This window comes from Myotis daubentonii, chromosome X (genome assembly GCF_963259705.1).
Source record: "Myotis daubentonii chromosome X, mMyoDau2.1, whole genome shotgun sequence".
In the NCBI taxonomy this organism is placed as follows: Eukaryota; Metazoa; Chordata; class Mammalia; order Chiroptera; family Vespertilionidae; genus Myotis; species Myotis daubentonii.
Window position 1 is genome coordinate 113,230,075 of NC_081861.1, and position 144,179 is coordinate 113,374,253.

The 144,179-nt window shown below is 40.6% G+C and overlaps 1 protein-coding gene and 1 pseudogene across 1 annotated transcript; both read left to right on the forward strand.

Annotated features, from left to right (window-relative positions):
* Positions 1-43,960: 43,960 nt before the first annotated feature.
* Positions 43,961-44,984, forward strand: LOC132224347 (malate dehydrogenase, mitochondrial-like; annotated as a pseudogene).
* A 9,521-nt stretch (positions 44,985-54,505) lies between these two features.
* On the forward strand, positions 54,506-83,612 carry TMEM47 (transmembrane protein 47). The gene is made up of 3 exons (XM_059680225.1): positions 54,506-55,028; positions 76,189-76,329; positions 80,234-83,612. Exons 1-3 carry the CDS (start codon positions 54,803-54,805, stop codon positions 80,410-80,412), a joined length of 546 nt encoding a protein of 181 aa, XP_059536208.1. The 5' UTR covers positions 54,506-54,802; the 3' UTR covers positions 80,413-83,612.
* Positions 83,613-144,179: the final 60,567 nt, after the last annotated feature.

Below are 144,179 nucleotides of genomic sequence, written 5' to 3' on the forward strand. Positions count from 1 at the left end.
CAATGCTCTAAAGAGATTAATTGTTTTATTGTTTAAGAAGGGCTAGAAAAACTGGAGAGCATATCAAGGATTTCATACAAGGGCAGAGAAAGAACTGATCTCCAGTAAGAATTATAAGGAGGAGGATGAGAAAGCCTAAGGAAGAATTCTATACAATATAGCTGATTGACTTAATGTTAAAAAAAATTCTGATAACCCCAAAGTTGATTTCCCTATGATAATCAGTCTCTGACCGATAGTTTATAGGCAAGTAGTAAGAGGCAAGATGTGTGAAGTTAATGTGAAAATTGCTACAGTGCATGCAAAAACAAATCAGCTTCAACTACTACCTAATCATGTGCTTCAGAAAAGGCTAAATCATTTGCTAAAAAGTGCCAGACTGATACCTCTGAGTGTAGGTAGCCTCTACATACCAATGAACCATGATAACTGCATGCCTCTGACGTAACCTACTAGAGCTTTGAACACTGTTCCATCAAACTGTTCTGACAGCCCCTGGCACAGAAACAATCGTGCTCCAATTGCAATAGTAACATGGGTGATCAACATATAGACTACTGAAGGTTTTTTTTTTTTTTTTGCTACAAGTAAATTCCAGTGAAAGTTCAGAGCATACATCAAGTGTAAGCATTCCTCCATCTGCCACCACCAAAGCCTACAGTCCATTCTTCAACATGTCTAATAAATCAACCACCTAGACCTTCAGGTACTGTATCAACAACATGACCTAATCCTATAATAGAAGTCAAGAGAACATCCTCACCTTATAGAGAAAAAACATTCCAAGGAAACCAAGGCAAAAGAGAAAAAAAAAATGAAGATGCTAATGGTCTTGTTTTGAGTGGGCATGAGAAAACAAAAGTAGAGAAACAACTTTATATAAAGAAAAATATGACTCATCTAAAAACTAAAAAGCTTCACTGTCTCTCAGAAAACATCTGGTACAGATCTTTCCAATATCCACGGTCTCCCTGAAAATCCTACTCCTGTAATCAAGGATGCAATAAAACTGAGACCTAACTGTTCAAAAAACATCAGGGGCCATCATTAATATCTGCCAACTCAATCTCTTATCTTCAAATTCTATATAAAGGAAAATACAGAGTGCAAGATTAGACATGACTAAATTTTATTTTTTATTTGGTGACTTCCCTAACTGGTGAAGGAAAGCAGAGTTTTTCAATCCCAAATATGACTCTTTAGGATATTACTTATTTTAAGCTGGTTATTTTTAAGAAACAAAAGATTCAGGAAAAACCTGACCTTCCTCCTAACTGCCTAAAATATTTTAGATGGGGAACCTGTTCCAGGAAGGGAGCTGTCATTATAAATAACTATGGTTTAGTATCAACCAATGTGTGACAGAGATGAACCTAGCAAGGCCCATTTGATCAGAGTTCTTTTTGTGTCTCATTGTTAAAGATGGCCCAGCAATAATTTATTTATTAAAATATTTGCTTTTCCATCTTCGTGTGAACTACCTTTTACACTTTGAAGTCTAAACCACTACCCCCTTTCCCTTAGCTCCAGAATGGCATATAAGCTTCAACTGCTCTATTTGTCCTTGGGCTCCATATTCCTAAGTAACCCCCATAGTACATAAGTAATTTAATTTGATTATTTTTCTACTGTGAATCTGTCTTAAGTCATCTTAATTATTCAACCAGGAAGAACTGAGGTTAAATGGGAAAATTTCCCCTCCCCAAAACTGGGCTAATCAGCATTTGTTAGAGAGTCCTAATTAGAAAATGCAGAGCCAGAAGTTTATTATTAATTTATTAACAACAGTATGAAGGATGTCAGATATTGATACATTTAGTTATTCTTTTTTTAATCCTCACCCAAAGATGTGTTTTTATTAATTTTAAACAAAGAGGAAAGAAGAGAGAGAAACATTAATTGCCCCCCTCCCCCACATATATACTGTGACTGGGGATTGAACCTGCAAACTTTTGGTGTGTGGATGATGCTCCAACCAACTAAGCCACCCAACCAGGGCTAGTTACCCTTTCTTAATCTGGACATAGAAAATGAAGAAAATTTTTCAAATAACAAGTTTCATAAATTCTTCATTGTACTCTCCTATCATGTGTATTTTTTAAATATATTTTATTGATTTTTTACAGAGAGGAAGGGAGAGGGATAGAGAGTTAGAAACATCAATGAGAGAGAAACATTGATCAGCTGCCTCCTGCACACCCCCAACTGGGGATGTGCCCTCAGCCAAGGTACATGCCCTTGACCGGAATCAAACCCGGGACCCTTTAGTCTGCAGGCCGACACTCTATCCACTGAGCCAAACCAGTTAGGGCCTATCATGTGTATTTTTCATGTTAAATTGCAATTATTCAAACTCTTTATCTTTTTAATTTCCCAAAGTTGGAGTATAGTCTTTACACACTTGGGAGATGCATTAATTGAGACTGTCTTTTCATCATTGCTATATGCTGTCTAGTATATACTATTTCTTCCCACATTTCTGCTCTCTGTAGTCATTTTGCCTCCACCTCTCCACTACCTAAAAAATATGGTTATACTCATAGGGGACATGTATGTGGTGGTTTGTGTAGCTGTGGATTTGGATTGAAATTGCCAGGCCCAGATCTAGCCTTGTCATGTTGTTTGCACAATGGGAAAAAATTCAGCTTATTGAACATTTCATGAAATTGCACCCAAGCTTTGCCAAGCAAGAATGTTTGACCTTCAACCTCAACAAGCATGTTTACCTCTCCCACTCTCCCTTCATCACCCAGCTAGCTACCTGTCATACCCCAGGATACCCATAATTACAAAGGGTAGAGAACTAACAAGATCAGAAGTGAAAAGCTGAATAGGGAGGATCCTAAACTGGAACAGTGGTCAGCAGTACCCTCATTACATAATGTTTGTGACTATAATTGGAACCCCCCCCCCGAAATATAAAGAAAGTTGGGACCTTTTTCTATGTAGTAGTGACTCCCTAAATTCTAGTTTTCATAACCTAGAGATGAGACTGTTGTTTTCATATGATATACTAGAGCCCCAGTGCACAAGTTTGTGCACAGGTGGGGTCCCTTGGCCTAGCCAGCGATCGGGGCCTATTGGGGCTGTCTCATCCAGTCCAGGGAGAGAGACCATGGAAGGTTGGCTGTGGGAATGCACTGACCACCAGGGGGCATCTCCTGCACTGAGCTTCTGCCCCCTGGTGGTCAGTGCATGTCATAGTGACCAGTTAACTGGTCATAAAGGTCGCTTAGGCATATATAATATATATATGTAATATCTCATGACTGGTGTTTGCTTTGTCTTATACTATCTATATCCTTTTATTTTTCAAGGCTATATTGTAATCAGATTATCTAATTCCTCATTAAAAGCACTTTTTTAAAAATGTCAAAAAAAAAAAAAAGAAAGAAAAAAAGGCAGCAGCAAGCAAGGGAAAAAATCAGGAATGAAGTAAGTGAAATGTTTAGCATTAAAGGAGTTGAGATTGTGTATATATTTAACTGTACTTAGTATTTCTAATTTTCTGTGATACAAGTATACAACATTTATAATGTACATAATATAAAATAAATAGCTTAGAGCTATTAATTAAAATAAACATTAGCTAGTAAAGATTTATATTTTACTTTAAATGGTTAGATAAATTTAATGACAGCTTTCATTGTCTATACATTTAGAAGTTAATTTAGAAAGTAATCCTATATAATAAAGAGGTAATATGCAAATTGACCATCACTCCAACACACAAGATGGCCACCTCCATGTGGTCAAAGATGGCCGTCCCCATGTGGACACAAGATGGCCGGAAGGGGAGGGCAGTTGGAAGGGACCACGCCTGCAAGGGAGGGAAGTTGGGGTGGACCCAGGCCTTCAGGGGAGGGCAGTTGGGGGGAACCAGGCCATCAGGGGAGGGCAGTTGGGGAGAACCAGGCCTGCAGGGGAGGGCAGTTAAGGGAAATTGGGCTGGCAGGGGAGTGGTTAGTGGCAATCAGGCAGGCAGGCAGGTGAGTGGTTGGGAGCCAGCAGTCCTGGATTGTGAAAGGAATGTTCGACTGCCCATTTAAACTGGCAGTCGGACATTCCTCAAGGGGTCCCAGATTGGAGAGGGTGCAGGCTGGAGATTCCTCAAGGGGTCCCAGATTGGAGAGGGACACACACACACACTCCATGCATGAATTTCATACACTAGGCCTCTAGTTTATAATATTTCCACTAGGTATATTTTTATTTATATAATACATATGTATGTATATATAGATATGTGCATATACATATGTGTGCATGTCTATGTATAGTTCCAAAGCATTTATTGTCAGAACTGGGCTATTTCAGCTAACCTGGAACATCTCTGACTAGAGTTAGCCATTCTAACTCCAGACCTCCCAATGATGTTGTCTGAGGGTGTCACTGGACCTGTAGAACCTCAATTTCTCCCTCTGACCATTGCTATTTACTTTGCTTCTCTTTTACAAACTTCTTTTTTCATTTTTTAAAAAATAGATTTTTATTGATTTCAGAGAGGAAGGGAGAGGGAGAGAGATAGAAACATCACTGATAAGAGAGAATCATTCATTGGCTGCCTCCTGCATTCCCCACACTGGGGATCCAGCCCATAACTTGGGCATGTGCCCCAACCCGTAATTGAACCAGTTCATGTCAGAGGCTGGTTCATGTCGACGCTCAACCACTGAACCATACTGGCTGGGATACAATGCTCTTCTTAATAAATATTGGACATGCTAAAAAAAATAATTGGAGAGAGAAAAATGTTGGCTGAATAGGCAGACCTATGGTGCACCTCATCCCAGGGCCAGACTGAAAATACACCTAAGTTGGAGAACATTCACCAGAAATCATCAATTGAGGTACAGCTGAGGAGGAGACATATCAAGGAAAGATAGAAAACACCTGGAGACAGGTAGGAAGGGCAAGGTCGCCAGGGAAGCTAATCCAGCTTCCAGAGGCAGCAGACTCACAGGCCAAAAGTAAGAAGGGAGTGCTGGGTTATGGGAGGGTCTGTTCCCTCAAAAGATAGAGGCCCAGAACACCAGAGCCTAGATCCGCAGCCCACGTAACATCCAGCCATGAAGACCACAGGGCTGCTGGCCTTGGCAGAATCTGGAGCCAGTCAGAGGAGTTTCCAGAGACAGAGAGAAAGCCACAGTATAGTTTCTCTTTCTTTTTTTCTTTCTTTCTTCCTTTCTTCCTTCCTTCCTTCCTTCCTTCCTTCCTTCCTTCCTTCCTTCCTTTCTTTCTTTCTTTCTTTCTTTCTTTCTTTCTTTCTTTCTCTTTCCTTCCTTCCTTCCTTCCTTCCTTCCTTCCTTCCTTCCTTCCTTCCTTCCTTCCTTCCTTCCTTCCTTCTTTTCTTCTTTCTTTCTTTCTTTCTTTCTTTCTTTCTTTCTTTCTTTCTTTCTGTCTTTCTTTCTTTCTTTTCTTTTCTTTCTTTCTTTCTTTCTTTCTTTTCTTTCTTTCTCCTTCCTTCCTTCCTTCCTTCCTTCCTTCCTTCCTTCCTTCTTTCTTTCTTTCTTTCTTTCTTTCTTTCTTTCTTTCTTTCTTTCTTTCTTTCTTTTCTTTCTTTCTTTCTCTCTTTTCTTTCTTTCTCCTTCCTTCCTTCCTTCCTTCCTTCCTTCCTTCCTTCCTTCTTTCTTTCTTTCTTTCTTTCTTTCTTTCTTTCTTTCTACCTAGAGCACAAGAGTTTTCATTTGTAGGTACTCACCTGAGGTTTTGGTACAGGATGGGAGACTCCGATTCAAGATTCCTAAGGAGAGGCTGGGGTGGGAAGCACTGTGGGGAGACATAGAAAAACAGTAGCCAGGAGCATTTGGTCTTAGGCCCCCAAACCTAAACGACCATTTTTCCTGAGAGGAGATAGTCCCTCACAGTAGCACAGGGCAGGTAAAGAAAAAAAAATAAAAAACAGCCCTAGGTGATACAGCCTGTCCCACCCTCAGGAGCCCTGCATGCCACACCCTGCATTTTCATTTTCAGAGGAAACAAAAGCAGAGGCCAAGCCTGTGGGTTTGAACAGTCTCAGGAGCATCACTGATTGGATTGGGGAAGGGACAGTCCACCTCACTATCCTGGGAGCCAAACTGGTACTTTCCCCACATACAATTGCTGATAGAAACTCCAGGTTTCCTGCCAACCACGTTGGTCTCCATACAAAGATCTACTAGTATGGCCAGCCGAGGACAGAGTAATATTTGGGCCACTCACAGAGGAGTAGCTCTGGGACAGGGAAACACACCCACCACATTCCATGAAAGCTAAACAGCACCTCCTCATCATGGGAGACCCAGAGATCTAGACTCCCAATTCAGCATAAAGGCTTTACAGAAACAGACTTCTGAGTGATTAAGATCTACAGCTGGCTAGCTGGCAAAGGCAGGCAGAGGTGGAGCTTGGGGAACAGGGGAAGTTTGCTGACCCAGCTCTGGGCCCCATGCTGCTAACAAACCTGCTTTCAGCCAAGTCCTGTGGAGACAAACGCAAATGGTGGATCCCTGGATCACTTGGAGCTTCAAGCAGGTTACTGAGAGCCAAAGGAAGACAGTTCATGACAGTGGTTAGCACCTAAATACATCACAGGAAGCCCAGAATTGGCAGAAAGAACTAAAGAGTAAGATCCAGAGGTAGCTCCCATGAGGCACTAACTCTACTGAAATGAACCTCACTTCAATTTTTTTCCTTTCCTTTTCTTTTTCTCTTTTACTCCTCTTTTTTCTTTTCTTTCTTTTTTATTTTTTGTTTCCTTTCTTCCATTCTTAAATTTATCTGCTATATCTATATTCTTTATTGAGTTGTTATTATTCTAGTCTCTATTGTTTCATTCATATATCTAATTATCCTCTTCCCATTTCCTACTCAATTTTTTTTTTATTTTTGTTCACTACTCATTTTTTCTTTCTCTTTTCTTTCTCATCTTTTTCTTTTCTTTTCTTATTGTAGGTCTATCTGTTTTCTCCTCTATTTTTCTTTTCAAAATTTTTCTTTTGTTTTTATTTCTTTTTTCCCTCCTATATTTTAAACCACATCCCTTCCCCTGTCCCCTCAATTATTTATTCTTGTTTGCTTTATTTCAGCTCTTCATATACATATTCCTTCCCACCTTTTTGTTGTTTTTGTTTGTTTATTTTTTGTTTCATTTCTTTTCTCCTTGTACATTTTTTTTCTTTTTTTTAATCATTCTTGCTCTATTTTCTCTTTCCTAATTCTCTCTTCTCCGGTGGTTGCATTTTTTGGTGCTTTAGGGGTCCGATGTATGTCTTTTTCTGTTGTTTCCTCTGTTTCTGGATGTAGTCGGGGGTGAGCCACATAGCCAACCTGAGAGGAGATCCCATGAATGAATGGGACAATAAAAATTAAGATACGAATACAACAGGAGAACCCAAATAACTCAAATAAGGGGCTTTCCCAGAGCACCCAGCTCAGGATATCTAAGAGACTATACCACCAGGTCCCACAAAACACCAGCTACATAAAAGCACCCCACAAAATCTGGGGGGCATAAGAGTTTTCTATAATACAGAGACACAAAAACAAAGTGACAGCAAAAATAGAGAGACAAAGAAACAACCCCAAAATGCAAGAAAAGGAGGAATTGCCAGAAAAAAAGAAATAAATGAAATGGAGGTAAATTTGTCAGATAAAGAATTCAGAGTAACGGTGATTAGGGTACTCAAACAATTCAGTGAGAACTACAAGAAACTTAACAAGAATTATAATTTTCTTAATGAGAGCTACATCAACATGAAAAGAAAGCTTGAAACAATAAATAAGAATCAATTGGGGTGAATGTGTGGAGGATGCGCCACATGGCCGGACTGCGGAGGCGCTGCCTGGCAGCTGGGCTCAGAGGCGAACTGGCATTCCGCGCGGCATCCGCTGCTTAGAGCACCTGCCCAGCAGGGACCCGGGCGATGGTGACGTGCCCCTGGCCCTGCTGCGCAGGGAGCCCGGGCTGCACTGGTATTTAGGTAACACATAAAGAATGAACCTGAAAAAAAAATCAATTGGAAATGAGGAATGACATAGCTGAAATAAAGAACACCCTGGAAGGATTCAACAGGAGACTATAATAAACTGGGGACCGAATTAGTAAATTAGAAGAGAAGAAAAAAAAGAAAAACACCCATTCAGAGCAGCAAATGGACAAAATTTAAAAATCAGGAGGAGAGTCTAAAAGAGCTTTGGGACAACAGGAAATGTAACAAAATGTGCATTATAGGGTACCAGAAAGAGCAGAATATAAGAAAGAAATAGAGAACCTATTTGAAGAAATAATGACAGAAAATTTCCCCTAATCTGGTGAGGGAAAAAATAATTCAAGTTCAGGAAAGAACAGAGAGTCTGAATCAAGATGAACCCCCAAAAAACCCACACCTAGGCACATATTAATTAAAATGGCAAATATTAAAGACAAAGAGAATTTTTAGGCTGCAAAAAAGATAAAAATTTACCTACAAGGGAACTTCCATTAGATTGACAGCTGACTTCTCAATAGAAACACTTCAGGCCAGAAGGGAATGACATGAAGTATAAAAAGTAATGAAAACCAAGGGACTGAACCCAAGATTAATCCAGCAAATCTATCTTTCAAAATCAAAGGTGAAATAAAGAGCTCAGCAGACAAAAACGGCTGAGAGAGTTTATTACTACCAAACAAAAACTGCAAAAAAGGCTAAAGGGACTGTTGCAAGAAAAAGAAATATAAAGAGAATTACACAAGCATAAAGAGTAAGGATGGCAATAAATAAATGCCTACCAATAATAACCTTAAACATAAATGGCTTAAATGCCCCAGTCAAAAGACATGGGGTAACTGAATGGATAAGAAAACCTGACCTATATTTATGCTGTCTACAAGAGACCTGCCTCAGAACAAAGGACTCACACAGAGTGAAAGTGAAGGGATCGAAACAATTTTCCAAGCAAATGGAAATTTTAAAAAATCTGGGGTAGCAATACTCATATCTGAAAAAATAGACTTCAAACTGAAGGCCATAACAATAAATAATGAAGCCCACTTCATAATACTAAAGGGATTTATACAAGAGGATAGAACTCTGGTAAGCATATACGCACCCAATATAGGAGCATCCAAATACATAAAAACATTCTGGAGGAATTTAAGGGAGAGATCAACAACAATATGTCATACTCTAGTATTATAATAAAGAGACAATGATAGAGGCTGCTATTTGTTAAAAATTAGTTTTACACATTACAGCAAAAATACACCATATTAACTTCATTCTAATAGTCAGAAAATTTCCTACAGCCCTTGCCTCCCTTTTGGTACAGCTTTGCATTTTTCTAACAGCTGGGAGTATATAAATTTAAATTTGGTCTATGTTTGGTCTATTCCCCGTGTATATTTCCTTCCTTGCAAAACTGTTGTGGCTCCTTTTAAATTTGAATTATTAAGGTAATTCAGATGAAGTTATGCTGCAACCAATCTTAGCTCTTAATAGCTTATTCACATGTGTTGATACATAAAATGGGCTTTATTTTGTATTTTAGGAAATTGACTAGTACATTGTGCCTTTCTATTCTGGAAGTGTAATGTGTTAGCTAGAAATAGCCCAAAGCATTAAAGAAATAAGTGTAAAGCACAATTGGTTGGACCCACTGGAGTTTTTCATCATGTCCATTCCTAATATTCCAAGAAAAGCAACAAACTTCATCTTTGCTTTCTATGAAATAAAAAATTCTGGCCTTGATTATTACCCATTCTTAACTATACTCTTAGTGTATTCAGACATACTACATTCAGTGGAACTTTCCCTGTAAATCAATGAAATAGGTCCCAATCAAAAACTACTTCATACTATTTTTAGAATTTGTTTTCAGAAGGATTCCTATAATCCTAAACCGGTTCTTAGTTTTCTGCAATATATAAAATTTTGGTTTTTCTTTCTGCTGTCACATTGATGAAAATTATAAATAAATGGGGTTATAATAGCCCAAGGAATCTTCCTTAATAACACGAATAATAGAAAACAATGGAATAAACCCTCTAAATTTGATTTGTATTCAACATATACCTGAAGTGGAGAGAGATGGCTTGGGCTGGAAGATGTAGTTAAGTAAAAAGTATTCACAATCTCCTTCCCTGTTCAACTCTTTGCCTGCAATCCTGGGGCCTTTGATTGGGCAGAATTGGAGAAGTGGTCAAGATAAAGGGTGAAAAAAGATGAATACATTTGAACTATATTGGAAACAGCAGAGAGTAAGTGGTGAAGACAGCATGGATTTGACTATAAGTAGGTTTGGGGTTTGGGGAGTTTGGGAGCATTTCAATGGAAGGGTAAAGACTGTTTCTGCTGCCATGCATTGCATATTGTGATAGAGAGTAAGAAGAAAGAAGGTTTTAAGTTGTTAATTGTCAAAAATTATAAACATCCATCGCCATTTCTTCAGAGACTAAGGCATGAAAATGAAATGGTTTTCCAATTGGTTTTGGATGGTCAATTGTTTGGTTTTTGGTGTTTTGTTTTTTTTTTCCATCTAATGCAGCACTGTATACGTTTTGTATACCATATCCCTAATCCTGACTCAGTAATTATCTTGTACTCATTTTACAGATGAGAGAACTCAGGTTCAGAAATGTTAATTGGCTTGTTCAAAGCCCCACAGTTACTAAGTATACCTGCTGGAGATTTTAACCTGATATGTATGAATCCAAAATCTATTTTCCATTCTAACATGCTGCTTCCCTACGCATTTTTCCTTTTGGGCAGAGAAAGCAAAGCAAGCATTAGGAGGAAAGAATTATGGAACTTTCCCTTTTATCATTCTGCTGCCAACATAAATATTCCCTCCCTAAACTTATTTTAAATTGAAACAGGGGTGCTATTAAATAATAGTACATAATTGAAAGGAAAAAGCAGACAATTACCTGGTTCAATTGAATTTTGTTTGACTTATTTCTACAGCTAGACATTGCTTTTAGTGTGGGTGGCAGAATATACATTTAGAAACAAGGAATCAGTGGCTTGTGATAATGATACATAATAGGCATTCTCCTTTTCACACAAATCACAGACAAATGTGTGTTCCCAAAGACCCAAAGATTCATACAGAAATGAGAAAGACAAAAACCAGTACTGAAGGCCCAGTTCTCTAAATAAAAGGCGAATATCACAGAAACACGAGGCAGCGATGCTTCATTGATCATTTGTCTACCTGGGATACTGTCAGTAATATTCAGGTTCAATCCTCTTTCTTATCAGAATGTTTGTCTGGCAGTGTCCTTACAGATTATCTATTTCTGCTGAATAACTTGCAGCAGGGCTGATAATCAAGAGAGAAAAGAAGCTGCCTTTGGAGATGAAAATTGTTTTCCAGTGACTGATTGTGCTAATCAATCTTCTACAAAGGAAATCAGGAGTAAAAGATGGCCAATAATTGCAAAACAGTGGTGTACACATGAAGAAAAATAATTGATGTACAAAGCACAGGAAAGCAACTCTTGAGAAAATGTTGCAGAGTTGGCTATTTTAAAAGTATACATGTTTGGAAAGCAGTTTTTTACAATTTAACACCTAAGCCTTACTTTCAATATGTGGGTAAAGGACTATGCCTACTTTACTCTGGTATTATAGTATTTGACAACACTTCATAATTTGTAACCTGGGATTTCTTGTTAGGAATCTGAAAATTCATTGAAAGTTATAAAAATTATCAAGATTGCTGATATAGGGATTGCATTTGCCTCTGATCATAATTTTCTGGTATGATAATCACAACTGAATTCATGGCAGACAATCTTTAATTCTAACGATTCCCAACTGTCGGTGCAGCTCAAGAAATAATCCCTAGTGTTTCAGTCTTCGTTTACAGTTTGCTTGTATATTCACTGTGCTATCGCAAGTATAAAATCTGATGTAACATTGACTCTACAGTTATTTCTATGCAGATATTGTCAGGTACAATCTAAAACTTATACTCCTCCCTATAAAAAAATATGGACTTTTTTTCCAATCTGTTGTGAACTTAACACATTTTTTTAGGATCGTCTACCTTGAGACAACATAAGAGATCTAGAATCATATGTGAGTAAAATATGTTAGATAAAGCCTGAAATTTTGGAAATCAATTTTAGCTGCTTAAAAGTGATTTTTCTTCCAATCTAAGAGAACATCAACTGTAAGACTTTTTAAAATAATTAAGGGCCCTAGCTTGTTTGGCTCAGTGGATAGAGCATTGGCCTGCGGACTGAAGGGTCCTGGGTTTGATTCTGGTCAGGGGCACATGCCTGGGTTGTGGGATCATTCCTCGGTGGGGGGCATGCAAATCAATGTTGCTCTCTCACCACTGATGTTTCTATCTCTCTCTCCCTCTCCATTCCTCTCTGAAGTCAATAAAAATATATCTAAAAAATAAAATAAAACAATTAAGGAAGATATGTGTCACAAATTAAATTATAATATACTAGTGACCTGGTGCATGAAATTCATGTACATTAAAAGGGAATTAATTAGAGGGAATATTTTAATATTGTTATTTGCCCTTTCTCTATAATAGAAGTGTCAGAGATGAAAGAAAATTAGTAAAATGTATATGAAAATCTTCCTCCTGTCAGAGTCTGGGGCATGCCAAGGGAACCAGAGTCAAGTCCCCACCCACCCATGTATGCCTCGAAATCATGTGAGATCCACACCCAGCCAGCCTGGATGGCTTGGCCTGAGGTACCCCAGCTCGGGCCAGGGTGTGTGCCTTGAGGTCCCCAGGCCCAGGCCAGGGGGTGCAGCCTAAGGTCCCCTGTCAAGCCCTGACCGGTGGGGTCACAGACTCAGGTCCCCTGGCCAGGGGCAGGGTGAGTGGCCAGAGATCCTCCAACCAGGGCTGTGGCAGGGGGCATGCCTTGAGGTCCCCTTCAAGCCCCATGGGTTGGGGGTGTGCCCTGAGGTCCCCTGTCAAGCCCCGCCAGGTGGAGGGCATGGCCTGAGGTACCCTGTCCAGCCCCACCAGGCAGGGGGTGCAGCCTCAGGTCCCTGTTAATTGCGCATTAAGGCTCATTACGGGAACTCAGCCTCTGCTGTGGGCACAGCCATCTTATGTTACAGAATCCCTGCCTCTGCTGTGGTCGCAGCCATCTTGATTATTATAGTGTGATGATCTATTTGCATATTCCCTCTTTATTAGATAAGACTAGAGACCTGATGCACGAAATTTGTGCATGGGTAGGGTCCCTAGGCCTGGCCAGTGATCAGGGCTGATCTGTGGGGTGTCCAGCAGGGCAATGGAGAGGCCCTCAACTGGCACCCACCTTGGGCGGCCTGGCACCACCTGCTCACCGGCCCTGCCCTCCGCTGCCACTGGAGGTTGCCTCTCTCTGTGGGGCTACTGGCGGGGCAATTGGGGGGGGATACCTGCTGGTATCTGCCTTGGCTGGCCTGGGGCCTGCAGGCTGGGGGCAGCTCCTGTGTTGAGCATCTGCCCCCTGGTAGTCAGTGCATGTCATAGCGACCTGTCGTTCCACCAGTCATTCAGCCGTACAGTTAATTTGCATATTAGGCTTTTATTATATAGGATTATGTTAATGAAAGTCCTGCATGATCTGGTCACACCAACCTCTTTTTTCTTTGACGTCTGCTCTTCCAAACGGCAACATCTCTTCATGATGGGAATCTCTCTAAGATCTCATGAAGCACTGTTATATTTCTTTGCATAAAATCATGAATTCATGTCCATGCCCCCAATGATAAGTATTTGCTTTAATAGTATTACATTTATGCCCTACTGCTGTATTTTCATGCCCAAGTAATTCTATATTTCAAACCAAATGATACTGTAATTACTGATAAAATTATAAAGCAATTAAACTCAATATGTTTAGTAACAGAACTCAATGGAAATGATATTAAAAGCTATTACCAAGAATGCACATGGGCATGCAATGGCAAGTATAACATAACCACTAGCTAGACGATGGTTTTTATAAGATGCAGACACATCCTGATTTCAGAGAAGTTAAAATGTGAGAAGTGTGCATCTTAGGATTTATAAAATACAGTAATATATTGCAAGGTAAAACTTTAGAGGTAAAGATGTCTAATTTCTTCATTTTTTACAGTAGCTCCATGAGGACTAACGAATTAAGAAAAGCTGTTACAGACGGTGATGGAAACTAGTCAACAATCTTAATTTTTAAGGAAACTTATACTCTGTTAGTTCCTATTTTGATGATCTGCCCTTTTTGGATGATTTATTACTTTGTGATTTTCTTGTGATTGAAGACTGATGTACCTAATCATTTTATCAACTACTGATCATTGGAAATACTACATAAGTTGCTTATATTCCTTATAAAATGAACCTACTTGGCAATATAAGATGTTCTCAATCCTTTGCGTAATTCCAATATCTTATTTACTTAAAAAAATATCCTTGATTAATCTTCCTAAAATTACACTTTCATTCTACCAAAGTAAATGTCTTCTTTTTGTTTCCTACATCACTTGTACATTTCTCTATCCAATTAAAAAGTAGTTTTATTGATTTCAGAGAGAAAGGAAGAGGGATAAAGAAATAGAAACATCAATGATGAGAGAGAAACATTGATTGGCTGCCTCCTGCCCATCCCTACTGGGGGGGATCAAGCCCGCAACCCAGGCATGTGTCCTTGGCTGGAATTGAACCTGAGACCTTTTAGTCTACAGGATGACACTCTATCCACTGAGCCAAACCAACTAGGGTTTTATCCAAATTTTTATGGCTTTTCATAATTTAGCCTTATCTAAATAACAATTTTATTTTCCTCTACTGGAAACCACATTATCCTGATTTTTTATTTGGTCATTATAATGACTACTCATAAAATGCCTATAGAACTATTGTTTAATCTCAAATATTAATTTTTGTCCAAGGAAACTTCTGACAGTTAAATAACTTATTGCATTATTTGGCTTTGGCTAATAGCATACAATGTGTACCATATCTGGGCTTTGAGTGTTACTAACTCTTGAATGCATTTGATAGAACCAGAAAAAGAGAATCTAGAATATCAATTTTGACTTCCTCACCTGACTTTCAAGGTCCATTTTAAAGTTGGTTTAGGTAGTGTTTGGTAGACATTGTTACACATCAGGTGTATGTAAAAGCCTTCTCAAGCAGAATATTACCTTTTCCATTCTTTTCCCATGACAATATATCTTTGTCAGTAATGAAGCTTCTTCCTGAAACAAGAAACCAAATTTAAAATTCATTAAGTCAGCCGTCACTGAATACATTAAAATTATTACTATATAACACATGGGTGATAATAGCTTTTGGTAATTATGTCCCTCACACATCTACTCTGCAAAAAAAAAATGGAGCTCAAAAATATCGAAGGACTATGCAATACAAAAAATAAGAAACTTCATAGTAAAAATAGACTAACTGCGCTAGTCAATTTGGCTCAGTGGATAGAGCATAGGCCTGCGGACTGAAGGGTCCTGGGTTAGATTCTGGTCAAGGGCACATGCCTAGGTTGCAGGCTCAATCCCTAGTAGTGGGTGTGCAGGAGGCATCCCATCAATGATTCTCATCATTAATGTTTCTATTGCTCTCTCCCTCTCCCTTCCTCTCTGAAATCAATAGACTTACTAGTACCTGAATGTGTTTGTCATCATTTAGAAAGTATTCTGGATCAGTAGAAGTATGTTTAGCTATAGTTCAAAGGACTAAGGAGAAATTATATGTTGTTTGAGTTGGTTTGATGGGCAGTAATTTCCTTTCAGCTTTTCTCTTCTATAACTTAATAGACTGTAGTCCTAAGGACAATCTTTAACCTGAAAACCACGATCACTTTGCCATAAAGATTAGTCAACCAGATATATGATATAAGCTGTACTTTTCATATAAAACTATACCATCCTTCATAAGTATAGATGTTATGATCTAATCACTACCTTTTATATAGTGAAACACACACACACACACACACACACATATAAGCACCATGTAGATATGAGCTTTAGATTTATTATTAGCACAAGCTTTGCAAAATTAAGGTTTCATAAATCAAATAACATATCAGAAAATAAATTTAATATTAAAAAAGAGAATTTAATTAACATGATGTGATAAAACAACCATCAGGAAATGTGACCTCAAGCAATTTTTCAATATATATAAAACATTAAACATATTAATTTTTTAAAAGCATATCATGTGTCTCTTTCATCAGGAGCCTTCCAACATGGGCTGCATTAACACCATGAAGAAGGCAGCTTTGTTATCATCGAGAATACTACACGCGCTTAAGCAACAACTTCCACACCAACAAGCACATGTGCAAGGAGACTGCCATTATCCCCACCAAGAAGCTTGAAACAAGATAGCGGGCTATGCCATACATCTGCTGAAGCTGATTCAGAGAGGCCCTGTAAGAGGCATCTCAATCAAGCTGCAAGAAGAGGAAAGAGAAAGGAGAAATGACTATGTTCCTGAGGTCAGCCCTGGATCAGGAGATCATTGAAATTGATCCTGACACTAAGGAAATGTTGAAGTTCTTGGACTTTGGCAATCTGTCTAACCTGCAGGTCACTCAGCCTACAGTTGGGATGAATTTCAAAATACGAGGAGCCATTTGAATCTCTTGCTATACTGTAATATTCTCAATAAACCATGAACAACCTTTAAAAAAAAGCATACCATGTGATCTAAATAATGTGATTCTAGCAAAAATCTATACATATTATATGCAGTTACCAATATATATTTATCTATATATTAACATTTAGAAAGTTATATATCCAATTATAAAATGAGAACAGAGACTGAGCTGAACCATGGCATTATGAAATACTATTCTGATAAAATAGGATTACTTTTGCATTTTAGTATGTTCATTTTATGTTACTGTTTTTTGTGTTGTTTTTTTTCCCTAATACAGAGCATTCATACTTTCTGGAAGATTTATTCATAATGTAATACAAAAACATTATATTATGCCTATTAATGAAATAATGAAAAATTACTAATAGGTCAGGATATTTGCAAACTGCATGACAGTGTTCAAACATGTTGTTATATCACTCTGTCTGACATTAGAAATGGTAGTATCTATAGAATTGATAGATCTTTAATCTGACAAATCTATGTAACCCATGGCTGCATTGGTTATAATAATAGGCAACAGATTAATTTTAGAATGAAATGCAATAAAATATGTAAAGTACCTAGTGTACTGCCTAAAACAGTAAGCACTCATTAATGGTTAATTTTTCATTAAAAAGTATGTTATTTTGAATTTTTACTTTAATCATGCCAGCAAATATATGCATCTTTTTAAAAAATTATGACAAAATCATTTAAATAATGTTAAACTAAGAGTTGAGGAATCGGCCCGGTCATCATGGCTCAGTGGTTGAGCATCCACTTATGAAATAGGAGGTCATGGTTTCATTTCCAGTCAGAGCACATGCCCAGGTTGCCGGCTCAATCCCCAGTGTGGGGCGTGCAGGTGGCAGCCAGTCAATGATTCTCTCTCATCACTGATGTTTCTATCTCTCCCTCCCTCTCCCTTCCTTTCTGAAATCAATAAAAAAAATATTTTAAAAAAAGATTTGAGGAATCCATATAGTAAACATGTAAACCTGGTGGGTATACGTACTTTGAAATCCCATGCAAATTTCACCAATCAATTGGTTTTGTACCAATTAGCTCATTAATAGGCATAATATAATATTTTAATATTTATTGTGAATAAATGTTCCAGAAATTACTGCTCTGTATTGGAAAAAAAACCTCAATGTGAATTTCCAAATTAGAGTTAAGATATGAAGAACTTTCCAAATTTGCTGGTTCATCAAAATCGTGTTTTTTTCCAGAACATCTTCCAACATTTGAAAGGACACTTTTGAGATAGTAGTCAACAATGTAATGACTTAATTACAAGTCTAGTAGACTATGAACTTCATAACAGGGCCTTGTATTAGTTTCCTTGGGCTACCATACAAAGTACCATAAACTGGGTGGCTTAAAACAACAGAAATGTATTCTCTCACAGTTCTGAACAAAGTGTCAGCAGGACCATGCTCTTTTTAAATCTCTGGGTAAGGATTCTTTCCATACCTCTTCCTGGTTTGTAGTGGTTGCCAGCGATCCTTAGCATTCTTTACCTTGCAGCTGTATTTTTCCAATTCCTGCCTGCAACATCACATGGCTATCTTTTCTCTGTGTCTGTTTTCACATCAACTTCCCTCTATGTGTGTCTCTGTGTCCAAATTTTTCTCATAAGGATTCCAATAATTGTATACTAGAAGCCCGGTGCATGAAATTATTGCACTCGGTGTGGGGGGGGGGAGGGTCCCTCAGCCCAGCCTGAGCCCTCTCACAGTCCAGGAGCCTGCAGACCTAAGCTGCCAGTCAGACATCCTTAGCACTGTCATGGAGGCAGGAGAGGCTCCCGCCACCACCGCTGTTCTCCCCAGCCTTGAGTCTGGCTCAGGACTTCTGGCTGAATGGCGCGCCTTATGGGGGAGCGCATTGGCCACCAGGGGGTAGCTCCTGCATTGAACGTCTGCCCTCTGGTGGTCAATGCACATCATAGTGACCAGTCGCTCTTCCTTTAGGTCAATCTGCATATTAGCCTTTTATTATGTAGGATAAGCAGGAGAGCAGCCATTCATTTGGTTGAGCTGGAGGTAGAGTCAGAAGATCCCCAGTGTTGGCGGGCAATAGGTGTATCACTTAGCTCCACCCAGCAAGCCACTTCAACTCCCTGGGCCCCCGTGGAATAGTTTGTGAACTAAGAATTGCTGTAGGTTCCCTTCCAAAGTAACATTTTGGAAACAGCACATGCAATTTGAAGAAAATGCGCTTTCTGCCCTCGCTGGTTTGGCTCAGTAGAAAGAGCATCGGCCTGTGGACGGAAAGGTCTCATGCCTGGGTTGCAGGCTCGATCCCCAGTAGGGAGCATGCAGGAGGCAGCCAATCCATGATTCTCTCTCATCATTGATGTTTCTCTCTCTCTCTCTGCCTCTCCTTTCCTCTCTGAAATCAATAATAATATATATGAAAAGAAAGTGCACTTTAGCTCCTCTCCATCAGCAATGTCTTTCATCTCATGTGTTTGAATTCTCATCTCTAAGGGTTCGGATACATTCATCCTATGGTGATGTACATGCCACCTATGATGCTGTACACTGATCTTCCCTTAACACTATTAAAACAATCAAGGGATATTTCCGGATTTTAAAAACTAATATACATACACGCTCAGACATATATTCACCCTAATGCAGTGATGGTGAACCTTTTGAGCTGGGCGTGTCAACATTTTGAAAAACCCTAACTTAACTCTGGTGCCATGTCACATACAGAAATTTTTGATATTTGCAACCATAGTAAAACAAAGATTTATATTTTTGATATTTATTTTATACTAGGGGCCCGGTGCATGAAATTCGTGCACTGGGTGTGTGAGGGGGGGGCGGGGGGGAGAGTCTCCATCAGCCCAGCCTGCCCCCCTCACATACTGGGAGCCCTTAGGCGTTGACCCCCATCACCCTCCAATCGCAGGGTCAGCCCCTTGCCCAGGCCTGACGCCTCCGCCAGAGGTGTCAGGCTTGGACAGGGGACCCCCATATCCCCCTGATCACTGGCTCTGGCCCCCGCCCAGGCCTGAGGCCTCTGGCCCAGGAATCATGCCTGGGCAGGGGACCCCCATCTCCCTCTGATCGCTTGTTCCACCCCCCGCCCAAGCCTGACGCCTCTGACCCAGGCTTCAGGCCTGGGCAAGGGGACCATCATATCCCCCCAATCCCTGGCTCCGCCCCCCACCCAGGCCTGATGCCTCGGCCAGAGGAGTTGACCCTCATCACCCTCCGATCACCAATCACCGGATCGGCCCCTTGACCAGGCCTGAGGCCTCCGGCAGAGGTGTCAGGCCTGGGCAGGGGACCCCCAGCTCCCCGCGGTTGCAGGCTCCACCCCTGCCCAGGCCTAACACCTCTGGCTGAGGCATCCGGCCCGGGCAGCGGGGACCCGCAGCTGCAGTGGCCCCGCGATAGTGGGCTTTGCTTTAGGCCCAGGCAAGGGACCCCTAGCTCCCGGGACTGCCAGCTTCGACCGTGCCCAGCTCCCATCGCTGGCTCCACCCCTACTTCCTGCTATCACTGGCCAGGGTGGAAAAGGCACCTGATTCTCCGATCATGGCTGGGGGGTAGGGCAAAGGCCGCCTTTGCCCTGCCCCCCAGCTCTTAGCTCCCCCCTGGGTTTCCGATCACTGTCAGTGGCAGGGGGCTTCTTCCTGCTTTCCCTTTCGCCTCCCTGCATTGTGCCTACATATGCAAATTAACCGCCATCTTGTTGGCAGTTAACTGCCAATCTTAGTTGGCAGTGAATTTGCATATAGCCCTGATTAGCCAATGAAAAGGGTATCGTCGTACGCCAATTACCATTTTTCTCTTTTATTAGATAGGATATTTAAATGCCATTTAACAAAAAAAATCAACCAAAAAAATGAATTCGCGTGTCACCTCTGACACGTGTGTCATAGGTTCGCCATCACTGCCCTAATGCATACCTCAAGGAATTCTCCAGAGAAAGAAATGCGTAAGATTAGCTTGGGATTATACATTGAATGGCCCCCATCTCTGTCCCTGTGATCGCATATTGCTAAACTCCCAATCAGCATGTGTATGGCAATTATTCTGCTTTCATTTTTATTCATTCATTGAAAGGCTGACTGTCATAAAAGATAAGAACCTGAGTCTTAGAGTTAGAATGGGATTCAAGAGCCAGCCATCTCTTACAAGAATCATGATGTTTGGCAAACATCTCAACCTCCATAAAACTTAATTCCCTTGTTTGTAAAAGGCTACACTAAAAATAGCATCACCTGTTGCAAATGGTAAAAGTTCCTTCTTAGGCATAGTATTCCATTGTGTAGATGTACCACAGTTTTTTAATCCACTCATCTGCTGATGGGCACTTAGGCTATTTCCAAATCTTAGCTATTATAAATTGTGGAGAGCATTATGCTAAGCAAAATAGGCCAGTTGGAGAAAGATAATTATCACATGATCTCACTCATATGTGGGATATAATGATCAACATAATTTGATAAACAAGAATAGATCCAGAGACAAATGGCAGGTGAGGGGGGGGGGTTAGAGAGTGACTTGTATGCATGCATATTAGTATAACCAATGGACACAGACACTGAGGTGGTGTGGGCTTGCCCAGGGTGGGAATGGCTGGGGGCGGGGGAGGGTCAATTGGGGGAAAATGAGACATATGTAAAACTTTAGACAATAAAAAAAAATAATAAATAGTATCTCCTTAGCAGCATTATTTATACAATTAAGTGAGATAATACTCATAAAATCCCTAGCACAGCATCTGGTGCATAGGGAAGTTCTAATGAATGTTTCTATTGTTATAATATTACTAGTGGCCCAGTGCATGAAATTCGTGCATGGAAGGGGGGTTCCCTCAGCCTGGCCTGCACCCTCTCCAATCTGGGACCTGATCGGGCTTAAACTGGCAGTCGGACATCCCTCTTGCAATCTGGGACCACTGGCTCCTAACCGCTCACCTGCCTGCCTGCCTGATTGCCCCTAACTGCCTCTGCCTGCCTGATCGCCCCTAACTGCCTCTGCCTGCCTGCCTGATAGCCCCTAACTGCCCTCCCCTGATGGCTTGATCTCACCCCCAACAGCCCTCCCCTGCCAGCCTGATCTTGGCCTCAACTGCCCTTCCCTGCCAGCCTGATCACCCCTAACTGCCTCTGCCTTCCTGATCACTCCTAACTGCCCTCCCTTGCCAGCCTGATCTCACCCCCAACTGCCCTCCTCTGCCTGCCAATTTGGTTCTGATTGGTCAGTTTCTATGCCAGTCAGCATCAAAAGCTTCACTCCTAGGCAGCCATTGGCTCCTCACAGTTCACCCAGATTTGGTTCAGATTGGCCAGTTTCTATGCCAGTCAGTGTCTCTGGGCCTATCAACGGGGCCTGATCAGAAAGGCAGGGCTGATCAGCAGCCCAGGTGGAAGCCTGGAGAGAAATGGAGGCATGGCTGCTGGCCCACTGGGAGAGAAAGAGAGAGGCAAGTGCTGATCAACAGCTGCCACACAGTCTGGATCAGACCTTGTTTCTCTCCTCAGGCCTCTCTCCGGACCTGATTTGCAACCCCCTCAGCAGTCAGTGCCGGGTCACAGTGCCTGCAGCTGCAGCAGTCAGTGCTGGGTCACCATGACAACCCAGCGCTGACTGCAGGACTGACTGCCGGTTGGTCAAGCCTCTGGTTGTGATGGACCCAGGATTTTTATATATTATGACTAGAGGCCCAGTGCATGGATTTGTGCACCAGTGGGGTCCCCTGGTCTGGCCTGCAGGGATTGGGCCAAAATCAGCTTCCCAACATCCCCTGAGGGGCCCCGGATTGCAAGGTGGATCTCAGGTGACCCACCCCGGAATCGAGCACCCTCCTCTCTGGTTCCAGGTGCGTCACCTGAGATCCACAGCTGCCAAGTCACCAAAGCTCAGCAGCTCCTGTATTGAGCCTCTGCCCCCTGGTGGTCAGTGCACTTCATATCTACTGGTCGGAGCACCTGCCCCCTGGTGTTCATGGCGCCTCATAGCTATCGGCCAGTTGGCCTGTCGCTTAGGCATATATATATATATATATATATATATATATATATATCCTCCACTCTAATCCAGTTTGACCCCATCTTAACTTAATTATATTTAAAAGACCCTATTTCTAAATAAGTTCACATTCTAAGTTTCTGAGTGGCTGTAAATTTTGGAGAGACACTATTCAACCTTACACTCACCCCAACCATCTTTGCAGTATTTTATTTCACTCTTCCTTTAGTGTTTTCTATATTTCAACCAATAAAGTTTAGCTACCATATTTTCCCTTCCTCTACAGTTCAGACTTATAGATCATGTCATGGGATGAGTTATCCTATATGTTGTCTCACTCATCAACTATACCTACTCTCTTTCCCTCACTTTCCTCTACTATTGAAGCTAGAAAGGGAGATACTTGACTTCCCAGCCACCCTTGCAGCTAGGGTTGGCCATGTGAAAAGTTCCACAAAAAAGTCCTTGGGGAAGGTTGTCATCAAAACATGAAAATGCAAATCATCATGAGAAGAAACTTTTTTTTTTAATCCTCACCTGAGGATATGTGTATTGGTTTTTAGAGAAAGAGGAAATGAAAGAGTGAAAGAGAGATAGGGAAAGAGAGAGAGAGGAAGAGGGGGAGAGGGAGAGGGAGAAAGAGGGAGAGAGAGAGAAAGAGAGAGAGAGAGAGAGAGAGAGAGAGAGAGAGAGAGAGAGAGAGAGACTGATGCGAGAGAGAACATTGATCCGTTGCCTTCTGTACATGCCCTGACTGGGGACTGAACCCGTAACCTAGGTATGTGCCCTGACCAGGAATAAAACCTACAACATTTCAGTGTATGGTGTTATGCTCCAACCAATTGAACCACACTGGCCAAAACAGAACCTTTTCCATTTTATTTATACTTTTCCTGTCTTCCTACCTAGAAAATGGGGAGACCTGATGACTGAAAATGCAGCAACCACCTTATGACCATAAAGCTGAAAGCTATACATACTACATGTGGTAAAGCAGGAAGATCACAGGAGCTTAGGTGCTTGCTACTACCATGGATTGCCTCTTCCTAGGCTTTTTGTGTGCAAGAGCCACTGTTTGCAAGCTTTCTTCAGCTAGCAGCCAAGTGTAATCCTGATTAATAAGCCTCTTCTATTTATTAAATTCAAATTCTGTCAGTTCTCAATAATCAGACACTGCTTTCTATAGCTGAAAACAAGGCTTTCTTCTCTGAATCTGTGTAATGACTGATTGCTGGGATTCATTTATCAATTAATCCTGCCCTGCAAGGCAGTATTTCTTCTAGTCTATTCTTGAACCATTATTTCAATGCTAGAGGCCTGGTGCCTGAAAATTCATGTACTGGAGGGGGGTTCCCTCAGCCCAGCCTGCCCCCTCTCATAGTCTGGGAGCCCTCAGGGGTGAGAGGCGACCGGCTATCAGGGGAAGGTGACACCCCATCACACCTCTGCTGCTGCCATTGCTGGCAGCACAAGCCTTGGCTGGCCCTGGTTACCTGAGCCTCAGGTGGCCCTGGGTGGCTGGGTAGCCGCCATCCCAGGCTTGCCTGTATCTCGGGCCAGCCCTGGGTGGCTGGGGGGCTGTGGGGACTGGGGGACTCCAGAGGCAGGCACACGGCACAGCCAGGCCTGCTCCTAGGACTGGGCACCGCCATCTTGTGTCTGTGGGCGCAGCCATCTTTGAGGGTGTGGCAGTCAATTAGCATATTTCCTCCTTATTGGCTGTGGGCACCACCATCGTTGTGATGGCATGAGGGTCAATTAGCATATTCCCTCTTTATTAGATAGGATTGTCTTTTCAAATAGTTCTTTTTGCTGAATCTCCTGCCATATCCATCAGACTGTCTTGCTAACAGCCTACTACATAATAAACCTAGAGCCAGACATTGCAGATATGTTCTATATGGAAGACTTAGTCTATAAGTTGATTTCTTTAAGACAGTAAATTAAGTCTGGTACTCAAAGGGTCAGTTCAGAGTTTGTTTTATGTTCAAACCATAACTTCTTTCTGCTCTTGGAACTTAACTCTTGGCAGAAGGACAACAGGCCTAAAATGTTCTTTCAGGAGTCCAGAGAGAAGGAGCCAGAAAGGAATGCTGCTGATGTTTGCAATAAACTTTAAAAGAATTTGGTAAATGTTCCATTTATCCTAAGATAACCTTTTGACAAGTAGAGGAAAATCCCTTTATAATAATGGTTTCTGAAGGTAACTATATATGTTTGCTTAGGCCTGGCCTCATAATATAGACAGAGCCAAACCTCTACTTAATGCCTTTGTCATACATGCACACATTCATAAATAGATACATATAACCAATAAACACATACAGTTATATATATGTACACATAGACACATGGATATTTATAAATATACACTTGTACACACATTCATAAGTAGACACACATTAATAAATACCCACATATCTAAAACACACAGAGAGACATTCATGCACACCCCAGAAATCCTGCACTAAACTTTTCATATGTTCAATATGTCAGATCTTCCAAGTGAAATGGAGAAATGTCCACAGTGTTTCTAGCATAAAATTTACAACAAGAAGTTTCTTGTCTCACCACAGAAATAAGAAGCACATGAACTAATGGCACCTATTTTGTTTTCAAATAGGATTAGAGAAGTCCCAGAGCTCAGATTCTGTAACAAGTATTGTTTGAAAAGAGGGCCATGCCATACCCTCTCCTGCTTAATCTATGGGAGCCATCCACCCTGGCATTCATTTAGCTCCTTAAATGCTGTACCATCTTATTTCCTGATTCAGACACACTGTCCATGTTGTTCATTTATGTTACCCAGATAGTTAACTGGTACTTACCTTCCAACTCCCAGGGTAAAATCCCCCTCCTTAGAGAAACCTTAACTGGAAAAAAGTATTAAGTGAGTTCCTCCTTTTAGTGTTTTACAATCTTGAGTATATTTCTTTTATTATGCTCACCAAATGTTGTAATTTTACATTTATTTGTGTGATTATTTAATGTAAGGTTTCTCCTGCACTATAATATAAGCTAATAAATCAAAAGTTGTCTTGCTTGTATAATTTACCTCTCCTGAACCTATTAGAGTGACTGGCAAATACATGGTAGATAAACACGTATTTGTTGATTTGATGGAAGGTTATCTCTGAAAGATCAGAAAGCACAAAGCATTACTGTCTTGTATCAGAATATATTCAGCTGCAAGAAGACAATCTGAATATAGCTCAAACAATAAAGTAAACTTATTGGTTAAATAGTTAGAAAGTCCATACATGGGGTGAATATCAAGGTTGGTTTGATTCAATCGATCTACAAGAACCCTGATCCCTTTCAACTCTCTCCTGCAACATTATCTTAGACCTGGCTCCCTTCCATGGTCACAACATGACTGCCAAAAACTCGAAAGGTTACATGCTTTCTGGTTCATATTCGGAGAGGGGGATATTCACCACAGTAAAAGAAAAAAAACCTACAGGGTTTAAATTGTGTTCCCCTAAAGAGCATATGTTGAAGCCCCAATCCCCAGTAACTCAGAATATGACTATATTTAAAGAGTCTTTAAAAGGTAATTAATTTAAGTAGGGCCATCAGGGTGGACTCTAATTCAATTATGACTGGTGTCCTTATAAGAAGAGGAGATTAGGACACAAACAACTCAGACAAAGGGATGGCTATGTTAATTCACAGCAAAAAGGTAGCCATCTGCAAGCCTAAGAGAGAGGCCTCAGAAGAAACTACACTTGCCTATACGTTGAACAATTCTACCCCCAGAAAAAAAAAAAAAAACATTTCTGTCATTTCAGCCACCCAGTCTGGAATTTTTGTTATAGCAGCCCTAGAAAACTAATACATGGAGATAATGTAATTATCAAATTATTAGTCAGCTGTATAGAACTTAGAGGAAGTATAATAAGAACACAGAATTCATTCAGGGGTATTACATTTACATGCTTTTCACTGGATGCTGAATTCCTTCATCACACAGTTTCTTGTTATACTCTCATGCAAGTAAATTCCTGTCAGAGTTGAAAAAACATTCAAATTCCTGTTCTTTTATACTTGGGCTTCTATATTACTGCTCTTTTATATCATGCTTCATCCTTTCAGAAGACTTAACATAAGAATCTACTTTTCTATTTAAGATCTTTATAAATGCTAGATCATTTTGTCTCTTAAAAAACTGAACAAGAACATGCACACTACTTATTCAGCAACAGAAAGTAAGGCCTTCCTAAACAGGTCTCCCTAAGAAGTACCCATGCCTCAGCATTCCCTGGTTCTGGAACATCTGTGGCCCACAGTCTAACCCCAAGATTATTATCATAAATACATCTCTTCAGCAGATGTTCCCACTTCAACAATGTGACTGTTAATAAATGGGAGGTAAGAATCAACATTTTTCAACAGTTGAACGAAAGACAAATTGTGCATCTAAATAGACCACAGAAGGTTTATTAGAGAAACCTCTAGATCTGAAGGGGAAACAACTGCAGTATAAACCTACTAGCCCATGAAAGAGTTAAAGCCCAAATCCTCTGCTTTTCTTCTCTTAATTTAGGGTCCCAAAGCTGTGCCAGGATTGCAGATTTATTTATTGCTTTAGAGCTCATCTGAATTTCTGTTATAATCTTCCATTTTACTGCAATTCTGATTATACTCCATTTGCCCAGCTCTCCCCTGCTTGGTTCTGTAACTCAGGAGGCTGAGTCTGCAGACTTCATATCCTAGACTCCTTTGTTCTTTGGTTTGGTCAATGGAATGAGAAAGCAGAAGATAGTGGGTTTCCTTTGCTACTGGGCAAAACCCTAATCAGAGTATGGGAACCTTCTGCTATTCCAGCTATGCTTTCTGCCCTGGAATGTGGAAAAATCTAGGAGTTTCCAGGTAACAAGGTATCAGCAGGCTGGTGCAAGGGACCCACGTGGAAGCTCATGGTAGCAGCAAATTATCAAACAGTACGGTAGTATTTCTAAATATTTAAAAATGATTAATAATCACTTGCGATGAATGGGTTTTTGCTGCTGAACATCAGCCCTAGTTTAGCTCTAATCCATGGCCTGTCTATGAGAGTGAGTGTGAGTGAGGCTTCTGATGGACTATCCCATGACCTAAATGAAGCACAGTGACCTCACAGAATTATAACCCAGTATTTTAAAAAAGAAAACTAGATTAAAACTTTGATTCTGTAATTTCAATAAACAACTAAATTATCTTGAACCTCAATTTCTTCTGCCAAAAAGTGAAGATGGTACATATTTCATAGAATAACTCTAAAGGTAAATGAACTCAGTGTGTTTAATATGCTCAGTATTGTGAATGAGGCCTAGTTTAAGGATGGTACTGGAGCAACCAATCTATGATCTAAATGAGGCAAAGTCACATACATACATAAGTATTTAAGGCAAAGCGACATACATACATAAGTATTTAAATCAGTATTTTGAATTTGTAATCAACATAAGTACCATATATACTTATTATAGCAATGCAGAAATCATTACTTTTCAAAAGAACTTGAAATAATTTATCTCATTTAATTGTTTGAATTTATTTTCTCCATTGAAAAATCAGGATAGATCCATCCCTCTTTGTTACAAGATAAAATTTTGTGACGTTGTAATTTTAACCTTATCCCAACCCAAGCTTCTTATTCTCAACAGTTGTACTTTTGCTGTGCTGGCTTTTCTCCTCCTAAATCAGAGAAGAAAATGCTTTCTTTTAGATTTTGAAAAGTCCTGAAATAGGCAAGAAAAATATTTTTACATTGAAATGAACCATCTGGCCACTTTATCCTGTTCTACATCTAACATCCAGAGTTACTATAATATTTATTTAATGGATTCTTTATTCATTGAAGTGATATTACAACTATAAATTGCCATGAGTAGTCAGCAACTGCTTTTAACTATTTATTTTCCTTTTTATACTAAGAAAAATTCTCTTCATGAGCTAGAATTAAAATACATCAATGAAAATTAGAGCATCAATTAAGAAATCTACATACGAATTTTAATTCTGCCAATAAGTAATTTTGTAATCACTAACAATTCATTTAATTTCTTCACCCATTAAATGTAGGTTTAGGGCCCTGGCCAGTTTGGCTCAATGGATAGAGCGTTGGCCTGTGGACTGAAAGGTCCCAGGTTCAATTCTGGCCAGGGGCATATACCTTGGTTGTAGGCACACCCCCAGTAGGAGGTGTGCAAGAGGCAGCTGATAAATGTTTCTCTCTCATCGATGTTTCTCTCTATTCCTCTCTCTTCCTCTCTGTAAAAAATCAATAAAATATATATATGTTTAAAAATGTAAGTTTGGGATAGGTGATTCTTAAGGAACCCTTCACATTCAGTTATCTCTCAGTATTTCTATGGTATTTTAGCATAAAATAGTACCTAATATATTGTCAGCAATTATATCTCAAGCATGTCCATTTAATAATCATACCAACTCTACTTTGCAGATAAGAAATAAAACTATGAGACTACATTTCTAACTCAAAATCTAACCAGTAGTGAATGGAAGTATCATAGCTTGAAAAGGTCTTTTTTATTTGTTTTTTTTAAAAATAGATATATTTTTATTGTTGATAGTATTACAGATGTCTCCCATTTCCCCTCACTTTACCCTCCTCCTTCCAGCCCCTTTCCACCCCCCAGGTCTTCACTCCCCTATTGCCTGTGTCCATGGACTATGTATTTAAGTATAAAAGTTCTTTGGTTTACCTCTTGTTCTCCAAATACCCACACCAAGGTATGTCAGTCTGCTCCATACCTCCATGCTTTGGGCCTTATTTTGTTGGTCAATTAATTTTGTTCATTGGATTCCACAAATAAGTGATATTCATCTTTCTCAGATTAGCTTATTCACTGAGCATAATATTCTCCAGGTCCATCCATGCTCTTCCAATGGGTAAGAGATCCTTCTTTTTTAGAGCTGCATAGTATTCCATTGTGTAAATGTATTAGAGCTTTCTTATCCACTCATCTACTGATGGTCACTTGGGCTGTTTCCAAATCTTAGCTATTGTAAATAATGCTGCTATGAACATAAGGGTGTATATATTCTTTCTGATTGGTGTTTGGGGATTTTCAGCATATATTCCCAGAAATGGAATCACTAGGTGAAACAGAAGTTTCATTTTTAGTTTTTTGAGGAAACTCCATACTGTTTTCCATAGTGGATGCACCAATCTGCATTTCCACCAGCAAAAAGGCCCTTTTGAATTAAAGTCCTATAACACACTGACTATTACCTTATTTTATGATGATTTTCAAAATAAACTACAAGCTTACGTGGCTGGGGAAATAAAGTAGTTTAACAAGCAACCAGCCCATAAATAAATATGCAACAATTTCAACAAATTTGAAAGACTGCTAGGTATTCAAAATGTGTCAGTTAAGAAATGTGGAGATATTATCAATCCATTTATTTAAAATCTATAAATGTAACTCTGCATTTCTAGGGAACAGAACAATAACAGCTACAAGAAAGTACACCCTCTTTCTGCTTCAATGGAACCATGGATTGTTTTTACTCTAATCCCAAGAGCATGATACCAGCTGCCCGTTTTCCTGCTGTGCTTCTCAGGCAGGTGTTTCTTTGTGGGGTGCTTGTGGAATTCAATAGATGCTTGGCTCATAATCTGCAAATTGTTACTTACATATTTATTTTTACAGTCAGTAGATTGTTTTCTGGATTGATTAAAACAGTTTCCTAAGTTTTACATGAAACCAGTGATCCCTAATATTCCAACTGGTGGAAGTTACAAAAAGATTCACAAGCTAGGGGTGTTTTTGATTGTTTTATAAGTGGAGAAGACTAACTTAAAAGAAAATTTTTAAATGTAATATATATTTAAAATTTTCTCAGTAAAAGGCAATGACAATAGCCATCTCTGTGGCAGTAGTGTGAGGATAGAAGGGATGGCTTTGAAAAACTTTTTTAAAGTGTGAGATGATATTGCTTTTGGTTAACTATTAATCTCATTTATAAAGTCTTTAAAAGAAATATCTTCCTGAGACAGTGATGATATTTTCCTTCATACTATACAATGCCCATTTATGTAGAGTATGTAAAAAAAATCTTTTGGGTATTTGGAACTTGAACTTCACTTCTATTTATTGATGCAAAAGCATCGGTAAATAGAAATCACAGTAATTAGGATCAGTAAATAGAAATGACACATCATCATTTCTATTTAGATAAGGTCTGATGTGAATTCTTCTAATTCATTAAAATTAAAGCTCAATGTACTTCTTTCCCTGGATAGAACAATAGAAAAAATCACTCTCCATTGATCCGAGATAAACTTTTACAATGAATGCTGTGGTATTAGGTTCCCTGAAAATTAGGCATTTCAAAACCATTAAATCAACTGTTTTCAGATGACATGATCTTATACTAGTATGTTAGAAACCCTAAAGACTCTACACATACACACAAAGAAAACTGTTAAAACTAATAAATGAATTAACAAAGTTGCAGGACACAAAGTCAACACATACAAATGAGTTGCATTTTTATACATTAACAAAAAGCTCCTTGAATAGAGAGATAATATATTGTTCTTCTTTTAATCTAAACTCTTAATAGAAAATAAACTTCCATTATCAAGGAGCTTATATTATCAGTATTTTATAAAAGATTCTGATTTTTGATAATCAAATGCCATAAGATTTTAACTATATTTTCTATGATTATCAAAATGTAAATCAATGACTGGGGATAAATTAGAAAGTAGTTCAGGAATTATGTTTTATCCATCTCTCTGTCATAGCATCTGTCCCATTCCTAGTATTGAATTACTGAGGATAAAGAGAGTTCTACATAGTGATCAAAAGTTTCAGTTTGCCAGAAGATAATACTTCTTAACTCATATGGGCTTAATAATATAGCCTCAAACTATATAAAGCCCAAATTGACAGAATTAATGGGAAATTACAAAAATTATCACATTGGAAGACTTTAACACATATCTGTAGTGACTAAAGGGACAAACAGGTAAAAACTTAGCAAGAATGTAGAAGATTTGAACACCACAATGAATAAGTTTGGTCTAATGAATGTATATGTAATATTGCATACAATGACTAGGGAATATGTTTTCTGCAAGAACTTGAGGAACATTATGAAAACTGACCATATTCTAATCTACAAAGTAAATGGCAATACTTTTTCTTATCTTTTCTTGCTTCCCCTTTGTCCCTATTCATTCTATACTCAACTTTACAACCAGAGTGATCCTGGAAAAACCTAACTTGGATAAGTCATACCTCTCTTCAGATTTCTCCAATGGCTTCACATCCTGCTACAAGTGAAAGTCTAAATCCATTATCATTACAGTAACTCACAAAGCCTACACACCTAGCCCTCCAGCAAACTTTTGTCTCCAATCTCATCTCCTCTCCCTTCCCTCATTCAGTATGCTCCAGGTACACTTTCCTCTACTGTCCCATTAACACATGAAGAATGACTCAACCTCTGAACTATTCACTTGCTGTTTCTTCTTCCAGGATCCTTCATGCAGTTATCTGAACACTCACTGACTCCTTCAGGTCCTTTAGGTCCTTTTATAAATGTTACTTTTTTAAAAATATATATATTTTTATTGATTTTTTACAGAGAGGAAGGGAGAGAGATAGAAAGTTAGAAACATCGATGAGAGAGAAACATCGATCAGCTGCCTCCTGCACATCTCCTACTGGGGATGTGCCCGCAACCCAGGTACATGCCCTTGACCGGAATCGAACCTGGGACCTTTCAGTCCGCAGGCTGATGCTCTATCCACTGAGCCAAACCGGTTTCGGCATAAATGTTACTTTTTACTGAGGTCTTCAACACCCTATTCATAACTCATTCTCTATCATTAATTCTGACTTGATTTTTCTCAAAATCATTTCACACCATCTAAATACTCATGGCACAGACAAAAGTATGGAGATTACCAGAGGGAAAGGTTGGTGGAGGCGGTAGAAGAAGGTAAAGGGGGGATAAATGGTGATGGAAGAAGACTTGATGGAGTGATAAACACACAATACAATATACAGATGTACTGTAAAATTGTATACCTAAGACCTGTATAATTTTATTAATCTATGTCACACAATAAATTCAATTAAAAAATAAATAATCCATGGACACAGAGAGTAGTGCGGTAAAGGCCTGGGGGTGGGGTGGGTGGAGGGGGTCAATGGTGGAAAAAAGGGCACATCTGTAATACTTTCAACAAGAAAGATAAATTTTAAATTAAAAACAAAATATTATAGATTTTATCATCTGTCTTCTTTCATAAGAATGTAAACTCTTAGGGTCTATAGTTTTTATTGTTTTATTTATCGTTATATCACTAGTAACTAGATTAGTTTTGGTATTTTGTCTGTATATAATAAGAATGAATGAATTTGGAAATTTAAAATCACTTTTTGCATAACCCTTGAGTCAGAAAAAAATCATGATGAAATTATAAAATATTTCAAACTAAATTACATATCAAAAGTGTAGGATATAACTAAAGTACTACTTAGAGAAACTTTTATAGCCTTCAGTATGTTTATTAGAAAAGAAGAGTCATTTAAAAATAATTAACCAAGCCTCCAACCTAAGAAATTAAAAAGCACAGTATAATAAACCTCCTCAAAATATTAGGGAGTAAATAATAAAGATCATAAATAAATAAAATAGAATCAAAAGAGCCCAACAAAGCCCCATAAACAATTATTTGTAAAGACTAATAACTTGCACACATTTCTGCTAATATTAACAAATAAAATACAGAAGACAAAATAGACAATATTAGGGATGAAAGAAATTATATAACTACAGATACTATAATAATTAAAAGATAAAATGATGTTATGAATAATTTTGTTAATAAATTTAAAATATTAGATGAAATAGAAAAAAATCCAGAATGCAACCTGCCTAAACTGGCTCAATTAGAAAGAATAGAGAACTATTAAAATTTCAAATCAATAGTTTAAATATCCTACAAAAAAAAAATGCTAGAATCGGCTGGCTTTGGAGGGAAGTTCAAGAAAACATGAAATAACAAATAATTCCAAATCAACTTTTCTAGTAGAGAAAAGTAATGAATACTTCCTTCAATTTATTTGATGATGACATAATAACTTTAATAGTAACTTTTTAAAAATAATGTATTAAAAGTTATAGGACTGGGTTCCATGGGGAAATGGCTGATTCTAGGACTGGCATGGGAAATATACACAGTGAGCCTGGGGCATCTTGTAATGCCAGAAATAAAGGAAGTGTTTGAAAAAAAACACGCAAAACAAATCAAAATAGCTCAATGATCTGGGTACGCCAAAGGAACACAGAAGACAACACTTGAACTGTAACCCAAAGTATAAAATAAATATGCACGAGTCCACAGTGATATAAAGAAGTGATTAGATAAACAATTAAGGGAGAAGAGACAAGTCTCTCATGCAGAAGAAGTCCAAATAATTTATGTAAATACTCCTCCCTTAAGGAAGGGGAGCATAAATCTCCACTCATTAATTGTGGACTGTCTATGGTGACTTCCTTCCAAAGCGTATAGTATGGAAAGTTCTAGGCACATTTCATGAATATGGATGCACTACTCATAATCAATCTACCAACAACCTTAGTACAGTAGGTCCTTGACTAACGAGTTTAATTCGTTCTGTGACAGAGCTCATAACTCAAATTACTCGTATGTCAAATCAAGAAATGAACGAGTGAGACATGTGATGCTGGGCTGATGTTGTGGAGTTCACTGTGACGTTCGCTGTACCAACTAGCGGTAGGGTATCTGAAGCTAGCTCGTAACCCAAATTTTAGCTCGCAACTCAAAGCAAAAAATCGGCCAAGAGACGGCTCGTATCTTGAAAAACTCATTAGTCGGGACACTCGTAAGTCAAGGCCTCACTGTATAGTCTTTTTGAAATACAGACACACACACACACACACACACACACACACACACACAATTATTAACAAACTAGAGGCCCAGTGCACAAAAATTTGTGCACTCGGGGGGTCCCTCAGCCGGCCTGTGCCCTCTCGCAGTCTGGGACCCATCAGGGGATGACCACCTGCTGACTTAGGCCCACTCCCTGGGGGATTGGGCCTAAGCTGACAGTCAGACATCCGTCTGGCAGCCCAGGAGCCCTCGGGGGATGTCCACTTGCCAGCGGGGAGCAGGCCTAAGCCGCAGTTGGACATCCTTAGCGCTGCTGAGGAGGCGGGTGAGGCTCCCACCACCACTGCTATACTGGCAGCCGTCAGCCTGGCTTGTGGCTGAGCAGAGCTCCCTCTGTGGGAGTGCACTGACCACCAGGGGGTAGCTCCTGCATTGAACATCTGCCCCCTGGTGGCCAGTGTGTGTCATAGTGACCAGTCATTCCCAGTCCTTCTGCTGTTAGGGTCAATTTGCATATTACCCTTTTATTATATAGGAGTGCCTGACCAGCCTGGGTGAGGGGCTGATGGCTGTTTTCAGGCTGGCCACAGCTCCTTCAGGGTGGGGGACCCCTTGGGGTGCCTGGCTAGCCTGGGTGAGGGGCTGATGGCTGTTTGCAGGCTGGCCACAACCCCCAGCCACCCAAGCTCCTAGTGGAGGCTGGCTGGAAGCAGGTATCTGGGATTTATTTGTCTTCTATAATTGAAACTTTGTTGCCTTCAGCGGAGGCCACAGCCATCTCAGGGTAGGCGGGCAACCAAGCCTCCTACTTGCTCCAGCTCTGGGGCTGCCGGCCGCCATCTTGGTTGGGTTAATTTGCATATAGTCGCTCTGATTGGCTGGTGGGCTTGGCTTGGGCATAGCAAAGGTATGGTCAATTAGCATCTTTGTCTTTTATTAATGTAGATTGGTATTATCCCAGGAAATATTTTAATGTTAATAAAAATATTAATAAAGTCACTAGATTAAGAGTTTATAGGAGGGAGCCTGGCCAGTGTTGCTCAGTGGTTGAGTGTCGATCTATGAACCAAGAGGTCATGGTTTGACTCCTGGTCAGGGCACATGCCCAGGTTGTGGGTTCAATCCCTAATAGGGAGTGTGCAGGAGGCAGCTGATCAATGATTCTCTCTCATCATTCATGTTTCTATCCTTCTCTCCCTCTCCCTTCCTCTCTCTAAAATTAATAAAATATATTTTTTTAGGAAGAGTATATAGGAGGGAAAAACCCGTGATCACATAAATAGATAATAAAACAGTTGATATAGGGAGCTCTGAGGTGTTAATATTGTATTCTAAATTTGGTGTTGGGTACATGATTGCTTATTTAATTGTTATTGGTTAAATTGATATACTTTCCTTCTGTAAATATGCTATATTTCATAATAAAAATGTGATTGTGAGGAAAATTGTTTCATAATTGGCAGTTTGCTCAGAGGTGGACTGTGTCAGGTGTAGACCTTCCTCTCTACAGTAGGGGTAAATATTTACAATATTTACCATATGGTGATTTGGACATAATCCCCACTAAGGACCCACCTATCCATGCTTCTATACCCATTTCCACCTCACCCATACCAGGCAGTGTTTTCATAAAGTTAGAATAATATACACAAACCCAATGGAAACTGTACGTTTTTAGCTGAGAAATTACCCATAGCCTTTCAGACCAGGGGAGAGCAAAGGAAAGTTCCCTCCTAAATAGTGTGAGGCCTTGAACACCTAATAAAGGTCTATGGAGCTACTGCTTCTCCTCAGATAATTTTTTTTCCATTTTACCTCTCCCCTCTCTTCTGTGAACCTCCTAGATATCATCTCATTCCCACAGTTCTATCTGGCTGCCATATACCTGGATTTTACTTCTTGTTCTGGCACCTTAGGATTAAAAATGTATTTATGTGGTCTACCTGGCTTCTTCCCAGAAAGTAGCTTCTTGTATTCTTCCTTTATCTAAATCTTTGCACTGCCCATGGACAAGTAATGCTCTGGCTCAGATTAAGAACCTGTCCTGCACTGTTATGAGGGAGGAAGGGGCATATGCACATGCTTTAGCTTAGTTTTTTTTTAAGTAAAATGGAACTTAATAATTTTTTATTTTTGTGATGCAAAAAACAACTAACCTGGATGGAGCAAATATTGGTCCAATTGCAATATCAAAATAAGAAAGTTAATATTAAAACTATGAAGACTTTTTCTAGGATATTTACATATAAGTGAAATTATTGGATGAACAAAAAGTAAGGAAATAACCTTAAATTAAATGCAGATACTATAATGCCTTTTTGTACAAACCACTGTTTATCTAAATCCATAGTACTTTTGCATTTGCATAAATGAACATTAAATAACTTTATTTCTGGTCTTGGAAAGATAACTGGATGATTTTATTTTCAAGCTAACAATATTTCCTAAATTGGGGTTTAATCTTTATAACCTTTAACAAAAGATTGGGGTGTAACCAGAGTCATATCTCTTTTATTTTTCAAATTGATTCCTTGAAACCCCACATCCTTATTAGCAGTATTCCAATTTATTCTTTTTTTAGGACTTTAGCTTGCACTAATTAAGAAAAGAAGAATTTACTTGGTATAAAGAAATCAATTCTTCCAAAATCTATCTACACAGAGAGCTAGAGAGCCTAGTTCTAACACCATTGTGTTGTTGCCATATGGAGTCACAGTTGGACTCTGGTTCTCCAACATGTGATGGTTTCTTGTCCACTGCTGAGGTAAAGCCTGAGGTGGTTTAGATCCTTTATGGGACACAAGGGTACCTGACCTAGGTTCTCGACTTTATGGTTGTGTGTGTGTGCTCTCACGTGTGTGTGTGTGTGTGTGTTCTTAATGTCACACTCACATTCTCAGTTCTTATTCTTCAAAGTAAAATAAGACTTACTCAGAGATTGAGCACCTATTTACCAATCTTGTGATATAGGCCCAAGATACTTCCTTTGAATAAGAGTCCATTAATGGAAGTCTCTTAATCTCTTTCATCTATATATATAAAAGCCTAAGTGAGTGTCTGACTGTTTGCCTGGTAACTATGACACACAATGACCACCAGGGGGTAGATGCTCCAACCAGTAGAGGAGGGAGCCGGATTCTTCATGGAATCAGCCATTGGTTAGGTTGCTGCTGAGGCACTGTTGGCCCTAAATCTGCTTCACCCACACCCCGGACCCAAAGAGGAGGGAGGCCGATTATGGGGTGTGTCACCTGAGAACCATCCTCTTGCAATCCAGAACCCCTTGGGGGATGTTGGAGACCTGGTTTAGGCGTGATCCCCACAGGCCAGGCTGAGGGACTCCCCACCGGTGCACAAATCCATGCACCCATACTCTAGTTAATAAATATTTATCCAATAGGGGAGGGGTTTCATTTGAAAACCAAAGAGAACTTAGATACTTAAGAGCCGTTCTGGATTTTTTGGACTGCATCCAGATTTTTGTCTGATTATTTCCAATTTTTTTTTTTACCATTTCTTCTCCCACATTTAATTTGACAATTACTAGAATATGCACAAGCACTGTTAACAGGTATCATAATAAACACAAACAGTTCTTGGTACACATTCATCTCCCCATGGGAGTGGGCTTACAGTTGAGTAGCCTACTAGCCTGAGTCTTGAATAGTCACTGGACATCAGTTGGCTTCCTTTACAGAGACAGTGAAAAGTGGTAGTTAAATTGGTTAGTTGGTTGAGTAGAAATAGGCTTCTTATATGAGATGATAATACATTAAAATGACATATTAAATATGATAGTACAAAAGAAATCTGAACTAGGAAACACAGGTGTCCCTATATTTACTATCTTTTAGTGAAAATGCCTTCATTCATCCCTGGTTAATAGAGTACTCTTACAAATTTTTGGTTTGTATTATACTCTACACAATATGAGTTTGTTGTGTGTGTGTTTTTTTTTTAAATATAAATAATGCTTAGTCTGAAAGACTGGGTCTCCACGTGGAGAGAAAGGCTATTAGCAATGCCAGTGGGGGGAAATGGTGAATGGGTGATCAGTCCTGGGTTGCAGTCTACTAGGAGGAATAACACAAAAGGCAATAAGTCATGTTTGTCATCTGATTCTCTAGGTATCAGACAGCTTTAGGCCCCATTGTAAAACAAACAAACAAACAAACAAACAAAAACATTAGTTGGCAACAGTAAAGCAATCTTAATGTTCTATCAACTTCAGATGTCATAAGACATAAATCTCAGCCTTTTTACTTGCGTGGCCTTAGATAAGTGACTTAACTTTATACAACTCAGTTACCTCATCTGGAAAGCAGTGCTGGTACCTATCTCTTTGTGAGGTATATTCATTTAATAAATTTTAAAAGTATGTGTTAAGCACTTAGAAAAATCTAGCAGTTGGTAGGAACTAAAAAATTATAGCTAATAATAATATTAAGAAAATTATGTGCAATGAAATCTGATTTGGAGCTACTAACATCTCTTACACACTAGGTCTGGGTGGGCAACCTTTTGACTCGAGGGCCACAATGGGTTCTTAAACTGGACCGGAGAGCCGGAACAAAAGCATGGATAGAGTGTTTGTGTGAACTAATATAAATTCAAAGTAAATATCATTACATAAAAGGGTACGGTCTTTTGTTTTTTTTTAGTTTTATTCATTTCAAATGGGCCGGATCCGGCCCGCGGGCCGTAGTTTGCCCACGGCTGCACTAGGTCATTAATACATGTGTGTTACAATAGTAAGTCCCTGACTGATAGTCCTTGACCAGACATCTGAGTGATGTGCACAGTATTCTCTCTCTTTCCCAACCTTTTGGTCATATGTGACAGTACATTACAAGGTCTTATAATGGAAGTTGCCTTGCCTCAAATTTAAATAAAGTACCAAATAGAACAGATTTTGGGATGCCAGAGTGAGGATGATAGAGACTCCCTCTTTCAACTATTAAAATTTCAAAGAATATAACATAGGACCAGTTCAATATCTGTTCAACAGCCTGATCAACAATATAAATATAGACCTTTTAAAAAAGAACAACTATATATGTCTAACCTGAATCAAACCTGGGCTACAAAAAAGTTTTAATGCTAAATGAAGTTTGGAGTTTTGCAATATATATATATATATATATATATATATATATATATATATATATATATATATATATATATATATTACATCTGGACATTCTGATTGTTGAATTGAGATTACATTTGCCACCTAGATTGACCACGGAACTCTTCATTAACCTGAAAGTGAATGAACAGATACCCATGAGCTCTGTAAGAGATTTCAATGAAGAGTGGAAGAAGAGAAGAAGATTATCCCTGTACAAAAAAAGTTTAAAGAGACCTTGGGGGAAGGACAAAAATTAAGTTGCCTTTTATTTCTTCCATCTTTATTATGGTCTCGCAGTCCAGGAGCCCTCGGGGGATGTCTGACTGATGGCTTAGGCCTGCTCACCATGAGCCTAAGCCATCAGTCGGACATCCTTAGCACTGCCGTGGAGGTGGGAGAGGCTCCCGCCACCGCCGCCGCACTCAGCCGTGTGAGCAGCACTCCCCCTGTGAGAGTGCACTGACCACCAGGCAGCAGCTCCTGCATTGAGCATCTGCCCCCTGATGGTCAGTGATGGCATAGTAAGTGGTCGTTCCACCGTTCAGTCAATTTGCATATTAGCCTTTTATTAGCCTTTTATTATATAGAATGCACACAAAATTTATCATTTTAACCATTTTTAAATGTACTACATTTCAGTGGAATTAAATGCCTTCATAATGTTGTGCTACCATCACCACCATCAATCTCCAGAACTCTTTTCATCTTGTAAAACTGAAACTCTAAACCAGGGGTCCTCAAACTACGGCCCATGGGCCACATGCGGCCCACCAAAAACATTTATCTGGCCCACTGGGTGTTTTTGCCGCCGCTGCCTGTTGCTTAGCAGCTAACTCATCCCGGGCCCGCAGTGCGCATGTGTGGAATGTGCGCTGCACCCTCCGACTCCCCTCCTTCTCTCTGTCTCTCCTCGACTCGTCCTCTCAGTCTCGGGTGTGATCGGATGAGTCACAAGCTTGCTTGTGCAGAGCCTGCTGCTGCCTGAGGACTGAGGTAAGAACAAGTTAGGATTTTTTTTTTTTTTTGAAGTTAGGAGAGCCTTTTTCCAGAATGAAACATCTGAAATCTCCAACCAGATCTAGACTAACTGATGCACACTTGCATCACTTGTTACGACTAGCAGTGACAAATATGGAACCGGACATTGACCATCTCATTAGCCAAAAGCAGGCCCATAGCTCCCATTGAAATACTGGTAAGTTTGTTGATTTAACTTTACTTGTTCTTCATTTTAAATATTGTATTTGTTCCCATTTTGTTTTTTTACTTCAAAATAAGATATGTGCAGTGTGCATAGGAAATTGTTCATAGTTTTTTTTAAAACTATAGTCCGGCCTTCCAACAGTCTGAGGGACAGTGAACTGGCCCCTTGTTTAAAAAGTGTGAGGACCCCTGCTCTAAACCCATTAAAAACTAACTCCCCATTTCTCCCTTACCCCCCAGCCTCTGGCAATCACCATTCTACTTTCTGTAAGTTGCCTTTTGAATATATGGTTTGTTTTTTTTTTAAATACATGGGTTACCATAAATGGTAGAATCATTTTCAATTCTTCATTCTTTAGTATCCACATATTTTGGTTGTTTCCATGCAGGCTTTATTTTTCTTTCTATACAATGCTTTTCTAAACTTTATATTCTTATGGAGTCATTGTCAAATACATTATTCAAAATATAGTCAACTCTAGCTTAATCTAAAGCAATTTCTCTACTGTTGATCTCTTTCCATTTAAAGGGCTATTAATGATTACCGTCAAACTATCCTCATTTATGTACATAATCTGCTATTTTACATTTTTCCTGATACTTCCCAGAAGGTATGATTGGAAGGCAAGAAACATCTTACAAGACAATACATTACAGTATTCGCAGGTATGCTGAGAAACTCAGGCATGGTTGGAAAACCATTTGGAAGAATGAAAGAAAAATGGAATGGTGACAAAGACACAAATGCTTAACTTCAATAGTAAAGAAGTGTAACTAAGAACAGATATCAAGGACAGAGTAAACATTTTTCAGTACAGATTCGATAATTTCATATCTGGATTTTGCAGAACACTGCAGAGTTTTAATAACTGGCCTAGTTGTTCCCTTAGAACACTTAGTTGGTCAGACCTGGGTCCTAAATTTAGGTTTGATAACTAGCTGGTTGGCATGGGTCTGGCTTGGTAATGGCAAAAGTAAAATGACAGTAGGGGCACTATCTCAAAATATGCAGAGTTTTCAGTTTGGTGAAATTGTTCATATCCAGGGAAAACATTTTCACATATTTCTTGAAGAGAGACAAGGATATCCATGATGATTCAATGCCATACAAGTAATACAGTATGGACTGTGTGTGTGTGTGTGTTTTCAGACAATTTGGTCCACGACTTGCTTATTCCAAAAAGTGAGAAGGTCATAATGTGGATCATGTGAGAGAATGAATATGACAACAACATAAATAGAATAAAAGTAAGATTTTTTAAATGGGAAACTGTATACATACTTAAGAAATGGTTTTTAACTGTTTTTATCTCTCTCTGTCTCTGTTTCTTTCAATAGCACTAGGAAACAGGAGTATACATTGAAAATCATCAGGAAAACACTGAATTGAAAAGGATATGATAAATGAAAGTTGAGTTAAGAAGCATGGAATTACTGAAAATATTTTGTGGCAGGTCTATCAATAAAACTACACCCTTTAGATGATTTTTATTTTAGTTTTGCTGACTCCAAAACACAAATTTAATGTATTTATTTTTCTTACATTATTTGATCCTGCACTCAGAAACTTGAGCAAAGAATGAAAACCAGATTTAGGTTTTCTCCTCAAAGGAAGCTTGTTTCAAAAAAAAAAAAAAAAAAAGGAACGTACTCTAGGAAAAGGCCTGAGCAACAGCAGTACACATCATTTCAGCCAATGAAAAAATACATTAAAAACACTGCCCTGACCAGCATAGCTCAGTGCTTAGAGCATTTGCCCATGCCCTGAAGGGTCTTGAGTTCAATTCCCAGTCAGGTTCCAACCCTGGCCCCAGTCGAGGTGTGTGTAGGAGGCAACCAATTTCTGTCTCTCTCTCACATGGATGTTTCTCTATCTGTCTTTCTCTCCCTCCCCCTCCATCCCTCCTTTCCACTCTCTGTAAAACACAATGGAAAAAATATCCTCAGGTGAGGATTAACAACAACAACAACACCCAAAGCACACACAACACACAAAATGTGGACTCTCCATCATGGACACCCACAAAGTATTAAAATGTATGATCAAAGAAGGGTCCAGAGATTAAAATGAAAGTGACAGTGAATTGGTAATATAATTGAAAACATTTTGAGAAAAAATTTAATAGATATTGAATAGGACACTATATTGCAAAAAAATGTACTTCTCTGAATGTGTTTAGGAATTTGCTTTATATGTCTTGCTTTATCAAAATTGGTAATAACTTGTCAAGAAACAATAAAGGGTTATTAAAAATCACAGCTTCACACAGTAGGGCAATGATGTCAAAACATAGAATGGTGGTGTCAATCACCCTGATTCTATGCTAGCTATGAAAAATTGGTTCCTGCAAGGGTTACTAGCATGTCCTTCAGTCTTAATTGTCAACTGTCATAATCAATAACTTTTATTTCTTTATATTTTTATTTTTTCTTCTGACTTGCCAACTATACATATACGTATAATTTTATTGAGATTTTTAAAGTAAATTTTATTTGTCTTCCACTTTAGTTTTTTCTCCATTATACTGATAATCTTGTACCCACTCTCTATACATCATGTCCCCTGGATCAACTTTTTCAAATGCCATCTTTAGCTTATTTTGCTTCCACAGGTATTTTATATTCTCAACATTGTTCACTGGCACACCACTTTTTGTTTGTCAATTTGTCAATTAAGAAGACTACATATAAGTTTCCAAAATCTAATAACTGGGTTGGCTCAAGATAAGGAATTTAAAAGGAGTCTAAAGAGTAAACATTAAATATGGCTTGCATAATTGAACTTCTGCCTTTTACTTTGAGATCCCTAGTAGTTTTCTTATGTATTGTGAAACTGCATAAATATCTCAAAGTAAATTCACAGGAAGTCAGGGGTCACTCAGTGTTCCCGTCTTAAAAGTTGTTTTATAAGGTATACTTGAAGAGGCATCACCATTTGTCTTCATCAGTCAGTTAACACACCTTCAGAATCTTGCTACTGCACTGAGAATCATAGCCCTCAGAAGTGGAAGCAAAACAAAACAAGGTGATTTAGAACTATTGTGCCAAGAATATACTGATGCCTGTGAGGCCATGTGGAGTGTAGCAGTGGAAATATCATTGTAGTCACTTGCCCACCTCTAGCTCCTTTGCTTGCTGGTCCGAGTTCCACCCGCCCCAGCCATGCTCTCTGCTCTTGCCTTGCCAAGCTGGCGCCACTCTCTGCCACAGCTTCAGCACCTAGGCCGCCAGAGCAATGCTAAAATAGTTGTGCCCAGGGCTCTGGAGGAATTGGGCATCCCTTTTCGCTTCTCCTGAACAATAGCCCTTTGGTGAGCCGCCTGACGCTCTACAATATTGCTCATATACCAGGAGTGGCCACCGATCTGAGCCACATAGAGACGAGAGTGACTGTGAAAGGCTGCCTTAGACCTGAGAAGCTGGCAAACTGCCTGAAAGGTTGTGATTGGTGGTAATTCCAGCTGGAGTCCCAGACATGACATGGGATGACCTGTTCAACACCAATGATACAATTGTGGTCATCTTGACTGCTGCCTGTGCCCAGCATTGCCCTGAGGCTGTGATCTGCATCATTTCAAATTCAGGTAACTTCACCATCCCATCACATCATAAGGTTTCAAGAAACATGGAGTGTACAACACCAATAAGACCTCTGGGGTTGACAACCCTGGACGATGTCAGAGCCAGCACTTTCATCGCAGAACTAAAAGGTTTGGATCCAGTTGGAGTCAATGTTCCTGTCTTTGACAATCATGCTGGAAATACTATCATCCCCTGATCACTCAGTGCATTGCCAAGGTGGACTTTTCTCAGGACCAGCTGACAACCTTCACTGGCCAGAATTGTGGTGGTCAAGGCTAAAGCTGGAGCAGGCTCTGCCACCCTGTCCATATATGTTCCCTTGTGGATGCATTCAACAGAAAGGAAGGAGCTTTTGAATGTTCCTTTGTTAAGTCCCAAGAAATGCACTGTCCCTATTTCTCCACACCAAAGCTACTGGGGGGAAAGGGCATCAAGAAGAATGTAAGCATTGGCAAAATCATCCCTTTCAAAGAGAAGATGATAGCTGCAGTCATTCCTGAGCTGAAAACCTCAATCAAGAAAGGAGAAGAGTTTGGAAAGATCATCAAATGAGAAAGCAGTTAGTGAGCAATTCATTTCCTTAACTTAATAAAGCATCATGTCACTGTAATGTCATTTCAGATATCTTTGTATCTCAATTTGCTTTGATGATGAGTACTGTATTCACATTACCATCTCTTCCAAATTGTAGGTCAGTTCACCAGTGCCTCAATAAACACAGGCTTTGATTTTCTCTAAAAAAAGAAAGAGAAAGAAAAAAGAAAGAAAGAAAGAAAGAAAGAAAGAAAGAAAGAAAGGAAGGAAGGAAGGAAGGAAGGAAGGAAGGAAGGAAGGAAGGAAGGAAGGAAGGGAGGGAGGGAAGGAAGGAAGGAAGAAAGGAAGAGGGGAAGGAATAAAGGAAGGAGGGAAGGAAGGAAGGAAGGAAGGAAGGAAGGAAGGAAGGAAGGAAGGAAGGAAGAAAATACACGGATGCCAGTTAAGGTACACAACGCTGATTAATTCTTGCTAATGGGACCAAAATCAGTGGCACCTTGAGCCTGATGATAAGTAGGCATGAAAGAAACAGCATTGTCTTGATCACCACATAATGTGTGAAGAGTAAGGAAGAAAGTTGAGACTTTTAAAATCTCTTAGCACCTGCTTTGATATAGCTACTTGCAGTAGAAGTGAGTCCTGAGAGGCCTGAGAAGATGACATAGCTCAGATGCTTCCTAAAGTTTAACTTGCACATGAATCAGTATGGATCTGGATCTGTTAAACAAAATATTCTAATTCAGTAGGTCTGGGGACATGTCAGGGATCTGCATTTCTAGTGAACTCCCAGGTGCATCCAGTATTCCTGGCATCCTTCATGTAGCAAGGATTGAGAGCAGTAGGGATGGAATCTACTAAATGAGCAGATGGGGAGAGGAAGGAGGGATGGGACTTACAGAGAGAGAACAGAGGATAAATGCAGGTTCTGATGAGGCAACCAAGACCTGGAAGGCTTACTCTTTCTCTGCAGTACCCCTTCCTCAGGAGTTATCAAGTACTTAGAAAGTGTAGTAATTCAAAACTATATAGTACTATTTGATTATTTTCCTGGAAATTGGTGAAGGAGCTGACATTGTATCTAGGTTGGTTGGGGGTAGAATTGAGCATTTTACTAGTTGTAGAACCCCTTAAAGAGAAGAACAGAAGCAGCAAGGATTTTAGACTCTGAAGAATCATGGAATTAGATGCAAACAAAGTTTACTTAAATCTCCCAGGGACTAGCTGATACCTGGATTATAATCCTAATATATAAAGAGCCAGGGTCTGTCACGACTGGACAAATGAATGAACAGTGGGCCCAGGGCCACTGGGGCATGGTGGCAGGAGGGATCTGTGGACCCCAGGACGCTGGGGCATGGCAGCAGGAGGGATCTGTGGGCCCCAGGCCACCAAGGTGCGGCAGTGAGAAGGGTCGGTGGGCCCCGGGCCTCCATAGCGTGGTGGTGAGAAGGGTCTGTGGGCCCTGGGCCACCTGGGCATGGTGGCAGGAGGGATCTGTGGGCCCCAGGCCAGCTGTGTAGGTCTCAGGCTCAGGCAGCCATGGGTAGCTGCAAAGGGCCCAGGCTCAGGCTGGCAGTGACAGCAGCAGTGGGGTAATGGGGACGGCGCCTTACCCTGATCCACCAGGTCACCTCCTGCAGAGGGAGGCCAGACTGTGGCTTAGGCTGGGGTCCAAGGCAGAGGTACTTAGGGGCAATCAGGCCGGCAGGGGGGCAAGGTAGGAGCGATCAGGCTGGCAGACAGAGGCAGTTAGGGGCGATCAGGCAGGCAGGCAGAGGGGTTAGGGATGATCAGGCAGGCAGGTGAGCGATTAGGAGCCAGCGGTCCCGGATTGTGAGAGAGTGCAGGCCGGGCTGAGGGACACCCTCCCCATGCACGAATATCATGCACCGGGCCTCTAGTAATAAAATAATTATAATTAGTGCTTACCATATGCCAGACATTGCACATTATATAAATTACCTCATGAATCCTCACACCAACTCGAACATGTAGGTATCATCCCATTTTATAAAGGAGGGAACTGAGGTTAATGGCATGCCCAGATCCATACAGTCAGTAGGTTCCAGAGTGAGTATCTTAGCCATGGTCTGGCCAAGTCAAAAGCAATCCCTAGTCTTGTTTATCAAAGAGCCCTTAGCACCAAAACTTTCTCAAGTAATAAACCAGAAAAAACCAAATATAACTTATTTCAAGATCTTCATGGTGATTTTCTTTTAACATCTCCTAAGATTTTCAAGTTTCCTAGATTGACTTTTACAAAGGACATTTTAATTTGGGGCAGATAGAATCCCCTTTTACTCACGTTTATAGAATTACTAGTGTCCTGGTGCACAAAATTCGTGCACATTAAAAGGGGATTAATTAGAGGATATATTTTAATATTGCAATTTGCCCTTTCTCTATAATAGAAGTGTCAGAGATGAATGAAAATCGGTAAAATGCATATGAAAATCTTCCTCCTGTCAGAGTCTGGGGCACATCACAGGACCCAGAGTCAAGTCCCCGCCCACCCATGTGAGCCTCGAAATCATATGAGACCCAGACCCAGCCGCCCCCTCAATTGGGCTAGATCCAGACCCAGCCAGTCCCACCCTTGTCAAACCCTTCCAGGTGGGGGGCATAGCCTCAGGTCCCTGGTCAAGCCCTGCCAGGCAGGGGTGCAGCCTGAGGTCCCCTGTCAAGCCCCACCAGGCAGGGAGCACAGCCTGAGGTCCCCCGGCCTGGCTCCAGGGTGGACAGAGCAGCCTGAGGTCCCCCAGCCCAGTACCGGGGTAGGGGGCACACTTTGAGGTCCTCCGTCAAGCACTGCTGGGTGGGGGGCATGGCCTCAGGTCCCCCAGCCTGGTGTCGGGGCAGGGGGCCCGGCCTCACATCCCATGGCCTGGTGCCGGGGTGGGGGGCACAGCCTGAGTTCCCCTGTCAAGCCCTGCCAGGCAGAGTATGCGGCCTGAGGTCCCCCGGCCTGGCGCTGGGTCAGGGGCATGGCCTGAGGTCCCCTGGCCTGGCGCTGGGGCAGGGGGCCTGGCCTCAAGTCCTCTGTCAAGCCCTGCTGGGCAGGGAGCATGGCCTGAGGTCCCCTGTCAAGCCCCATGGGGGGCGGGGTGCAACCTCAGGTCCCTGCTGATTACTTGTTAAGGCTCATTATGGGAACTCAGCCTCCACTGTGGGTGCAGCCATCTTGTGTGAATGGAAAGCCTGCCTCCTCTGTGGGCACCGCTATCTTTGTGGCAGAGTGACAGTCAATTTGCATATTACCTCTTTATTATATAGGATTGTAATCTATGGGGGGCGTGTGAAACAGTAGGCTAAGAAAAAGTTGAAAGAAATAGATTCAGGGAATGACAAACAACACTGATCTTCATATCGTTCTGTTATTTCCACCTTTATTTGTTTGGACCTAAATTAGCTGACATTCAAATTTGACAGACTGCTGACAAATCATACAATACTACTGGCTCACTTTACAGACAAATTTTAAAAGGTGAAATCTAGAGGTGAGAGCTACATTGAAATACAGTTCCTAAGAGGATCATTTTTCCACTAGCCTCAGTTCCCTAGCATTGCTGACATTTAAGACCACCTTTTGGAAATTCCAGAGAGAAATTGCTTAACTGCATTCTTTTCCTTGGAAGTGTGAGTATAAATTGCTCCAGGTACCCTTTCTACTTAATCCTTTTTAAAAATGTTAGCCTTTCCTTCAATTAACTTTGAGCCATCCCTATATTTGAGATGTATAAATTTGGGGTTCACTTTTCCCCATTGATAATGTGAATCCTTCAGGCCACAAAGAAAGGAGGGGCCCACACTTGCTAATGAAAGAGAACTTTCTTACACTGCAGGCATAGTCCCTATCAGGAGAACACTGGGAAGGGCTTCCAGCCACAGTTTGAGACTGTCTATATTACAAAAAATGAACACGTGGGAGAGATTACAACAGTGCCAATCATCTTGGATGAAACTATTTTTGAGATGAGAAACTGACCATATTGCTGTCTAATTTGGCAAGGGGGTGGGGGCAGGGTGTTCTATGCAGGCATTTATCAGAATTTTTCTGCCTAGTCACAATTGTCTTCATTCAAATGTCCAAGGGTAAAAGTCTCTTTGAAAACTCACCAAGAAGTGAACAAAGATGGCTTTAGAGTAAAATCAAAAGTAACAGAGGAGGCTTACCTAATGAGCTCCAAAAAGAGTGACGGAAAGGGCGAACAATTATCCATAGTGATTCCTGATGGCCATGATTCAATCTCTGCTCTAACTTCCCTTGGCTTGTGTTGAAGTGAACAGCTAAGTCATGATTTAATACTAATCAGCTTCAAGTTCCAAGCATAAGGTAAACCTGCTCACCCTACCAAACAAATCAGTTATTCACGTTAACCATTTCTCAGGCTTCCCTCTCCCCCCCTCCCCGCCCCCATTTCAAATCAACCCTCAACTGTGGCGCACACCAGGAGAGATGTAGAAATGATGTATCATGCTGATGGTTATCAAGGATAACTGAAATGCTGTCAGGATGAGAATATGTTGGTAGGTGTTCACTTGCTTCAGAGTAACCAAAAGCTTCAATTTATAATTGTAGAAACAAAGAAATGAAAAATTTAAATGTAGTCATGAGGTGCTTGAAATGCTTATACTCCACAAAGCTGTAAGTGAATACAAATAAAATATAAATATGAAGGAAGATCTGATCCTATAAGTGACTGTTATTAAGGAAATAGAGGCTTGAAAAAGATGGAAAAGGCACTTAAATTTAGTCCCACTGGGAATATTCTAATTTCCCCTGTATTCCTACCTCCCGGGCATCTAATTCATACTTCTTTCATTACAATAAACATATTTATTTAAAACTAATCATCCTTCAACTCCACTGACCTCTTGTGTTTTCACTTTTATGATTTATTTTCTTTCTTTGTGGGCGAGTAAATTATAGGTACTACTGTGAAACAATTACCTTGAAGTCAAAATATCAACACATAATGTGAATCGTGAATGTGCTACTACTGACTTAAATGTAACTGATTCAATAATATCATACATTTTTAAATTGGAAAACACATTAGGAAATGATTGTATTTAGTTTTTTGAAGGTGGGAGTCTTTATTTTCATCAATGTTCTTTTTTTTTCTTAAAAAAAAAAAAAGCAGAAATAGCAAATATCAGTCACAATTATTTGTGATATTTCTAAGCCAAGAGCAATGCAACAAGAAATCTCAATAATGCAATACCCAATATACCATAACCTGGATCTCTCTTGGACATGATTATCATAAATAGCAGGCAAGCCTCATTATAGCATGGTTTCGCTCTCATCAGAATCTTTCTAGCATAGACCTCAAAAATGGAATAAAGAGAGCAAACCACTGAAGTATTCTTTGTTTCTAACTTATAATGTATTTTACCAACCTTATCTGTTACATTGAAAAAAAGTTGATGGATATTTATAATCTTTTAATGATTATTTCATCAATGTTTTCCCATCCATTCTTATTTCTTCCTCTCCAAGAGTAGACAGTTTTAACCAGTGTGTGTCTGATGCCATCCCAGTGCTGAAAGTCTGCAGTGTAGGAAGACCTTTCTAGGATCTGGGAAGAAAAGCAGGACTCAAAGAGCAAAACAAAATGGCTTGTCCGTGAGGGAGGGAACCTTCTCTATATGGATGGTGACCTGGATTCAGAATAACTAAAGAAACCTTCCCACTGTGTATCTAAATAATGGGTAGAAGATTGACATTGACCAGAGGCTGCTGTGACAATGACAAGATTGGTGACTTGAATAATGTATGAGATTGCTTGGCTCATTCCTGAAAACAGTAAATTATCCCTGTTTAGTCCCTAACTGAATAAGTCCCCTCTGATTTTTCCCAAACCACTGAACTTTAGTAGTCATACATCTCAACTGCTAAGCAAATGTAGAGATGGTGCCCTTGCTGACAGACTGTGAGCAGACAGCATGGCATTTACTCCTCTTTATTCTCTTAAGAGACCTTCACAGTCTGGAACATGCTTCCCCTCCCCATCTCCTCTATGCCCTCTATGTCCCATCATGACACATTTGTACTTTTCTGATGAGTTTTCCAGTCACTTCCATCCAACCTCACCTTTCATATCGCTGCCCCATTTTCTGGCTTGATTGATTCAAGCATAGGACTGATTTCTTCCTTTACTACAGGGTCTAGGGCAGGGGTGGGCAAACTTTTTGACTCGAGGGCCACAATGGGTTCTTAAACTGGACCGGAGGGCCGGAACAAAAGCATGGATGGAGTGTTTGTGTGAACTGATATAAATTCAAAGTAAACATCATTACATAAAAGGGTATGGTCTTTTTTTTTTTTTTAGTTTTATTCATTTCAAACGGGCCGAATCCGGCCCGCGGGCCATAGTTTGCCCACGGCTGGTCTAGGGAATGACTCCTTCCTGCCTGTCCTTAGCTGCACAACTCATAGATTCACACATCAGTGTTCTGTGACTCAAATTTTCAATTTCATGGAGCTCTTATACTGTGGGATAGATTTAGGGCCCCTAGCCTTTGATACCTGGAGGTCCATGGATAAGGGTGACTGTTGTGACATGCTGCCCTAATGTTAGGCTCAGGTGAAAAGGGGGTCTCTGGCCTTTGTGTGACACTATAGTGCAGGGCCAACAGAGTCATTGTTTCTAAGAGATCTCAAATACATTATCTTGAGCTAGGAACTCTTTTTCCCTTACTATTTCTCAGATATGGGTCTATTTCAATCCTTATTTCTACCTTTCACACACACACACACACACACACACACACACACACACACACATACACACACACATCTTATTTGTCACCTCCCAGTCCACTTCCAGCCAGATAATGTTTTGTAGGTTTTCATTCAATGTTTAGTAATTGTTGAAATGCCCCCTACTTTTTCCATCTTTAGCATGAATGCAGGTCCACAATCTCTTATCTCCAAAATTTGGGGTCAGTTGTTTTAAGGAATTCAGATGTTTTCAGATTTTTGAAGGATACTATGGTACACATATTGTGAGACAACATCCAACAGGGTGTGTGGCTATTTAGTCACACTAAGTGGGATAAAAAATAAATAAATAGCCTCAGATAAATTTGAAATTGGTTTGATACAAACTTATGAAAAGAAAAAAAAAACTTTTGTCTTGAGAGCTTTTCATTTTTTGAAAGTTAGGATTAAGGACAGCTAATCTATATTATGTTGTGCAAATTCTAGAAACAATTTACAGAAGAATGGAAATTTTTAGGACAATTTTTTGTTGTTGTTAAAATGGCTTATTTTTCTGATTTTGGAGACAGTACACAGACAAGTTTGTAGGTAGTACAAAGAAGGATGGAGTCACTCAAGTAAGCCATTGAGAACAAGCCAGAAAAATGAAGTGAAACAAGTACAGAGGTGGCTAGAGTGAGGGTGGAGGAGGAAGAAAGCCAAAATTATTTATTTTTTAAATCCTAACCGAGGATATTATTTCCCATTGATTTGTAGAGAGAGTGGAAAGGATGGAACATTGATATGAGAGACACATCACCACACCTGCCCCTACTGGGGCCTGGGATGGAGCCTGCAACCTAAGTAAGTATTCTTGAAAGGAATCAAACCTGTGACCCTTCAGACCCCAGGCTGACACTCTATCCATTGAGCCACACCGGCTATGGCAAGAAGGCCCAAATTAGAGGGAACAAAGATAAAGAAAAAAACATCAGCTGACTAGAAATGGAATTTATTAAAGGGCAGGTGGTAGAACTTGACGAAAAATATTTATTTATAACTTAGAGGGCACAGTCAAAAAATTTCCTTAAACATTATTTTCAAAAGTACATTATAAGCCCATGAACATAAATCCAGGTAAAAGAAAACCATCACAAGCCTGGTCATCCCTATTAATCATCTTGGTTTTTAAATTTTCAGTGTTCCACTAGGAACCATTTTCAAGGAGAAGCACTTAAGCTTCTTCCTCCTCGGGAGGTTGGGAGGCCAAGAAGTCAGAGGTTAAGGAGCTCAAAGTGCTCTAGGCATTCTTTATTAATGGCAACAAATATCATGATTGGCAGGTAGGGGAAAGTTACCAGTTCTCTAATTTCCAAATATAAGAAAACCATGGGTTTTTTATTTCACCTTGGGTTGGTTCTTATTCGCAAGTCACTTGACACTGATTGTTTCTTACATTCAAAATGTTGCTTGGGTCAAAATGTGATCAGCCCCATGGAAAGATGTGGTTAGAAGGAAATGGTTATTAACAAAAACTATGAAATCTTAGAGTGTCAAGGACTGTGTTTCATGAAAAGAGAGAAGGTATTTATTCCCTTCTTCAGATCTTAACCACTATTTGGGGTTTCTTACCAATTTTCCAGATGATGAAAGGTCTGGGAACACCCCCACCCCCAGTGATCTACTATTCAACAAATTGTTACAGGAAAAATGGAAAACAGTCAAAGAGATGCAAAAGACAGATGACCCACCAATCACAAGCTGACCTAGTTAATTACAGAGTTACAAATTCAATTCCAAGGGGTGTTTATTCCTCAGGTATAGATAAGAAAATAGAGCCTTTCCTCAAGAACAGGGGCAAGGTCATATATGGCTGAATCCTTAGCCTGGAGAGAACAGTAGGTGCTCAATACATAGGTGTAGATTGAGCACTTAAAGATATGACACTCTTTCTATGCCAGGCCCTGGGCTAAGTCTTGAGGGGTACAAGAACAGGTTTATGCCCAGGGAGGGATTTAGATCCAACTTGGAATTGTCCAAAGTCCAAAGAATAACGGTTTCAGTCAATACCAAACCAAAGAACAGAGCAGCAGGTAAGCAAGCAAGGCTTACTTCACATTTTGCAGGAGCTTTCAATCCCATTTTAATGCCTGCATCCCCTGAGCAATCGCCCTTCATAGGGGGCGTGAAAGAAAGCAAGTCCCGAGAATACAAGCAGCAGCAGTTTTAGAGAGAAAGTTAGGAAATAGGGAAAACTGGGGGATTACTGGCTCTGAGACAGGGTCCCTCCTGGGTTTGAAAAGAGAGGACAAAATACCTGTTATCACCTTTCTCCTCCTTCCTCCAAATCCCCCAGGATAAGAAATTGACGGGCGGTAGTGGGGGCGGGGGGTGGCTTTGCTCGATCACTGAGAGACCTCTCCTTGGTCCAAAGACTACAGCCCAGGAAACCTAGGATTCCTCAGCTGAAGCCTTCTAGAAAAGGACCCACCCAACTTGCTAAGAAAGGAAAACCCACGTGATGGCGGGGGATGGGGATGGGAAGCTAGGCGACCCTGGAGCCCTCTTGGCCAGGGGCGGGGCCAGGGGGCCAGGCTGTATCGAGGAATTGCCCCGCGCAGCTGGTGCTGGTGGGGGCGGGAGGGAGGGGGGGTTCCTGCTGGTTCTGCGCGCGGAAGCCTGGAAGAGGAATCGCTCTGCGCGCGCCAGGGGCAGAGAATAGGGACCCGCTCCGCACGCATCGGACAGGGGCGGGGCAGGCGCCAGCTTCCATCTAGTGGTGCCTGGAGTTGAGAGCCAAAGCCTGACACCGCCCCAGTGCGGGCCGCCGCCCCGCCCCACTCGGCACCGCCTCCCACTACCGGGGCGGGGCCGGGGCGGAGCTAGCGGGACTGCGCCGGGGCGGAGCGGGCACCCAGCGAGCGCGGGCAGATCGAGGCGCGGGTTCGGTGGCGAAGGCTCGCGGTGGGATCGGCGTCCCTGCGGCTGCTGAGGACCTCCGCCTCGGCCGGCCACTTCCGCACCCCCAGTTCGCGGCGGCGGGAGGCGCGGAGCCCCAAGGGAGCGAGTTCCCGCGCCCCGCGGAGCCGCTGCTTCCCTTCGAGGAAGGTCCGGAACCCAGCCCTCCGGACCCGCCTGGCGTCTTCGCCTCCGGCGGGCCGGCTAACTGCGGCGCCCGGGGCATGGCTTCGGCGGGCAGCGGCATGGAGGAGGTGCGTGTGTCGGTGCTCACCCCGCTGAAGCTGGTCGGGCTGGTGTGCATCTTCCTGGCGCTGTGTCTGGACCTGGGGGCCGTACTGAGCCCGGCCTGGGTCACGGCCGACCACCAGTACTACCTGTCCCTGTGGGAGTCCTGCCGGAAACCCGCCAGCTTGGACAACTGGGACTGCGAGTCCACGCTCAGCAGCGGTAAGGGCCTGGCGCGCCACGATCCCTTCCTAGCGCCCCGTACTGCCCCGCGCCCCACTGCCCGGACCGCCGCCGCCTCTGCCCCGCACTTTCTGTGTCCCCTCCCCTTGTCCGCCCCGCTCCATCCTGGCCCCTACACGCACCCTCGGATGTCCACCCCTGCCCTCTCCCTGATCCTAGTGGCCACACAAACCCAATGCGACGTCCCGCGCCCTCCACCCTCCTCCCGTGGTCATTCCTCGGGCTCTGGAGTAACATGTATGCTCTTTGGGGTCATTGTTATCACTTAAGGCGAGAACCATGTGTCTGTGGTTTCCTCCCCCCCCTTGAAAAGGGAAAAGCAAAACCGACCCAAGTCCACCGGGATGCCCTGGGTTCTCTCTCGGTCTTCTTCGCTCTGTTCTCCCTCCTCTCTCTTCGCGGGAAACCGCCCGAGTTTACCTCTTGGTGCCCGCGTTTCTGCCTTGTCTCCACTTTACCTGACTTTTCCCCACTAAGTTTAGGTTCGGACTTTCTATTTCCTGACATTTTGGGGGGATGTGAAGAGTTGGGAGAGGGACAGGCTTAATTTCTCTTCCTTTTATGGTGACACTGCCCTTGGTTGTGAGTTGCCTTTTCTTCTCTCCCAGCCCAAGAACCTCCCCTCTCCTCCAGACCTTCCTTTCTTTTCTCTTCATGAACTATTCACAAAAGCCTGGGACTTAGTACCCTTTTCAGCCAGCACTGAAAGCTGCAAATGGAAAGATGGGGGTTGGAGACAAAGGTAGTTACTCGGGCTACCAACCCCATGGGGGCTTTACTGCTTTACTCTCTCCTTGACCCCCAGTTGCCTTCCCCTGTACCCCAGTAACGCCCGTAGTAGAAATCTGCCAACTTCTGATTTCTTGCTGCAAACCCTTTTCCTTGCTAATCTTGATTCTTCAGCCGGTGTCGGTACAGAGAAAGGGGAATGGAGAGAGAGGACCTGCCTGTGATTTTATGCACTTAAACGCACCCCTGAAAAACTCATTAAATTCCTTCGTGCCAGTTTCATGTCTTTGGGACTATTTATAAAGCTTTGCTGGAAACGTTTCCAGTTCCAAGAAAGTTGAAATAACACAACAGCCACAAGAATCTGATTGACTTTTGTCTTTGGTTTCTTGTTATAAGAGAGATTAGTTCACTTGGTTAAGTTTGGGCCATAAAATTGATTTTTCTGTTTACAAAAGGCCTTTTCTTCGATAGTTCCTCAAAATTTCCATTGAAGGGTTTTGGTTTTGTTACTTAATTCACTGTGGAGGGGACTGGTTGGCAGCAGGAGGTCAACATTTAGGCCTTTAATTCTTTCAGGGTTGGTTGTTTACAACTAAAGATGAAATAAGTCGGTAAAATGCCTTTCTTCAGTAACCAGGGGATCCAAATAAACTTTGGGGAAAATATCTTTTCTTTCTCCTCTTCAATAGAAATGGAAATTTATGTAGGAATGCCAGCTTCAGTGTGTCTCCTTAGCAACGTGAATCTTTTGCCCCTTTCCCACTGTCTCCTCAAATAATAGCCCCCTGGTTGTATAAAGACTTTGCAGCTAGGTTAGAGAAACCAGCTTTAAGTCCCATTTTCTTTTCAGGCCAGGATCCCTTTCTCTTGGCCAGGAATGCGGGGTATGGGGAGAAGCCAGCTCATTTTGTGGAGCAGTATGCAGGGTTGGCTAATCTCTCCTTAATTGCCTCCATACTCATTATCTTCTCTTTTCCCCTCTCCAGGCCAGGAAGCAGGGAGACCAGAGCTTAATGCAAAAGTAGTGATGATAGGACTAGGCAAGATAGAAATCAGAGGCAGGTACAGTTTCTGATGTTTTCCCTCAACCCGTTATTCCGCCCTCATGTTGAAACTCATACACCAGCATTGACTTCTGTTTGGGTTCCTGAAAATCAGCTTTAGTTTTATTTTGCTTCCCAACTAGTTTTTATCCCAGAAAAAGTATACTTCATAAGCAAATGGGGTTTGGGATGGGGAGTAGAGGTGGCATTTTTAAGGATATCTGAAACAAGTTGTTGGCTTTCTTTATGTAGTAGCAGTTCATTTTCGTCTCCCCAAGGTGGTGTGTATGTGTATGTGTGTGTGTGTGGGGGGGGGGGATTGAAACAATATGGAAAATTGCTCAAGCTCCCACTTTACAAAATCAGTTTTCTTCCCATGTTCTGGGGACTTAAAGCCTGTATCCACTGGTGTTTTGAAACGAAGGAGGAAGCTTGAATTTAAAATGAGCAGTGCTTTTCTTGCATGTTCCAAAGGGCCAGCAGCTTTTCTCAGTCTGTTTGCTTTGTGGAGTAGCAGAAAGCAGGGAGAGAAATGTCTTCTCTAAAGATTTTAATAGATCCACTTCATTGTCTCTCAAAATGAATTACCTCGGGAGGAACCAGCAAGGACAGTTTTACAGAAGGCCCTTCACCAGGATCTTCAGGGCTTAATTAAAAACCTTTGTCTTAATTAGAATTAAAACTGCCGTGAAGAGGCCAGCTTGTATATACAGAAGGGAAATTTCAGGAATGTTTCGACTGACGACAATCTGTCCTACTTAGGCCCAATTTCTACAGAAACTTTCCCCTCGGCCATTATTTTTAAAGCTGCATTTTAATTTTGGTACCAAATATGCATCGTTTGCTGCTTATAACCTGCTTTATGATTCTAAGCCAAAGCAGAACTATGCCTTTTGTGTCCTGGTGTATTGAAGGTTGCGTCAGCACTTCTAGTAGGAACCAGTAATCCCGGTGTCAATCAGCACTAATGCTCTTCTCCTGTGTCCCAATTCAGTGTATGGAGGACAGTCCATTTTAAGATTTAAGTTTTCCACAAATGAGAAAGCGGCTAATTGGCTGCCATTTGCGGTGGAAACAAACAAACAAAGAAATAATAGAGTATGCTTGTTAGGAAGTTTCGAATCAGTAGTACTCACATGGCTGCTGGCCATAGAATTTCTTTCTAAGGATAGTTTTCCCCACTACCGATTTTGGGCTTTTAATAAAACCTTTTAATTCATGTTTAGTCTTAATTTTTAAATGATAGTTATGTTTTGACTTTTGCTTAGTCACATTTAGTTTTAATAACTTTTTTAAAGAACATAGTTAGGGTTTCACAGCAATAGCAATTACAGGAGAATCCTACCTGTAAGTAGGATTACTGAAGTGTATGCAAGAGTGCTGCTGCTCTGAACTTGATATCAAACGTGCTGTATAACCTCTAGGGTGGTTTTACATTTCTTTTTTAAGATTCATAAATATGTAGCTTTCATGTGAAGCAAATTGTTTTGTTGTTTGTGTGACTTGTTGACTACGCAAAAAGCAAGGACACGCAGATGGCCAAATGAACACATTTTACTGAGAGTAATTTTGGGATATAAGAAGTGTATCCATTTTTCCATCTGCAAAATACTTGATCAAATAGTTAGTGGCTTTTCAAGGAATATTGTGAACATCATTCCTGCTCTGTCCTAAAAATAGCTGCATTTGTAACATGAGTCACCGGCAGTTTTGAAATGACAGTGCACCATACGCTAATAACAGGTGAATATTATTATTTTCAGTTGACAAGAGGTTCTTTTAAGAGGGCTTTTTATATGTAGCTCACTTTTTAAAATGGTAGTATAAAAATCCACTTTAAAAGGCATCAGAAAACTTATCTTTACTGGTAGTTTAAGATAAACTGAAATGCCTAAACACCTGCAAACCTTAGAAAATCTGAGATACAGTGATTCTGAGTTCAGAGAGATATCATCTGTGCATATTTTAAGTCCATACCTTCATTGGAAGACAACAGTTCTTTGGGAAAGCTCATAATGGAGTTTACTCCAGGGAAGGTTCAGTTTGTTGCTTAAAATGAGTTGATATTGATGCATGTTTACAAATAGCTCAGCAACCCTGGAGGTCACAACAGTGAAACCCTCTTCCAGCTTCCTGCAAAAGAACATAAGCAGAACAAATGCTTTGGGGTTTTTTTTAACCTACACAGCTCAGATTTATGGAAAAATTATGCAAAGAGTAGCACTTAGCACCAAAACTTTCTCAAGTAATAAACCATGGAAAACCAAGTATAACATATGTTGAGATCTTCATGATGATTTTCTTTTAATATCTCCTAAGATTTGGGAGGATGTGGGTATGGAGGGATTGAGTAAAAAAGCAAAAAGAGAACTCATGGACATGGACTGTGAGGTGATTGGGGGGGTTGGAAGTGGAAGAGGGCATAGAGGGACTAAATGGTGATAGGAAAAATAAGATAAATTAAAAAAAAGATTTTCAAGTTCCTGAAATTGACTTTTACGAAGGACATTTTAATTTGTGGGCAGATATAATTCCTCTTTTGCTCACATTTATAGAATGATTGTAATCTCCAGGGAGCCATTTAGAACCATCTTTGTCAGCTAAGGGATTTGATGGGTATGTGAGAAGCCTGGCCTTTCATAAAACATTTCAAAACAATCAAAAACATATCTTAAGCAATAGATTTAGCTTGCTGTCAGGAGTACCCTTTAGGAATTTCTTTTAAGTTTCTGTTTAATAGTAAGACTACTCAGTCAGACCATAATACACATCCAGTGCTACTAGATATGTTAGTGAAAAGGATTATCAGTGCTTCAAAGTAAGTCCCTGAATACATTACCTCAATACCACAGTAAACTTCTATATGAACTATGCCAAATTATAACATGATCCTGTAGGAGGGTCGAGTACTCTTGTAAGAGTACATGAGGCTTTGGTTTCAAAATGCCCTGAAATTGGCCACTTACCAATCACGTGATCGCATACAACTTAATGTCTTTAAATGGTTTATTATGACGATTAAATATACAAAAGTACATGCTCATTAAGGTTATGTTTCTTCCTTATTGTATATATTCAGAAAAACAAACCCAAGGTGATTTTTTCAATAATTAAGGACTTTTTCCCTCTTAAAGGGCACATTTTCTTTGCATTAAACAATGAAGAACATTGTTAGTTTCAAGTTTAAATTTTGATATGCATTACCTAGCATTTAATAGTACTCTTGGTAGATAGATCATGATCAGAAATAAAAGCTGCCTTTTATTCAGTACTCTTACAGGCCAGACATCTCAAGTATTCCCAAGGTCACAATAAACTTGCACAGTAGTGAATGCTATTCCTATATTATTTGAAGAGACCAGAGATTTTTGTAAATTTACAAAGTTCTCAGTCAGTGGTAGAGACAGGATTTCTCCAATAGTGTTCTAGTTACAAATGCTGGGAAACAAACCACACCTAAAGTTAGTAGTGTAAAATAATTATTTTATTGTGCTCATGACTTCTTTGGGTCAGGGATTCAGATAGGGCATAATGAGGATGGCTTGTCTCTGCTCCAGAATGTCTGGGACCATAGCGGAGGATGACTTGAATGTCTGGGAAGGAAAAGATCTAGAACTACAGGATCGTCTTCCAAATGGTTTCCCTGGGTTTGGCACCTTGGTGGGAATGGCTGGGAGACTGGATTAAACTGGGACTGGCTTTTCTAGCTTGGTGGTCTCAGGGTAATTGGACTTCTTACAGGATGAGTGTGTTTGTTCAGAGCCAGGGTCCCAAGAGAAACAGGCTCTGTCTGAACTAGCCTGGAACATCACAGAGGAGCCATCTGGCCAGCCCAGATTCCAGGGGAGGACAGTTAGACTTCACCTCTTGATGTCTTGACAACAATGTCACATTATAGAAGAGCATGCAGGATAGGAGATGCTTTTGGGCCACATTTACAGCATATATTTTGATCCTGGAGTCTAACTACAAATCTGCATTCTTACTTTATTGCCTCCAAAGAACAAAGACAACTAACTGCATAGCTTCTTTTCTTAAGAACTTTGAATAGATTATATAAATAATGTTTGGCTAGGTCGAAAACTACCCTGAACCTACACATGGCTTTAATGATTGCTCACTTGTAGGCAGTTAATTTGGATTTGGAATCAAATGAACTCAAGAACCTAACCTGTCCACAAATAGAGAACTTTTTCTCTCTGTATAACCTTAGGTCATCTTTGATTTAGTCTCAAATGACCAAGGCTCAAAGTGACTTAAGAATCTGGACTGTAACCTGCTAGTTCATGTTGTATGATAAAATTTTAGTATTAAAAAAAAAGTGCTGAAACCGGTTTGGCTCAGTGGATAGAGCGTCGGCCTGCAGACTGAAGGGTCCCAGGTTCGATTCCGGTCAAGGGCGTGCACCAGGCTTGCGGGCATGTCCCCAGTAGGAGATGTGCAGAAGGCAGTTGATCAATGTTTCTCTCTCATCGATGTTTCTGGCTATCTCTCTCTCCCTTCCTCTCTGTAAAAAATCAATAAAATATATTTTAAAAAAAAAGTTTTGTGAGTCTGATGAGATGTTTTGTAAATAAATACTAAAACATTAAAATTCCAGACAGGAGCCAGGTCTTGTAGCACTTGAAAGGTATTGGAGTTGTAGAGTTGTTTTTTGTTTGCTTTTTAAAAAATGAATAAGTAACATAATTATTTGCCTAATAACTACCCATATACTGAATCAAAGAACCATAGCACATTTGGAGTAGGAAAGATTTTAAAAACAATTCTGCCCAATCAAATTTATTGCAAATATTAAGAAAAATTAGTCAAGGTACAATGTTAAAGACACAATAGGGAGATTGTAGTTGTAGCTGTAGTATTTTTGCAGGGTCGGTTTTCAAAATTTGCTGTAATATTTCAGATAACTGTCTCGCTGCTTGAAGGATTGTTGCCTACTGTCATGTATGAAATTTTGGATGAAGAGGTTAAGGACTCCACAGGAAATAGATGTCCACTTTTTAAAAAAAAATCCTCATCTAAGGGTATGTTTATTAATTTCAGATAGAGGAAGAGAGAGAGAAACATCAGTGTGAGAGAGACACATTGATTTGTTGTCTCCCTCCCATATGTGCCCCAACCCAGGATCAAACCTGCAACCTAGGTATGTGCCCAACTGGAAATGAAACTTGCAACCTTTTTGGTGTACTGGATACACCCATCTGGCCAGGGCAACATCTACTTTTTATAAGATTATCATCCAAAATTTGATTTCACATAGAATTTAGAGTCTTCAGGAGAACCAAGATGGCGGCATAGGTTAACGCCGGAGTTTGCTGCTTTGAACAACTACTTCAAAAGTGAAACTAAAACACAAAACGGACATCACCCAGAACCACAGGGGCGCTGGCTGAGTGGAAGTCCTACAACTAGGAGGAAAGAGAAACGCACACGGACACTCAGAGGAGGCGCAGTGCTGAAGTCAAATTCTGAGGTGCGGAGTGCGCGGAGCGGGCTGGCGGCGGAGGGCGCGGTTGTTGTTTTCAATCGGGAGGGAGTCGCAGACTCTGAGCACCAGATCCGGGCGAGTCTTTAGGGACCCAGACTCAGGCGGGAGAAGCGGGACTGTCTGGCTTCGGTCAGAGCGAGTGCAGCTTTCTCTCCCAGCTTTGCAGTGGGTGCTGGGACTCAGAGAGGCAGAGCCCCTTGGGACAGGACTGAGAGCCGCCATAACTGCTCTCTCTGGCCCACGCTGTTGATCCTGTTCGACCCGCCCTGCCCAAGCCCTGCACAGAGGCATTTGCCGGATAGCCTCAGGCAAAGGCTAGATTAGCACCTCCCTAGAGGACAGAAGTTCTCTCACCCCTGACACAGCTGAATCTCATAGCCACTTGGCCTGGAGGTCAAACCCTCCCTGGAATTAGCTACAGCAATCAAGATTTATCTATAAGACTGCGAACAAAGACCACTAGGGGGTGCACCAAGGAAGCATAACAAAATGCGGAGACAAAGAAACAGGACAAAATTGTCAATGGAAGAAATAGAGTTCAGAACCACACTTTTAAGGTCTCTCAAGAACTGTTTAGAAGCTGCCGATAAACTTAATGAGATCTACACGAAAACTAATAAGACCCTCAATCTTATATTGGGGAACCAACTAGAAATTAAGCATACACGGACTGAAATAACGAATATTATACAGACGCCCGACAGCAGACCAGAGGAGCGCAAGAATCAAGTCAATGATTTGAAATGCGAGGAAGCAAAAAACATCCAACCGGAAAAGCAAAATGAAAAAAGAATCCAAAAATGCGAGGATAGTGTAAGGAGCCTCTGGGACAGCTTCAAGCGTACCAACATCAGAATTATAGGGGTGCCAGAAGATGAGAGAGAGCAAGATATTGAAAACCTATTTGAAGAAATAATGACAGAAAACTTCCCCCACCTGGTGAAAGAAATGGACTTACAGGTCCAAGAAGCGCGGAGAACCCCAAACAAAAGGAATCCAAAGAGGACCACACCAAGACACATCATAATTAAAATGCCAAGAGCAAAAGATAAAGAGAGAATCTTAAAAACAGCAAGAGAAAGAAACTCAGTTACCTACAAGGGAATACCCATACGACTGTCAGCTGATTTCTCAACAGAAACTTTGCAGGCCAGAAGGGAGTGGCAAGAAATATTCAAAGTGATGAATACCAAGAACCTACAACCAAGATTACTTTATCCAGCAAAGCTATCATTCAGAATTGAAGGTCAGATAAAGAGCTTCACAGATAAGGAAAAGCTAAAGGAGTTCATCACCACCAAAACAGGATTATATGAAATGCTGAAAGGTATCCTTTAAGAAGAGGAAGAGGAAGAAAAAGGTAAAGATACAAATTATGAACAACAAATATGCATCTATCAACAAGTGAATCTAAGAATCAAGTGAATAAATAATCTGATGAACAGAATAAACTGTTGATTATAATAGAATCAGGGACATAGAAAGGGAATGGACTGACTATTCTTTGGGGAGAAAGGGGTGTGGGAGATGTGGGAAGAGACTGGACAAAAATCGTGCACCTATGGATGAGGACAGTGGGTGGGGAGTGAGGGCGGAGGGTAGGGCGGGAACTGGGAGGAGGGGAGTTATGGGGGGGAAAAAAAAGGAACAAATGTAATAATCTGAACAATAAAGATTTAATTAAAAAAAAAATGGAAAAACCTGAAAAAAAAAAAAGAATTTAGAGTCTTCAAATACTCCTATGTTGATAAGTTAGTTCAGTTTTTGATGTTTATTATCACCAAATTTACAGTGTTTCCATGGCTAGTCCTTAAAAATCAACAGACTTTTTTCTTTAGGTTTCTCCATGATATGGTACTTTAAAACAGCGACTTAATTTTAAGTTGAAAAATAATTCCAAAAATATGTGGAAGCCAGCCATGTACGCTTCTTAAATGGATTAAATGGATATACATTTTACTATATCAACTTATTACTATATTCTGGCTTTATTTTTTTTAAATACAGTTATCTATCAAAAGAGACTGATTTTCCCTTGAGCAGAATTTCATCCTCACATGTCAAAACCACTGACATGTAAATCTTTACCAGTTTTGTCAAAGTATTGGATCATCTCCCTTAAAAATTAGACAAGGACACCTTTCCTTGCCCTTTCTTGCTCCTATATTTGTATGGGATTTTGAGATACAAGTAAATCATCAGTTTTCTATTCTACTGTAATCTTGCCTTTGGCACCAAAGACTCCCATTGAAACAAAACAAAACAACATCCTACAAAAATATGGTACCACGGTTCCCAAAGAACAAAGAAAAAATATCTAGGAGATAATTTTTGTCTCTAGCAGCTTATTAACTTTTGAGGTTTAAAATGATCATTTAATGAGCCATGTTTCAAGATAATGTCACAAATACTGATTCTGTCTTTTCAAAATAAATGTTTAGTAGGCAAAAAGATGGTAAAAAATAGAAGTCAGGACTTCTTGAGTCACATGTTCTCACAAAAGAACTCAAATTTCTATCAAAGAAGATTTTATTGCTGTCATGTTTAAGGTCCCTAAACCAAACATTCATCAAAATGCTGCCATAGTGCTTTGTGAATGCAACCTGGAGTTTATTCCTAACACCATTAGGTGACTTAGAGATAGAAATGACTTTTCCCCTCTTTCCTTGTCTTCTCATATGTACCCAAGGAGTTGACTTACCAACACATATTCATTGATTTCCTAGCAGGGAGTAGGCATTATCCTGGTACAAAGTCATCCAGTCAGTTCTGTGTCACTGTGCTGCTAGGTGGTAAGATGATGAATGAAACAAATTAATGAAATAATATAAATGTGCAAAGTTCTGGAAAGAAGGATATTTAAGTTTGACTTCTGCAGGAGGATATAAGGGATCTCATCTAAAGAAGCTTGCTAACAGGAAACTGGTGGGACAGTTGCTTGCCAATTTTATCCTTCCATATTTATTTACTAAGGGGGTGTTTTAATACTGATTGTGGGTGACTGTCTGGCTGTCTTCTCTTTGATTGTTATGAGCTACCATAAATCCATCACAAAAGCTTTTTAGTTGCTTAGAGAAAGGTTACCCCTCCTATTCCTGGTGTGGGTTTTCTTCTTCCTGCTTTTCAAAATAGCCAAGTTTTTCAATTGTCACCTTCTTAGTTTTTTTCTGAAGAATGAGGAAATAATGTTCAGTGTAACAGACTCATCACAACTTTATAGAAGTACTATGATTAGAAATTACTATTGAGAAATACTTGTACCCATTAGATAATATTAATTATCACCAAATGCTAATGAAAGTGTTCTAATATAGTACATTGGAAGAAACAGCAGTCATTAGCAGTGAAGGTGTCTTTCCTTTTGTCTAAATACTGAAATTTGCTTTAATAGCAAGGCTCTTTGCTAAGCTTTGTATACAATGGTTTTATTTTGGGTAAAAACCCCATATGCTATGGTATTTAGGTGATAAATTGCATTTCCACCAAATTTCCTAAGATAGAAGTCAGTGAAGCAACTAAAATGCTGCTTTGTTTATTCTAACATCACTATAAAGCAACTCAAAAGGCTTGAACAAAATTGTCATTGATTGAGAATTAGTAACCTGTTTGGTACTTTCGGGCAGCCAGAATTTTCCAAAATGTTGGCAAAATTGATCAGCACTTTGGTCATTTGAGTTTGTTGTATCACTGATTTGGATGGTTACCCGAGTCATTTATGTACTTAAAATTAGGTCGGGACTGTACTTTTGACACATTTTTTTATCCATAAATGAGCTAAAGAGTAGGACTCTAAATTCTGTTGTTTACAATTTGATTAACATGGCTATGTAAAATAGGTGCTTCTCTGCTATTATCACTTCATGTTGTGTAGTCCAGTGCATGTAGTGTCTATATTGTTGGTCATTTTTATAAAAGATAGCATTGTTTGCCTTAAATAATTGTTTGAAGACTGTTAGTTTTGCTATCAGTTGTTTGAAAAAGAGGTGGTCATTTTAGTTATTGAAATTAGAATCTTTTTTTTTTTTGCTCTCTTTGTGTCTCCATCTCATGGGATAGTGGAAAATTAATGCAGCGCTGATGGATTTAGGTCAAAATGCAATGTAGCCAAAAAAACAAAGTTTAAACTCCCTCAATAATGGTTTTGGTGTTTCGCTTCATTTGCCACATACAGACTAACTTTAAAAAGTTAAGTATATCATTTGATACCTTCAGAAATATTTCTGTGTTCCTTTTGCACAAAATAACAGCACCATTTTGGTTCATTCTCCATATATGAGGCAAATAAATTCTTACATTACATTTGATGAAAATAATTAAATGCCATAATTTCTGACCATGTGAACTAGTTGGGGAAAGGACACAGTCTTTAGTGAAGAAATGGATATCTTGGGGAATATGGGTTTAAAATGTTATTCTGTAAATGAGCTTTCCTTTTCTTAAACAACCATAAACCATTCCAATACTTCCAATTTCTGATGACAAAATGGAATTAGCAATACTGAATTTGCTTTCTGAGTTCTCACCAACATAACTAAAATAAATTTAAATGTATTGCTAAAAATGTGTCCTACACGTGAATAAAGGTATTTAGAAGAACTGAATATTGCAGGGTTTGAGTGAAATGATCCAGTCCATGTGGGTGAATTGGGGAGAGGTAGTAGGTGAACCCTATGGGAGGTGGTGACAAGATGATAGGTTGAATAGAGAATGAGTTTGATTGCAGTCATGGATGTCATTTTGGTTCATATAATTTCCTTTTGGGGAATTCAGAAGTGAAGACATAAGTGCATGCCTGGCAAATTTGAATGTGATAACAAAAATTATTAAAAATCAACCCTGGCCCAGTGGCTCAGTTGGTTGAAGCGTCATCCCACACACCAAAAGGTTGCAGATTCAATCCCCTGGTTGGGGCGTGTATGAGAGGCAACCGATCTGTTTCTCACATCGTTGTTTCTCTTTCTCTCCCCACCCTCCTCTCTAAAAATCAATAAAAATGTATCTTTGGATGAGGATTAAAAAATTACTAAAAATCATTATTATTTTAGTATATGATATAGAAAAGTGAGAATCATGCATTAAAATATTAGAATACGTTTAGGGAAATACTACCCCACCTAAACTGGGAGTTGAATTTTAAGGTTAAAATCGGTTTCTTCATTATTTTTAATTATATCTAATATGCTAGAAAAAGTGGCAGTTGTGTGCTTAGGGACTTACATGCAGTAGAACTAATCTCAGCTTATACGCAGTATCTACAGAGATAAATAAATTAGCCAGTGTTTGACAAGTTAAAGGTTTTGAAATGAAATGGATGAAAGAAAGCTTTAGGTACTAGTGTGGTGCATTAACCATGGCTCCAAAGTGTGGAAAATTTATCATCATCAAGATTTTGCCTTTCCTGAAAATCAGAAGTAAATTTTGACCATGAATTTCCCAAGGGAATGGGAATTCTGCGATTTGGCAGTTATAATATGGCCAATAGAATTTTCATAATGCAGTGGTGGTTTCAAAACTGTCATGTGAGACTGTGAAATAAGTCTGCACAATTCTGCAGAATACTAAAGCATTTGTAAACATTGGAACTTCTGGTGCCAGCTAATAAAAATACCTTGAAAGAGGATTTGAGTTTAGTTCCTGTGTTGCATATTAATTTTGGACTTGATTTTGTTGGGTGTGGAGGGGCTGCAAATCTAAATTGGCCTAAGAATTAAATTGACATGAGACAGATTAACAGGAGAAAATAAGCAAATTCATTATCTATGTACTTATGGTGGTTCCATAAGAATATGGGGCCCTAGGACAAATAGGACAGTTGAGGTTTATATGCCATTCTGCAGCTAAGGAGTGAGGACTGTAGTGGTTGGACTTCAAAGAGAAGAAGGCAGTTCACAGGGAGATGAAAAGCAAATGTTTGGTAAACAAAAGTTTGCTGGGCCTTCTTTAACAATGGGGCACCTAGAAGACTTGGTCAAGGAAGGGCCTTGCTAGGTGCCTCCCTGTCTGTCACACCCTAGATCAGATTAAACTATAGTTAATCTCTGATGATAGCTCACTTCCTGGAGCAGGCCCTCTATCTAAATTCTTTTAGGCAGTTAGGGGGCAGGTCAAAGTTGTTGCCTGAGTCTTTTGTTTCTTAAAAATAATTAGCTTAAAATAATCAATAGCCCCCAAAAGGTGTATTTTGTGGTGGCAAACTCTGCTCTCCCCTCATTATGACAAAAGGACTGCTCAATTTTTGTTCTGTAACTACAAGGCAAAGTATAACATATAAGAGTATAACATCTATTCATTCATGGGTCCCTCCCCCCCCTTTTTTTCTGTTAGAGAAAGCACTACTGGAGAAGTACACACTTGTCTTGAGTCTTGGCTTTCCTAGGTGCAGTTTCCATGCCTCCAGTGCAGGGGTGGGCAAACTTTTTGACTCGAGGGCCACAATGGGTTCTTAAAGTGGACCAAAGGGCCAGAACAAAAGCATGGATGGAGTGTTTGTGTGAACTAATATAAATTCAAAGTAAACATCATTACATAAAAGGGTACGGTCTTTTTTTTTTTTTAGTTTTATTCATTTCAAACGGGCCGGATCCCGGCCCGTGGGCCGTAGTTTGCCCACGGCTGCTCCAGTGCGTCCACTGTGTCAATTTTGCCAAAATACTCTCAATTGGAACCTGATATATATGATGGCAGCCTCTTTTCTGGGTTGATTTCTGGATCTAGAACATCCTCCCAGCACATTTGAGCCCTCGTAGGTTTATGGACAAAAAAATATATATATACATTTCTCCCTCAAAACTAATTTTCACTTGTTCTCTCAGGTCTTAGAAACGTAACTCAGATTTCAAATCTGCTGGCCTGCCATTGAACCAGCTTTAATTGTGCAGAGCAGTGCAATTTGTAAAACAGCACCGCGGCCATTGATGTTCTGCAGAGCTTATTTCTTTTCACTGCTCCACTTCACTATGAGTATATCATTTATAGAAATGTGTAAAACTAATGCAGAGTAATAAATCTCTAAGGACTTTTAACACTTCATCTGACTAAATACTGTGAGGACTATAAAATTAGGACACTAAGATTGATATAGAAATTCACCAATTATGAGAACTTAAAACATGATTTTTTAAAGAAATGGGGCTGAAAATTAAGAATTTTATGACATTTTAATTTGTTTTGCCAACACTGAATATGAGATAGTATTTCTGCCATGCAAATCTTCTAATGGAAAAACCATTAATGTGGAGACAGGTTTTTCTAGTCTTTATCATATCACTGTAAATTGCCCATCCTATAGTATATAACAAAATATCATATATATATTTCAAATCTACATTTGATAGATAAGTAAATATCAGTAAACATAAGTCCTAGCCTATTACTTTAATGGCAATTAGTAGGTATCTATAAAAGTATTTTTCATTTTTAAATTCCCCATATTCTAATCTTGTTCAGTGAGAAAGAGGGAAATGGTATCAGGCCAATCTACATAGTCCCTCACTTTAGCTCACCTGTGAGTCAGGCCCTAATATTTGGACAATGGATTCTAGTTGTTTACTGAAAGAGACACAATAGCATAAGCATGTTCACAGCTCCAAAATGGATAGTGCTGAACCTTGAAAAGTGCCTGGGGCTTCTTTGACTGCGATAGCCGTATCGAACCACTCTTTCAGCTTCCTGATTGATGCTCATCTGGTCAGCGAGTTAAGAGCTTTGATCCTGGGCAGCCTGCCTGAGTGAATCATTCCAAATGGATATAATGACAACAATCCCCAAACTTGGCATGGTCCACCAGAGATAAAGCCTCAATACTTCAGTCTGAGCCCCAGCCTCTGGCCAGGAGAGTGGCAAAAATGGCCCAATTCTAGTCTCTCTTGGAAAATAAAATGGCTTTTCTGTTTGAGGAGGCATATCTATGGTTTTGGACCAAAGGGAAGGGTAGCAGTATCACAAAGGTGGTGGTGCTGGTGACATGCCTTTTTAACTTTATGTCCAGAGTGACTTTCTCATTAGCTACAACCCTTACTACTAAAAAGAAATACAGGACATTTAAAAGAAAATCAGAACTCAGTGTATTCATTTACTTTTTAGAACTATTTTCTGTGCTAGAAGAGTTTCCCTTTCTAATTAGGTTCTGGACCCTTTTAGTAACTGTTATTCTCCTGGCAGCTTCTATTGCATTTTATGTGGTGTTCCATATGGAATAAAGCATTACTATTTTAATGGAGTTCAACATTATCTGAAATTTTTTACAGTTTTCTCTTGCTAAATTGGATAACCATTACTTTGTACTCCTTTATTATTCATTTATCAAATCAACTTCACTATGAATTTATTATTATCTGAGAGACCTTTACCTAGAAAAAGGTTAGACATTTAAAATGGTACATAAAGTCTAGACCAGGGGTCAGCAAACTACACTCGGAGAATCAAAGCCAGTCTACCAAATCTAATGAACAAAATAAACTGTTGAACAAAATAGATCCAGAGACATAGAAACATGGAACAGGCTGTTGAATCTCAGAGGGAAGGTAGGGGTAGGTAGAAAGAAAACAACCAAAGAACTTGTATGCGTATATGTATAACCCATGGACACAAACAATAGAGTGGTGGGAGCAGGGATGGCCTATACGGTGTCAATGGGAGAAAAAAGGAGATATGTGATACTTTCAACAATAAAGATGTAAAAAAAAAAAAAAGATGGACCGCCCCCCTCCTCCCGGAAAAAAACCCCAACCCAATAGTGCACCACCTGTTTTTATATAAAATTATATAAAATTTTATTGGGATATTGTCATGCTCATTCATTTATGTATTGTTTATGCTGTTTTCACACTATATGGCATAGCTGAGTAGTTGCAACAGAGATCATAACCCACAAACCCGAAAATATTCACTATCTGGGCCTTTATAGAGAAAGCTTGCCTTTTTTGTCTATCTTTACAAAATGCAAATATATGTGTGGTTTAGCTATTATTTGAGGATATTTAAAGTAGAGAAAGTGACCAAAATTAATTTCTGATTTATTTTGGGTTGAAAGTGGGAATAGTCACATTTATAGCATTTCATGCATAATGGGTAATGTGAACAGGCTTATCAGAATAAAATATTCTATTGTACTTTTAAGATATTTTTTAAATGAGTAAATATTTAGTTGTATCTTGATTTAATAAAATAGATACCTTGAAATTTTTAAAAAATATATATTTTATTGATTTTTTACAGAGAGGAAGGGAGATGGATAGAGAGTTAGAAACATCGATGAGAGAGAAACATCGACCAGCTGCCTCCTGCACACCCCCTACTGGGAATGTGCCTGCAACCAAGGAACATGCCCTTGACGGGAATCAAATCTGGGACCTTTCAGTCCGCAGGTCGACGCTCCATCCACTGAACCAGACCGGTTAGGGCGATACCTTGAAATTTTTATTTAAAATCATTCGTAGGAAGTTGTGAAAGTCATAATCATTTTATAAAAGTAATAGTACAAAATGAAAATACAAATGATTGTAAGCAAATACTATGAGCAACTATATGCCAACAAACTGGACAACCTAAGCAAAATGGACAACTTCCTAGAAATATACAAAAAAATCAGGAAGAATAGGAAAACCTGAAAAGGCCAATAACAACTGATGAAAGTGAACTAGTAATTTAAAAACTTCCTGCAGATATGCACCCTTATGTTCATAGTTGCCCAATTCACCATAGCTAAGATTTGGAAACAGCCTAAGTGCCCATCAGCAGATGAGTGGATTAAAAAACTGTGGTACATCTACACGATGGAATACTATGCTGCGGTAAAAAGAAGGAATTCTTACCATTTGCAACAGCATGGATGGAACTGGAGAGCATTATGCTAAGTGAAATGAGTCAGTCAGAGAAAGATAAAAATCACATGATCTCACTCATTTATGGAATGTAATGAATAACATAAACTGATGAACAAAAACAGATTCAGAGACAGAGAAGCATCGATCAGACCATAAAACCTCAGAGGGAAAGTAGGGGAGGGTGGGGGTATGGGGGAGAGATCAACCAAAGGACTTGCATGCATGCACATAGGCCTAACCAATGGACACAGACAACAGGGGGATGAGGGCATGAGGTGGGGGGGGGGGATAAGGACGCATATGTAATACCTTAATAAATAAATAAATAAATAAATAAATAAATAAATAAATAAATAAATAATGAAATTAAAACTCCCTGCAAACAAAAGTCGTGGACCGGATGGATTTACAGGAGAATTTTACCAAAGAAGAAGAACTAACATCTATCCACCTCAAATTATGCCAAAAAATTTAAGAGGAAGGAACACTTCAAGCTCATTTTATGAGGCCAGCATTATCCAAATTCCAAAACCAGATAAAGGCACTACAAAGAAAGAAAATTACAGGCCAATATCCCTGATGAACACAGACACTAAAATCTTCGCCGAAACCGGTTTGGCTCAGTGGATGGAGCGTCGGCCTGCGGACTGAGGGGTCCCGGGTTCGATTCCGGTCAAGGGCATGTGCCTGGGTTGCGGGCATATCCCCAGTGGGAGATGTGCAGGAGGCAGCTGATCGATGTTTCTCTCTCATTGATGTTTCTAACTCTCTATCTCTCTCCCTTCCTCTCTGTAAAAAATCAATAAAATATAAAAAAAAATCTTCAACAAAATATTAGCAAATCAGATCCAGCAATATATTAAAAAGATCATACACCATGACCAAGTGGGATTGATTCCAGGGATACAAGACTGGTGCAATATTCGCAAATCAATAAATGTGATAAATCACATAAATAAATTGAAAGATAAAAAAAATCACATGATCATATCAATAGATGAAGAAAAAGCATTTGACAAAATCCAGCACCCTTTTTTGATAAAAAGTATCAGAAAAGTGAGAATAGAGGGATCATAACCTCAATAATAAAGGCTATATATGACAAACCTACAGCCAGCCTAATGCTCAATGGGCAACAACTAGAAGTGTTTCCCTTATGAACAGGAACAAGACAAAGATGTCCACTTTCACCACTCCTGTTTCACATGGTCCTAGAAGTCCTAGCCACAGTGATCAGAGAAGAGATAAAAGACATCCACATTGGAAAGGAGGAAGTAAAACTCTCAATTATTCGCAGATGACATGATGTTGTACATAGAAAGCCCTAGTGGCCATCAGTAGATGAGTTGATAAAAAAAGCTGTGGGTCATTTAAACAGTGGAATACTATGCAGCTGTAAAAAAGAGGGATCTCTTACCCTTTGAAAGAGCATGGATGGAGCTGGAGGATATTATGCTAAGTGAAATAAGCCAATCTAAGAAAGGCAAATATCACATTATCATACTTATTTGTGAAATCTAATGAACACAATGCATTAACAAAATAAGACTGAAGCATGGAGGCATGGAACAAACTGACATACCTCAGTGTGAGGATTGGGGAGACAAGAAGAGATAAACCACAGAACTTATATACTTAATAGTGGCCCAGTGCACGACTTCATGCACATCGAAAGGAAATTAATTAGAAGAAATATTTTAATATTGCTGTTTGCCCTTTCTCTATAATAGAAGTGTCAACCAAATTCACGATTGGCAATAACAGATCAAAACACGCGTGCGATTGGCACCAGCGAGAGCTTTATCGCGCATGTGCGATTCAACTTAGCCTTTTATAGATATAGAATAAACTTGCTTAATTAGACCTGCTTTCTGATGTGGCTAAACTTTTCCCAGCCCAGGGAAGCACCCCAACTTCTCTTCCAGGTAATGGTCAGCAACACACCAGTAAATATCAACTCAAAGCAGGTTATTATTGTAGATCACGCAGAGAGAACAAAGGGTAAAATATTTAACTGCCTTTTCTTTCTGAAATCAATAAAAATATATTTTTAAAATATTTGATTTATTACTCAGAAATTTCAACTTATGTTTTCAGAAGGATTTCTGTTTTGTTAAAGTGCAATGTTTGTGCTATGTATATAAATTTTTTAAAAATAAATTTCGAGATTTCCAAATGTAAAGATTATTCTTTTGGGTTTTTTAAAAATCCAAAGCTACATGCTGTTATAGAATATAAAGCCATAGTATGACTATACTTTTAAACTCTAGTTGAAAGCCAGATATAGTTTGGTTTGAAGTTATATGGCTTTGTTGCATGAAAAAAATGTTCTCTACTTTTGTGTTTCATCTTTATATTTTAAAAAGTGTGGATTTGTTCTGTTTCCCCCTTGTTTATTTGTTTGTTTGTTGTTTCCTGAACACAGTGCAAATTCCAGTCCAGTGCCAGTTATTATCCAGAATTTATTAGAAAAGGATATACAAGAGGACCCTTGAGGAAGGGATATACAAATGTAAATAAATTAAGTATAGGATATTGTAGGTTCCTCCATTTATCTCTTAGACTCCAGCAGCAAAGAGTGCACTTTGGAAGGTTTCTAGAGAGATAATTTCAGTGCACAGCATCCAAATATCATGAGTTCTTAACTTTGGATAGACTACATGGCAATTTAATCATGGATTAAAGTCTATTTTCATTTCCTGCACGTACATTAAAGTGAGAGCCAGACTTCCAAACAACCCCCGCTGAAAAATGTTCTCCCCAGTATCATTTTCTGTGATGCTTCCTAATAACCTGGATAGTGCTTTTATCTTTTCACTTTGTTTGTTCATAGAGAACATTTTGCTCTTCTTATGGAATGGAAAGTAGGCCAGTTTTCCGTCATACTATTTCTACATCTTTCTTTTATAAGAAATGAAAAATGCATTTCAGTGAGGTTTATGTTTCACTCGGCATGAGAGACTCTTAAAGTACCCATGTGCAGGGGCCTGCACATGATAAGTAATCAGTATACCCTTACTGTCTGTGTGCATGAATGACGAAAGGGGCTAATCAGCCATTTAGAGGTCATTTTGGATCCCTGGAAATTCCTAATTTCAGAAACCATTCCTGTGGTGGTAAATACAAAAGTAAGGTTACAATGAAATGAAAGAAGGGAGGAAAAACAACAACAAATCCCCCTAATGCTAATTTGCTGGGGAGTTGGGGAGTTGTTTTTGGGAAGGGATGAAGGGAGGCAAATAAAAACTTGGTGGGTGGGTATGTGTGTATGTGAAAAGGAAGGCTGTGTGTGTGTGTGTGTGTGTGTGTGTGTGTGTGTGTGTGTGTGTGTGAGAGAGAGAGAGAGAGAGAGAGAGAGAGAGAGAGAGAGAGAGAGAGAGAAGGAAGGCTTTCCAAGAAAGCACAGCAATTTTTTTAAAGCACTGTTGCCACAAGCAACAACATGGATGAATATTAGAAACATAAAAGCCAGGCATAAAAGAATTCAAACCATTTACATATAGTTTAAAGACAAGAAAAATGCTTCCATATGAGATATGATAGATGTCCATCAGTAGCCTGTGGGGAGGTGACTATTGACTGGGGGGTGGGGACACAAGGGAACCTTCTGGGTAATGGAAATATTCTGTATCTTAATCTGGATGGTATTTACTTGGGTGTATACTACATATTAAAATTCATCAAGTATCTACTTTTTGTACTTAAGATCTCTAAGCTTTATAGAGTTCAATAGAAAATGTAATAATAATAAGGAAAGTAGGTCAGGGAGGGGGCACCAAATTTAGCATGAATGCTTAAAATAGTATCCTTGGAAGAAAAGCATGGCAAACCTCTGGTCTAAAAACTCTGCTGAGTTTAACATAGGAAACTTTTCTGAATAAGACATTCATAGTAATTTTTGTTGCAAAACATTCCAAATCCCAAAGGATGCTTAGCATGCAGTAAATTAACATCCGTTTAGCAGCAGCAAGGTGAAGGCTGCTGAGCATAGTTCTCTTGATTCCTTGAGGACTTACTGCTTAAAAGCAGTGTTTTTCTTTTTTTCTCTCTAGATTGGCAGATTGCTACTCTGGCTTTACTCTTGGGCGGTGCTGCTATCATTCTCATTGCATTCCTGGTGGGTTTGATTTCTATCTGCGTGGGATCTCGAAGGCGCTTCTACAGACCTGTTGCCGTCATGCTTTTTGCAGCAGGTAAATATGTTCATTACTTTCAAACTGGTATTAAAGGTGCATGAACCTTTCTACTACCCTTCCGTCTCATGCAGAAGCAGTATGCAGTTGCTGCGTTGCATACAAATTGAGAGGCATTTGTTGTATTTTAAGGTAAATTGGCTAAAGGTTTATCATATCAGTTTTTAGTGTGTTAAGCATTTCACAGAGCACAGTGGCAAAGTCTAAACTTCTAAAAGGTGAATAAATAATAGTTCTTGACAAGGCTGTCACTTTAAAAATTACAAATGTATTGCAGCTGTCTCACATCCAGTTTCCCCCCCCTCATTTAACCCCCTTGGTTATCTTAAGGCAACATTATTTTTTTTGACATGAAACTGAAAGAAATTTATATATGTGTGTGTGTGTGTGTATACACACACACACACACACACACACACACACACACATATATCCATCCTTAGAGGTATAAATCTATTTGGACATAAACATGGTTATACTGTAAAATCATAATGTATCACTTGCACCATCAGACGTTTGAATTGTATGAGGTCAATGGCATATTCATTAATTTAACAGCCATCATTTTATGAAGCATTCTATGATTAAAATATCAACCAAGGTAAAATGGAGGTTTTACAAAAAGTCAGGAAGCTATTTAAAAAGGGGGCTTATAAGACTAAAAGCCCAGTACATTGTTTTGTGTGTTTCAATTTTCATTTATAAGAATAGCTTTGAATATATTGTTCTTTTTGACTCAAGCTGAAATAGTCTTGTGGCCCCTTCAATTTACCCTGTCAGTCATATCTGATTTGAAGACTGCAAAATAAGCCCCTGTGACTGTCAATAATGAAGACACTGACAGAATCATCTAGGCTGTTAGATGAATTTTTTAAAGCTGTTTAAAGTAGGGAATAGAGAAATTTCTCAAGATTTGAAGGGTAGTTTGAGCTAAAAATATAAAATCAGAAGTGTTCTGCTGCCCCCTGCTGTTCATTTCAGTGTTCTTCTTCTTGTACCAATAAACACTGATCAGAATGTAGGTGTTACAAAAATGAAGGGCTGAAGTATATATATGTGTTCTTGCTCAAAAACACTTATTAGTTATACTGGTAGATCTAGTATTTCATCACTACTGTCACTCATTCGTTCAACTGTTTATTGGGCACCTATTCCAGACTTCTAATAGAGTAGAAAATACCTTCATAAAAAATATTTTGAAAGCTTAAGTGGTGACCATAGTATCAATATTTTGTTGATCTCGTGTAATAAAAGGTCTATTGTGAATCACATAGTACGACATAAAGAGTCTCCTAAAGATTACATCAGTTTTGTTCATTAGAGTCCACAAATAAGTGAGCTCATGTAATATTTGCCTTTCTCATATTAGCTTATTTCCACTGATGGGCTCTTGGGCTATTTCCACATCTTAAGTATTGTGAATAACGATGGCTGGTTCACCAAAAAAGCAGTCTAATCTTTTTAGAATATAGTTCATATCAGTTAATACTTACCTGCTCAAACTCCTCAGGCCCCTGACCATGGTTCACATGTCCATCCCTGAATGGGCCCCTGGCTGTCTTTTCTATCATCTCATGCCACTCCCTGCCTTGCTCTAATGTACTTCAACTAGTGAAACTTATGTTTCTCTTCACCCAGTGTGCTCCTGCAGCAGGAGTTTGCACTGCCTGTACCCTCCCCCCAGATTGCTCACTCCCCACTATATTGACCTGCACCCCCCATTCATTCAGGTCTGTGCTCTAATGACTCCTCTCCAAAGAGGACTTCTTCAGCTCTCTATCTAAAAGAGCATAGCATCTTCTGTCTTGTTTGCTTGCTTTCTTGTATTTTTATGTCCCTTAGCAATAACTGCCATATTCTGTATTTAATTACAATGGACTGCCTACCCATAAGGGTAGCACTTTAGTTACCAATGCCTCAAACTGTATCACTTTAGAAATATCCAAATATTTATTGAGTGAATGAATTTATCCAATGAGTAAATAGATTCCTATTCCTATTCACATTCATACTTTAGTCCTGTTCTGCCAGGATCAGTCATGATTTGACTAGTGACTGGAATACAGAAACCTTAAGGAGAAATGCCTTGTTTTAAAAAAAAAACTTAGTAACTGTGGCATTTTCTTCACCTATAGCCCATGGTTGATAATGATTGACTGCTTGTTAGTTTTAAGACATTTAAAACACGAACGTGCCCTTTCACAAAGGCACAGAGCCAGCTGAATTTTTAAAAAATTGATATACATTTGGAACTTACTGGCTGCAAATCGTATATGCTGTCAGTTGTCCTAACAACGACTTAAAACTTAGCAGATGTTTAAACTACAAACAAGGTGTGATTTCTGTTTTGGATGCTGAGAGATTCTCCTTTTTGAGGGACCTGTTTCACTCTCAATAGTAATGTGAAAGTACTGGCCCATGCAGTGTTGAACTGCAGGGCAAAATGTTTATAATTCTTATATCAGGTTCCAGAAAGGTCACTTGACCCTCACATAGAGCTTCATTGAAAGTAATTATTTTGAGGAATCATGCCCTCATGAATTTTCTGTACTTCATCAGTTTTATGCTCAAGATAGATGACTGCTATACAGACTTTCTAGGAACATTAATCATATTGATAATAATGATCTTTTACAGCTACTGAGAACGGATGAGAATAGATTTTTAAGCACAGAATTTTAGTTTAATTAAGCACACTATCCATCCTGTTACTCTTTTAAAAAAATGTAATAGACTATCTTTTTTATTTTATCAAGGTTTATTCTTGTATCCTACTCCTTAATTGTTTGTTGCTACACTTTTGGAGTTTACAGTATTTTTAAGATGGGCTAAATAATAATCATTTTAACCAAAAATTGACTTTATATATCAGGGGTTGGAAAACATCCACCCCCCCCCCACACACACACTGGGTGCTTCCTTCTCATCTTCCATATTTTATTTATTTTTCATTATTGTTGAAAGTATTACAGATGTCCCCTTTATTTGCTTTTTTCCCCCATTAACCCCCTCCACAACCGCACCTGTCCTTCCCAGGCCTTGAACACTGTTGTCTGTGTCCATTAAGGCATGTAAGTTCCCGTTAATCACTCCCTACCCAACCCCCACTCCTGCTTTTCCTTTGAAATTTTTCGGTCTGTTCCTTGCTTCTATGTCTCTGGATCTGTTTTGTTCATCAATGTATTTTGTTCACTAGATTCCACATATGAATGAGATCATGTGATACTTGTCTTTCTTTGACTGGCTTATTTCATTAGCATAATACTCTCCAGGTCTTTCAATGCTGTCTCAAAGGATAGGATATCATTCTTTTTACTGATGCTTAGTATTCCATGGTATAAATGTAGCACAGCTTTTTTATCCACTCATCTGCTGATGGGCACTTTCGATTGCTGTTCACAGGTTTTGTATAGTGGAACAGTTGAGCTTAACTAGTACTACCTGCCATAATACTAATAATTATATACATGGGTAGGCAAAAGTAGGTTTATAGTTGTAAGTACACAAAATAGATTATTCTTGTATTACTTATTAGTTATTTTATTTATTTGTATAACTGTAAGCCCACTTTTGCTCACCCCTGTATGTATTTTGTAAAGTGGTAATTCTTGATATGCCCATAGAAATTATTATATTGCACTAATTATTTTGCCAAAACCTATTATGGTAATTTACTAATTATTAATAGAGTAATTCTTACTGTATTGTGAAAAATAGTGTTAAACAGAGAAAAAATGTTAATATTTTAAAGTATATACTATTTAGAATAAGCAATGCTTCAGATGTTTTGGCTTTTATGTTTATTTGGTTAAAAAGTAATTCTCGTAACTATGTGTATTTATATGTTATATTATTCTGTTTCCTGTAAATACATTTTTCTAATTTTGATTTGCTTTTCTTTCAGTTGTTTTACAGGTTTGCAGCCTGGTTCTTTACCCAATCAAGTTCATTGAAACTGTGAGCTTGAAAATTTACCATGAGTTCAATTGGGGTTATGGCTTGGCGTGGGGTGCAACTATATTCTCATTTGGGGGTGCCATCCTTTACTGCCTGAACCCTAAGAACTACGAAGACTACTACTAGAACCAATAGTCTCAAATTGGGGGGAAAAATATCCAACAAGGATTACATCTGCATCTTTTCTAACTCACTATTTTCTAAAACACTTGTGGAGTGTCAAGCAGTTTGCTAAGTTGATTTAATATCTTTTGCCTTTTGGCTGTCAACATAATAACCAGCTTCTACATCCATTTTAGGGACCTGCACAAATTAAGAGAGCTGATTAGACATAGGCAAATGCTGCAAACTTCCAATATGTTCTTGTCATTTTTCTTGACAAGTGAAGGGTCTATATGACAGCAACCATTGTGAGAAACTAGATGGAATGAGAAATGCCTGAATCTCCTATTGCCTGCAGGGGAGCAGCTGGCATAAGCAACATTTAGAAGTTCCTTTTGCGCTGACAAGGATTTAACTGTCAGAGTCCTTATCACCTGCTTTTCCCACCCAATGACTAAATTGCCATTGGTTTTTTGCTTGAGTGAGCTCTTGAATAGTGAACTGCCCATCAGCATCTAATGGGAGTTCTGAATGTAAGATGTTAATGGTACATATTCCATCTTCAAGAGTACTCTTTTTAATGGGAGGTTATGCTTTGGCAATCAGCATTTCCTTGGGAAAGGTGTCAAGACTTGGAGAGGTGCTTTTCATTATGTGGTTAGAAATTGTGCCTCAGCCATATCTAGAATGAGGAAAATTGGGAGTTTCTACCTTCCCTGGGGCAACTAGAAAGACATATGCATGAGTTGCTTTTGTCCTAAGTACCCGGTAAATCATTTATCAAACATTACAGCAAATAATTGTGCATATGTAACAAACTTAAGTGTTTTTATAGAAGATGGACCATTAGCATAAATGGTAATATGTTGTTCCCTAGCCCTACACTTGCATTTGCCTATTACACATAGAATTAACATTTGCTCTAGTGAAGTGATTTGAACACTAACCTTGTACGCGTTGTTAAGAGGCTTAGATTGGTATGCACACTTACTTACCTTACAAAAGTACATATTAAAGCTTTTGCTCTATATTCTCTGCTATTCCACTGGAAAGTTTTAATAGAATTGTATAAAGAAGAAAAATTGAAATGGTATTAATCTAAAAATTTTTGATTCTTCTGTAAGCACTGTAGTTCAAAAAAGAGTAGCAATTAGGTTGGTCATTTTGTTTAAAGTAGAAGGCTGCTTTTTTCAAGTATTTTAAATGTCTTTATTAAAAAATAAAGGAATAGTGATAGATTTATTTGAATGTCTAAATGTCTCAGTAGAGGAATGGGATTCATCTGGTTATCACCTGGTCCTCTGATGTTAACTAAGGGGCTAACTGATTCGTGCACACAATTATGATGGATTTATGTTAAGGGAATTATTTGTTGACTGTTCAAATATAAGGAAATATCAATAATAGGGAATAAGTTTGCAACTAATCTCATACTGCAAGCTTGTTCATCTTAATCCTGTTTAATATACAAATTTGGATAGTTTAATTATAAGCATATTTTTATATCAAATATACAGTTCTAATATAAAAGTTATAAATAATTATTTTTGTTAACAAAGACACTAAAACAGTATGTCCTGGTTTTGGCCCTCTTGCAGAAAGAAGCAGTGGAGAAAATCATTGAAAGCACACCTATGTTCTCTTGTATTGCAAATTCTGTTAAGAGCAGGACCACATCAATAGTATTTAATAATTTGCTTTCCCTCCCAAAGCAAAGTTCTGCTTTCAGCTTGTCTTAAGAGCTGTTGCCAAAACAACAGAAAGAAAAAACTATTTTATTATTCAGATGCTTAAAAAAACCTCTTCTGACTTTTCTATAGAATCACAAAGTAAATATGAAGTATCAGGCTTATTCTTATTTTAGCAGTGACAAAAGTGATTAAATGCATCCTAGAGAGAAACCTTTATAAAAGTATATGTTTCTATGTAGAACCATAAGAAACTATGAGTGGACATTTTCCAGAAAGATGTTAGTATTATAGAATCTTTTGAAGCAGTTTTCTTGATAAATACACATAGTAAAATCTGGGCCAGACTGTCTTGCAGTTAGTTAATTGCATATTGTCAGAACAGCATGAGAAACATGATATTTGTTGGAAAGGGATTTCGGCTACTAAACACTCTCGATTGTGAGAGAATCTCTTTATTCCTTAATAATGGAAGAACAGTACTTTGGTGCTGACATCAATGAGGCACTTTTCTTAGTCCTAGTAGAGGATGCAGTGTGCTGTTAGACTAATATCACATCTCAAGTCTTACCAAGTTTTCATTCTCTGTCAACATGACAAGCTGAAAAGTGACAGAATATGTTATCGCTAAGGTATACATATTTGCAGTTTACTGAAAAGTAGATTGCTTATATAAACTTTTTCTCCTTAGCAGTGAAGAGCCCTATGCTATATTTCTACCATCATTAATGTTGTTTGGAAGTATTTTATTATTAACAAGCTCAGTAATACATGAGTTGTTGCTCATCTGAAATACAGTTTTGTCTATCAGAATAAACACAAGTGAATTTCTCAGCTACATTAACATGTGTATTTGCAGCTTTAGGTTTGTTTGATGTTTTCTCACAAGCAAAACTGGTAACCATAAACTCATTGTTTATCTTAGAGAGAGAGAGATATACACACATGTGTAGCAAAAAGTACTTAGCAGGGCTAGTTATTCAGATTTCTTGCACAACTATTTAGCTTTTTGTAAGTTCAACATGTAAATTTTAAAGACAAATATAGAGAGACCTATGTGTTTGAAATATAAAAGATATATATGGATTAGCATGTACCTGTATATTATTAAACATGCAAATGCACTGACTGGTAAGTGATGTCTAATTGTATGGCTAGCAATGTGATTTATTCAGACTGTATTTTTGTACAGAGCAGCGCACACTAACTTATGCCTCTGTGTCCTCTTTAATGCCTAATACTGTGCCTAGATATTTCATGTTTTAAAAATAAAATATACTTCATGCTGTTCATGCTATTAGTTTCTCTACTGCTGTTCTATATTTATTATTTGAAAATATATGACATTTTACTACTTAAATATGAATTCCTGATATTCTGGTTATTTTTTCTAATAGTCCTCTGGGGGAAACCTGTTTATCACTCCATTGGTTTTGAGTTTGCAGTTTCAGGATCAGTTCCTTGTTTCATGATTTGTGTAGCTGACATGAAATTATCTATGTGGAAAAAAAATAAAAATAAAAGTGGTTTCACGGATGTGGTTTGACTCTGTGTCTTCTCTGCTGTACACAGGTTTCTGAATTACATGTCTTCAGTTCATTTTCTCCTTTATATAATCATTTTGAAAACAGCTTAATATGACATGCCCATTTTGTATCAAATTTCCTTAAAACTGTATTTTATTTCAAATTCTCAAGATTTTGTCCTCTGCAGCTGAGTTACATGAAAAATAAAAGGAAATATCTTTTTAAACTTTCTGTTTTAAAAGGAAGGCGGACCCAGTCTGGACTATCTTTTTTCCTACTCTCTAATCACACAATTAGAAACAGTAGAAGTGAAAGGGTTTTTGTTTAGTTTTCAGGGTTTGCAAGGTATGTTAAAGCAAGCTTTCCTACATCATTTCTGTTTCTTAATTAGAGAGGCACTCTAAATTTTCAGTGCACATGTGTACATGTATATGTGAAGAAATTCGTAAATTTAAAGTCAAAAGTTCCCATCACCATTGGTGTATATAAAATGGTGAGTATACTTGGAAATTTAAGTTTGACAATAAAATTTACTTGTATGATTGTCAGGAAATTATTTTGTAGTTATAAAGAAGATCATATATGATTGAACAACTTTCTTGTTGGTAAATCAGTTTGAATATAAGATAAATTTTTTGTCATGAAGATATCTTTCCATATCTCATAAACCCTCAAATTTTGAGAGGTCCACAGTATATTTTTCTGCTAAAATGTTATAAAATATCTGCAAGCCTTTGATATATTTAATATCAAACATTTCCTGAAAATATATTGATTTTTTTACAGACAAGAAGGGAGAGGGATAGAGAGTTAGAAACATCGATGAGAGAGAAACATCGATCAGCTGCCTCCTGCATACCCCCCACTAGGGATGTGCCCGCAACCAAGGTACATGCCCTTGACCGGAATCGAACCTGGGACCCTTCAGTCCGCAGGCCAATGCTCTATCCACTGAGCAAAACCGGTTAGGGCTAATATCAAACTTTTAAAACTATATGAAAAGTTATAAATTCTAAAAATTTTGCCAATTTTCTATCATTTTGTAAATTGTTCCTTTTGATGACCTTACTCTAATTTGATGGAATAGCACCATTCATTTGATGTATTATATTTTCAGCATAAAGTACTTTCATTTTTATACAGAATTCTCATGAGCAGAACACCTTTACAAACATGTCCTGCCTGGTAATTATCCATGACCCAGTTTCTCTGAATTTGGAAGATATGGAGACATAACTTCACTGGAATTTGACAAGGGAAAATCCTTTGCCTTCAGAGATTTCATTGTGAACGCATAATAGAAAACCATTTTCAATTTGCTTTGCCATGATGGCGATGTAGCCTGTTACCAGTTTGTTTTATTAAGTCAAGCCCATATTATGTCAGCACAGTGTTCCATTCTGATGGTTTCTAAGTCATTTTGGTTAGAGAATAACTTGATAGTAAATTATTTTGTATTCTGAAGAGTAACCCACTGAATATCTAGATTTCTAATGTATCAAAATTTTCATGGTATGACCTGTTAATAGCTTTTCAGAAGTGCAACCTTAATGAGATCAAATTAAAAGAGCAAATAAAAAATAGAATTAAGTGCTTAGACTTTTCACAGGAAGCACTGACTTATTTGAATCATTTAACTTCCATTCAAGTATTAGAACATGGTATCATAGCTACATAACTTAGTGTCAAAGTTAAAATCAGATTCACAAAACTCCATGTAATAAAATGCCAAAAATATTTTTTCTATATAAGGCAGGTTTTCAGACTGGGAAGTCTCACAATTTTAACAACTACTAAATTTTGCCATGAGCAAAGGGTTCATGTATCTATACATGGAAAATTTGTTTTCAAAGAGTCACCAGCTAGGTGACTCTTTATATTCCAGCAGTAAGTCTAGTGGTTCCAAAGTGTAACTAAGAAAACAGGAGCTGAACTGTTCAAATGGGAAGGATAATATGTAGTGTTTCTAAGCCAAGATTAACAGCACACAAAGAATGGCATTCTCTGTAAAACTAAAGCTGTGTTGAGTGGTTCACCAGAGAAACTCAGTTTTGGCAAGCAATTATTTCCACGTTGAATGACTTCATAGGAATAATGATTATAAAAGAGGCTTGGAGCAAGCACTGGGAAACCATGTCATCAAACCAGTAAAAATCTTGAATACTTCAGTTCCCATGTGTGACAAGGATTAATGAAAAAGTAGTATCTAAACAATTTACACACACACACACACACACACACACACTAATTTTGGCCTGTATAAGGATGTGTCTGGATGACACAAAGGCATTTCTTATACTATATAGAAGAGAAGCAGTTAGGCATGGGGTTAAACGTAAAATATTACTTTGATGTGATGATGGTATTAAAGACTGCCCTTTGATTGCTTCGAATTTATCATAAAGATAAAATAAGAAATGAATGGCATACAGCCTATTTTTTTTTCTGGCTCCAAAGTCTCTTTATTACATTTTGCTGCTGCTTCCATTTTGCAGTGACCCCAAAATAAGGGGACTTAAATTCACAGATTCATAGTCACTGGAAAGCAATTGCTCTTACAAACATTTTTACTTGGGAGGGGACCCCATTGGAGAGAAAGAAGCAGTAGTTTTGATAGCTAAACAGAGAAAGAGCATGCATAGCCTATTTGATTTTTAAAATTAAAAATAATTCAAGAGTTCAGATAAATTGTTCTAAACCTCAACAGAAGACATTTGAAATTATGAATGGGGATTTAAACTGTTAAGAGTTAAATGGAGGAGAAACTATTTCTGTGTGTTAACTGAAAAGACAGATAATGCTATCACACTAGGCAACCTCTCCCAGACAAGCTGCATTAAAGCATTTTTGGAGAGTAAGTCCTCCTTTGTGGCCATATCACAGCTCAGTAGTAATGTGACAATTCCTGAAATCAAGAACAAGTTTTCTAATTTTTAACTCTTAGGTGATTCATCTTAAGCATTATCTAGGCATTATGGTTGTGTTAATTGAGTAGTGGTGTGTCAGAAAGAAGCAAAATGAGAAATAGTAATAAAACATTTAACACTTATGATCATGAAAAGTATGTTTTTCATTCAACTCCAAGCTATGAATGTCACTCACTGTTGGAAGAAATTTGGCATAAGTTTGACATAACATAGAAATCCTTATGGAGGCATAATGTTTCATATAAAATTTCTAGTTATAGTTTCCAAAGACCTTGATTTTTTAAATGCTTCTTGATGAAGCAGAATTTTGGAAAAATCCATTCCCAGAATATTTCTCTGTAAACCTCAATATTTAGCATCTATCTTTCCAGATGACGTTCAATACATGAAATTCTTTGAGTTACTGTTTCCTATTTTTTCAGATATGGATAAAATTATTTTCTCCCTAGCTGCATCAGAAAGTCAATAAACACAGTGCATATTTAGGCAGAATTTGAGCTTTAGGAAGTTCAATTATGATCCTAAACATGGCAACCTGCTGCTGCTGATTGCATGACATATTTGAATCAGAAATGTTCTAAAAGTTGAACCAACAATTAAGGCTTCTTATGCCTATTCAAACCAGAAGTACCGTTAGGTTTATTTGACTATTATGCTATATTGATGGGGGAAAACCCATGTAATATGTTGTTTTCCTAAAGTTAGGCTGTTTTTTTATTTTTAAATATATTTTTATTGTTGAGAGTATTACAGATATCTCCCTTGCTGGTTTTATTAGTGTAAATATGTATATGTTCCATGCAGTTATATACTTAAAATAGTTTGTGTGTTATCTACATTGCAACAGCATTTTCAGAATTATTTATAATTTATGGACATACAAAGGTAAACTCAGTAGGATTTGGGAGGAAATATCTACAGGAAAATCAGATTAAATGGTTGGATCTTTCAAGTTTTACCATTTAGTCAAAGCTGTGTGGTATAAAACTGCAGGTATGAGAATAGAAACCTAATAGGTTGCTGTAATTGATTAGCTTTGAAGACTGCTCCACCCATAGTGATTTTTCTGAGAACAGTAGAGGACTTGGCAGCCAGCCATGTTTTTTTTTACCATATTATCCTGCACCCCTGGTCAGAGGTGATTAGAGCAGAGATGGTTCCTGCCTTAGATTAGCTCCTTCTGTATCTCTTGCCCATTAATTTGGAATTGGTCTCTGCATGTAGTTAGCAATAAAATGCATAAACCATGGAGTTTGGAAATGGATGCAGGGATACAAAGAAAAACTGCAGAGAAAGGAATGAAATAGATAGAGAAATGCAGTCAAGAGGGACTATCTAAGTCCTAGCAGCGGTTCTCAACCTGTGGGTCGCGACCCTTTCACAGGGGTCGCCTAAGACCATCGGAAAACACATATATGATTACATATTGTTTTTGTGATTAATCACTATGCTTTAATTATGTTCAATTTGTAACAATGAAATTGGGGGTCACCACAACATGAGGAACTGTATTAAAGGGTCACGGCGTTAGGAAGGTTGAGAACCACTGTAGGGAATACAAGAGTGGGTGATCCCAGATCCTAGTAAGGTCAAGTTGCCTTGTCTTCTATGAAACACTCATGTGTCCTTCTGCCGGGAGCCGGTCCATCCTTGCTGTTTCAAGGGACCTGGCATATATGGCATACGGTTCTTAATATGTTTGCTCACCTTCTTGGCGCTGTGTTTTAACCAAAGTCATCTCTCCGAGAAAGGTTGAATCCCCAGGTAGGGATTTTCCCCTGAAGTTAGGGAGGGAATAAAACCCCTCAACTAAGTGCCAGGTGGGTAATTAATCCCTTTAACTACGAACAATCATGCTTAAACTACATAATCTTTTCTCCCTGGAATGGAGATAAGAAACGCCCTAACCTTTGTAATAGAGATTGATAGGATTGAATCAACTGGTATAAATACAGTTGTAACAAGACAGAAAGACTCAGAACTTAGAACACAGAACTCAGAACACAGAACTAAGGACACAGGGCTTGGAAGACAGGACCAAGAGAGACAGAGCCTAGGCACAGAACCTACACAGAACATTCTCTAGAGACAGAAGAACTTCACTGGAGAGAGCATGCTGGAGGATCCTGGAGAGGGACTGGCCTCGGAGCCTAGAGACAGAGCCTAGCGGGAGAACATGGCAAGGGATCCTGGACTGAACCTGACTACAGAGATTGGCAGGAGAACCTGACTGGAACCTGGACACTGAACCTGACTGGAGTACCTGTACAGAACCTGGCTGGAGACCCTGACAAGCGAACCCGGCTATGATGATCAACTGAACGCTATCTCTGTATCGTTCCTTCTTCGCCGACTCCGTCCACACCTTTGGGGACCCCTGGACCCGCTGGGGTTGGACCCCGGCATCTGGCGCCTGAACAGGGACCCCTAGGTAAGCGCCCCGCACTCGGGACGGATAGGACTCCACCGTAGGAAAAGGGTGGATAGTCTTTGCCAACTCCGTCCACACCTTTGGGAACCCCTGGAAAAGGATTCCCCTAGGTAAGCCCCCCTCCCCCATTGAGAACCCCCACACTCGGGACGGATCAGACTCCACCGTAGGAAGAGGGTGGATAGTCTTCGCCGACTCCGTCCACACCTTTGGGAACCCCTGGAACAGGATTCCCTTAGGTAAGCCCCCCCATTGAGAACCCCACACTCGGGACGGATAGGACTCCACCAGGGTGCTACAGACCCCCCTATAGAGGATAAGTAGGGTAAGAAGGTGGATAGTACAGAACTTAGATTGAGAAGATGTGCCATACTGAGTCCAAAGAAAGAAGACTCTGTATTGATTCTTAGATTGAGAAGATGTGCCATACTGAGTCCAAAGAAAGAAGACTCTGTATTGATCTTTAGATTAAGAAGATGTGCCATACTGAGTCTAAAGAAATAAGACTCTGTATTGATCTTTTAACACATATGCTTGCTAGCAGAGGAATTAAGGTTACTCCCAGTCAGACAGAACGTTTTATACAAGAAATATGTCCATGCTTTTCTGAGGAAGGAAAGGTAAATGTAATGGCATGGGAGAAGGTAGGCCCAAGGAGCCTTATCCTTAACCCCACTGCAGCCTTTCTACCCTGGGAAAGTGCAGGATTGGCAGGCTCTCCCTGAGATGATAGATCAGGACTCCGGTAATAGCAGAAAGCGCCAATCCTACTCTTAAAATGGATACAAGAGCGCGTTTCAGGTTTTTCTTTTTAATGCTTGCTTTTAAAAAATAAATAAAAAAGGGGGAATTTGCCGGGAGCCGGTCCATCCTTGCTGTTTCAAGGGACCTGGCATATATGGCATACGGTTCTTAATATGTTTGCTCACCTTCTTGGCGCTGTGTTTTAACCAAAGTCATCTCTCCGAGAAAGGTTGAATCCCCAGGTAGGGATTTTCCCCTGAAGTTAGGGAGGGAATAAAACCCCTCAACTAAGTGCCAGGTGGGTAATTAATCCCTTTAACTACGAACAATCATGCTTAAACTACATAATCTTTTCTCCCTGGAATGGAGATAAGAAACGCCCTAACCTTTGTAATAGAGATTGATAGGATTGAATCAACTGGTATAAATACAGTTGTAACAAGACAGAAAGACTCAGAACTTAGAACACAGAACTCAGAACACAGAACTAAGGACACAGGGCTTGGAAGACAGGACCAAGAGAGACAGAGCCTAGGCACAGAACCTACACAGAACATTCTCTAGAGACAGAAGAACTTCACTGGAGAGAGCATGCTGGAGGATCCTGGAGAGGGACTGGCCTCGGAGCCTAGAGACAGAGCCTAGCGGGAGAACATGGCAAGGGATCCTGGACTGAACCTGACTACAGAGATTGGCAGGAGAACCTGACTGGAACCTGGACACTGAACCTGACTGGAGTACCTGTACAGAACCTGGCTGGAGACCCTGACAAGCGAACCCGGCTATGATGATCAACTGAACGCTATCTCTGTATCGTTCCTTCTTCGCCGACTCCGTCCACACCTTTGGGGACCCCTGGACCCGCTGGGGTTGGACCCCGGCATCCTTCCAATAATTTCCTGTTGTATCCAGTTTTAGTTGGAACCAAGAGAACCTTTTGTTAGACAAAGCATCCTTTGTTAGAAGGTTCAATATTCAGGTTGTGTAAATCTCCAAAAAAGGATTGGCAAGTACATGAAGATTTCTTGGCACACTTCCCATCTCACCCCAGTGTGCCCAACACTATTTCCTTGACAAAGATTGCTCCCAGTTGCCTCATTCACAATAAAATGTAACTAAGTGAAAATATTTTAGCGTAAACTCTCCCTTCTGTGTATATGTTTTTTCCGAGATCAAAGTCATATGCTAAGGGTGAAAGATCAATAATCATCAGATGGGATGAAAGCTTCCCAGGAATCTCTGAATCAAGTTATGGTCATTTCTCCCCCATCTTAAATCTAGAATGCATTGGCAATTTACATTAGCCCATAAAAGCTATTGCACTGCACAACTCTAGAGAGTGCCATGTTTTCTCTTAAAAAGTTAGTCCTGCTGACATTGCTTATTTCTTTGCACTTATGGCTACTCTTGAGTTCAGTGTATTACCTCACACACACAACACTATCAAACAAGGTTTTCATTGCCTTCACTCTAGTGCTGTTTTGGGCTCGGGTGTATCAAACCCAAGTAGAATGAAGCATGTTGGAGTGAACCTATTTGTATTTGGTAAAAGATTAACAATATTTGTCTTTAAATGACATGCTAGGATGACAATTTTAGTTCTTAGTGCAAAGTATTATACATCCAAACTTATCAGTCATGTCCACAGCTTTCATCCAGGGTCTAAGCCAGCCATGGGCAAACTACGGCCCGCGGGCCGGATCCGGCCCATTTGAAATGAATAAAACTATTGAAAAAAAAGACCATACCCTTTTATGTAATGATGTTTACTTTGAATTTATATTAGTTCACACAAACACTCCATCCATGCTTTTGTTCCAGCCCTCCGGTCCAGTTTAAGAACCCATTGTGGCCCTCGAGTCAAAAAGTTTGCCCACCCCTGGAGCCATCCACTTTAAAACGTTTTCGGGGTCTTATTCAAAATAAAGTTATATTGATTGATGTGAATTTCAGCTTTGACTGCAATTTTTCTGTGACTCTGCATGACAGCAGATGGCCTCGAGCCCATAAGAAAAACCAATTCACCAGAAGCATCCACTGGTATAATACACAATCCCTACTCTTTGTCAATAATATCTTCAAATTGTTCAGAGAAGCCACATACCCACAGAACATGAAACAAAAGACTGGTTCTGACAACTGGTATTACTGAAAGAAGGGTTCTTTAAGACTTAATTATAGAAGACCTGAGGGATATGGTGGAACTTCCTCTGGGCTATTTTTAGGTGTCTCAGTATTTTATATCACTAATACCCTACATCATCGTTTTCTCATTTGTAAATTTCTCAGGCCTTCAAAAAATCCTTGAACACATTTAACAAAAGTCAAATCCTTAGCAAAAGCGATTTGTTTTCCCTAGGACAAGGGAAAACGCATGCCTTGTTATTTTTCATTCTTATTTGGATCTAATAAGGCAAGGCAAAATAATTTTGCATTCTTTACTCCTTCTTCAGGAAAATGACATAAGAATCCACATAACAAACATAGCACAAGGCAGTTAGGAGTGCTGTATTTTCTACACTATATTTAAATGCTGCAGGAATAAGAATAGAGTCTTAAAAATACATCTTGTCAGGACCCACTCCCTCTTTTCTCCGGTCTTTAAATGCAAACACATGCATACTGAAAGCTCTCAGAAAAATAACCCTAATGAGAATTTCTTCCTTTCCTCAGGAGTGCCCTCTGCCACCATCTATTTAAAGAAAAATAGCGGGCTCCCTACTTCATTCTCATATCATACATTTAAAAGAGCAATTTTCATTTTTTGAAGTATTACTGAAAGGAAAGAAGTCATCTTTTATCACAGTCAGGAAAGGTCACAAAGTCAGTAATCCTCCATTCACTTCCTGACAGAAATATCTTCTTTCCTTCCACAGAAGACCAGAAAAGTGATTTATTTGCAATTGACATTAATACATAAAATGGTCAATGCACCTAGCTATGCCTGGGTAATCCCTTACATGGTCCAGAGGTTTCTTTTATTACCTGCTAAGGCTGTGAATTGAATCTGTTGGAGCAAGCATTGTATACATGATCCCCACACACACACCGCCCCCCCCCCCCCGCCACACACACACACACAAACACTCTTACGTAATATCTAATCCTGGCAAGGCCAAAATATGTTTGTAATGAAGACCAAGCAAGAAGCTCTCTTTGCTTCTATGCCCAGATATTGACATTTTCTTTGCATTGCATTCTCTCTCTCTCTCTCTCTCTCTCTCTCTCTCTCTCTCTCTCTCTCCTCTCAATTCTGTTTGTTTCTTGCAAAACTCATATGCTTGTTTTTCAACCCTCCAAATATTTACCAAGTTTTTTTTGCATCTTCAGAATGGGCCCAACACTGTACAAGACTATGGGACATTACTGAAGGTATAATCTGAGACTTCATTGGTCTTATATTTTAAGTAGGAAACAAAAAGCATGCACATAGAAACAATAATTCTGTCTTATATTGTGGAATGACCTACACTTCTCAAAGTAAATTCATTAATTTCATTGCTACTTGATACTTTTATTAACAATATAGAGTATATAGCAAGATTTTGATGAAAATTAATACATGGTCAAATAAAATGATACATGTAAAAATCAGTCTGGATTTTCCTATCCACTTATAGGCTAAATATTTTCTTTGGAAAAAGAACAAATGTCTACCTATGACCTGTATTTTGTATAATTTAACACACCACTGACTGACTTTAGGTATTAACTAGAGGCCCGGTGCATGAATTTTGTGCATGGGTAGGGTGCCTAGGCTTGGCCAACGATCAGGGCCAATCAGGTTTCCCACCTCCCCGCCTCCTCCTTCCCTCGCTCCCTCAGCGCCCCACCACCTCTGCTGGTCATCCACCATGTTCTGTGCCACCCCCTGGTGGTCAGTACATGTCATAGCGAACAATTGAACTCCCGGTTAAACTCCCAAGGTGACACTTTGCATATTAGCCTTTTATATATATACTAGAGGCCCGGTGCACAAAAATTTGTGCACTCTAGGGGGAGGTGGGTCCCTCATGCCAGCCTATGCCCTCTCGCAGTCTGGGACCACTTGGGAGATAATGACCTGCTGGCTTAGGCCTGCTCTCGGGTGGCAGAGGTCAGGCCCAATCCCTAGGTGCAGCCCCTGGTCGGGCTCAGGGTAGGGCCGATTCGGGGGTTGGGGCACCGCCCCCTGTCACACTCAAGGCAGGGTCGATAGGGAGGTTGCGGCACCACCCCCTGTCACGCACAGAGCAGGGCCAATCAGGGGGTTGGGGAGCTGCCCACTGTCACGCACATAGCAGGGCCCATCAGGGGGTTGGGGTTCCATACCCTGTCACGCACAGAGCAGGGCGGATCAGGGGGTTGGGGTGCTGCCCTCTATCACCCACAGAGCAGGGCCAATCAGGGGGTTGGAGCGCCGCCACTGTCACACTCAGGGCAGGGCCGATGGGGAGGTTATGGCTCTACCCCTTCACACACAAAGCAGGGCCCGTGGGGGGCGGTTGGGGTGCCGCACCCTGTCACACAGAGAGCCACAGGCTGATCAGGGGGTTGGGGAGCTCTTCCCTATCAGGCACAGAGCAGGGCTGATCAGGGGGTTGGTGCGCCTTCCCCTGTCATGAACAGAGCAGGGCGGATAGGGAGGTTGTGGCCCCGCCCCCTTTCACACACAGAGCCGCAGAGCGATCAGGGGGTTTGGGTGCTGACCCCTGTCATGCTGATCCCGGTGCTGGGAGGCCTCGCTGCTCCACTGATTCCGATGCTGGGAGGCATATTACCCTTTTATTATGTAGGATCGGGGCCTGGTGCATGGGTGGGGGCTGGCTGGTTTTCCCTGAAGGGTGTCCTGGATCAGGGTGGGGGTCCCCACTGGGGTGCCTGGCCAGCCTGGATGAGGGGATGATGGCTATTTGCAGCTGGTCACTCCCCCTTCAGGGTGGGGGTCCCCACTGGGGTGCCTGGCCAGTCTGGGTGAGGGGCTGAAAGCCGTTTTAAGGCTGGCGGGTGACTGAAGCTCCCAACCTGTCCTTTCTTTCTTTTTTTTTTTTAATTCTGGGCCAGCTTTACCTCTGAGGCTTGGCTCCAACTCTGAGGCCTTGGCTGCTGAAAGCAGGTATCTGGTTTGTTTGGGTTCTATAATTGTAACACTGTTGCGGTCCTGCTCACTCCAGCTCTGAGATCCCGGCTGGCTGAAAGCAGGGATCTGCGTTTGTTCTATAATTGAAACAATGTTGCGGTCCTGCTGGCTGAAGCCTGGATGGCTGAAAGCAGGTTTCTGGGGTTTTGTTTAGCTTCTATATTTGTAACAATGTTTCTTAAACTGCAAGCTCAGAGGCCGGCAAGGCAAGCGGGGAACGTTAGCTTCCTCCGTCACTGAAGCAAGCAAGCCTCCTGTTCGCTTCAAGGTGCCTGGCTGCCGGCCGCCATCTTGGTTGGCAGTTAATTTGCATATCACCCTGATTAGCCAATGGGAAGGGTAGCGGAGGTATGGCTAATTACCATGTTTCTCTATTATTGGATAGGATAGACTAGAGGCCTGGTGCATGAAATTTATGCATTGGGGTGTGTGTGTGACCCTCAGCCCAGCCTCCACCCTCTCCAATCTGGGACTCCCTCAAGGGATAGGCCCTAAACAGGCAGTTGGACGTCCCTCTCACAATCTGGGACTGCTGGCTGCCTGCCTGATTGTCCCTAACCACTTCTGCCTGCCAGCCTGATCACCCCTAACCACTCCCCTGCCAGCCTGATCAATGCCTAACTGCTTCCTTGCCAGGTAGATCGTCCCTAACTGCCCTCCCCTGCCAGCTTGGTCACCCCTAACTGTCCTCCCCTGCAGGCCTGATAACCCCTAACTGCCCTCCTCTGCAGGCCTGGTCGCCCCTAACTTCCCTCCCTTGCCAGCCTGGTCACCCTAACTTCCCTCCCCTGCCAGCCCGATTGCCCCTAACTGCCCTCCCCTGCCAGTCTGGTCCCTCCCAACTGCCCTCCCCTTCAGGCCTGGTCCCCCCAACAGCCCTCCCCTGCAGGCCTGGTCCCCCCCAACTTCCCTCCCCTGCCAGCCTGTTTGCCCTCCAACTGCCCTCCCTTGCAGGCCTGGTCCCTCCCAACTGCCCTCCCCTGCAGGCCTGGTCCCCCCAACTGCCCTCCCCTGCTGGCCTGATTGCCCACAACTGCCCTCCCCTGCTGGCCACCTTGTGGTGGCCACCTTGTGTCCACATGAGGGTGGCTATCTTGTGTGTTGGAATGATGGTCAATTTGCATATTACCTCTTTATTATATAGGATAAGGAAGGAAAACACAACCATAACTGGGTGGAGGGGTGGTGTAATATGAGTCCTCTGAATAAAACTGGGTCACCAAAGGCTATAGCTTTAGTATAAAACTAAGTGACTCAATAGAGTGGCCATATAGAAAGGCAGGTCAAGGGAAACCTTAGCACTGGGTAGAAAATTTGAGCTAGTCAGTACTAATGTAAGCTTGAGGTCTGAATTCACACTTCCAGTGGGGTCCAAGAAACCTCAATTTGAAATGGTCTTAGTTGGGTAGTACCTGAAATTGTCTGGCAAAAGCAAATAAAAATTCTCTCTGGAAGGCCTTAACTTTGATCCAGGGTAACAGAAATTGAGGATGGAGTTGATTATGAGATGCATCCTGATTTCATAGGTGTGAGAAAATATATTTTAAGATTAATGAAATATTATTATTTATTTGTCGGTGATTATAGAACCTTCATCTCAAAATTAGCTCTTGGTTTTGATTAAACTATTTGAGATTTAAGAAGAGTTCATTGTTATATATCTTGGTCATTATTTTTCAGTGTCTTTATCTTTAGGAAACATATCTCTATTATCTTCTGGAATATGTTTCCAGCCTAGCAATATAAGGCTAATGTAACTTATTCACAAAATAATAATGGTGACAGATATTGGCTAAAACTTTAAGTAGTTTATCTGAAAAATTTGCTCTGTATAAAAGCAACCATTTAAAAAAGTATGATGTTTGCCCTGGTCAGTGTTGCTTAGTTGGTTGAGCATCATCCCATGCACCAAAAGATTGCTGGATAGATTCCCAGTCAGGGTACATGCCCTGGTTGCAGACTCAATTCGCAGTATGGGGCATGCAGGAGGCAGCCAATCAATGGTTCTCCATCATCAATATTTCTCTCTCCCTCTCCCTTCCTCTCTCTCTCTAAAATCAATAAAAAAGTATGATGCTTAACAGCAGGTTAAGCTAAGGAATGTTGGTGAACCAGCAGATAACCTTGCAGGGGTGCTTCCCTACATGATTTTTTAATTAGTATTTTTTTTTAATCTTCTTATTTTGAAATAGAACACACACAAAAGTGTACGAATACATAGGAAGAACTCAGTCATTTATCACAAAGTGAACATCTATATAACCATAACTCAACCTTACAAGATCAAGGAACAGAAAGTGCTAGCACTTCAGAGATCTTTCAAGCCCTTCCCATAACTGTTCCTCACTTCCCTCACCCTAAAGATAACAATTGCCTTGTTTTCTCTTAGAAAAAAATGGCTTGACAACATAATTATTCATCCTATACATTATAGTTTTATTTAGTGTTTTTTGGACTCAGAAAAATGAATTTATGCAGTATTTGTTGTTTTTCTGTCTTATTTTGTTCAACATTATGTCCTTGAGATTTATACATATTGTTGCATATAAACTGCAGTTTGTTCATTGTAATTGCTGTGTAGTATTTCATTATATAAAGATGTCACAATTTGTTTATCCATTCTACAATGCCTGGACATATAGTTCACTCTCAGTTTGGATTATTACAAATATTGATGATGTGATTATTCTTATATAGGTCCCTTGATTGAAACTAGGCACACAATTCTGTTATGTATTTATAACTTGGAAAATAATTGATGGGTTATAGGGAATTCACATGTTCAATTTAATAAGTATTTCCAAGCAGATTTTCAAAGCACTGATATCAGTTTGCATGCCCAGGAGCCACATAATAGAGTGTTGTTGTTTGTTTTATTTAATTTTTAGTTGTCTGGCCTGTGGAAACTTTTTTCAATGACTTTTAAGAACACCTAAAAATTGCAAATAGCATTGTATGATTATATTGTCAGGATTCAAAACTATTGACAGGCTGGGACAATACAGCAATAACAACAACATGAAATTTAGCAGGATTTAAAGTTACATCATCTGACCAAGAACAGTATGAAGAGGCTAAACTTTAGCCGCTAAAGTGTCATAGAATTTCACATGAAAAAGGTGGTGGAATGTTACTAAGATAGAGTTCTGGGGGGAAAAAGTGTTATCCAAAGCTACATCAGTTTCCCCTAAGCAGAGCTTATGTATGCCAACTCCCTAAGGAGGAGCTATCATTTCACTCAGTAGATGTTTACTAATGAATGAATAAGCGAATGACAGAATAGTTGAATAGTTTGTGTTCAAATATAAAAGCAAAGACACTCAAGAGCAAAAATCATCTGTTTACTCTCTTTCCCTTTAAATTTCCTTTAAAAATATTTTAATTGATTTTAGAGAGAGAGGAAGGGGGGGAGAGAGAGAGAGAGAGGAAGGAAGGAAGGAAGGAAGGAAGGAAGGAAGGAAGGAAGGAAGGAAGGAAGGAAGGAAGGAAGGAAGGAAGGAAGGAAGGAAGGAAGGAAGGAAGGAAGAAAAAAAGATTGGCTGCTTCATTCATACCCTTACCCTACTGGTCAAGCTCGCAACCAGGGCATGTTCCCTGACTGGAATAGATCGGGCGACCTTTTGGTGCATGGGTTGAAGCTCAACGAACTGAGCCAGATTGGCCAGGGCTAAGTTTCCCTTTTATTCTAAGAAGGACGGAGAAAATTAGCTGACTAGGGAAGCAAACGATTAAACTAAGAGCCAGTTAAATCAAACCTAGACTTTTATGAAACAACTAGAGGCCCGATACACGAAATTTGAGCAAGAGTAGGCCTTCCTTTCCCTGCTGGCACTGGCTTCCCTCTGGCACCCGGGGCCCCAGGCTTCCCTCACAGCCCCAGCTTCGCCCGGAAGATCATCTGGAAGGACATCCAGAAGGAAGTCAGGTCTAATTAGCATATCATGCTTTTATTATTATAGATTATTATAGATAGGTATTGGATAAATCACTTAAGTTTTAGTTATGCTTTCCAAAACAGAACTATATTTTTCCTATTGTTTAATCCATTTCTTCTGGGCTCCTTTTTGGTTTTTCTTCTAAGTTCATTTTTCTTTCCTTCTCTCTTTTTTTTAAAAAAAGTTTTCATTTCTGTGTTTTATAAAAAAAGGAATCCTGCAGACAAAAGCCTGTCAAATCAAAAAGTCCCTCTTCTGGTCATGCCTTGCTCAGCTTAGGTGTGAACTTCCACAGAGTCCTGTTGCCCTCCAGTTCTATCCCTCATTCATTTCACCCAGAGCAGCATTCTAGTTTTATTTTTTGAAGAAAATAAAATAATATGTAAAAATAAAAAAAATGGAATTTTAAAAATTCATGCCCACAGAGAAGATTCCATGTAAATAAAGTCACACTTCATAAACTTAATGCCTATTAGCATCTCCAGACGTTTCCTTTTTATGTTTATTCCGCTTCTTGTTTTGCTCCATTTTTATTTGCATGCCTCCTCAAAGCTGAGGAATAAATGCCCTGTTTCATTGCTTTTTCCCTAGGTTATTTTGGTTCAGTGGTGTGATGTGTGAAAAGCTTCATATAATTAAGAAATATCTTATTAGTGCCTTCATTTCCCCTTCAGGTTTTTTTGCCTGTATGATCTATGCTACAGATTACATTTACTATAAACTTAATCTATTTTAATGATGCTTTCCAAGAAAACTGTGGCTTTATTTTTCTGTTTACTTGGTAGTTGCCTAGCAAATAGCAGCGGTATATCACTGATTTAGAAAGAAGAAGGCTTATGAAATTTCACCACTTACCAATTTTCCCTATGTTACTAGTATATCAAAGAACAGCACATTTTAAATCGTCTAGTGCTTGCCTGGGGTTCCTTTTTTATGAGACAAAGAAAAAACTTAGCTGGAATTTTACAGCATCTTTGAAAAGGAGTTGCAGCTTCATAATAATGATATATTTTTAGTGTGATTTAACACTGACAAAGTATCCCCCCCCCAAATCTCATTTCATCTTCATAAGAACAAAGCCATTGAGTGTACTGGTTAGAATATGACCTCTGGAGCCAGGCTTCCTAATTTCAAACCCTTCCTCTGTCATTTACCATCTGCTTATGTGACCCAGGGTGATTTACTGAACTCTTCTCTGGGTCACAGTGTCTTCTTTTGTCCAGTGAGAATAATAATAGTGTCTATAGATTTATTATGTGAATGAAATGAGATAATCATTTGTATCTGTTAGTTGTCACAATAATATATGTACTGATATAAATCCTCAGTGGTTTACAACAAAAAGTTTATAGCTGGAGATTGGCTACAATAACCATACAGGGCAGAATAACTCTGAGAATTGGCTGGATGACATTTGATCTAAGATGGCCTAGGCTGAGATCACTAAGTCTCCTTGATTCTGTTCTAGATGTGTCTCATTCTCTAACACTCTATTTCATGGCAAAAGAGGGAAAGACCCATTACTGAAGTTCATGTCAAGCCTCTGTGTTTGCTCACCCATGCTAACATCTCATTGACAAAAAATAAGTTGGTGAGCCCAGACTCAAGGGACAGGGTAGGTCAGCTCACTTGTGATGGGAGAACACTACAAATATATATTGCAAAGGGCACAGATACAGGGAGGGGTAAAAATGTTGAGCCATCATTATAATTTACTATAACATGTAAAACATAAGACAAAGGATTCAATAAATACAGAGCAATTAGTATAAGGTTAATCCAAATGAAATCATCATTTTTGTAGATAAAAATCAAATATCATCAATTTTATACAATTCAACCTCAAATTACTATCAAAACATCCTGTATAAAGGAATTATCATCTACAGTTTTCAGTGGAAGAAATGGAAGCCTATGTCAGTGATTTTCAAGATTACTCAGCTAGTAAATTTTAGCTTTTTATTTTAATACTAGAGGCCCAGTGCATGACATTTGTGCACTGGGGGAGGGAGGTCCCTAAGCCCGGCCTATGCCCTTTAGCAGTCAGAGAGCCCTCAGGGGATGTCCAACTAAGCTGCAGTCGGACATCCTTAGTGCTGCTGCGGAGGCTGGAGAGGCTCCGGCCACCACCACTGCGCTCGCCAGCCATAAACACAGCTTCTGGCTGAGCGGTGCTCCCCCTGTGGGAGCACACTGACCACTGACTACCCTTTTATTATATAGGATAGTCTTCTGACTACATCTAGTTGTGTTTTCTTATATTACAGTTGCATTTTGAAATTATTTAGTGATAGATAATTCTAACCATGATATGACTTTATATATTACAGAGACATAATTTCCCAACCTTTTATCCTCATGACACTCATGCACTTCCAGTGAGTACTGACATCTGAAATACCTGTTCTTTTGCCAATAATAACCCTGTAGCATTCCATTTCCTAGTTATTAGCTCCTAGAAATAGAAATGAAGCTAGTAGTAACTAAATGCTATATCAATATTCCCAGAAAAACCATCTCAAAAGCACTTGAGAATTTGTGAGTTATAGCTAAATACATTATTTTATGCTTCTCTCACTTATATTTTTCCTTTTTAAAATATATTTTTATTGATTTCATAGAGGAAGGGAGAGGGGGAGAGAGAGAGACAGAAACATCAATGATGAGAGAGAATCATTGTTGTCTGCCTCCTAATGCCCCACACTGAGGATGGAGCCCACAACCCGGGCATGTACCCCAACCAGGAATTGAACCGTGATCTCCTGGTTCATAGGTCGACACTGAACCACTAAGCCACACCAGCTGGATTCACTTGTATTTTTCTAAACATGGTGGCTATGGTATTTTTCACTTTTATTTCTTGTTTGTGTATTTAATTATGACACCCTAAGTACTCATACTTCTAGCCAGTTAAATAGACACATTATGTATAAATATATATTTGGAATATTTTATATATGTGCATATTACATATTTAGCAATAAACTATGCATTGTAACATTTCTAGAGATATTTATGTATTGTTTTTGTCTTTCAGGTATCATCTACTCAACAAATTGACTAGGTTAATAAATAGCTGTATAGTTACAATACACTTGATTTCCCTATGTGTGGATTCAGATAAGAATTAAGTGAACATTCAAATAAAATTATTCTTCCAATTAGAAGTAGTGTTTCATTCAGAAAGAGATAATTTGTATAAAAGCAATAAACTAATGAAGCTCCTCATTATCATACATTGCTACTGAATTCAGTTTACTTATCCATAAGTTAGTACATAATTGACAGTAGATGCAATTTCATTTCCCACTCCCATAAGGTCTGGAGCATCAAAGGATTCATGCTTTTCTAACATACTGGTAATTTTGAGACTTCAGAATTCTGTTAGTTAATGCTTTTAAATTGAATGATTGCACTGATTTATTTTGTTGGTGCTATCAAATCAAGAAATACATATATATTAGTAGTGTAGAAAGCCATAGCATATTATTAGTACTAGTGACACCCTAGATACTCACACTTCTTAAGTGCCCTGTTTTCTGCTCTGAACCGGAAAGCCATGTGTCCATGGAACACCTGCCATATGCCATCTAAAGGAAGTGTGAGGAGAAGGGGACATGACATCACAGGGTACATAGTTGATTCCTTTTTCTGTCATGTACTGGTTAGATGACTTCGGGAAAGATACTTAAGTTAAATATTCTGTCTCTAATATTTGTATAAGCCCTAACTCACTGTGTCACTTGGCATCAAATGTAATCTTGTGTACACAGTTATTGGTCAAGCTGTGAATTGTAGAATCCAGAGAAGCATCTGATACATACCTGGTTATATGGGGTGTTTCAAAAAATGTATACACACTTCCATAGCTGATAGCTTAATTTTGAAAATGAAATGTATTTTAATAAACACATTTTTGGAGACAGCCTATATATCTAGTAAAGGAGAAAATGAAAAATAGCCTCTAACGCTAAGGATGTTGCCAATCAAATCTTCCAGTAATAGTACTTTATTTTAGGAGTTTCTTTTTCTGCACATTATAATTGCAATTGATTATTTTAATTCAAGAGTGTAGACTACAGTATTTTTCAAACTTTTTTTTACTGTGATACAGTAAGAAGTACATTTTTATTTTAGACCAATATACATATATTGTACACACATCTGAAGTAAAAGTTTCATGAATTATTACTAGCTGTATTGCCATCTAATATCCTCTACTTTGCCTTGTTCAGCTGCAGTTTATTTTATTTTTAAATATTTTAATTGTTTTTTTAGAGAGGGAGGAAGGAAGAGGGAGAGAGAGAGAAAAAATCAGCCCTAACCGGTTTGGCTCAGTGGGTAGAGCTTCGGCCGGCGGACTCAAAGGTCCTAGGTTCGATTCCAGTCAAAGGCATGTACCTTGGTTGCGGGCACATCCCCAGTGGGGAGTGTGCAGGAGGCAGCTGATCAGTTTCTCTCATCGATGTTTCTAACTCTCTGTCCCTCTCCCTTCCTCTCTGTAAAAAAATCAATAAAATATATATTTTTTTAAAAAATCAACATAGACTTGCTCCCTCTGAGCTCCAGTGCTGAGACAGAAGCTTGATAGGATCCAGGGACATACGAAGAGGAATTAAATTGTCTGGCATAAGGACAAGAACTCAGAGGCAGCTTTCTCCCAGACAAAAGTGCTCCCAGAGATCATTGTTCCTCTGCTGAAACCTCCCAGGCCACAGAGTTGACTGGCAGGTGAAATATTTGCAGCACCAACTATCTGTTGGCAGTGTCCTTTTCATATGAATGGCCTGCCCTGGCTGGAGCTTCAGACTTTCCTAAAATCTCTCAAACAAGTAGCAGCTGGACTCAGCATGCCCCATACCTCTCAATAAGTGGCCCCAGGCCCAGCGCTAGCAGCAGCCTGCCTTATTTCACAGTTTGGCCTCTCCTGGGCACTTCCAAGCTCAACACAAGTAACAGCCACCTGCAGAGCATTCTATAGCTACTGCTGGGTGGCCCCAGGCAGGGCACAGGCCGTGGCTGACTTTATATCTCTCAGGGGGCCCCCGAGCCAGGGCACCCAGTGAACAGCTTCAGACCATGCCACATTACAACGCTTTGCATCCATGAGCAACACATTCAAGGGGCAATCTTAGTGAGTATCAAAGCCCCACTAAAGTAAGTCTCGATCCATAGGGAAATCTTCTGCACATCAACTTTTCCACTGTAGTCACAGCTGGTCCTCAAAGCCAATTGACCTGAAGGTCAATTCCTTCCAATGAGACCAACAGCAATCAAGGCTCAACTGCAATAAGACAGTCCACACAGGGGCACGCCTAGAATGTCCAGCGCAGGTGAATAGGGAGGCTGAGCCACTGTGCTCTACAGGGTACATATTATATAAGGCCACTATACCAATTCCAGGAGACATAGGGCCATTGGGCCCTGCAGGATACTTACTACATAAGGCCACTATACAAATTCCACGAGACATATAAATGATCTACCTAATATTTAGAAACAAGCACAAGGAAGCAACCAAAATGCGGAGACAAAGAAACATGCCACAAATGAAAGAACAGAAGAAATCTTTAGAAAAAAAGAGCTAAATGAAATGGAAGCAAGCAAACTACTATATATAGAGTTCAAAAACTGGTTATAAGGATGCTCAAGGATCTCAACCATTTGTATGCTATAAATGTTTATAGATGCAAATGGTGGGCCTTTTTAATTAAATTCAAAATATTGTGGCAGTTAACTAGTTAATGAGAGCTTCAAGGGACTTACTGAGAATTTCAAGAATTTTAGTGAGAATTTCAAAGACATGAAAGAGGACCAGTCAGAAATGAAGGATATGCTAACTGAAATGAAGAATAATTTACAGGGAACCAACGGTAGATTAGAGGATGCCAAGAACCAAATCAGCGATTTGGAATATGAGAAAGCCAAAAGCACCCAATCAGAAGAGCAAAAAAGAATAAAGAATAAAAAAAATATGAAGATAATGTAAGGAGCCTCTGGTACAACTTCAAGTATACCGACATTTGTATCATGGGGATGTCAGAAAAAGAGAGAAAGCAAATATTGAAAACCTATTTGAAGAAATAATCATAGAAAATATCTCCTACCTGGTGAAAGAAATAGACTTATAAGTCTAAGAAACACAGAGAGTCCCAAACAAGAGGAACTCAATGAGGCTCACACCAAGACACATCATAATTAAAATGCCACAGGTCAAAGACAAAGAGAGAATTTTAAAGGCAGCAAGAGAAAAGCAGTTAGTTGCCTACAAGGTAGAGCCCATTTGACTATCAGCTGATTTCTCAACAGAAACTTTGCAGGCCAGGAGGGAGTGGCAAGACATCTTCAAAGTGATGAATAGCAAGGACCTATATTACTGTACCCAGCAAAGCTATCATTTAGACTTGAGGGTCAGATAAAGAGCTTTCCAGACAAGAAAAAACTAAGGGAGTTCATCATCACCAAACCAGTGTTACATGAAATGTTAAAAGGTATACCTTAAGAAGAGGAAGGAGGAGGAGGAGGAGGAGAAGGAGGAGGAGGAGGAGAAGGAGGAGGAGGAGGAGGAAGAGGAGGAGGAAGAGGGATAAAAAATATGAACAATGCCCTGTCCGATTTGGCTCAGTGGAGAGAGTGTTGGCCTGCGGACTGAAAGGTCCCAGGTTTGATTCCGGTCAAGGGAATGTACCTTGGTTGTGGGCACATCCCCAATAGGAGGTGTGCAGGAGGCAGCTGATCAATGTTTCTCTCTCATCGATGTTTCTAACTCTCTATCCCTCTCCCTTCCTCTCTGTAAAAAATCAATAAAATATATTTAGAAAAACAAATTAAAAACAAACAAACAAAAACAAAAAAGAAAAAACACCTCCCTATGAGAGATACAGAAAGAGAGGGGGAAAGGGGTAAGGAAAAAAGAACCATTTTACTCCCTAAGCAGAGAAGCCAGCAGTCTCAAGGCTTGGCAAGACAAAGTTGTCAGGTGCTTTTCATGAATTCTTGGAAGGCCACAACAAAGTAAAAAAAAAGGGACATTGAGAATTAATCTGTACCAAAGTAGATTAGCTTAATGTCTATCTGCACTTTATCAGCCAGATGTATAAGTTTGATTACTTTGCTTTTTCAATAAAGGTGAAAGCTTTAATTGCTTTAATAAATTGGCTTTTCACAATGCAGTCAAAGTCTCTTGTATAAATTCACTTATATGAGAAGACTAGGATGGAGGTTAGGGACATCCCTGTTACACTAGCTCAGGGGGCTGTCCTGTCAGGTAACACTTCCCTGGTGTCAGTGAGACGTGCCTATAACAGAACTGGAGGCATGGAAACATGGAACAGACTGAGGATTCTCAGAGGGAAGCGGGGAGGTGGGAGGGAAGAGATTAACCAAAGAACTTGTATGCATATATGCATTACTTGTGGACAAAGACAATAGGATGGTGAAGGCCTGAGGCAGGTGGTGGGGACAGGCTAGAAGGGGTCAATGGGGAAAACAAGGGGACATATGTAATACTCTCAACAATAAAGTTTTTTTAAAAAATAAAATACTTTGAAGTAAGACAGATCAAAATTTAAATCCCAAATCATTCACTTATTGGCACAGTGAGTATGAACAAATTAAAATCTCAGTTGCCTCATTTGAAAAATGAGAATTATAATAGGAATAAATCTTATTTCATAGAAACATAGTAAGGATTATATCAGATAATTAATATAAAGCACAAAGTATAATAACATTACTTGGGGGTTTCAAATCACTACCTTTAATTTCATTGGAGATAAAGCTTAAAAACACATTTCACTGTATTCCATCAAATTCAGGAAATTTATGCAATAATCTAGACAATTTATATTCTTAAATTTATTTCTTCCTTGACTATCTATCCTATCTAATAAAAGAGAAACATGGAAATTAGCCATACCTCTGCTACACTTCCCATTGGCTAATCAGGGAGATATGCAAATTAACTGCCAGCCAAGATGGCTGATGGCAGCCAGGCAGCTTGAAGCGAACATGAGGCTTGCTTGCTTCAGTGATGGAGGACTCCAACATTTCCTGCCTGCCACTGCCGGCCTCTGAGCTTGCAGTTTGAAACATTGTTACAAATATAGAAGCTAAACAAAACCCCAGAAACCTGCTTTCAGCCAGCCGGGATCTCAGAGCTGGAGTTGAAACAGTGTTCCGATTATAGAACTCAAACAAACCAGATACCTGCTTTCAGCAGCTGAGGCCTAAGAGCTGCAGCCAAGCCTCAGAACTAAAGCTGGCCCAGAATAAAAAGAAAAAAGAAAAAAAGGAGCAGTTGGGAGCTTCAGTCACCCGCCAGACTGAAAACAGCCCTCGGCCCCTCACCCAGACTGGCCAGCCACCCCAGTGGGGACCCCCACCCTGATCCAGGACACCCTTCAGGGCAAACCAGCCAGCCCCCACCCGTGCACCAGGCCTCTATCCTATATAGTAAAAGGGTAATATGCCTCCTGGCACCAGGATCAGCGGAGCCGAGAGGCCTCCCAGCACTGGGATCAGCATGACAGGGGGCAGCACCCAAACCCTCTGATTGCCCTGCGGCTCTGTGTGTGACAGGGGGCGGGGCCACAAACTCCTTATCCACCCTGCTCTGTTCATGACAGGGGAAGGCACTCCAACCCCCTGATCAGCCCTGCTCTGTGCCTGATAGGGGGAGCTCCGCAACCCCCTGATCGCCTTGCGGCTGTGTGAAGGGGTGTGGCGCCTCAACCCCCTGATTGGCCCTGCTCTGTGTATGACAGGGTGCGGCGCCCCAACCCCCCTGATGGGCCCTGCTCTGTGCGTGACAGGGTAAGGAGCCCCAACCCCCCTGATGGGCCCTGCTCTGTGGGTGACAGGGGGTGGCGCCACAACCTCCCCATCGACCCTGCCTTGAGTGTGACAGGGGGTGGTGCCCCAACCCCCCAATCAGCCCTATCCTGAGCGTGACTGAGGGTGGCATCGCAACCTCCCAATCCGCCCTGCTCTGTGCATGACAGGGGGCGACGCCCCAACTCCCCAGTCAGCCCTGCTCTGAGCCTGACCAGGGGCTGCACCTAGGGATTGGGCCTGCCCTCTGCCACCCGGGAGCAGGCCTAAGCCAGCAGGTCGTTATCTCTGGAGGGGTCCCAGACTGCTAGAGGGCACAGACCGGGCTGAGGGAACCCCCTCCCTCCCGAGTGCACAAATTTTTGTGCACTGGGCCTCTAGTATATATGTAAAAGCCAAGTGACCAAACGGCGGAATGACCAGAACAACTGGTGACTATAACACCCACTGCAGCGGCCAACTGGCCTGATTGGGGGTGGGGCCAGCTAGCCAACTGCCCGAGGCCCCTCCCCCCTGCTGGCCCCACCCTGTTTGTCCCCCTCCACCTCAATCACTGAAGTGTGTCCTTCAGTGATTCTACATAAGTAAATGCTCTCCAGCCTTCATAGACCAGGAACCTGAATGAGGAGTGATCAGGAGGAAAAATGCTCATGGTCTGGACAGTTAGTCAGGTGTCCAGGAGAGGTGCCCAGCACAACCACCATCTTCCTGCGTTCTCTCTCCACTGCTTCCTACCAAAGAGGGCAGCCACATCACTCCACAGCCTCTTAGAGGGTTTGTCAGCAGGGAACTAAACCACGTCATTACCTGTCTAGGGAGAGGCTTAGAAACAGAAGCTGTAAGTGTCCCTGACACTAAAGCGCCTTTGAAGCTTCAACTCATCCAAAAGCCAAAAGCAAACGTGTATACACCCTGAAAAGATCTCTGACACTAATAACTCACCCCCAGCCAGCCCTGCCTCTGATTGGCCCCACCTCCACCCTGATTGGGGGCTGGTCCGCTAGACCCCAGCTGTGCACAAATTCATGCATTGGGCCTCTAGTTTCATATAAAGAGAAATATAAAAATTTTAAGAATGTTTAATAACCATTCAAAAACAAAGTGGATATCCCAATACCACTAACATATTTTGGTGGGAAAAGCCATGAATGCTTTGGAAGCATCATTCTAGAACTTGACAAGTGCCCCACTTCACAAAGCCATTCAGGCACTGGTGTGGTATAATTTAACTCTGTTCCTGAAAGCTCTAAATCCAGGCAAACATTTGTAAACACCAACACACTATTGATTGCAATGTCACCTCGTTCCCTCTTTTCCCTCCTTGCCCTACTTCATTTCCCCATGATTCAAAGTTTAAATTTACCTGAACCTTAAAAGTGTGTCCAAGAAAATTGTATCTTTGTTACTTTCTTCCTTTTGGGCTTTGAATATTTGGACAAAATCAAATCTCATATTTCAAACCAGATCTCTCTCTCTCTCTCTCTCTCTCACTCTCTCTTACTACTACTACTACTACTACTACTACTACTACTACTACTATTAGTGTGGGGAGAAGTTTAACTTACAGTAATTTGTATTCTCTCTCTAATTTAGTAACACAAGTTGTTATATTTTACACTGCAGATGCTATGATGCAAAATACTACTGCAACCCTGTTGGCTAGCAACCCAGATAAGTGAATCAGTGGAGATGTTTACAAGGAAGCAAATGACATGCTTACTTAAATTTCTTTCTAACAGTAAGAAAATTTTGTTTCAAAGTGTATTCTACAGGGGTTTGCTAACAAACCTTTTCTGCCATTACTATTTTTCTTCTCTTCCACCCTCTTTTCCCATGATCAGTAAATATTGTTGACAATGGGTTTCAAACATTCTGTTAGTATGTTACTGTTTGTATGTCCTGTAGATTGTTTATCATGCCCTCCTGATAGCATCTGAAACATAATGCATTTTTAAGAGGAAACTGAATGATTACTTAATTGCAATATTTATGTTTTCACTGGATGTGATATGTAATAAAAATAAAAGGAATATGGTCTCCTAAGCAAAATTCCCCAGCTAAACTAGAAATCTGATCTTGATGTCCCCATTCATCAGGTGAATCTAAGCAAAATAACAAAACAAAACAAACAAACAAAAAACCAAAAAAAAACCCCAAACAACAACAACAACACACAAAAAAATCCCCTTGAATGGAACTATCTCTGAAGGATGGTGAAGTTTATTTTGATCTAACCTATTTCAGTCACTTTTCCATTAAGAAATCTTTAAAAATATTTTTTTTGTGACTACAAAATGTTCAGCCTTAAACATGGAATAACTTTAAAGGAGCAGAAAATTTTGTTAATAAAATCACTTACAAACCCCATGGGGGGAAAATGTTACTGTACATTGAGATATACTCAGATTTTAATGATATAGACTTTAGGATTTGAAATCTTTAAAAATTTAAACTCAGAATAAAAGATAAAAGTCAACCATTCATAAATTAGTGTCTTCATTATGGATAGACATTCTGTACTTATTATTACATTTTTGTAGCTCCAGGTTATCTGGTCAATGGTAATGATCTGCCTCTGCTTATGTATACTGCATATTCAATCAGGTAAACTTCTAGGTCTGTCGTTTCAATGAGAATGTATTTATGCCACTTATATGTATATGAAATCTTTAGATATTCCCAGTTTTCCCAAATACAAGGATAATAGTCACATCAGGAGTAAGAACTGGAATTTGAACCAAAGGACCAAACAAAAGAAAAAGCCATAAATGGATGAAAGGATTCTGACCAGAATAATGAACTCAAATATCTATGTGCCTTCAGAGGTAACATAAATGAATGAAACTGGTTGGATGCAATACACATTGGAGTGTATTGGAGTCTATGTCCAATTGAGATGGAATGGTTTATTTGGTTCAAAGCCCAACAGCTAGGGCTTATGTGAAAAGGTGAGTTCAGCCAGGCTGGTGTAGCCCAGTGGTTGAGCATTTACCCATGAACCAAGAGGTCTCTGTTCAATTCCTGGTCAGGGCACATGCCCAGGTTGTAGGCTCCATCCCCAATAGGGGTGTGTAGAAAGCAGCTGATGGATGATTCTTATCATTGATGTTTCTATCTCTGTCTCCTTCCTTCCTCTCTCTGGAATCAATAAAAATATATTTAAAATATATTTTAAAAAGTTTAAAAATGTAGGTTCAATGATACTATGTCTCCCTATTTCCTATAAAATGTTAGAAACAGATTTCTAAATTGAAAATGTTGACAGTCATTTAAAAACATTACTCAAACAATTTATAATAATTTTTGTTAGTATTTTTATCTTAGAGTCTTCATTCCTCCAATTTTAGGTATAGTTTACATAAAATAAAGTTCAAATATTTTAAATATGCAATTTAATAAATGTTGATAAATGTATATACTCATATAACCTTTACTGTAAACAAATTATAGAATCCATTACCCCAAAGATTTCCCTAATTCTCAATTCTACTCAATTTCCCTACCCTCACAGGTAACAGTTTTGATTTCTTTCACTGTAACTTATTAGCACACTAGAGGCCTGGTGCACGAAATTCATGCATGGGGGGTGTGTCCCTCATCCCAGCCTGCACCCTCTCGAATCTGGGACCCCTTGAGAGATGTCTGACTGTCCTTTTAGGCCCGATCCCACAGGGCAGTCAGACATCCCTCTCACAATCCAGAACTGCTGGCTCCCAACCGCTCGCCTGCCTGCCTGCCTGATTGCCCATAACTGCTTCTGCCTGCCAGCCTGATCACCTCTAACCACTCCCCTGCCAGCCTGATCAATGCTTAACTGCTCTCCTGCTGGCCCAATCACCCCCAACTGCCCTCCCCAGCAGGCCCAGTCACCCCTAACTGCCCTCCCCTTGCCAGCCTGGTTCCTCCCAACTGCCCTCCCCTGCCAGCCATCTTGTGGCGGCCATCTTGTGTCCACATGGGGGCAACCATCTTTGACCACATGAGGTGGCCATCTTGTGTGTTGGAGTGATGGCCAATTTGCATATTACTCTTTATTAGATAGGATTGGCCTTGTCAAGAACTTAATATAGCTTAGCCAGCAGCTCAGTGGTTGAGCTTCGACCTATGAACCAGGAGGTGATTCTCTTTTATCATTGATATTTTGATATCTCTCTCCCTCTCCCTTCCTCTCTGAAATCAATAAAAATATATGCTACAAAAGAGAACTTACTATAAATGGAATGACACAGTCAATTTGGACGTGGATCTCTTTGCTCAATATAACATGTTTTAAGAGTCATTCATGTTGTTTCATTTATCAGTAGGTTGTTGCTTAATTGGTTAGTAGTATTAGATTCAATTAATTTTAAAGCAAGTGTGGCCCAATTCTTAAAAGACTTGGCCTGCAGGAAAATCAATGGCATTTTATACACCAATAATGAATTTTCAGAAAGATAAACTAAAACACAAACAAACAACAAAAAAAATCCCATTTACCAGTGTGTGTGTGTGTGTAGCGGGGGTGGGGGGTGGGGGGGATCTGGTATTATGATTCCTCCAACTATGCTCTTCTTTTTCTAGATTGCTGTAGCTATTCCAGGTCTTTTTTTGTTCTATGTAAATTTTTGGAATATTTGTTCTAGATCTGTGAGATATGCCATTAGTATTTCAATAAGAATTGCATTGAATCTGTAGATTGCTTTGGATAGTGTAGCTGGACATTTGTAAACAAGGATCTGAAGTCCTGCCAAAAAGAGGTGAATGTTCTATCAGGAACAACCACGTGAATTGCAAGCAAGTCACGCTGGGTCAAGATTGCACACAATCTTGAGTTCCCAGAACATTTACCTTCCTGAGAAAAGATAAGATTAAAAAGTCGTGGGTAGAGCAGAAAAGGGAATGCACAGCTGCAAGTGTCTTCAATGCGCTATTGTAATATAGAACAAAACAATTTTGTTGATTAACTGCTGACGCACTAACCTCGTGCGAAACCCCAATAAAAGCAATGGTTGAGGGTACAGAGTTTGCTACATGCCTGAGCGAGCTGTAGCCCTCTGCCCGGCATCAATCGCCTGTGTGCTCGTCTTACCTCTGCATCTTCGGTTCATTAAACATCCCTCAACAGATAGTATGGACATTTTAATGATATTGATTCTACCAATCCATGAACACGGTATATTCTTCCACTTGTTTATATCTTCCTCTATCCCCTTTTCAATGTCCTATAGTTTTCTGAGTACAGATCTTTCACCTCCTTGGTTAAGTTTATTTCTAAGTATCTTAATTTTTTTTTTTTTTGCAGTGGTAAATGGGATTTTTTTTTTTTTAGTTTCTCTTTCTGAGAATTCATTAGCTATATACTAGAGGCCTGATACATGATATTCATGCTAGAGTAGGCCTTCCTTCCTCCAGCTGCTGGCACTGGCTTCCCTCTGGCACCCAGGACCCAGGCTTCCATCTGGTACCTGGGACCCGAGATTCCCTCTGGCCACCAGCAGGCACCCGGGACCTGGGCTTCCCTTTGGCCACCAGCACACACCCGGACCCGGCTTCCCTCCAGCTGCCGGCCAGCACCTTGTTCCTAGGCTTCCCTTGCAGCCCTGGCTTCGTCTGGTCTAATTAGCATAATATGCTTTTATTATCTTATATAATAAAAGGCTAATATGCAAATAGACAAACAGCAGAACAATCGAACAACCAAACAACCAGTCGCTATGATGTGCACTCACCACCAGGGGGGTTGCATGGAACCTGGCAGGCTTCAACCACAGTGGAATGGTGGAACAGGTGAGTGGAGGTGCCAGGCCAAGGTGGGGTGCCGGTTGCTGTCATCAGGGCAAGCCTCTGGTAGTTGCTGAAAATTCTCTGCTCCCATGTGCCACGGCCCTACCTGGTGCTTGCACCCACTGCCGGCACCGGAGCTGCCAGTCGCACCCACTGCTGACACCCAGCACCGGCCCCAATCGCTCAGCGCCATCAGCAGGTGGGAGCAGTGGCTGCCGGCCCCAATATCCCCTCAGGGCTTCTCCACCTTCCCCTGCTCTTGAGGGGGAAGGAGCTGCCTCTCGAATCTGCTGCTGGTGATGACCCCACTTACACCCACTGCTGGCACCAGAGCCACCACTCACACCAGCTGCCGGTGCCTGGCGCCGGTCCCAATAGCTTGGCGCTGTCAGTGGGTGTGAACAGAGGCTGCTGGCCACAATTGCTCCTGAGGGCTTCTCCACCTCTCCCTGCTCCTAAGGGGTGATTGGGGCAGCAGCTGCCACTCACAGCCTCTGACAGTGCTGAGTGATTGGGACCGGCACCGGGTGCTGGCAGAAGATGGAGTGGTGGCTCCGGTGCCAGCAGTGGGTGCGAGCAGGGCCATTGTCAGCAGCTTGTGGGAACAGTGGTGGCGGGAGCAGGGCTGCCAGCAGATGGATGGGGGGCCGTGGCAGGAGGGGCCGTGGCAGGAGGGGCCGGGCGGGGGCACAGAGGATGGGTCGAGACCCGCCCCTGTGCCCACTGTAGCTTTGTAGGCCACAGTTCCTTTCAGGGTGCATAAATTCATGCACTGGACCCCTATATATATATAAAAGCCTAAGCTGGTGGACAGGTCACTATGATGTGCACTGACCACCAAGGGGCAGACACTCAGTGCAGGAACTGCCCCTTGGTGGTCAGTGAGCTCCCACAGTGGGAGCGCCACTCAGCTGACAGAGGGGTGCCAGACACAGGGCTCACGGCTGGCCGCCGCAACCTGGAGACTGCAGCGGAGCAACAGTGAGCCTACTGAGTGGTGGCTGCAGCAGGTGCAACAGGGTCGGAATGAGCAGGAGCAACAGGCAGGAGCAGCAGGCGGTGTTGGACTGCTGGTTTCAGTCCAGTCCCCACAGACCATGCCGAGGGACCCCAACAATGCACGAACCTGTGCATTGTGCCTCTAGTCCTATCTAATAAAAGAGAAAAATGGTAATTGGCGTACGACGATACCCTTTTCATTGGCTAATCAGGGCTATATGCAAATTAACTGCCAACTAAGATTGGCAGTTAACTGCCAACAAGATGGCAGTTAATTTGCATATGTAGGCACAATGCAGGGAGGCGAAAGGGAAAGCAGGAAGAAGCCCCCTGCCACTGACAGTGATCAGAAACCCAGAGGGGAGCTAAGAGCTGGGGGGCAGGGCAAAGGCGGCCCTGGGGCCGCCTTTGCCCTGCCCCCCAGCCATGATCGGAGAATCAGGTGCCTTTGCCACCCTGGCCAGTGATAGCAGGAAGTAGGGGTGGAGCCAGCGATGGGAGCTGGGCACGGTCGAAGCTGGCAGTCCCGGGAGCTAGGGGTCCCTTGCCTGGGCCTAAAGTGAAGCCCACGATTGTGGGGCCGCTGCAGCTGCGGGTCCCCGCTGCCCGAGCCAGACGCCTAGGCCAGAGGCCAGAGGCATCAGGCCTGGGCAGGGGCGGAGCCTGCAACCGCAGGGAGCTGGGGGTCCCCTGCCCAGGCCTGATGCCTCTGCCGGAGGCCTCAGGCCTGGTCAAGGGGCCGATCCGGTGATTGGTGATCGGAGGGTGATGAGGGTCAACTCCTCTGGCCAAGGCATCAGGCCTGGGTGGGGGGCGGAGCCAGGGATTGGGGGGATATGATGGTCCCCTGCCCAGGCCTGAAGCCTGGGTCAGAGGCGTCAGGCTTGGGCGGGGGGTGGAGCAAGCGATCAGAGGGAGATGGGGGTCCCCTGCCCAGGCATGATTCCTGGGCCAGAGGCCTCAGGCCTGGGCGGGGGGTGGAGCAAGCGATCAGAGGGAGCTGGGGGTCCCCTGCCCAGGCCTGATGCCTCTGCCGGAGGCCTCAGGCCTGGTCAAGGGGCCGATCCGGTGATTGGTGATCGGAGGGTGATGAGGGTCAACTCCTCTGGCCAAGGCATCAGGCCTGGGTGGGGGGCGGAGCCAGGGATTGGGGGGATATGATGGTCCCCTGCCCAGGCCTGAAGCCTGGGTCAGAGGCGTCAGGCTTGGGCGGGGGGTGGAGCAAGCGATCAGAGGGAGATGGGGGTCCCCTGCCCAGGCATGATTCCTGGGCCAGAGGCCTCAGGCCTGGGCGGGGGGTGGAGCAAGCGATCAGAGGGAGCTGGGGGTCCCCTGCCCAGGCCTGATGCCTCTGCCGGAGGCCTCAGGCCTGGTCAAGGGGCCGATCCGGTGATTGGTGATCGGAGGGTGATGAGGGTCAACTCCTCTGGCCAAGGCATCAGGCCTGGGTGGGGGGCGGAGCCAGGGATTGGGGGGATATGATGGTCCCCTGCCCAGGCCTGAAGCCTGGGTCAGAGGCGTCAGGCTTGGGCGGGGGGTGGAGCAAGCGATCAGAGGGAGATGGGGGTCCCCTGCCCAGGCATGATTCCTGGGCCAGAGGCCTCAGGCCTGGGCGGGGGCCAGAGCCAGTGATCAGGGGGAGATGGGGGTCCCCTGTCCAATCCTGATGCCTCTGGCGGAGGCGTCAGGCCTGGGCAAGGGGCCGATCCTGCGATTGGAGGGTGATGGGGGTCTACGCCTCTGGCCGAGGCGTCAGGCCTGGGCAAGGGGCCGATCCTGCGATTGGAGGGTGATGGGGGTCAACGCCTGAGGGCTCCCAGTATGTGAGAGGGGGCAGGCTGGGCTGAGGGACACTCCCCCCCCCACACACACACCCAGTGCACGAATTTCGTGCACCGGGCCCCTAGTTGGTATATAAAATGCCATCAGTTTCTGGGTGTTAGTTTTGTATCCTGCTACATTCCTGAATTCATTTATTAAATCTAGTAGTTTTTTGATGGAGTCTTTAGGGTTTTCTGTGTACAATGTCATGTAATTTGCAAATAATGAGTATTACTTCCTTCTTTCCAATTTGGATGCCTTTTACATTTTCTTCTTGTCTGATCACTGTGGCTAGGTATTCCAGTACTATCTATAATAATAAAAGGGTAATATGGCAATTAGACCAGACAGCTGAAAGACCTTCCAGATGTCCTTCTGGACGTCCTTTGGACAAAGCCAGGGTGGTAGAGGCTGAGGCAGGGCCAGCCATCGGGGGGGGGGGGCCAAGGCAGCCTCGGTGAGCCCAAGGCCCCACCTCTGTACCAGCTTCCAATGCTGTACATAGTTCCTGGGTCCCACAGTGCAGCCTCCACCTCTGCCAACCCGGAGTAGTTCCTGCGTGCCTGCAGAACCCTCCCCGCACACCCACAGGGCCATGCACCCACCGGGCAGGAGCCAGAAGCCATGGTGGAGGAAAGTCTGCTCTGCTCCTGTGGCAGCTCTCCTGATGTCCAGGTGGAGAGCCGAGGAGGACTCGGTACTGGCAATAATAATAGCTCCTGTTTATCAACTGTTCACATTATGCCAGGCTCTGTGTTGAACCCTTTGCATTAATTCATCCTCACGTCAGCCCTGTGAAGTTGCCAGGATTGTTATCCTTATTTTTCAGAGGCAGCATTTGAGATTCAGAAAGGTCAAGCAACTTGCAGTCAGTAGGTGGTGAACTTAAAAGGGAGCCAGAATTTTCTTGACACCCTACCTGCTGCTGGACATAAAGCTGTGACACCCACCGAGGCCCCTCCAATGTCAACAAATTGCTCCCCAGTAGAAATAAAACAACAGTAAAGAAGAAGGGCAAAGTATGGATGAGAAAAGTGAAGGAAGCACTGGTGGGGCACAGGATTTACTGCAGACTCCCTAGATAGTGGGAAGTAGCCGGTGGTCAGTAAGATCCATTGCAGATCATAAGGGGAAAGGTTACCATCCAGAAACCCTCTCTTAGCTCACTGTTTAAGGCAGAGATTTTAATTTATTGTAGCTGCTAGCTATTGCACAGCTGACTGGAGATGCTTCAAGTAATTAAAACTAAAGGTGTTAAAATCAAAATTTATTCTTTCATCCCCGTTATTGACCTTCGAAGAACTTTCACTGGGGTGAAAAGAACCCTCTGCATGCTAGCCCATACACATGCGCATTTGAGTCTGGATGCAGTTCCACTACATCCATCCCAGGGAACCACACCACCATCTACTGGTTTGTTTCAGCCAGAGACCTCAAGATTATCTTTGACTACACTTTTGCTTGACTTTAGGTGAATATAAATGTTTTCACTTTTTATTATGGAAAATTTAAAAATATAGATGAAAGGAGAAAGAACAGTATAATGAACCCTACTAATATACCCATCACTCAGTTTCAACAATTATCAACTCCTGGCTAAGAGTTTATTATTATTTGACAAATATCTATGATGTATGAATCACGTATCAAGTTCCAAACTAGGCACTAGGGTTCCAAAAATATATCAGATTTGACTGTAACCCAACCTGGATGATATAACATCTGTCCTTGGTCCTTGATAAGTGAATAAGAGTTACCCAGAAAAAGAAAGTTGTTCTTATTCATTCATTCTCTTTCAACAAATAATTATTATGTGTGAGGCACTGTCTTTGGTGCTAGGAATACATAAGGAAACAAGATTGTGTTTCTATCTTCTTGAAGCTTGAATAATGGGAAGGAGACATTAAGCATGTGATTAGAAATGTGATGAGTATCTTTTTTAAAAATATATTTTTACTGTTGATAGTATTATAGATATCTCCCATTTCCTCCCCTTACTTCCCTTCCCCTAACCCCTACTCACCACTCCCAGGTCTTCACTACTCTATTGCCCATGTCCATGGGCTATGCATATCTTATATAATAAAAGGGTAATATGCAAATGGACCGAACGGTGGAATGACTGGTCACTATGATGCACACTGACCACCAGGGGGCAGACGATCAATGCAGGAGCTGTCACCAGCCTGCAGGCCCTGATCAGGTGATCGGGGCCTTTTGGCCCAACTCTTGGTCCTGTCCCCCTGGCTGGCAGGGTCCGATTGCAGGGTTGGCTTCCAGCAGCCAGGGAAAATGGCCCTGATCTCAGGCCAGGCCTAAGGACTGTACCCGTGCATAAATTTTGTGTGCTGGGCCTCTAGTGTTGAATAAGAGTGGTGAAAGTGGACATCCCTGTCTTGTTCCTATTCGTAGGGGAAATGCTTTTAGTTTTTGCCCATTGAGTATGATATTAGCTGTAGGTTTGTCATATATGGCCTTTATTGAGTTAAGGTATGATCCATCTATTCCCACTTTGCTGAGAGTTTTTATCAAAAATGGGTGGTCAATTTTGTCAACACTTCTCCAAAGTGGACATACAGATGGTCAAGAGACATATGAAAAAATGCTCAAAGTCACTAATCATTTGAGAGATGCAAAGTAAAATGACAATGAGGTATCACCTCAAACCTGTCAGAATGGCTACCATCAAAAAATCAACAAACAGCCCTGGCCCATTTGGCTCAGTGGATAGAGCATCAGCCTGCAGACTGAAGGGTCCCAGGTTCGATTCTGGTCAAGGACATGTACCTTGGTTGCGGGCACATCCCCGGTGGGAGGTGTGCAGAAGGCAGCTGATTGATGTTTCTCTCGCATCGATGTTTCTGCCTCTCTATCCCTCTCCCTCTCTGTAAAAAAAATCAATGAAATATATTTTAAAAAGAAATCAACAAACAACAAGTGCTGGCGAGGTTGTGGAAAAAAGGGAACCCTAGTACACTGCTGGTGGGAATGCAGACTGGTGCAGCCACTGTGGAAGACAGTATGGAGTTTCCTGAAAAAAAAAGAAAAGGAAAAGGAAAAAGAAAAAGAAAAAGAAAAAGAAAAAGAAAAAGAAAATGGAACTTCCATTTGATCCAGTGATACCACTTTTAGGAATATATCCCAAGTAACCCAAAACACCAATCAGAAATAATATATGGCTCAGCTAACATGGCTCAGTGGTTGAGCACTGACCTATGAACCAGGAGGGCATGGTTCCATTTACGGTCAGGTCACATGCCTGGGTTGAAGGATCAATCCCCAGTAGGGAGTGTGCAGGAGGCAATGAATCAAAGATTCTTTCATTGATGCTTCTATCTCTCTCTCTCTCTCTCTCTCTCTCTCTCTCTCTCTCTCTCTCTCTCCCTTCCTCTCTGAAATCAATAAAAATATAGTTTTAAGAGGAAGGAAAGAAGGAAGGAAGGAAGGAAGGAAGGAAGGAAGGAAGGAAGGAAGGAAGGAAAGAAGGAAGGAAGGAAGGAAGGAAGGAAGGAAGGAAAGAAGGAAGGAAGGAAGGAAAGAAAAAGACTATATGCACCCCCATGTTCATAGCAGCAGAATATATAATAGCTAATATCTGGAAACAGGCCTAGTGCCCCTCAGTAGATCAGTGAATAAAAAAGCTGTGGTACATTTACACCATGAAATACTAAGCAGCAGTAAAAAGAAGGATCTCTTACTCTTTGAGACAGCATGGAGGGACCTGGAGAGTATTATGCTAAGCAAAATAAGCCAGTCAGAGAAAGATAAGTATCACATGATCTCACTCATATGTGTAATCTAATGAATAAAATAAACTGATTAACAAAATAGTTCCAGAGACATAGAAGCATGGAACAGACTGATGAATTCCAGAGGAAGGCTGGGGTACGGTGGATGGGTGAAGAGAGAGATTAAACAAAAAACTTATATGCATATATGCATAACCCATGGACACAGACAAGTGTGGTGAAGGCCTTGGGGGGGTGGGCGGGGTAGAGAGGGTCAATGGGGAAAAAGGGGACATATGTAATATTTTTAACAATAAAGATAATTTTTTAAAAAAAGAAAAAATGGGTGTGAGAGGGACATAGGTGTGACTAAAGAAGTAAACAAAATAGCTGATGAATGAATTCATGATTTAGAGGTTAAATTTTTAAAAGTAATGTGGTTTTTGTTTGTTTTTAATCCTCACCAGAGGATATTTATTCCATTGCTTTTTAAAAAATATATATTTTATTGATTTTTCACAGAGGAGGGGAGAGGGATAGAGAGTTAGAAACATCAATGAGAGAGAAACATCAATCAGCTGCCTCTTGCACGCCCCCTACTGGGGATGTGCCCGCAACCAAGGTACATGCCCTTGATGGGAATAAAATCTGGGACCCTTGAGTCTGCAGGCCGATGTTCTATCCACTGAGCCAAACCAGTCAGGGCTCTTCCATTCCTTTTTAGAGAGATTGGTAGGGACACAATAAGGGGGAGAGAGAGAGAGAGAGAGAGAGAGAGAGAGAGAGAGAGAGAGAGAGATACATCAATAGATTGTTGGGGATTGAGGATTGAACTTGCAACCCCAGGTTGGTGCCCTTGACTGGGAATTGATCCGAGACCCTTTGGTGCATGGGCTGATGGTCTAAACCACTTAGAATACTGGCTAGGGCTAAACAGTAATGTGGTTTTTGATACCTAAACTCATTTCAATGCAGATGTTTTAAATGTTTTTTTTAAAATAAAAGGATAACAGCACACTTTTTGTTATCTTATATTGTTCTTATGATTAGACTAGGGCTTGGTGTTTTGGGGAGGAAGACCAGGTGTCATTTTCATCAGGTCATATTCATTGTACATACTGTCAACGTGACTTATCACTGCTGGTGTTAACCTTTCTCACGGGGCTGAGCCAGTGTTTGTCAGGTTTCTCCATCATGAAGTCCACTGAGAAATTGGAAGTTGGCCTTTTTGCCTGCTCCCTCTGTGCTAGGCCCAGCTGTACAGGTGTGGGGCGGGGTTGCTTCTGCGCCCATTAAAAAACTGTTTGTTTGCTAGTTCTTCAAGCCCCATTGGCTATCAGAGCCAGGTGATCTAGGAGTCTGTCCCTTGGGCAGCAGCCACAAAACCTGGGCACCAGATGTGTGCAAGCTCTTTCCAGGGATATATTGGCGACTTGTTAGCAGGCTTGAGTGAAGGATCGAAGTCAGCCTCTAGGCACTTGCTAAATCAGAAGCCTGACCCTCTTCAGGGGCAGTTGATAAAAGTATGCAAATAGGCCTCTTTCCAGACAGACTGGGAAATGGACCTTTTTTTGCCTGCTCCCTCTGTGCTGAGCCCTACAGATAGCAATGGTGAGTCTTCAGAAGCCTGCCCCAAACTGTCTTTGTTTGCTATAGATGTGTTATTTTTCTGTATGCAAGCCCCATTGGCTTTCAGAGCTAGGTGTTTTGGGGGCCCATTCCACAGGTGGGAGTCTTAAAAGTTGTGGTGCTGGATGTAGGCTCTAAATCCTTAGATTTGGGAGAAGCTTGGAGTTGGGAGGTCCCTCCAGATTGTAGGCTCTGTGCCAGGGGTGGGATTTATTATGAGAAAGTGTCTCAGGCTATGCTACCCATTTCAGTGTGGGTGATGTGGGTATTGTCTCATTCACCCAAAATATGAGTTGCTCAGCTAGTTTCTGTATTTCTTTCAGAGAGAATTGCTTCATGTGTAACTGTAGATTCAGTGTGTCCATGGGAGGAGCTGAGTTCAAGAGCTTCCTATGTCACCATCTTGTACTAGAACTTTTCTTACAGCTTTAATGATAATACTTGCCGGGGTCCAACCCCAGCGGGTCCAGGGGTCCCCAAAGGTGTGGACGGAGTCGGCGAAGAAGGAATGTCACGGAGACAGCGTTCAGTTGATCAGCAGCCTAGCCAGGATCTCCAGCCCGGATCTCCAGAGAGGTTCTGCTTCGGATCTCCAGCGAGGTTCTGTAGCCATGTTCCCTCGCTAGGTTCTCCAGCCAGGTTCTGTCCAGGCTCTCCAGTCAGGTTCAGTGTCCAGGTTCCAGTCAGGTTCTCCTGCCAATCTCTGTAGTCAGGTTCAGTCCAGGATCCCTTGCCATGTTCTCCCGCTAGGCTCTGTCTCTAGGCTCCGAGGCCAGTCCCTCTCCAGGATCCTCCGGCATGCTCTCTCCAGCGAAGTTCTTCTATCTCTAGAGAACGTTCTGTGTAGATTCTGTGCCTAGGCTCTGTCTCTCTTGGTCCTGTCTTCCAAGCCCTGTCTGAGTTCTGTCTCTTGCTGTCTTGTTCTGAGTTCTGAGTGTTTCTGTCTTGTTACAACTGTATTTATACCAGTTGATTCAATCCTATCAATCTCTATTACAAAGGTTAGGGCGTTTCTTATCTCCATTCCAGGGAGAAAAGATTATGTAGTTTAAGCATGATTGTTTGTAGTTAAAGGGATTAATTACCCGCCTGGCACTTAGTTGAGGGGTTTTATTCCCTCCCTAACTTCAGGGGAAAATCCCTACCTGGGGATTCAACCTTTCTCGGAGAGGTGACCTTGGTTAAAACACAGCACCAAGAAGGTGAGAAAACATATTAAGAACCGTATGCCATATATGCCAGGTCCCTTGAAACAGCAAGGATGGACCGGCTCCCGGCAAATACTGATGCTCTACTACATGAATCACAAATATTGTACTTATTTTTCTTCAGTATTTTGTTTCTTTCCCACCTTTTCTTCTGATCATCTCATAGGAGCGTAACTCCTTTACTATTTAATAATGATTGATTCTCATTTTCCTAACTTGTGAAGGTTAAGTTCACATTGTAAAATTATCTCTATAATGATGACACTTTTAGCACAGGTCATATATTTCATACTTTTCACACTTAAGAAAATCTGTTTTTCATCAGTATCTTATGCTCAGCAATGAAATTGAATTGCAGTTCCCTAACAGTACAGAAAGCTTCCTCAAGGCCATCGCCATCTATGATCATTCAATAGTCAGAGAGCAGATATAATAGAAACTACTTCTCCTTGAACCCTAACATTCTAAAATTGTTATACTTCAGTCCAATCCTCTTGGATTTCATTCATTATTGTTTGCCTTTTTGTTTCTTGTAAGAAATATTAATACTGGAGACTTTTTTTCAGTACTGACGTTTTCCCTAATTTAGAGGACTTGGAGTCCCTCAGCTACCAACAATGCTATCTGCTGATATTCCTGGATATAGTCTGGTAAACCCCTTCAGAATTGGATTACACCATATAAGCCAAAAGGTATTCACTTATTTTCTGTTACTTGCAGTTTAGACAAGAACCATGAACTATGATGAGTATCCTATTTTAGCCTAAAATTCAGTACAACAGCAAAATATTTTACTATGACTCAAGGCCTGAGTATAGATAATGACATGCTTCCACGTTGCTTAGAATAATATTTTTTTAAAGTTTATTTTCCCTTTATTGATTAAGATATTACAAATGTGTCCTTATCCCCCCAATGTCCTCTCATCCCTCCAATCCTGCCCTCACTCTCACCCCCTGTTGTCCATATTCATTGCTTATACTTATATGCATGCATACAAGTCCTTCAATTGATCTATCCCCCTCACCCCACCCTCCCCTACCTTCCCTCTGAGTTTTGAGCATGTGATTGATGCTTCTCTGTCTATACATCTGTTTTTGTTCATCAGTTTATGTTGTTCATTATAATCCACAAATGAGTGAGAGCATGTGATATTTATCTTTCTCTGACTGGCTTATTTCACTTAGCATAATGCTCTCCAGCTCCATCCATGCAGTTGCAAATGGTAGGAGTTCCTTCCTTTTTACAGCTGCATAGTATTCCATTGTGTAGATGTACCACAGTTTTCTAATCCATTCATCTGCTGATGGGCACTGAGGCTGATTCCAAATCTTAGCTATTGTAAATTGTGCTGCTATGAACATAGGGATGCATATATCCTTTCTGATTGGTGTTTCTGGTTTCTTGGGATATATTCCTAGAAGTGGGATTGCCGGGAGCCGGTCCATCCTTGCTGTTTCAAGGGACCTGGCATATATGGCATACGGTTCTTAATATGTTTGCTCACCTTCTTGGCGCTGTGTTTTAACCAAGGTCACCTCTCCGAGAAAGGTTGAATCCCCAGGTAGGGATTTTCCCCTGAAGTTAGGGAGGGAATAAAACCCCTCAACTAAGTGCCAGGCGGGTAATTAATCCCTTTAACTACGAACAATCATGCTTAAACTACATAATCTTTTCTCCCTGGAATGGAGATAAGAAACGCCCTAACCTTTGTAATAGAGATTGATAGGATTGAATCAACTGGTATAAATACAGTTGTAACAAGACAGAAACAGACAGAACTCAGAACACAGAACTGAGAACACAGGGCTTGGAAGACAGGACCAAGAGAGATAGAGCCTAGGCACAGAACCTACACAGAACGTTCTCTAGAGACAGAAGAACTTCGCTGGCAAGAGCATGCCGGAGGATCCTGGACAGGGACTGGCCTCGGAGCTTGGAGGCAAAGCCTGGCAAGAGAGCATGGCAGGGGATCCTGGACTGAACCTGACTGCGGAGATTGGCAGGAGAGCCTGACTAGAACCTGGTGACTGAACCTGACTGGAGAACCTGGACAGAACCTCTCTGGAGATCCTGAGCAGAACCTCTCTGGAGATCCAGACCAGAACTTGGCTGGAGATTCTGGCTAGAGATCCTGGCTAGGCTGCTGATCAACTGAACACTGTCTCCGTGTCATTCTTTCTTCGCCGACTCCGTCTACGCCTTTGGGAACCCCTGGACCTGCTGGGGTTGGACCCCGGCATCTGGCGCCCGAACAGGGACCCCTAGGTAAGCGCCCCGCACTTGGGACGGATAGGACTCCACCATAGGAAAAGGGTGGATAGTCTTCGCCGACTCCGTCCACACCTTTGGGAACACCTGGAAAAGGATTCCCCTAGGTAAGCCCCCACCCATTGAGAACCCCCACACTCGGGACGGATAGGACTCCACCAGGGTGCTACAGACCCCCCTATAGAGCATAAGTAGGGTAAGAAGGTGGATAGTACAGAACTTAGATTGAGATGTGCCATACTGAGTCCAAAGAAAGAAGACTCTGTATTGATCCTTAGATTGAGAAGATGTGCCATACTGAGTCCAAAGAAAGAAGACTCTGTATTGATCTTTTAACATATGTGCTTGCCAGCAGAGGAATTAAGGTTACTCCCAGTCAGACAGAACGTTTTATACAAGAAGTATGTCCATGCTTTTCTGAGGAAGGAAAGGTAAATGTAATGGCATGGGAGAAGGTAAGCCCAAGGAGCCTTATCCTTAACCCCACTGCAGCCTTTCTACCCTGGGAAAGTGCAGGATTGGCAAGCTCTCCCTGGGATGATAGATCAGGACTCAGGTAATAGCAGAAAGCGCCAATCCTACTCTTAAAATGGATATAAGAGAGCATTTGAGGTTTTTCTTTTTAATGCTTGCTTTTAAAAAATAAAAAAGGGGGAATTTGCCGGGAGCCGGTCCATCCTTGCTGTTTCAAGGGACCTGGCATATATGGCATACGGTTCTTAATATGTTTGCTCACCTTCTTGGCGCTGTGTTTTAACCAAGGTCACCTCTCCAAGAAAGGTTGAATCCCCAGGTAGGGATTTTCCCCTGAAGTTAGGGAGGGAATAAAACCCCTCAACTAAGTGCCAGGCGGGTAATTAATCCCTTTAACTACGAACAATCATGCTTAAACTACATAATCTTTTCTCCCTGGAATGGAGATAAGAAATGCCCTAACCTTTGTAATAGAGATTGATAGGATTGAATCAACTGGTATAAATACAGTTGTAACAAGACAGAAACAGACAGAACTCAGAACACAGAACTGAGAACACAGGGCTTGGAAGACAGGACCAAGAGAGACAGAGCCTAGGCACAGAACCTACACAGAACGTTCTCTAGAGACAGAAGAACTTCGCTGGCAAGAGCATGCCGGAGGATCCTGGACAGGGACTGGCCTCGGAGCTTGGAGGCAAAGCCTGGCGAGAGAGCATGGCAGGGGATCCTGGACTGAACCTGACTGCGGAGATTGGCAGGAGAGCCTGACTAGAACCTGGTGACTGAACCTGACTGGAGAACCTGAGCAGAACCTCTCTGGAGATCCAGACCAGAACTTGGCTGGAGATTCTGGCTAGAGATCCTGGCTAGGCTGCTGATCAACTGAACACTGTCTCCGTGTCATTCTTTCTTCGCCGACTCCGTCTACGCCTTTGGGAACCCCTGGACCTGCTGGGGTTGGACCCCGGCATGGGATCACTGGATCAAATGGAAGTTCCATTTTTAGTTTTTTGAGGAAACTCCATACTGTTCTCCACAGTAGCTGCACCAGTTTGCATTCCCACCAGCAGTGCACGAGTGTTCATTTTTCTCCACATCCTTGCCAGCATTTGTCATTTGTAGATTTGTTGATGATAGCCATTCTGACAGGTGTGAGAAAGTACCTCATTGTCATTTTGATTTGCATCTCTCAGATGATTAGTGACTTTGAGCAGGTTTTCATATGTCTCTCAGCTTTATGTATGTCCTCTTTCAAAAAGTGTCTATTTAGGTCCATTGCCCATTTTTTGATTGGGTTGTTTATCTTCCTTTTGTTAAGTTGAATGAGTTCCCTGTAAATGCTGGAGATTAAACCTTTATCAGAGATATCATTGACAAATATGTTCTCCCATGCAGTGGGTTTTCTTGTTGTTTTGTTGATGGTTTCTTTTGCTGTGAAGAAGATTTTTATTTTGATATAGTCCCATTTGTTTATTTTCCCTTTAGTTTCCATTGCCCTAGGAGCTGTGTCAGTGAAGAAATTCCTTCAGTATATATCTGAGATTTTGCTACCTGTGGATTCCTCTAATATTTTTATGGTTTCCCATCTTACATTTAAGTCCTTTATCCATGTTGAGTTTATTTTTGTGTATGGTGTAAGTTGGTTGTCTAGTTTCATTTTTATGCATGTGTCTGACCAAATTTCCCAGCACCATTTTTTGAAGAGACTGTCTTGACTCTATTGTATGTTCTTGCCTTCTTTGTCTAATATTAATTGAGCATAGTGGTTTGGGTCGATTTTTGGGTTCTCTATTCTATTCCATTGCTCTATATGTATGTTCTTGTGCCAGTACCAGGCAGTTTTGAGAACAGTGGCTTTGTAATACAGCTTGATATGTGGTATTGAGATCCCTTCTACTTTGTTCTTCTTTCTGAGGATCGCAGCAGCTATTTTTTTTTTTTATTCCAGATGAATTTTTGGAGAGTTCTTTCTAGATCTGAGAAATATGCTATTGGTATTTTAATGGGGAGTGCATTGAATCTATAGATTTCTTTGTGTAGTGTGGACATTTTGATGATGTTGTTTCTACCAATCCATGAACACGGTATGTTCTTCCATTTGTTTATGTCTTCCTCTATTTCTTTTTTCAATGTCCTGTAGTTTTCTGGGTAAAGGTCTTTTACCTCCTTAGTTAAGTTTATTCCTAGGTATCTTAACTTTTTCGGTGCAATGGTAAATGGGATTGTTTGTGTTTTTTTAAATTTCTCTTTCTGTAAGTTCACTATTGGTGTATAAAAATGCCATAGATTTCTTGGCGTTAATTATGTATCCTGCTACATTGCAAAATTCATTTATTAGGTAAAATAATTTTTTGATAGAGTCTTTAGGTTTTTCTAAGTACAGTGTCATGTCATCTGCGAATGACAATTTTATTTCTTCTTTTCCAATTTGGATGCTTTTTATTTCTTCTTCTTGTCTGATCGCTTTGGCTAGCACTTCCAGTACTATGTCAAATAGGAGTGGTGAGAGTGGGCATTCCTGTCTTGTTCCTGTTCTTAAGGGAAATGGTTTTAGTTTTTGCCCATTGAGTATGATGTTGCCTGTAGGTTTGACATATAAGGCTTTTATTATGTTGATGTATGATCCCTCTATTCCCACTTTGCTGAGAGTTTTTATCAAGAAAGGGTGTTGAACTTTGTCAAATGCCTTTTCTGCATCAATCGATATGATTATGTGATTTTTGTCTCTCAACTTGTTTACGTTGTGTATCACATTTATTGATTTGCCGATATTGTACCAGCCTTGCATTCCTGGAATAAATCTCACTTGGTCATGGTCTACGATTTTTCTAATGTAATGCTGGATCTGGTTTGCTAGAATTTTGTTGAGGATTTTAGCATCTATGTTCATCAGGGATATTGGCCTGTAATTCTCTTTCTTTGTGTTGTCTTTACCTGGTTTTGGTATTAAGGTAATGCTGGCTTCATAGAAAGAGCTTGGAAGTGTGCCTTCCTCTAATTTTTTTGGGATAGTCTGAGGAGGATTGGCTTTAGTTCTTCTTTGATGTTCAGTAAACCTCCCCTGTGAAGCCATCTGGTCCAGGACTTTTGTTTCCTGGAAGCTTTTTGATTACTGTTTCAATTTCATCAGTAGTTATTGGCCTATTCAGGTTTTTTTATTCTTCCTGATTGAGTTTTGGAAGCTTGAATTTTTCTAAGAATGTGCCCATTTCATCAAGTTTGTCCAGTTCGCTGGAGTAGAGTTGTTCATAGTATTTTTTGGCAATCCTTTGTATATCAGTAGGGTCTGTTGTTACTTCACCTCTTTCATTTCTGACTTTGTTTATTTGGGTCCTTTCTCTTTGTTTCTTGGTGAGCCTGGTGAGAGGTTCATCAATCTTGTTAATCCTTTCAAAGAACCAGCTCTTGGTTTCATTGATCTTTTGTATTTTTTTTTGGTCTCTATGTCGTTTACTTATTTTTTAAAATTGTTTTATTGCTTAAAGTATTACAAGGAGTATTATATATGTCTCCTTTTTTTTTTCTACCCTTGACCTTCCCCTAGCCTCCCATACCCCCCAGTGTCTTGTGTCCATTGGTTATACTTATATGCATGCATACAAATCCTTCAGTTGATCTCTTACGCACCCCCCACCAAACCCTTCCTGGCCTTCCTGCTGTAGTTTGACAGTCTGTTTGATGTTGCTCTGCCTCTGTATCTATTTTTGTTCATCAGTTTAAAATGGTCTTAATTATCCATAAATGAGTGAGATCATGTGGTATTTTTCTTTCATTGACTGGCTTATTTCACTTAGCATAATGCTCTCCAGTTCCATCCAATTTGCCAATGTTATCACCGATAAGAGTTTAATCTCCAACATTCATATGGAACTCATACAACTTAACAAAAGGTAGATAAACAGTCCAATCAAAAAATGGGCAAAGGACCTAAATAGACACTTTTCAAAAGAGGACATTCAGAAAGCCAAGAGACATATGAAAACATGCTCAAAGTCACTAATCATCTGAGAAATGCAAATCAAAACAACAATGAGGTACCATTTCACACCTGTCAGAATGGCTATCATCAACAAATCAACAAACGACAAGTGCTGGAGAGGGTGTGGGGAAAAGGGAACACTCATGCACTGCTGATGGGAATGCAAACTGGTGCAGCCACTATGGAAGACAGTATGAGCTTCCTCAAAAAGTTAAAAATGGAACTCCCATTTGACCCAGTGATCCCACTTCTAGGCCTATATCCCAAGAAAACAGAAACACCAATCTATGTCCTTTATTTCTGCTCTGATCTTTATTATTTCCTTCCTTCTGGATACTGTGGGCTTTTCTTGTTGCTCTCTTTCTAACTCTTTGAGTTGTAGGGTTAGATCATTTGTTACCAGTTTTTCTTGTTTTTGAGGTAGGCCTGTAGAGCTATGAACTTCCCTCTCAGGACTGCTTTCATTGTGTCCCATGGATTTTGGATTGTTGTGTTTTCATTGTCTTTTGGTTCCAGGATGCTTTTTATTTCTTCTTTGATTCTCTGGTAACTCAGTCATTGTTTAATAGCATGCTATTTAGCCTCCAAGTGTTTGATTTTTTTTTTCAATGTTTTTTTTTAAATATATTTTATTGATTTTTTACAGAGTGGAAGGGAGAGAGATAGTCAGAAACATCAATGAGAGAGAAACATCGATCAGCTGCCTCCTGCACATCTCCCACTGGGGATGTGCCCGCAACCAAGGTACATGCCTTGACCGGAATCGAACCTGGGACCTTTCAGTCCGCAGGCTGATGCTCTATCCACTGAGCCAAACCGGTTTCAGCTCAATGTTTTTATCATAGTTGATTTCTAGTTTTATGCCATTGTGATCTGAGAAGATGTTTGTTATGATTTCTATTCTCTTGAATTTGAAGAGACTTTGTCTGTGTCCTAATATATGGTCTATCTTTGAAAATGTCCCATGTGCACTGGAGAAGAATGTATATTCTGTAGCTTTGGGGTGAAATATTCTGAAGATGTCAATTAAGTCCATCTGATCTAGTGAGTCATTTAGGATTGCTGTTTCTTTGCTGATTTTTTGTTTAGAGGATTTATCCAGTGGTATCAGTGGGGTATTAAAGTCCCCTACTATGACTATATTGCTATCGATCTCTCCCTTGATATCTTCCAGAAGGTGTTTTATGTATTTGGGTGCTCCTGTATTGGGTGCATATATGTTTACCAGAGTTATATCTTCTTGTTGAATTGCTCCCTTTAGTATTATTTAGTGGCCTTCCTTATCTCTTGTTATGGCCTTTACTTTGAGGTCTATTTTGTCAGATATAAGTATTGCAACCCCAGCTTTTTTCTCATTTCCATTTTCCTGAAAATCTTTTTTTTACATCCCTTCACTCTCAGTCTGTGTGAATCCTTTGTTCTGAGGTGGATCTCTTGCAGATAGCAAATATATGGGTTATGTTTTCTTATCCATTCAGCTACCCTGTGTCTTTTGATTGGAGCATTTAATCCATTTACATTTAATGTTATTATTGAAAAGTACTTGTTTGTGGTCATTTTTATTCTTAATGTTTGCTTTCTTCTTGTCTATCTGTTTCTTCTTTTTACAGCAGTCTCTTTAGCATTTATTGCATTGCTGGCTTGGTGATAATAAACTCTCTTAGCCCTTTTTTGTCTGTGAAGCTCCTGATTCCACCTTCAATTTTGAATGATAGTCTTGCTGGGTATAGTATTCTTGGATTCATTCCCTTGCTTTGCATCACTTTGTATATTTCATTCCATTCCCTTCTTGGTGTGTTTCTGTTGAGAAGTCAGCTGATATTCTAAGAGGAAATCCCTTGTAGGTAACTTTCTGTCTCTCTCTGGCAGCCTTTAAGATTCTTACTTTGTCGTTGGTGTTTGCCAATTTAATTATGATGTGTCTTGGTGTTGGTCTTTTGGGGTTCATCTTGTATGGCACTCTATGTGCTTCTTGGACTTGTGTAGTTTTTTTTCTTGCCAGTATCAAGGAAGTTTTCTGTCATTATTTCTTCAAACAGGTTTTCTATTCCTTGATTTTCCTCCTCTCCTTCTGGTTCCCCTATTAAGTGAATGTTGTTTCATTTTGCATTGTCCCAAAGCTCCCTTAGGCTCTCCTCTTGCTTTTCAAGTTTTTTTTTCCAGTTGCTCCTGTGTTTGTGTGTTTTTTCCTACCTTGTCTTCTAATTCGCTGATGCGGTCCTTAGCTTCTTCTAGTCTGCTGTTTAAGCCTTCCATTGTGTTCTTTATTGCAGCTATGTAGTTCTTCATTTCCTCTTGGTTCCTTTTCATGTTGGTGACATTCTCATTCAGCTCCTTACAATTCTCATTGAGTTCTGTGTATTTGTCATCTAGCCGTTTGAGCATCTTTATAACCATTACTCTGAATTCTTTCTCTGATATCTTAGTAGCCTCAATTTCATTTAACTCCCTTTCTAGTGAATCCTCTTTTTCTTTCCTTTGTGGATTGCTTTTTTGTCTTCCCATATTTTGCTGTAATGTTTTAACTGTAGCTCTGATTGCTTTGCTACCCAGTTTCTTTTGGGTATGGTGATACTGGTGTGACCTCTCAAGTCTCCTGGGCTTGGTAGTCTAGTGTAGCTCCCTACTTGAGCTATTTGGGTTCTCTTGATGTAGGCCTGCAAGCTGGAAAGGCACAACTGAGGTGTCTAGAAGTCAGCAGCCATAGAGGGGGTGTTCCAATTTTTGCTGCCTTGTGCCCTTGGTTGAAGTCACGTGTACCCAGGTGGGACTCACAGTGGCACCCAGGAACCGTCTATTTGGGTGGTGGGGTTCAGGAGGCCTGTATTCTGGAAAGGCGTGACTGTGGTGTTTAGAGTTCTGTAGTTGTGGGGTGGGCAGACCCAGCTTTTGCTGCTGCCTCTGTGGTTGGATACACTCAATCCCAGCTTCAGTTCGCAGGGGCACCTGTGGTGCGTTTGCCAGAAGGGTGTACTGACACACTCTGAAGAGCCCTGGCACTGAATCCACTAGATTGTAGTGTCTGTGGGCAGGTATCCCAGAAGAGGGAATTCAGCATTTCTACAACCCAGCAATGCACTCCTGTTTGTTTAAGTGCATGTCCAGCGGGGCTCACAGAGGAGCCCCAGGGCTGCCTGTGGAGCGGTGGTTTTGGGAGACCTGCACACTGGAAAAGCATGCAACTGTAGTGTCCAGAGTTCTGCAGCTGTGGGGTGGAGAAACTCAGTTTTTGTTGATGTACTTGTGGTGGATAGGCTCACATTCCCAGTGGTGGCACACAGGGGCACCCGCAGTGTGTTTGCTAGTGCAGGTGCACTGAAGCACTCTGAAGGGTCCTGGCACGCTTAATCGCTTAATTGAGGCGTCTTTGGGCAGGTATCCAGGATGGGTGAATTCAGAATTTCTACTGCCCAGGGGAGTGCGTCCCTATTAGTCCAAGATTGGACCCAGCGGAAGCTCACTGCAGCTTCCCAAAGTGCCCTGTGGATAGATGGGCTCAGGGGGAATGAGCAACTGTGGCAGTGCCTTTGCTGGGTGCTGAGCTCTGATTCACTCAGAGGGACCCTGGCGCTGAAGGGCCCTGGCGCTTAAGTTGCGCAGCTGGGTGTGTGTGGGCAGTTATTCAGGCAGAGGGAATTCAGAATTTCTACTGGGGGACAGTGCGTCTGTGTCTGTACAAAAATCACACCCAGCTTGGGCTCACAGTGACTCCTAAGAGAAGTCTATGGAGTGGTGTGCCTCAGAGACCTGCGCTCTGGAGACATGTGGATGCGATGTTGGAGGTCTGCCGCTGGGGAGGGGAAGGCTGCACTTACTGCTGTGGGCGCAGTGCTCCTTTGGAGGTGGAGATCCCAAGGTCTGCAAGCGGGTGGGCAGCAGGATTTTGGCTGGAGTGGCTGCTGGGTCGTGGGCAGTATCCAAGGCCCGTCTGGATGGTGGTGCTGATGAGTTCCTAGAAGAGCCTGTTCTCCCCTTCAAGATGGCGTGGGCTACATGCCCACATCTGGCAGTCTGGGGAGTGCCTGCAGTTGTGGTACTCTCTCCCTGTCCCAGAGAGCCTGGTCTGCCAGCCTCTGCGGCTCCTGCCGGATTTAACTGTCCCTCACTCACTCACACACACACCACACACATCCACACACTCTCTTTTCATGCCCTCACTCACTTCCTATCCCTCACCTCCCCCCTGCCAGCCGCCATCTTTTTTTCTAGAATAATATTTTTATAAGAAAAACTAAATTAAACTTTCCTAAACAACGAAATAAATGCATTTCCTTGCCTAGCAGGAAGAATAGCGTAGGGTCGAGTATAGAAAAATCAGTGATTGAATGATTTATTCATATAACCATCGCTCTTATCTTGCTCTCCTTAACAATAACTACTTTTTAAGAGTATGCTAATGAAAACCAGGGGTACTTACTCTCTTGTTCACTATATCAAAATAGAGTAACTTCTCCTCAAAACATAGAATAAATTTTATTCTGATTAAACCAACTTGGGTCACACAACTTATGTGGAGCACAAAGAGTAACCAAGAGAAATTCTATGCTCGTATTCCACTGGCAAATATGAACTCTCTCTGGAATTGGAAATACAGTAGATATCTAGACAAAATTGAGGTTCTGTTAGGAAAGAGAAAGTGTGGTTTCAGCTATTTTCCATTCTGTTATTTTCTACTGTAATATCTCCTGAAATGTTATTTACATCACATGAGCATTTAATAGCAGTTCATACTATTTCACATGTGAAAAGGCAAGTACTGAAAGTGCATTGGAATCTAAGTACAAAGTGGTTCATAAAATGCAGACACTGAATTTTTATATTGAAGAAATTATCCATAGCTTTCAGAAATAATTTTTTTCCAAATTGTTTATTTTAACTTGTTTTATTTCCTGGCTGCAGAGATAAATAAAAACTCCTTTTAAATGTATGCAGTATGCTTTCAAACACCACAGTTGTGTGGAGTCACTGATAGATAATTCACTTAACATGGAAACAGATGAACCAATTTCTGAAATCTGTAGTCATCTAAGCTTTCCCATATCTTTCCTTGTTGATATTAGAAGAGATGAATGATGACATTCTAATCAGGACAAAAAAAAAGGGTATCCCCTTTAATTTTCAGCAACCTTCCATGCTGAGTTACTGATGTCATGCTAGTTATATTATTTGTGTCAGGAGTCCTCTGATCTGCTTCATCTAAGTGCTTCAAATAGTTGTGAATAGTTGATATTTCCCCAAGAAACATCCACATTTTCAAATTATCATATCTTCTTTAGGAGATGTCAAATGCAGGGGAATGTGATATTTTTACTCCAGGTAGTTTAAAAGTAAGTTTGAATTCATTTTACCCAAACCACTAATGTAGTTAAAAGCTTTTTCTCTGATTTTTATCCAACACTGCAGAGTACAAAGTATCTTAGGGCACATTTATTGAATAATCTTCCTGGTCTATTCTCCAGTATCCATGAATAAAAGAAATTAAAGAATATCCCCCCAAAATTAATAACTTGGATTCACAGGAATAGTAGTAGTTATATGGGTTATGTACATTTTAGTTAAAAGCTAATGTTGACTAAGGAATCAATAAATGTGCTTTGGTGACTTTGAATAACTTTTAAGAATATAGCCACAGAACAGAAAATTGTTTTCAGTGAGGTTTCACAAATACATATTATAAAATATTCATAGGTCAAACAAATGAGATCACGAAAGAAAAACAATTTTTTGCATGCTGAGAAAATTTTCCCTAGTTTTATGCAGCCTAAATATTTTTCTCAAAGAATTAACTTGTAAACTTTTTATTCCTGAAGTTAAATTTACATATAGTGAAATACAAATATTTGAAGTGTGAAATTCAGTGATATCTGATTGTATAAAACTAACACTCACATGTAATATACACACATGCAATCTACAGCCACTCAAGATAAAACCAAAATACCCTGGTGGCTTCGTGTTCCAATCATATCCCATCCCCAGGTATGCAATTAGTGTTCTTATTTCTATAGCCATGGGTTAGATTGGTATGTTCTAGCACTTCATCTAACTGGAATCATAAAATAAATAATGCTTTGAATCTCTCATCTTTTACTCAACATTATATCTATAAGATTCATACATGTTGGTGTGCGTATCAACAGTTCATTATCTTTTATTGCTAAATATTATTTCATTACATAAGTATATCACAGTTTACTATCTTGTGATAGACTTTTGGGCTATTTCCAGTGTTTTGTTATTATTATAAACATTCTTATAAAAACCTTTGTGAGGACAAAATTTGTAATTACATTTAAGTAAATACCAAGGAGTGGAGCGCTGGATCTAATGGTGATGTATATTTATCTGTTTAAGAAATTGCCAACCAATTTTTGAAATGGTTGTACCACTGTGGCTTTAATTTTTATTTTCCTGATGCCTTATGACATTGAGAATCTTTACATGTACTTACTGGCTATTCATACATCTTCTTTTATATAGTATTTGTTCAAGTATTTTATCCATTTTTTTCTTAGTCACTTTTGATAGATCTTTATAGAGGGTGTCTAAAAATAATGTATATACACTTTAGCAGCTGATAGCTCAATTTTGAAAATGAAATGTATTTTAATAAACAGTGCCTTTATAATTATTCAAAATATGTGAATGTATTTTTTGAGAGACCTTATATACCCTGGGTACAGGTCCTTTGTCAGATATGTGGGTTGCTAATATTTTCAACTTCTGTATGACCTGTATTTTTAATTTCATAAAGATGATTATTGGAAAAAAAAATTTTATTTCAAAGTCCAATTTATCAATTTTCGTTAAGTTCAATTTGTGTGTGTGTGTGGCTGCTCTAAGAAATCTTTGTTTGCTCCATGTTCACAAAGGTATTCTGCAATGTCTTAAAAACTTTTATGGTTTTAACTTTTATATTAAGATATTAAACCATCTCAAACTAATTTTTGTTTTGATGAGAAAGAGAGAGAGAGGGAGAGGGAGAGGAAGGGGGAGAGAGAGAGAGAGAGAGAGAGAGAGAGAGAGAGAGAGAGAGAGAGAGATTGAAGGTTTGGGAAGGCAGAAATGTGTTTTCTATCTTGGTGATAAAGTGGTAAAGGCACATTAACTAGCCCTTTGGTTTAAAAAATATACAGGACAGCCCAACCTAACTCACTTAAGAAAAAACTCTGAGCTAGGTATAAAATCTTGACAAAACCTCTTCAGGTCAACATTTGAGCCTATATAAATCAGGACAGTTAGTTGCTTTGAGATTCTGTAGCCAGAGATTATGAATCTCTGCCAACTGAATGCAGTCTGCAGTTTGACATGTGAGCTCTTCCATCTCATGGCAGCAAACAATTGATGAAAATTGCCTGACCTAAGCCCAGATGTCGTCAAGTGCAAACAGGCTAACAACATGAAGTGGATGGTGCCATATACCAGGGAATTAACAATTTGGAGTGGAACTGGTGAAGCAGCGTAAGCTGAAGTTGGCAGATGCTTTCTCAAACAAACCTGGGCTTGAGACCAGAAAAACCCAAGGCAAGGATACTGGCCAGGCAGCAAGGCAAGGTTTGAGGCAGAAACACCAGCAGGTTTTAAATGAGAGGTGCCGTACTGAGCAGGACACTAAGGGAAGCTGGAGGCCTTATGTGTCAACAGCAAAAGGAAAGACAGCCATGTCGTTGAATGGGACTGATACAATATTGTCAGTGTGCATGCCAGTATTTTGTAGCTTATAAACTGATTGTGTCCACAGGGAGAACCTCCATTTCCCACAGCTATGTTGCAGTTGTAATGGAAGCAGGCCTTCTACTCTCAGAGGTTGCTACTTCTCAATAAAAGGCAAATTCTATAAAAATTTCATTCAACTTGTTTCCCAGAAGAGTGACCCATGCTAAGATAGGAAGGCAATACAAGACCACACTTTTTCAATGCAGATTGTATTGTATTTTGGGGGCCTTAAAGAAATTCACTTAGGCTCTGGCTGGTTTGGCTCAGTGGATAGAGTGTCAGCCTGTGACTAAAGGCTCCCTAGTTCCATTCTAGAAAAGGGCATATGCCCAGGTTGTGGGCTCAAACCCCAGTTAGGGGCATGCAGGAGGCAGCCAATCAATGATTCTCTTTCTTCATTGATATTTCTATCTCTTTCTCTCTCTACCTTCCTCTCTGAAATCAATAAAAATATATTCTAAAAAAAGGAAATGCACTTAGTTTCTCAAATTACTGCACAAAGTAATATGTGAAATGACAATCCTTGCAAACACCAAGTGCACTCAGAGAGCACTTGAAGTACTTGGCAGTCATTCTGAAGCTCCTTATTAAAGCACTACAGCTCAATAAACGTGGCACTCTCAGACGGAAAAAAAAGACATTTTGAATTACTCATGAAGGGTACAAGGATTGCTTCAGTTGATATTTTAAAAGTTTTCCTCTCTTCTCCACTACATTAATGACTATATTTGACAAATACTTTATTGCCCATAGATCTGTATAAATGATTTAGTTTGAGAAAAATATTTCTGCTAAAGTTGTCTCATGAAATGTGTGCACTTCTCATACATGTGAGCAAAATCTTTCTCTATATTTCCAAGCTCAATGCCCTTCATATGTAAAATGAGAATACCGAATGAAAAATTAGAAATATATTTCTAGTGACATAGTCTTACAAGTGGGCAAATGAGTATACACTAAAAATGTTCACTGTCAATGTGAACCTCAGGACAGTGCCTTTTTGACATTTTGCAGGATGTGGAGTTCTTATTTGCATGGGGACAGACCAATCAGAGACGAGAGTTGGGGGATTCTGTCTACATAAGCCGGCTCCTCTCTGGTTCTGAGAGCGCACTTTCCCTTTGGCCTGAAGACTGTGTTTCCCTGGCTGGAGCTGAAACATGGAAGATGTCTCATAGGAGCAGATCAGAGCAGGGCACAGCAGAGCGATCTAACTGGAGAGGGGCCTGGCCCAAGGGCCTCCTGACAGCCTTGCTGAATCACAATTGAGATCTTTGCACTGAATAAAGTTTCCTTCTTCACCAAAATCCAAATTGGGGATTCCTGTTATGTGTTGAATTGATGCCAAGGACCTTTGGTTAACAAAAGTAATCATACTGGTACTGAGATGGCTCTTTTATACTTTCCTGTATTTAATGCATTTTCTAATGAGAAAAATCACATATTTAAGATGTTATATTTGTGTTTAAAGGCACTGTATTTTATTATGTAGATGACGATAGTGTGTGACATTTAAGATTCTTATCTGTGAGGTTTTCTGTATTGGCCAACATTTCATTCCACTGAGAGTCTTGGATTCTCACTCTGATTATTCCACTGATGGCTGTACATTTTTTGAAAGTCATTTTGACTCCTGAGATAAATTTCTTTATCCATAAAGTATGGGGAGTTGGTCTACCTTAGCACAAATGTTTTATGATATCTTTGGTACCAATTTAAGAACATAATATGTGAGGGGGAAAAAAATGGCAGCTGAATAGGCAGACCTATAGTGCCCCTCATCCCAGAGCCATACTGGCAATACCTAAATTAAAGCACATTCACCTGGCATTACCAACTGAGGTCCAGCTGAGGAGTACACATATAAAGGAAGGACAGAAAACACCAGGAGACTGGTAAGAAAGGTGAGATCGTGAGAGGGGCTGGTCAGAGAGAAAGCCAGTTTCCTTTCCTTTTTGTAAACCCACAGCACAGGAGTTTTTATTTGCAGCTACTCCCCCAAGGCCTTGGTGCATGGTGGGAGACGTGGACTCGAGGTCCCTAAGGAGAGGCTGGGGGGGGGAGCATTGAAGGTAGATGTGTAAAAGCTGAAGCCAGGAGTATTTATTTGGTCCTAGGCCCCCAAAGAGAAAAGGTTATTTTTCCTAACAGGAGCTAGCCTCTCCAAGTAGCCGGAAGGCAGGCAAAGACAAAAAAATTTTCCCTAGGTGATACAACCTGTCCCACCCTCAGAAGACCTGCATGCCTCACCCTGCATTTTGATATTTTCAGAGGAAACAAAAGCAGAAGCCAAGTTTATGCGTTTGAAAAGTCTCAGGAACCCTCAGCGTTGGGGTTGGGGAAGGGCCATTTGCCAATATCCTGGGAACCAGACTGGTACTTTCCCGGAATGGGAGAGCTGATAAAAAAACAAACAAACAAAAAAAAACACCTCCAGGTTTCCAGCTGACCCATTGGTCTCCATACAGGGATCTCTGTGAAGCCTAGGGCAGAGTAATATTTTGGGCCACTGATAGAGGAGTAGCTATGGAGCAGGGAAACACACCCATCATATTCCTTGAAAGCTAAACAGCACCTCGCCCATCTAAAATCCTTTCAAAAGCAGAGTTTTGAGTGATTAAGATTGACAGCTGGCCAGCAGGCAAAGGCAGGCAGAGACGAAGCCCAAGGAACAGGGGAAGTTTCCCAGATCAAGCCCTGGGCCCCATTCTGCTAACAAAAACCAACTTTAGAAGGCAGATTGGCCCCTCCTACTTGCAGCCAAGGCCTGTGGAGACAGACACAAACCGTGGATCAGTGAATCTCTTGGAGCTTCAAGCAGGTTGCTGAAAGCCAAATAATGAGGACAGTTCCTAACAGTGTTTAGCATCTAAGTACTTGACAAGAAGCCCAGAAGTGGCAGACAGAACAGAAGGGTGGGATTCAAAGGGAGTTCCCATGGGGCACTAAACTCCACTGAAAGGAACACCACTTTACTTTTTTTTAAGTGTTTTTTTTTTATTTCTCCTTTATTTCTTTTCTTTTTCCTCCTTTTTCTCTTTTCTTTTTGTAAATTTTTTTCTCATTCCTTTCTTTTTTCTTTTTGAAAATTTACCTTTGTTATCTGTTTTATTTATTGATTTGTTACTATGCTAGTCAGTTGTTTCATTCATATATCTAATTACCCTATTCCCTTTTCCTACTCATTTTTTTTCTACTTTTTTTCACTACACATTTTTTTTTTCATTTTTCTTTCTTGCCTGCTTTCTCATCTTTTTTCTTATTCTTATTTTAGATCTATCTCCTTTCTCCTCTATTTTCCTTTTCAAAATTTTTGTCTTTTCTTGTCATTTCTTTTCTCCCTTCTTTATTTTAAACTATTTTGCTTCCCCTATTCCTATAATTATTTATTCTTATTTTCTTTATTACAGCTCTGCATCTATGTATTCTATACCCCCCTTTTCTTAGAGTTTTTGCTTATGCATTGTTTTGATTGTTTATTTGTTATGTTTGCTCCACATTTTTTTCTTTCTTGTTTTCAATAATTCTTACCCACTTTTCTCTTTACTAATTCTCTCTTCTCTGTTATTTATTTATTTATTTATTTATTTATTTATTTATTTGGGTGTTGTAAGGGTCTTATGTACATCTTTGTTTTGTTTCTTCTGTTTTGTGTTTTGTTGTGATGTTTTTAATTCTGTTTGGTCAGCACTTCCACAAGAACTTGTATGAAATGGTTAGGGGTGAACCACATAGTCAGCTAGCCTAAGAGGACACTCCATCAATGAAAGGGACAATAATGTTCAAGACCCAAATACAACAAGAGAACCCACATAACTCAAGTAAGGGGATTTCCTATACCACCTGGCTCAGGAGATGTAAGAGACTGCACCCCTGGGTCCCACAAAATGCCTTCATGTTCATAGGTTGACTCTCAGCCACAAAATCTGGGATGCAGAATAGTTTTATCTAATACACAGAAACAAAAACAAAGGGACAGCAAAACTGGGTAGACAAAGAAACAATCCCCACATGAAAGAAAAGGAGGAATCAGCAGAAAATAAGCTAAATTAAAGAATTCAGAGTTGCCCTACTGGTTTGGCTCAGTGGATAGAGCGTCGGCCTGTGGACTGAAAGGTCCCAGGTTCAATTCCAGTCAAGGGCATGTACCTTGGTTGTGGGCACATCCCCAGTGGGAGGTGTGCAGGGGGCAGCTGATCGATGTTTCTCTCTCATCGATGTTTCTAACTCTCTGCTCCTCTCTGTAAAAATTCAATAAAATATATTTTAAAAAAAGAATTCAGAGTAATGTTAATAAGAGTGCTCAAAATTTTCAGTGAGAATGACAAGCAACTTAATGACAAATAATGCTCTTTTAAATATATATACATATATATTGATTTCAGAGAGGAAGGCAGAGGGAGAGAGAGAAGCAATGATGAGAGAGAATCATTGATTAGCTGCCTCCTGCACACCTCAATGGGGATAAAGCCTGTAACTTGGGCATGTGCCCTGTAAAGGAATCAAACCTTGACCTCCAGGTTCACAGATTGATGCTCAACCACTGAGGCATACCAGTTGGGCTATGTAATGCTCTTAATGAGCGATACACCAAAATGAAAAGAGAGCTTGAAGCAATACATACAAATCAATTGAAAATGAGAAATGACATAGCTGAAATAAAGAACACCCTGGAAGGATTCAACAGTAGACTAGAAGAAGTTGAGGACTGAATCAGTGAATTAGAAGACAAGGCAGAAAAAACACTCATTCAGAGCAGCAAAATGGGGGGAAGCAGGAGGAGAGTCTAAGGGAACTCTGAGACAACATGAAATGTAACAATATCCACATTGTAAGGTACCATTAAGAGCAGAATCTGAGACAAGAAGAGAGAACCTGTTAGAAGAAATAAGGGAAGAAAATTATCCTAATCTGGTGAAGGAAAAAGTCACTCAAGTTCAAGAAGCACAGAGAGTCACAATCAAATTGAACACCAAAAGACTCACACCTAGGCACATATTAATTAAAATGGCAAACATTAAAGGTTGTAAGAGAGAGATAGAAAGTTACCTACAAGGGAGCTTCCATTAGACTGTCAGCTGACTTCTCAATAGAAATAATTCAGCCAGAAGGGAATGGCATGAAGTTTACATGGTAATGAAAACTAAGGGAATGAACACAAGAAGATTCTATCCAGCAAGGCTATCTTTCAAAAAATCTAAGGTGAAATAAAGAGCTTTTCAGATAAAAAAAGGCTGGAAGAGTTTATTGCCACCAAACCAAAACTACAAGAAATGCTAAAGGGACTGTTGCAAGAAGAAGTAATAGAAAGAGATGTACAGGGGTATAAATAATAAGAATGGCAATAAATAAGTACCTATCAATAATAAACTAGAATGAATATGGCTTAAATGCTCCAACCAAAAGACATAGGGTAGCTGAGTGGATAAGAAAACCTGACCCATATATATGCTGTCTACAAGAGTCCCAACTTAGAACTAAGGACTTACACATAATAAAATTCCCATCAATTCTTTGCTAGTAAAAATAAGTTTTGCCATTTTTTTAATTTATTGCTTAAAGTATTACAAAGGGTATTACATATGTGTCCATTTTCCCCCCCGCCCTAGACAGTCCCCTAGCCTCCCCTATCCCCCGGTGTCTTATGTCCATTGGTTATGCTTATATGCATGCATACAAGTCCTTTAGTTGATCTCTTACCCCCATACCTCCTGCCCCCCAACCCTCCCCGGCCTTCCCGCTGCAGTTTAACAATCTGTTTGAGGCAGCTCTGCCTCTGTATCTATTATTGTTCAAAAGTTTATAATGGTCTCTATTATCCATGAATGAGTGAGATCATCTGGTATTTTTCCTTCATTGACTGGCTTATTTCACTTAGCATAATGCTCTCCAGTTCCATCCATGACGTTGCAAATGGTAAGAGTTCCTTCCTTTTTAGAGCAGCATAGTATTCCATCGTGTAGATGTACCACAGTTTTCTAATCCATTCATCTACTGATGGGCACTTAGGCTGTTTCCAGATCTTAGCTATGGTGAATTGTGCTGCTATGAACATAGGGGTGCATATATCCTTTCTGATTGGTGTTTCTGGTTTCTTGGGATATATTCCTAGAAGTGGGATCACAGGGTCAAATGGGAGTTCCATTTTCAGTTTTTTAAGGAAACTCCATACTGTCTTCCATAGTGGCTGCACCAGTCTGCATTCCCACCAGCAGTGCACGAGTGTTCCTTTTTCTCCACATCCTCTCCAGCACTTGTCGTTTGTTGATTTGTTGATGATAGCCAGTCTGACAGGTGTGAGATGGTACCTCATTGTTGTTTTGATTTTCATCTCTCAGATGATTAGTGCCTTAGAGCATGTTTTCATATGTCTCATGGCTTTCTGAATGTCCTCTTTTGAAAGGTGTCTATTTAGGTCCTTTGCCCATTTTTTGATTGGATTGTTTATCTTCCTTTTGTTAAGTTGTATGAGTTCCCTATAAATTTTGGAAATTAGGCCCTTATCAGATATGACATTGGCAAATATGTTTTCCCACACAGTGGGTTTTCTCATTGTTCTGTTGATGGTTTCTTTTGCTGTGCAGAAGCTTTTTATTTTGATGTAGTCCCATTTGTTCATTTTTTCTTTAGTTTCAAGTGCCCTAGGAGCTGTATCAGTGAAGAAATTGCTTCGGCATATGTCCGAGATTTTCTTGCCTTTGGATTCTTCTAGAATTTTTATGGTTTCCTGTCGTACATTTAAGTCCTTTATCCATTTTGAGTTTATTTTTGTGTATGGTGTAAGTTGGTGGTCTAGTTTCATTTTCTTGCATATATCTGTCCAATTTTCCCAACACCATTTATTGAAGAGACTATCTTGGCTCCATTGTATGTTCTTGCCTCCTTTGTCAAATATTAATTGAGCATATTGGTTCGGGCCGATTTCTGGGCTCACTATTCTATTCCATTGATCTATATGCCTATTCTTGTGCCAGTACCAGGCAGTATTGAGAACAGTG

What these genes read in the sequence shown, in the direction of transcription:
- TMEM47 (XM_059680225.1), top strand. Translation starts at nt 54,803, where the DNA reads ATGGCTTCGGCGGGCAGCGGCATGGAGGAGGTGCGTGTGTCGGTGCTC. An exon ending in CGAGTCCACGCTCAGCAGCG is followed by an intron (nt 55,029 to 76,188) that starts GTAAGGGCCTGG and finishes TTTTCTCTCTAG; the next exon opens with ATTGGCAGATTGCTACTCTG. An exon ending in CGTCATGCTTTTTGCAGCAG is followed by an intron (nt 76,330 to 80,233) that starts GTAAATATGTTC and finishes CTTTTCTTTCAG; the next exon opens with TTGTTTTACAGGTTTGCAGC.